At 40.1% G+C, this 144,179-nt stretch overlaps 1 protein-coding gene across 1 annotated transcript; it reads left to right on the top strand.

Moving 5' to 3' along the window:
* The first annotated feature begins 33,044 nt into the window (after positions 1–33,044).
* LOC149069998 (uncharacterized) lies at positions 33,045–133,150 on the top strand. Its single transcript, XM_089249416.1, has 4 exons — positions 33,045–33,414; positions 44,796–45,579; positions 106,207–108,141; positions 128,402–133,150. Exons 2-4 carry the CDS (start codon positions 45,283–45,285, stop codon positions 129,794–129,796), a joined length of 3,627 nt encoding a protein of 1,208 aa, XP_089105542.1. The 5' UTR covers positions 33,045–33,414; positions 44,796–45,282; the 3' UTR covers positions 129,797–133,150.
* The last annotated feature ends 11,029 nt before the right edge of the window (positions 133,151–144,179 follow it).

Genomic DNA, 144,179 nt, shown 5'->3' with positions numbered 1-144,179 from the left:
ATATATATATATATATATATATGTCTTTGAAAAAATTAAATGGAAACAGGATCGGAGAGCAGAGCAACTGTCGATAATGAATCTTATATAGGTACACAGACGTTATGAGATCTGAGTGATATACAAGAACAGAAAGTCACGTGAAATGACTGGGAAGAGTAAATATCTATCAGACAACCCCCTCGTAACCTTCTCGGTCACAATACTGTAGGAGTGATTGAGTGAGGAGTGGTGGTGAGGATTCTCAGACACCTCGTTGGGCATTTTGCCTGTTGTGGCGTTTTACTTGTATTTGTATAACTGAAATATTAGTACGGGAATCATTTCATTTATTCTTTTAACCGAATGGTGACGTTTCATCTGAAGTATGGATAGCGGAGAGTGACATCATCCTCGGATAAATCGCCATCTGGTAGTAGTGACAGTTCTCATAGTTAGAAAAACTGGTGGCAGATGGCAGCACTGCACATAACAAGCATTACACAGAAACAAACTTCACGCCAGGTTTCAGTACACATACACGCACATTCCAACATGTACCAATTCGTTAGAGGTTCCGCAGAGGAATATGGACGAGGTGCATGTGTGGTTCAGTAGTAGTGACAGCTATTGTGAGCTCTGGCTTGAATTAGGTCCGACCGTCCATGTACAGTCCCGTTCAACGCACGCTAGCTCTTAGGAAAGATGGCGGTACTCGTTGCCTTTGTAGTCTAGTGTGCTTACCTGCCAAGTGAGAGGGCGGGAGTTCTGAAATGAACCTCGGATATAACAATTTATTAATGGGAAGTTTTTTAAAAAAAATGTTGAATTTAGATTTTTGAAATTTATATTTTTTTCAAACGTTGAAAATTCATAAAATTCTAACCGAATGATCGAGGTCCAAGCCAAGTTCAAGGTCCATTTTACTAACACATATCGAATAAACACTTGTTGAAAATTTCAGAATTTTTGGGGAATTGGTTTTTTTTTAAATCTTACGGATTAGCTCAAAAACTCTAAGAACTCTGAGAAAATCGCGTTCAAAGTGTTTTTTCTTGTACACGTTGCACTATAATTCATTATTTCTTTCTTTTATTATGAGAAAAACAAATGAATAAACGAATTTTTTTTTTTTTTTTTTTTTGCATTTTCTTTGCAATTGAATGAAATATCTTTGAAATCATTTTTGAAAATTAGACTTCCCAGGTGTCGTGACACCCCTTAAGTTTTCTTGTGACTGACGTCATTCCGGAGGGAAAAAAAAACAAATTTTCCCGTCATGATACTACTTGTGGCACACTTCTGCAGAATACAAAGTTTCTGATTTTACACAGAATACTATTTTTTTTCCTTGTAGGAGAAGTATAGCTTTCGTCTGGAACGTTATCATCCCCAATTCAAGCCTTGGTGTAACGTCATTTCTAAAGATTTTCTAAAGATTTTTTTCCCCCACCAACTGGACACTCAAAGATAGAGGCAGATTTAACGGCGGGCGCAGACTTCTGAAGTGTCCCGCTAAAGCCCGTAACTTTATTCCTAATTTAACTTTTAAACTACTTAACTTTTAAACACTTTTTTCCTAATTTAAGAGGTTTCTAAGTAAGAGAGAAAATCCATATTTTCTTCTGCCTCAACCTTCCTTTATCAGCACCCGCTAAAGATAGAAGGCTTCCGCACGCTGCTCGTGACGTCACGCAAACAGTCCAGATCCTCACTCAGAATATTCAGAGGAAAAAAAATTCCGCTGCACGTGCTAGTATCATCGTTGTATGGGAAAGAAACAATCGGGCACAGAGATGGAAATTTCTATGCACCGCATCCAATCTCCGTGCAGTATATGTGAGCCAACCCGGAAGATTATACGCAAAAATAAGAAGAAACGAAATAGGATGCTGTGGTTCTCTCAAAATGTGGAAAGCGTGCTAGGCAGTCTCATCGGACCACTCTCATGACGTCACAGATAAACTTGGCAACCCGTGCGGAGGCCTTCTATCTCTAGGAGGTGCTGCCGTTAATCCGCCTCTGCTCAAAGACCACGATAATTCGAGGAACTTTTGCATAACAATAACCTTCCAGGATGAAACTCGGAATACTCGACGACGAACGAAAGTGATGACAATGGCCTTCTGGAAAGGGAAAAGAGTGGCTGCATAACTGAATATGCCGAGTATTGGACGTCAAGAATAGCACATACACATTTCAGTCCCAAATGTCCTTGCTGAGGAGACCCCTATCATGAGAATGTTATCTCCCCGTACGTCGAGCAGCAGGAATTGCCGAATAGAGCAGTAAAGTGCCGGTTGTCTTCTATCCCCTCTACAAAAAAAAAATGACGCCCCCTCCCCGATGCACTCGTAAAATCTGGCCTCGTGATAGTGATATATTAGCCAGAGAAAGTTGAAAAGCAAAGGTCGTCAACGTCGTTAATTTTTCTTACACAGTACAATAAGTACGGCATCAGAGAAGAATCACATAATACTAAATATTCAACAACATTCTGTCTAGTGTTGCTTGTGACATCTTCTTATCCCCCCTCATATAATAATTCTAGTCTCACTAACGTGATTGGAGCGTTTTATTTCCCCTTTGTATCAGATACAACAATAAAAAAAGAAATTACAAATTTATATTCTTATTTTTGGCGAATTTTCTAAACAATACAAAAAAAACAAAAACGCCACCGACATATACTTAAAACAGGTTGACTTCGAAGAAGATGGCGCCATCTGTCTATCGAACGGAACGTAAAGACGGTCGTTCGTTATTACCCATTCCGGATGACTAGATTCACGTGTAAGAGGATCGTTGTTGCACGAAGATTGAGAAGACAATGAAAGGACGATGAACAAACGCCGGTCGTGAGCCAAATTAACGACTTATGACCGGGGCTATTACCTTTTTTACGCCAGCCTGTGAGGAAACGCAACAAACCGCATGACTCCTTCAGTAACGTCTTTCATTCAGTGGCGGATGGAGGGTCGCTGGAAGCGGTTGAATTATCCACTACCCCTCCCCCATAACATGACCGTTTCCGACATTTCCAAGGCTTGTTTGTGCAGCTAACGAAATCGAATGAAACATCCCCCAAAAGTCCGACATATTTTCCTTTCTTTTATGTTGCGGGTTTGAAATGCTGCCTCTTTATCTTTCTTTCGTTCTCTCAAGCCTTGTCTATCATCAAAGAAGTAATTTTTTAACTATTTTACTTCGGAAGACGGTGTCGGAGCATTAATTATTGTGAAAGTTGAGTGTACATTTATGTAATTTTCGTGCATGCATGTGCACAAGTGCTGCCATCTACCGTCTGAAGACGAAACGGGCAGTGAATGAATTAATATATATATAGGCATGGGGGCCCCCGGGCAATACATTCTAAAGCAGCTTGCTCTAGAAGGTGTTGCCCGGGGGCCTCACAAGAATGAGATCTGGTTGAAATTTTCGAGAATTTTCCTTGTATGGCCTCAGAAAAATCAGTTGACCCAGGGGCCCATGATGCTCTTAAGGGCGGTATTCACCGACATGGTTTAAACTAGAGTCCCAATTTTTTTGATAAGAGATCGACATGGATTGGTGAAATTCAGGTTTTTAACCAATCTATGTTGATCTCTTATCCAAAAATTGTGACTACAGTTTTAACCATGTCGGTAAATACGGCCCTAACACGGCCCTGGCTATAACGTGCGGTCGTTATAGGGACACCGGCTCGTCATCTATCTTCCGAATACGAAACTAGCAGTGAATAAATACTATTCCAATCAGCGCAATTTTTGAATTTTGAAAGGTCAGTTACTCGCTATGGCGAGATTTTCTTAAATGGGGGAACATCGGCTCGCCATCTATCTTTTAAATACGAAACTGGCAATCAATGAATATTCTAATGAGTGGAGTTTTCATTTTTGTGAGATCTATACTTCTATACTTGCTGTGGCGGATTTTCTTAAATGGGGGGGGGGGGGGGACACCCATCGCCATATATTTTCTGAATATAAAACTGGCAAGTGTTGTAAGGTCTGTTACTAACTATGGTGAGGTTTTCCTCTAATGAGGACACCGAATCGCCATCTACGTATCTTCTGAAAACGAAACTGGCGGAAAAAAAACAAACAACTTTGGCTGTGACCTGACGACTGAAATCCAGTAGCGGCAGCTTCTTGAATCGATTCATTTTACAGAATATTGGCCGCTAACTTAATATTCAGTCCGTGCCCGAACGAAAAGCTGACAGAGTTCGACTCCTTCGAATAAATAAATTGATTAATGGATTGTAGATGGCCCGAGGGATGTGAAATACACAGCTTCTAAAGCTTTGGCTTCAGAAGATGACTGGCGTCATCAGTCTTAAGGGAAGGAGGGAAAAAAAAACCAAACTTTTAGTTAATGGCACATGAGCTCATGTGAAATGAATATTATTCATCCTTTTACGCGGAAGTTTGCTTCAAATCGTCGGGATTGATCCGAATTCGTGAGCGCCGACGGATAAGTATTCAGATCATTGCTGTTTCGGACGCTGGGAGGGGACAAGTTCCAAGACACTTCTTCCATCTAGAACTCGTTGTAGACAAATGGAACCAGTTCGTGTGTATTTATTAAAGGTGGATGGAAAAAGTATACCTAATGCTGGATGACGCGTATTCCTTCTTCCAGTCAATTTACAACCCCCCGTTAGAATTCGTGTGTGCGCGTGTCTGATACACTCCTGAAGTCTTTCAGAGTTTAGAATTAGGCAGTAAAGTATTACGGACCTTGGCTGGTGCAGATGTCGCTCGATTGGAAATATTTATCCTTTAGAGAGTTACTTTAGACTTAATTAATTTTCTCTCGTTAGAGGAAAATCTTTAGAAGAGGCAAAAAAGTTTTTCGGATTGCGTGGTTTGATCCATGGTCTCTATCTTTGGCAACTAGCAGTAACTGCGCTAACAATACAACAGTCCTACACAACAATGTAATTATTCAATCATTACACTTCACTCATAGTTAGAAAAACTGATGGCAGATGGAAGCACTACACAGAACAAGCATTGCACAGAAACAACAAACTTCGTCAGGTTCACTACACGTACACACGCGTTCCAACATGCATCAATTCGTTAGAAATTTTTCGGAGGAATGTGGACGAGGCGCATGTGTGGTTCAGTAGTAGTAGTAGTAACAACTGCACTAATTGCGTTCGTGGATGAATTACCCGGTATCGTTCTTGAAAAAAATATCTGGGACAAATGGTGATGTCTCGATTCATCTTTCTCTACGAAATAGTGCCGTTCCATTGTCAGGCGATAAATACCGGTTATGTTTGAGGTCGTCCGGATTCATCCTTCCCAGTTTCACCCTCTCTGTTCCCCCAAAATAGTGCAGTTTCATCCAGAGTCGCAACTGGGAAGAGAGTGCGAATCTGGTACCCCGAATCAGAGAGGGCGCGAATTTCACTCTTTAACCTCGCCTTCAACATTACAAGGGGGTGCCAAAATGCGTGCTTACCCCAGCTGACCATGCATCTAGTAGCGCGGCCCTGGTTTCATCCACAGCCGACAAATACCAGTTACGTTTGGAGTTGTGACCATTCATCCTTTTCCTGTTAATCCTCTGTTGAAAATAGTGCCGTTTCATTCTCAGGTGATAAATACGAGTTATGTTTGAGGTTGTCCGGATTCATCCTTCCCCGTTTCATCCTGTTTTTCCAAAATAGCTGATTTCATCCTCAGACGATAAATACCAGTTCTGTATGGGGTTGTCCCGATTCATCCTGCCCCCCCCCCCCCGATTATAAATAAACTACAAAAAGTGATGCCTTGAAGAAACCTGACATGGGCCTAGTGTGCCAATGGGTACATGAAGCGCGGAATTCTGTTTCCGTAGAAATTATCATCCGATCCTTCAAAAAGTGTTGCATTCAGCAATGCGATGGACGGAACTGAAGATGATATCCTCTTTGAAAGTGACAATGGCGATGACAGCCCAGATGAAGATAAAAACGAATGTCGCACCTCCATGATGATCTGATGGATTACGATGAGCTTGGAGACTCAGAAGAAACGGCTTAAAAAGTTTGAATCATTTGCTATTGTAAATTTCCGTAAGAGCTGTTCATTTTGCATGAAAATATAAGATTTTTTTTCTCTGAAATGCAAGGATTTTTTGAGGGTCGGCTTATACACGGGTTTTCAATTTATTGTGGTTTTGGTGGTCCTGAAGTAAGGGGGTGGGGGGGGGGGGGTCGGCTTATATTCGAGTATATACGGTAAATCTTGGATATTCTATTCTGGCTTCCTTAAAAATTGCTTTTATCAATTCTGCTACACTATTGTCCATCTCAGGACCGCAACTAGATGTTTGGTCAGCCGGGGCAAGAGCTCATTTCGGCGCCCCCATGCAGTGCTGAAGGAGGGGTTGATTGGTGAAATCTCCCCCTCCGGTTCGGCGCCCGGGGCACCAGATCCGCCGGCACCCCCGTAGTTGCGGCCCTGGTCCATCTTAATGAATCCCCTCGAATGGGTTGGATTTGATCTCACACATTAAAATGAACTGGGAATTCGCTGCTGGTTCTAATCCGTTCACCGTTAACAGTGACCAAAATAAACAGATCGATGGAAAAAAATGCTTCCAATTAACCGTCATTGCTGATAAAAAGCCATCGTCAAGGTCTGATAATTTTAATACCCAATATAAATAAGACACAGTGTTCTGGATCATTCCAGCTGATATACATTTACTATAGGTAGCAGCGCTATGTCAAGAATAAGAAAAAACAACGTTACACAGTCAAGAACTCGCTGATCTTTAATCTCCACCATTTTGATTCTTATCATCACATTATTATGATTTTCTTTCCCCCCCCCCCCGTTTTGGTGATCCCGATGACATTCGTTCCACCATACTTTTATCAGAGCATTTCCTTTTTATGGATATCAAGTTCCTCTCGTGTTATCTCAACGGAGTCAAGGACGCTGCGTTTTTACGTGAGAACGACACATGATGGCGCTAATAGCATGAAAATGTACAGCATTTATTCTACAATGCATGATGCACATGGGCCTCTGGGGACACGGACTGTTCCCGGATGAGTCCATTGTCATGAGATTTAGTTCCGTGAATCGGTAGGCTTTTACTTCCAGCTAAGTACAGAGGCTCGAGAATATCCTTTTTCCCGGGACTCCGGTCGTGATATTGTTGAGACGATCCTGAATGCAGGGCATGTTTTGAATCGAAATGATGGAATCATTCGAATTGCATAAATAAATATCGTGAAAACATCTTTCAATAGACCTGTAACACGATTGGTCATGACTCTAGACCAGTGTTATCCAAAAAGAGTAATTCCACTTTTCACTAAAATTTAGGGTATTTTTTTATCAATGAAAAATAACTCTGTTAAAAAAAATACTAAAAATTTTGAGAAGTAATTTTGGTCCTCAAAGAAAATTTGGAGGAGTAAAATTGGATTTTGATGCGTGAATCATGCATATAGATCAGGGCCGCCCTTACAAGACCAGACGAAGGGCCTGGTGCGAAAATAATACCGGGGTTCCTTAGCCCCTATTTTTTTCTTCTGTGAGAGAGGGGGAATCGAAAATTCAGAATTCCAGAAATAGTGAAAATTCAAAATTCCAGAAATAATGAAAATTCAAAATTCCAGAATTGATGAAAATTCACAGAATTCCAGAAGTAATGAAAATTCACAGAATTCCAGAAGTAATGAAAATTAAAAATTCCAGAATTGATGAAAATTCACAGAATTCCAGAAGTAATGAAAATTAAAAATTCCAGAATTGATGTAAATTCACAGAATTTCAGAATTGTGAAAATTCAGAATAAATAAAAGGAAACAATTTTAGAATTTTTTTATGGAAATTTAGAATTCCAGAATTGAAGAAAATTATAATTGGAAATCGGTATAATTTTTTTCAGGGAAGAGGTGGTGTGTCCATCTGGGCATGACTTTGTGGGTTATGGTGGCATGCCCATAGGATGCCTACATGTTGAGATCTTGCCAGATCAAAACATGTGTCAGATCTACAGATCTGTTGATCTCTGCAAGTAAGTACCTAAATGTGTAAGCTCTTACTTCCAGCTAAGTATACAGCTGAAAAACATCACTTTAGCCGGGAAGACGGAGGAGGGAATGATGATATGTTGAGACTTCCTTGCATAGAACCCTCACAATTGGAAGGAAGTTCACTGAAACTTAGCTCAGCCCAGAGCAGTTCGAATTTTGGATGATATGCCGAGAAGAGCAATTCATTGTGCAGTTTCTCGGATTTTATAGGACATTAATTTTCCCGATATAATATGACTCTTGGGAAGGGGGTGATAGAGGTGATCACCCCCATTGCTTCCTTCCCCCGGATCTGTAACTGGCGCCCGAAGTAAAGGGATCAATCTTTTATGAAAATTTTGTTTACCAATTTACTTTCAATTAAAAATTCCATTCATTAAGTAGAAATAGCCCCACTCCCGGAGAGGGGGGGGGGTAAGACAAGGGAACCATAAGAAGAAAATACGGTCCGAAGGGAGCCATGGGCTAAAAAAGGTTGAGAAATATTGTTCTAGACAACAACAAAAAATTGTATTTTTATGTGTTATTCCAAGAGTTTTACTTTCAAGATGATACTAAGAAAATAAGAGAGAAAGAATACACACATCCATCCATTGAATGCATACGGAAATATTGAAACGATGGCAAATTTTAGCATGTTAAAAAAAATAAAAATGAAAATTCTTGAGACGTATTTCATGCGAAAATGAGTTAAAGTTGACTGCAGGCTTGATGATGGCTGAATACGAGTTCAAGATGGAACAATTGGAGACATCTGCGATTGTATCCTAAGGTATGAGTTACGACCACTTCCGTAAATAAAAGAATCTTTCTCGGAAGTCGATTGATCGTTTGGAAGAGGAAAAAAACAAAAAAATGCCGATCAATCACGAAAAACAACCGGCCATAAAACCGATCTTCCAAAACAAACGGAAGCACGTCAAATATAATAAATAAAAATTCAAACAATTGAGAATTTACTTTCTTTTGTTTTGAGGAAATAAATTCCATCGAATCAATTTCTCGTATGATTTAAAAACCTGTTTTGAAAATTCAGCGGATATCTAAGATGCGCTACCTTTGCTCTTTGCGTATTCATCGGAGCGAATTTGAGATTGATATCGTAAATCTTTCAGATTTTTTTTTATTACTTGCTATTAATTATTTGCAAATAAATTTGCTAGCAAAAATAATGTCCGAAAGTGTTTGCAAAAAAAAATTTCTGAAGAAGCATTGTTGTAGAAATATTGTTTCAAGAAGCACTGTTGAAAAAAAAAGATGCATTGTTTTCGAAAGGCACTGTAGAAGAAGCATTGTTTTCAAAGAGCACTATTGACTCGCAAAAATATTGTTGAAGGAGCATTCTTCGCAAATAAAATATCGTTGAAAAAATGTTGGTCTGCAAAAATATTGTTGAAAGAGTGTCGTCTGCAGAAATATTGTTGAAAAAGTGTTTGAATTATTAAAAAAAAATTTGATTTGAAAAAGCGTTGTTTGCAAAAATATTGGTGAAGAAGTGTTATTTGCATAAATGTGGATGATTTTGCAAAAATATTGAAGAAGCGTTGATTTTAAAAAGCACTGTTGAAAAAAAAGACGCATTGTTTTTAAAAGGCACTGTTGAAAAAGCATTGTCTTCAAAAGGCACTGTTGAAGAAGCATTGTCTTCAAAAGGCACTGTTGAAAAAGCATTGTTTTCAAAAGGCACTGTTGAAGAAGCATTGTTTTCAAAAGGCACTGTTGAAGAAGCATTGTTTTCGAAAGGCACTGTTGAAGAAGCATTGTTTTCGAAAGGCACTGTTGAAGAAGCATTGTTTTCAAAAAGCACTATTGACTCGCAAAAATATTGTTGAAGAAGCATTCTTCGCAAAAATTATATTATTGAAAAAGTGATTCAGAATAATTAAAAAAGAATTCACAAAAATGTGGATGATTAAGTGTTATTTGAAAAAATATTGTTAAAGAAGTGTTAAAAAAAAGTGAAGTTGAAGAAGCGCTAGTTGGCTCCAAAAAACCTTTTTAGAGGAGAATCGATTCCAAAAAACATCATTAAAAAGCGTAAAATACGGGATTTTCCTTAAAAATATGTTGTTCCCAAAATAAAAAATAGTATTGTTAAAGAAACGTTTGTTACAGTTTTTAATAATTTTTTTTCTTTTGCATGAACGTTAGTCTTCGAAGAAAAAAAAAATAGTTTAAAACATTTGAACAGTTTATACATATATATTAAAAAAAAAACATTGTTTAAGGGATTTCGTTAGCAAAAAAAAACATGTATATGAAGGAAGCTTTTTACAAAAAAAGGCATTGGAAATAAACATACTGTTGTTGTTTTTACGAAAAATACTTGGAAATTTATTAAATTTAATAATTTATAAAATTGAAAAATGCATTGCAAAAATACGGTTTTTTTTTTTGTTGAACGAAGCATTTTTGAGAGAGCTTTATTGTCAAAGAGACGTTGTTTGCAGTGTCAAAAAAACGTTGCGTTGATTTTAAAAAAAACAAGAAACGTTTAAAATCATATTTTAATATTAATTGATAAATAAATGAATAAAATAATTGTTTGAATTGTCGACAACAATTGATTATTCTTTATTATTTTTCTTTTCATAGGATTTTTTAGACTAATTTTATTCGTGAAGCCAAACAGAAAAATCTCACAATTATATCAGCTCTGGGAGTGAGTGGTCATCAATCAATCACGATTACATCGGATGCATTTGGAAATACTATGTACAGCAGCGGTTTTCAACCTTTTTTGCCTAACTAACCCCCTTTTCAGTTCATACTTTTGATATCGGAGCCCTTTTTGACTCGAAGAGCCCTTTTGATATAATTTTTATGGCGGAACCCTGTAGGCCTCTTCATTTTCATTTATCTATCAAATCTACTTATTTATTTTATTTTCCTAGATTCACCGCGGAACCCCTGAGAAGTGCACACGGAGCCCTAAGGACTCAGTAGAGCATCGATTGAGAACCACTGATGTATACATTATACCACAAAATAAACTTTTTCTTCTGATATAAGTAGCGTCATCTATTAGCGTCAGCAACAACGAAAAACCTTTTCTCAATCATTTGTTTCCATTATAATCCAATAGATGGCGAAAGCAACATCATGGTTCCGATTGTACTATTGTTTTAAGTTATTTCTCAAACTGGGGTGCCGAGATCAGCTGAGAGTGTTTCAACCATGTCCCCACCCCCTTCCTGCAGCAGCAGGGGCTCTCACCACCAAAAGAAGAGCACCCTTACAGCAAGTTTGACATACCAATGCATGAATCGGGATGGTTTCAATCCTGCAATGCAATTTGTACAACGTGTTTACGTGGAATGTGCTCGCGAGCACGAAATCGGACAAGTGCACCGGGCGCTCCAGGGAGCACCGTGGCATGGTGCTCGCAAGCGACGGATTGAAGACATCACTGTTAGCAAAGTAGTATATCCTGAAGGAAATGCGCGGGAAAAAGAGGAAAAAATACTTCTTAGTTTGCGTAAAAACATGAAAATACGTATATCTTCCCAAAAAAATTATATGCATTCAGGGCCGCAACTAGATGCTTGATCACCCGGGAAAGTGCGCATTTTGGCGCCCCCATCGTAATGTTGAAGGAGAGGTTTCTGAATAAAATTTGTTTCCCCCCTCCCGGTCCAGCGCCCGGGGCACGAGACCCCCCCCCCCCCCAGTTGCGGCGCTGTGTACATTATGTCTGAGAAAGATAGAAATTCCGCGACGGATACTGAAATTGTAGAGAATATTTTCGCCGTATATTCTTCACTAAATATTGGAAACATATAGGGCAGGGGGAGGGGGGAATAGACTTGAAATCTGGGGGGAGGAGGCGCGGTCATTATTGCTGGGGGGAAGACAAGATGATGATGATGATGATGATGATGCCAATTTATCCCGTACCGTATCTCCGCCCATGCACTAGGGTTACTAAACGCATGGGCGGATATACAGGGAGGCAATGCCCCCCCCCCCCAGACTTCCAAGTCTATCTCCGCCTATGACAAAACGTCCTCCTGTTTGATGTCATTTCAAGCGTCCTCCCTACGTTTCGAAAAATTCGTCGTTTTGTCCTAGTTTTCAGGTTTCTGGAATTATTTTTATTTTTTTCTGGGGAACTCCCCCCCACCCTAAAACATATTTGTTCATTTATATGAGTGTTTTTGAGGGTCCCCCCCCCCATCCCCCACACACACATTCGCCAATAGCCGTTGGAATACCCGGAATTTTTCTCTCTGTTTCTGCTTTTTTTAGTGATTTTGTTTTAGAGTAGGGAAAAAAATTAGTTGCGGCCGGTTTTATTGGCCGGAATAGTGGCGCCATCTATTGTGGAAATTTGGATACGTCACGTCCCTAATGGTTCGCGCGCAGGCGCATTCCTTTCTCAGTTTTCGCGAATCTGATAACCCTATCCATCGCATCTGTAAGAAGCTCCTGCTGCCGTCAAAAACCAAACTTCACGAAATAACCTCGATAAGGGGCCGTTCAAGTATTAGGTCATCATCGATGGGGGAGGGGGGGGTTTGGATAATGCTTACGTCATCAACCACCCTTTATGAAAATATGAGTTGGATTCAGAGGGGCAGAGCTGATGACGAAATTTTGCTAACAAGGGGGGGGGGTGTCAAAAATGGCTAAAAATTTGCTTACGTAATACTTGAACGGCCCCTAAATGCGAAATTCACGAAATAAATGCGATAAATGTGAAATTTGATAGTTTTGACTAAACATATTGCTGCTTTTCTTAATAAATGTGAAGACGATCACTCCAGCATAATTTTCTTAAAAATAAGTTTTGGCAATTCTACACTGCTCAAAACAATTAGGGGACCAAGCAAAAAAGTGAAGAAAACAGTGCGAGACAGCCACGTATTGGCATACAATGGATAGTACATGCGTATCAATGCGCAATACAGAAAAAAGAAGTAAAAAAATTTGGAATTAAGATTTAATTCTTTGAAAATATGGAAAAAACATGAAGAGATGATTTAGGGCAACAATTTGGTTACATGTAAACGATAAAAAAAAGTACTGTTTAGACATGATGCATGAGTTTTAATAGGGCGTGTGGTCTCCTCGAACAGCTAAGACTGCTGCACACCTGTTTGCCATGGATGCGATGAGGTTATCGATCTGACTTTGGGGAATACTGTTCCACTCCTCAAGAAGTGCAATCTGCAAGTCTCGGACAGTAACAGGCGGCCTTGGTCGCGCAGCAATGCGTCGTCCGAGCATGTCCCAAACATGGTCGATTGGATTCAGGTCAGGAGAGCACGCTGGCCATTCCATACGCTGTATTGTTTCAGCTTCAAGCATGTTCTCCACCAGACGAGCTCTATGCGGTTGGGCATTACCATCCCGGAAAACAAAGGAATCTCCAATGGCTCCAGCGTAAGGGATGACATGAGGTCGCAGTATCTCGTCTGCATACCTTCGAGCCGTCAAAGTGCCATTCCGAATGATATGCAGGTCCGTACGTCCGCCTATGCTGATTCCACCCCATACCATCCAACCAGCTCGTCTGTATTGTGACCTTTCACGAACGAATGCGGGGCCTGTCCCTCCATACCAGAACACGTCGGGTGTCACACTCCAGACTGAATCGGGACTCGTCTGTAAACAGCACTTGGCTCCAATCATGTTGCTCCCAATCTCGATGTTCAGCAGCCCATCTTCTTCGGGCCGCACGGTGGCGTGGGGTCAACGGAATGCAGATCGTTGGCCTACGTGCATAGAGCCCTCCCTCATGAAGCCGATTACGTACTGTTTGGCTGGACACCCTTCGTCCTGTTGCCAAGAGCAACCGTCTTTGCAGCTGCGTAGCATTCCCTGTTCTGTTTCGACGGGCTGTTAACCGTACATACCGGTCATCAGTTGTTGTAGTGGCGCGTGGCCGACCTTGCCCTGGTCGACGTCTAACATTTCCTGTTTCTTGGAATCGATTCCACAGCCTTGCAACAACACTTCTGGCGACTCCAACAGCGTCCGCGACACTACGTTGTGTTTGCCCGGATTCCAGTCTGCCTATAACACGCCATGCCATGGATTCCGGTAAATCACGTTGTTGAGACATCCTCAAGTCACCTTGTCTCAAAAAAAAACAATACTGTGCAATCGAATTTCACAGTTACGGCAGTAAAACAGACGTTTCTGCAACATCCCGATTTCTGCCCTTATCTCCTTTTTCTGGTTTTTGACGTCATGAACTTTGATTTGCATATGAAGTTTTCTTCTTCCGTTTCCTGCTAGGCTTTAAGTTATGGATGATTCATTTTATGTTACTTATCGGTATACATCTTTGCGTAATTTTGTTAAAACCATGTGCTCCCCTAATTGTTTTGAGCAGTGTAGTTCCTGAAATACGGGTTCAGTTGACTTTCGTTTCCGAGTTCTGTAGGAAAATTATGCTAATCGATAATTTGAAAGGATAAAACTTTCCGTTCACACATGTTTCGTGGAGTAAGTAAGGAGATGTGAAATCTGGTCTCAAATTTCAAGCGCATTTTTACGAGAAAGAAAAAAGACAAATGAGTACAGTGGAGTCTCGCTTATCCGACATAAACGGACCTGCAGAACGTAGGATAATACGGATGTGTTTAGGAAAAGCCTATTAAACATCGAACTATGTTATAATTTTGCACATTACGAACCTAATAATCATGTTTACAGCAAAACAACAGAAAAAATTAAGTGAAAAAATGAACTTACTGTTACAGAATATTTTGAAGTTAAATACAGTATTTAAAAAGTTAAGTCCTGTGATGATTTGAAAAATTTTTGATCGTAGTCTGCTTTCTCCTGGCGAGTGCCGTTTCTTCGATGCCAAATCTCGCCATCTTTGCAGCATCATCATGTCGATTCCTGTAGCTTCTTCTTGTTGCTCAATGTATTTTAATAGCAGTTTCTAGAGCCTTAGCCTTAACTCCGTCGTTATGTGAAATTCTGAAAGCTCGACAGTTGGTTCTTAATCTTTTTTTATTCTTTTCTTTTCGGTGGGACGTCGGATAATACGGAAGGTCGGATAAACGAGACTCTACAGTATATTGGAATTGATGAACAGCATGGTATTCTGCTGAAGACACAGCCTATATGATATGCTAATTTTTTTTAATATATTTTATTTATTAAAAAAAAATGATTTGTGAAAAAATAAAAAAAATTTCGTGAAAAAAAATGAATATTTTTGTGAAAAAAAAAAAAAAAATTGTGAAAATATAAAAAAAATTTTGTGAAAAAATACGAAATTTCTGACCTGAATTCTTTTTTTTTTTTTTGCGAACAGATGCGAAATTTATGATTTATTAATTTTTTTTGTGAAATTTACGTATCCCTAATCGATGTACAGTATTATGATACTATACCGGTTAAACATAAAAATATATTAACCGGTATTTTGGCGCATAAAATTTACACCGTTATGCAGCAGGAAAACAAGTAATTTTTAGTATCATAACACATTTTGTTCATTTTCATTCTGCGCATCGGTTTAAAACCAACAACCACCTTAATTATATTCAACGGGTGACACAGCAGCGGTCCTAACGGTTCAGATGTGCTCAGATGGCAAAATGTTATGTCCCTTTTTCAAAATTTTACGATGGCAAATTTGTAAACAATATTTTGCCAAAATGCGATACAGTGGTTTTTTCGACTTGTTACAATTTGTCTCCATTGTTTCCTCATACGCTGAAAGAGGGTAGACAAAATTTTGCCGCCTTCTAAAGTTTTGATGAACGAGACTCCGGAATGCGAACAACTCAATTTTTTGGGAAAAGTGAATAATGTGACATTTTGCCATCTGAACACAGAATAGCAAAGTGAAATACAGTAGGGCCTAGGACCTCCCAAATCCGTAATCCCACATCTCGGCGGAATTAAAATTTTTTTTTCAATCGGGACTTTTGATGTTTTTTCTTTACCCACATTCAGTGTGTTTCGGCCTTTTCTAACACATCGGCCATTTCATTTCTTATTGTATCACCTATTCTTGGTGTCCACTGCGATCGTCAGGCTTCTGGGAAGCCACTGCGGTGAGCGAGTTGTCATAATAACGCGTTCGAACCTTACCGTCGCCACAGTGGTGGTCGGCTGAAGTTGGTTTTTTGCGGTTCACAACTTCGAGACGCGAATGCGGGCCGATCCCTCAGTTAAAAAGTCTCGCCACACGGCCGTATTCATCGAAAGCGTTTAATTTACAATCGTCGGTTAAAGAATTAAACATCGACACACGGATTGGTAAAAATCCTGAATTTAAGCAATCCGCGTTGATCTCCAATCCTTTCACCTGCGATTATAGTTTAAACTGTGTCGGAGTACGACTGACTACTACTTCTAAACCAGACATGCACCACGTCCATATTCCTCTGCGGAACCTCTAACGAATTGGTACATGTTGGAATGTGCGTGTTGTGAAACCTGGCGTGAAGTTTGTTTCTGTGTAATGCTCGTTATGCATAGTGCTGCCATCTGACACCAATTTTTCAAACTCTGATTGAAGTGTAATGATTGAATGATTTATCGTTGTAGGCCTGTTGCTCTCTGTGGCGAGACTTTTTAATGGGGAGATCGGCTCGCGAATACGATTGACTGACACAGAGCAACATGCTCCCAACGATACAATTATTGAATCATTACACTCCACTCGTAGTTAGAAAAACTGATGGCAGATGGCGGCACTGTGCATAACAAGCATTACACAGGAACAAACTTCACGTCAGCTTCACAACACGTACATTCGAGGATGATGTCACTCTTCGCTATCCATACGAAGGAGTTTTACAGTGGGCTGATGCATAGATATATTTAGGAAAGAGAGAAAATGCAATGCCTTGCGGGAATTTGAGCCCGCGTACATAAGGTCATGTACGATCCCATTTGTACCAGTTCTCTAGAAGTTCCGCAGAGCAATGTGGACGAGGTGCATGTAGGGTTTAATATGCTTCTAGGAAACAATGATGGCCAGGGCCATCTTAAGAGCATCATGGGCCTCCGGGCCAAGTGATTTTTCTGAGACCCTACCTGGCAAATTCTCGAAAATTTGAACAGGTTCTCATTTTTGTGAGGCCCTCTTCTCTTGAGGCCCCCGGGCCGTGTCCGGATAGGCCCATGCGTTAAGACAACACTGATGATGGCAACTGTGTATCTCAATGAGTGTGATTAGTCAGAAGTTAGCTTTGATCATAGAGAACTTTTCTTATTTCTCCTAGTAGTAACCTTTAGTGTTTTAGAACTTGTCCAGCGCTCTATTTTTTGCTCTCGTTGAAGACATTCTAGCAAGTGGTCGAAGACGACCCGGACCATGCTGGAAGCTGCATATGTCTGTGTTGTGAACCTAACGTGAAGCCTGTTTTTGTGTAGTTCTGCCGTCAAGTTTTCTAACTATGAGTAAAATGTAATGGTTGTATCGTTGTAGGCATGTTGCTCTTTGTGGCGAGACCGTCTTGACAATCGCGCCTCGAAGTTGGGAACCGTGAGGTTCGAACCTGGGTCCTCACGATGTGAGGTCCATAGGCGTACGCAGAATTTTCTCAAGTGGGGGGGGGGGGGTTACGTTTTTTCCTGCAGAATAACACTAGAATCTCGGCTTGAGGGGGGGGGGATTAGAAACCCAAAACTTCCCTTTGCGTTCGTCCGTCACTATGACTACTCGACCACCACCGCAGCCTAACTCAGCAACCATGAAAATTCAGAGTAAATGTAAGAGGTACTGCACTGTAATGAAGAAGGTCTATATTAGTATATTCCCTGCAGTCGATTCCTTGCGGAGGCAGTTGAATTTTCTCTTTTTCCTAAATATATCTTCGCATCAGCCAGCTTTTAAAAACCTTCGTATGGACAGCGGAGAGTGACATCATCCTCCGATTTGCTGACTTTTGCTGAAGTCAGCAAAATGATATTTTGCTTTATCATCATTGGATAATGCTTACATCATCAACCACCCTTTATGAAAATATGAAATATTCTTAATGGCATCTTACTCGGTGCGCCAAAAACGACGAGAAAAAACCTTTCGATAGTTTGTGGACACTTGAAGTAACATTCCCCCCCCCCCCCACTATTGATAAGGTCCCTACTGAGCCACTTTAGCGATCTCTAAATGTTTCGCGGATCCAAAATGATCTGGAAACGTGTCCGGGCCGCTTAAGTGCTCCGGAACTGTGCCACGCATCACTCAAATGATCCGTAATTATATGCCGCGGATCACTTAAATAATCTGAGAATGTGCCGCGGGAAACTTGAGTGATGTAGAACCGCACTGAGGGCCCACTTATGTGCTCTAAAACTATGCCACATGTCACTCAAGGGATCTCTAAATGTGTCACGCATCGTGTAAGTGTTCTGGAACTGTGTCCCGGGTCATTTAAGTGATATGAAAATGGGCCACGGGGCGCTTAAATGCTCTGGAAATGGACCACGGGTCACTTGAGCGATCTGTAAATGTGCCGCTTCGTTCATTTTTACAAAATTAGGTTCGAGGAGGGCAGGCCGCATCAGATAACCCCCAGGGTCATATTTTGTCCACGGGCCAAGGGCCTTTATGCGATTTATCATTGTATGGCATAGAGGGTGGGTCGCAATGAATTTATTAAAGATAAATTTTGAGTTCATAACCTTCAAATAGCATTGAAATTAACAGAAATTGATCGTAATAACATATAAAGGTATTTTCTTCCGAAATTTCAATTGAAAAAAAATTTGCATTAAAAATTGTTTTGATCGTCGGGGTTGGGGGGTGCATGAGCCCCCTATGCCCCCTCCCCTCGTGTACATTTTTGATCCCCGCAATATGCATTAGGATTCAGAGGGGCAGAGCTGATGACGAAATTTTGCTGACAAGGGGGGGGGGGGGGTCAACAATGGCTAAAAAGTCGCTGACGTAATACTTGAATGGCCCCTATGGCCCACCTAGATACAGCTAAGAAGCATCAAGTTTGCAAAAGGGGCTTTGTATCAATGACATTTACTAGAAAAAGTAGGGCCTTATATTGCCTGGCCATCACGACTGGTCATCATCACCTAAAGGGGGCCCATGATGCTGTTATGATGGCCAGACCCGTAGCCAGAAATTTCGTTCGGAGGGGTACCGTTTTCATTTCGGGGGGGGGGGGGGGAACCAATGATAGAACAATGGATTTTGCCATCTTTTTCCCTTTTTTCGGTCATTTTCTTACATTTCGGGAGGAGGCGACCAGACCCAAGCTCCCCCCCCCCCTCCTCCGCCTTAAGGATGGCCCTGCTCAAGGGCATCAGGGCCTGTGCCCTCGTTAAGATTGAATTTATCGCGACCAGTATGGTTGGCGTCCACACCGCTCTAATCCAATTCCTATTTATTCATTCCCTATCGGAAATTTAATTCCATTTTCTTTCTAACAATGCTCGGGGATGGTCGTGAATGGCGGCAGAACTGTCGAAAATGACGGAATGGGTTCCCGATAACAAGGTTGGGAAGAATCGAGCTATAATGATAATAATGTAAAAAAAAATCATTATTTATCGACCCTACGACGGGGGCCCCCAAATGTTTCTTTTATCATGTATAAGACCTTCCTTTAGTCCCCATTCCAAAAAAAAAAAATTATGACGATATCTCTTCTTTTTTTTTCATGCAAAGACATTTTCATTTCTCGCCAAATTGGCTTCGATTTCTTTCATATTGAGTAGCGCCGCATATTCAGGCTTGGCCGTGTAGGCGGTTTCCCATCCTGTTGCGGGGGGCCCCCCTTGTGGGGGGGGGGGGGTTTCAGGCCAGGATTTCTCTTGCTGCCAAAAAAAAACGACAACAAAAAACACCCTTACTCAAATTTTTTTGTGCAAAAAATTACAAAAAAGACGGGATTCATCCCGGGCTCCATCGCTGGTGTCCAGGCCAGCTTTTCACGTGTGGAAACTATGGGTCTCGGGATGAACTGGGTCCCATGATAACGAGATCTCTCTAGATCTATGATTTTCGAATAAGTTTACAAGTATTAAGCTCGTACTTCTAGCCTGGTGAAGAGGAGCCCTTAAGACCATGCTCCCCCCCCCTTTAAACAGAACGAGCTTCTAGGATGGTATAATTTGTGGGGGGGCCCCCTATACCAGATTTTTCACGTAGGGAATTTACAGTGCGTAAAATGAAAAAAAAAAGATTAAAAATCTTTCCCGAGTTCCCCTGGGTTGAAATAGCTATGACATCCTGTGGTTGGTTCCCCTGTCAGCCCCACCCTTGTGGGTAACCATGCTCAGGACATCACTTTTCCTGAAGGGGGGGGGGGGGCATTACGCTGTCGAGACGTTCAATTTGAAAGTCACATGTTGACAGTACTTATAAATAAGCACTTGCTAGATGACCCACTTGATCCAACACTGGGGGGGGGGGGGGGCAGAGACACCCCGAGACCTATCCATAGCCTGCTCGTTTCACCATGAACCCCTCCCCTCTCCCAAAAGGATCCAACCCTGGGGATATGGTGGATTTTTACACAACTTTACTTTCGAGAGCCGGTGAAATGTCCTGGACTGAGGTCCACCAATGATCAAGGTTTAAGGGTCCGGCTCAGGGATGTGGAGTGCTTCACTCCCACTAGAATTTTTGCTTTAGCCTGGAACGCACATAAAAAGGACGCTTCAGTCAGCACTGACCTCTTATTGACCCTAATTTTCAATTGGTGGTCCGCGAGTGGTGGCTGAATGGCCACGGGGGTATATCTCAAAACAAATTACAATAACAATAAAATTAATGTTATGACACATGAGGGTGGTGGGGTCCTTGGTTCCCTCGCTGTTCGACAAATATGTCATGAGCTGATTCTGATCCGTAAATGTACGATGAGTCACTTAAGTGATCCGCAAATGCACCGCGGACCACAAAAATTGGATCGCGGATGTGGTAATGTGCCGCGGGTCATTTGAGTGTCCCAAAATGTTGCGTGGCTCACTTGAGTACCTGAAAATGTGACCACTTGATCGAAGTGAGAATGTACCGCTTTCCACTTAATTGAAGTGAGAATGTTCCGCTTTACACTCAAGTGATCTGAAACAGTACCCCAGGTCAATTAAGTGATCTGGTAATGTGCCGCTTACATAAGGCATTTAAAGTCATGGGCTATATAGCCCACGATTTTCAGATTACTCCGACCAGGATGATCATCCGGTGCAAGCACACATTTTGTCACCAACCCGTTAATGTTGATGGAGATGTTAAAGGGTGAAATTTGAGGGCCCCCCCCCCTTAGTACGGCGCCTTGGGGCACAAAATCAGTCTACTCTCTCCCCATCCCCCAGTTGGGGTCCTGACTCTGAATTGGCAAGCGGACCGTGAGATGAGCATGTATGATTCTAGAATAATAACTTTAAATAGGTGTTTCAAAGGGTTTCCAAATTGCAGGGCGTCCCGACTAAGAAGAGTTGAGTGGGCCCAAACTGAGAGGATTAGAGAGATTCCTATGATTGGTGGTTTTTTAAGATGGTTAGTCATTGATCACTGAAGGACCGAACACAACCCGCTTCACATTTCAAAGAGGTGTCGAAGTGGTTCCGAAGGATGGGTGTATCCAGAAATATTTTATTTATTTTTTATTTACATGTGAAAAAAAAAAATTTGTTCGCTAGTCAGCAAAATTGAAGGCACTGATATTGCATATGTGATATGCAACATTGGGGGCAGTATTGCCCCCCAATGCGATCATTCATGAAATTTTCGTAACTTCTATATGATAATATTGCATTCAATTAATCTGTTGAAAATTACCGGTATCACAACGTTTTTGATTAAATAGCGAATTCAAGAAAACTCCGAATTAAAAAACGGGAAAAATCGGAATGGAGAAAAAAACAGAAAAAATGGGGACTGTCGACAAAATGTGGGATGTATGGTCACTTCCATTCACAACAATTTGTAAAATCACCCCTCCCAACAGAGACCTCTAGATTTGACCTTAGCTCAACCCATGGCCTGTGGGTCAAATGTGGCCTTCGGAGAGTATAATAAATAGGCGAATTCGAGGAATGATTGGGTCTAAAATTAGACTAGAATGGCAAGATTCGTTTGGCCCCACGGGCGGAAAAATCATAAATCCGGCTCTGACCGTAATGCTAGGGATCCTCGGATAAGTGGTAAAAACTGATCAAAGATTTTCACGAGCCCGCAAGGCACACCAGAATCCGCACAGAAGGGTAAGTGTGCAAGGGCTCCATCAGGGAAGGGGGTCCTGGCATGGGGGGTGCCCTCCCCCCCCAGCGTCGAAGGTGAAGTCGACTGATCTAATGCATATGTGCGTGTCTGAATTGACATAATCATCATCATGCCTCCCCAAGCACAATAATGACCATGCCCCCCCCCCCCTAGACTTTCAAGTCTATTTGGAAGTCTAACATTATCCTCAGCATATAGCTGAGGGGCCTGTATTTTTTCATTGGGGCCCCTCATAAATACACTAAAGAGTGGCCCATGAAGGTCCCAGCCTAGGGGGGCCTCCGCTGCAAAATGCGGGCGTCATGAGACACAATAAAAATCAAATCTCATGTTCATGAATTCCAAGACGCCAAAATAGCCTATGTTTATTAGTACACATAGTACATGCCCCCTCCTGAAGAGGAGAAAAGGGAGGGGGGTGCCCCCCTCAAATGCCTTTTCGTCTTCTCATACAGAAACAGGGAGCGCAATTCCAAGACACAAGAAATCGTTGGCTCTGTCTGAGGTGGGAAATGGCCATCTATCACTCGTTGACATCGTTATGGGCAAAAACAACTCCCCCCCCTCCCCCCCCAGCGCCGTCTTTGCCCCGCCCTCAGACCAATAGCAGTCGAGGAATCCGGTGGGGGCCCACAGTGATTGATCTCTCTCGAAGGGGGAGAGCTGGAAGAGTGGAGGAAGCAGGCATAGCTCAAAGTCAATCAACGGCGAGTGATTGATTTGTTTCCACTGATCTCCGCCATTTTTTTTCTCAGGGCCCCCCCCCCCCCCTCCCTCCTGTGGGAAAAGCGGCTACTGAGCAGGGTAAGAGTGTATTTACTTCATTCCTATCCAGTTGATTGGCTTCCGATCATTTATATAAGTTTTTTTTCTTTTATGTACCCAGCCAGCTGATCAACCTTTACCATGGTCCCCACGAGAGAGGGGAGGGAGCAATGGGCTTTCAGTTGGGGGCCCCCAGATGAATCTTATCATTTTTTTTCTTTTTTTGTAGGGTTTGTAAAAATACGTTTTGTATGACCGCTTTTAATATCTGAGCCTGTAAAGGACTGCGTGTGGAATGTTGGGAACCCCCTGGATTTTCTGTTAACTGGGAAATCACACCTGGGTAAAATGGGAATGGGGGGGGGGGATAGCAATATTTGATTTGCCCTTGCCTTAAATAACCGATTATAGGAACAATTTACGAGCACTAAAAGAGAGGGGCCCTCATAGCTGATCCAGTGAGGGCCTCTCCCGCAAGTGGTGTCTTGACGGGCCCCGAATTAAACAAGGGAACGGGGGCACCATATTGAACAAACGCATATAAAGAATTTTTAACGCTCGAAAAGCTTCCAAGAAGCTTGGTCCCCGTGTTAAGACAGGCTTGGCCACATTCAGGAGATGGGTGCCCCAGATTTTTCACGTTCCTACCATCGTAGACGTAGACCAACTGAGCGTAAGGGCCGCCTTAAGAGCATCATGCCCCCCCCCCTTCTCAGGCGAAGTGATTTTTTTGAGGCCCCACCTTACTTTCTCCTGAATACCAGTTTACCAGTGACTCACAAAAATTATACCCGGATTTTTTTTTTTACGGGGGGGGGGGGGGCTCCTCTGCTCCCGAGGCTCCCTGGCCATACATTAAGAGAACCCTGTCCAACTGCCCCGATTTGAACAACACCCCCAAATTATCAACTTTCATTTCTATACATGAAACATTTTTTCCCTGAAGGAGCCAATTTTACTCTTGAAAATTCTAACTTGATCTATTTTAAATGAGGGCCCCTCTGCACTCGAGACAACCAGACCATACTTGGATGAGCCCCAAGCGTCAATACAGCCCTTTTCAAAGGCCCTGAACTCCTAAATTACCAAACATTTTTATTACCAAAAACATGCAAAATTTTGCAGTGTTGAAAGAGTATAATGATTGGGGGGGCCCATTCTGTGTAGGGCTATCTAACGAGCATTATGGGCCCATCCTCATCAATAAATATGATTTTTCTGAGGGCCCCCCTCCCCTCGCACCTGGCTAGAAATACCTGCCTACCAATTTTACTCTGATAAATTCCAACTATAGATGCCATTTTCATCACCCCCCCCCCCCTCAACCAAACGTGGATCCAGAGGAGGGCGAGGGGACGATCGCCCCTCCCAAGAGCCGAATAACATGGAAAAAATTTATCTGTCCCGTAAAATACGGGATGATGCAATGCACCTACACAATGTGTCGCTTCTCCGACACATCGCTCTGGATTCCATTCGCAAATGAAGATATTGCCACGGCTTCGTACGCAGCTCAGGATTCCCGCCTCCGTTCCATTCTCAGCTGAAGATGTCTGACTTATCTCAGGCATGGACCCAGAGAAGTAGGGGGGGAGGGGGGTGATGGGAAACGACCAGGGTCGCAGCCAGAAATTTCGTTCGGAGGGGACCACTTTCATTTTGGGGGAACCAAAGTGATAGAACAATAGATTTGGCAATATTTTATCCTTATTTCAGTCATTTTCTCACATTTCGATGACGAGACCCCCCCGCTACGCCCTTGGGGACCGACCGCCTCTCCCTAGAGCCGAATAATGTGGGAAAATTTTCTGTCCCGCAAATCACGGTACGATCAAAACTCACGCAATTCACTCCCCTCCCCACATACACACACATCTTTCTGGATCAGCGCCTACTCCCCGCGCGCTTGCCATACCCGGGGAGGAGAATGGCCACACATTAAGACTGAACTGACTCCGGGCCCTTGAATTTAAGACTGATCTGACCCCGTGAAAAGAGATCAACCGAACATAGACACATCCCGATTCGTCGTCGATCGAACGGATCGGATTCCCCCAGATCCTGCCAAATCGGTAAATCCCTACAGTTATTTAAACGATTACATCCCGTCGGGTAATATTTAACGCCAAATTTCACGCCATAAAAAACACCAACGCTTTATACACCGTACAGCTCTTAACTTCTTCAATGTATAAATTCCATACCCCCCCCCCTCCCGTATGACGATGGCGATTTAATAAATAGAAAAAAAGAGCCAAGGTTGTGTGTGTGGGGGGGGGGGGGAGAATACGCCGCGTCAACGACAACGGACAGAAAATGGCTCAATCCTTTTTATTATCATTATTTGGCGCGGCGTCGAGTCGAGCTTTCTCTGCTCCCTCGCCCACACCCCCCCCCCTATCACCGACCGTCAATTTTAAGCGGCGGAACAGTTTATTTAGCGACGTTTTATCGGCTTTGGTGTCTTTTTTTGTTGTTGTCGTTGTTTCTCTAGCCCGACCTATCGCCATTTCGCACCCACCACCCTCCCCCGCTGCCACGTTTTCCATTTATCGATCCGCTTTTTGGCATTGCATCGAAGAGGGCGACCTCTGCCGGTCGGAAGTCAGTCTCTTTCTCTCTCTTAAAACTGTGGATGATCTGCTGATCCGGAGAGCATTGGCGACTTTTTTTTTTTTCTTTTTTTTCCCCCCTGTCCCTTTTATGTCAATTTCCTCTCATACAGTACTTTGACTTGTTGGCGCCAAAAAGAAAAGTGGGATGCGTAGTTTATACGCCAAGACGAGAGGAAATCCCTCCTCGGTCGCTTCTCCTTGAAAAACCCCGTTTTACGTCACACGCTAGTTTGGATGGTCTTTTTCTTTAGCGCCAACTATCGCCAAATGAAAACTTTTGATTTTCATAAATTCTTTTGAAATTTCTAAAAACTTATTATTGTGTTTTTTTGTTGTTTTTTTTTTGCGCATGCGTGTCTTTATGGGAGGGAAAAAACGGCGCTTTCCGAGAACCATTCACAAAGACTTGGGGAATATGGCATAATACACTGTTTTACTGCGTGTTATGTAATCCTTGTTACGAAGCAGGTCTAGGTCTTTAGAAGCTATCCTCCCCTCCAGTTGGGAGGCACATATTATAGAATGTACAGAAATGTAAAAAAATATGTACTAAAACACCTTGGATAAAAACTAATGTAAATTCTTCTTTGATTAAAAGATATAATTTCGGAATGAATGAAAGAAATAATTTCAGAATAAAAATGAAAATTCACAGTAAGTGAAAGTTATAGTTTCAGAATTAATGAAAAAATAATTGTAGAATAAATGAAGTAAATAATTACAGAATAAATAAAAATTCAGAATGAATGAAAGAAAATTTCATAATCAATGAAAAAAATGATTTCATAATCAATGAAAAAAGTATTTACAGAGTCAATGGAAGAAATAATTTTGTAATCAATGCAAAATTAGAATTTCTGAATTGATGAACATTCAGAATTTCTGAATTGATGAACATTCAGAATTTCTGAATTGATGAACATTCAGAATTTCTGAATTGATGAACATTCAGAATTTCTGAATTGATGAACATTCAGAATTTCTGAATTGATGAACATTCAGAATTTCTGAATTGATGAACATTCAGAATTTCAAAAATAATTACATAATCAATGAAAGAAATAATTACATAATCAATGAAAGAAATAATTACATAATCAATGAAAGAAATAATTACATAATCAATGAAAGAAATAATTACATAATCAATGGAAGAAATTATTACAGAATCAATGGAAGAAATTATTACAGAATCAATAGAAGAAATAATTTTATAATCAATGCAAAATTACTTTCTGAATTGATGAAAATTCAGAATTTCAGAAATAATTGCAGAATCAATGAAAGAAATAATTACAGAATAAATGAAAGAAATAATTACAGAATAAATGAAAGAAATAATTACAGAATAAATGAAAGAAATAATTACAGACTAAATGAAAGAAATAATTACAGAATAAATGAAAGAAATAATTACAGAATAAATGAAAGAAATAATTACAGAATAAATGAAAGAAATAATTACAGAATAAATGAAAGAAATAATTACAGAATAAATGAAAGAAATAATTACAAAATCAATGAAAGAAATGACTTCCGAATTAATGAAAATTCTGAAGCAATGAGAGAAATAATTTCGGAATTAGTGAAAATTCAGAATCAATGTACGAAAGGATTTTATAATCAATGAAATTTCTGAATTAATGGAAGAAATAATTTCATAATCAATGAAATTTCTGAATTAATGGAAGAAATAATTTCATAATCAATGAAAATTCAGAATTTCGGAATGAATCCAGACATCTGGCAGCTGCTCTCTCTCTCTCACAGTTCAGTTCTCAAAACCTATATATAAGGTATATGTGTGGACATAAATTTTGAGAGGGCATAAATACACAACCTATGAGGGGGAAGGAGGGGACATTTTTCATAAATACTGAAATTCTTTTTTTCACCAATTGAGACAATATTTCTTTTATTGATTCTGGATTCTTTTATGAATTCTGAAACTCTGATTTTTCATTGATTACGAAATTATTTCTTTCACTGATTCTGTAGTTATCTCTTCCATTGATTATGAGTTTTCATTAATTCCGAAACTATTTCTTTCATTTATTCAGAACTTTCACTAATTCTCAAATTATTTCTTTTATTGATTATAAAATCATTTCATTGATTATAAAATCCTTTCATTGATTATAAAATCATTTCATTGTTTCAGAATTTTCATTAATTGTGAAATTATTTCTTTCATTCATCCCGAAATCATTTCTCCGAGAACCAATCCCGAACGTCTTGACGGCTTCCCCGCAGGAGCAGACCTTCAACTGCAGGTTGTTTGCGCTGAATCGCGCGGGTGCCTTCGGGGTTTAATCGGGCGAAAACGTTGCCAATGGCAACACGTTTGAATTTCGTGGAATTTCTCCTCGCATTCAACGTCTCATCCTTTTCTTGTCCCAAAGATGCCCTCACGTGTTAAAGGTTGACAGAGATTCAACCTCAGGGAATGACTTAATATTTCTTTTTTTTTTTTAATTACAGCGAAATCTACAACGATACTCGATATAACGATAAATCCCTCTACTACGATAATTTTTCAAATCTTGTTTGTCATTGCCTGTAGTCTGATGTTAACCTCCTCACGATACAACAATATCCTTTAGTTAAATAATATAAAAGAGTTATACAACCTTTACTTAGATAAATCTCTCTATAAGGGGCCGTTCAAGTATTACGTCATCTTCGATGGAGGGGGGGGGGGGGTTCCGATTTGCTGACTTTTGATGATAAGGGGGGAGGGGGCGGTTTGGATAATGCTTACGTCATCAACCACCCTTTATGAAAATATGAGTTAGGATTCAGAGGGGCAGAGCTGATGACGCGAAATTTTGCTGACAAGGGGGGGGGGGGAAGTGGCAGCGTTTTGCTGACTTTTTCCGACAGGGGGAGGATCAAAAATGGCTAAAAATTTGCTTACGTAATACTTGAACGGCCCCTAACGAAATTTTTTGAGATTTTTTTAAAACCGCTACAACGATATATTTTAATAATTCGCTTAAATCGTTTTGAATTAAATTTTCCAACTGAATTTTATCAATCAATTTTATCAATCAATTAGTTGATTGATAAAATTCAGTTGGATGCATTGCTGTCGTTTTTTTACAGCGTGATACTTCTGTGCAGTACGCAGAAAATAGCAATACCGATTATGCACTTCCTTGGCGCTTTTGGCGATCCTTCAGCGCAAAGCAATTGATTAATAATATTGTTAATAATCAATTGAAATTTTTTGCGACAAAAAAAAACACATTTTATAGTGGTACTAACCGGTGCCGTCTTAACGTATGGGCCGACTAGGGAACGGCCCGGGGGCCTTAAGAGAAGTGGGGCCTCACAAAAATTCGATCTAGTTGAAATTTTCGAGAGTGTATGTAAATTTCCCTGGTAGGACCTGAGAAAAATTACTTGGCCAAGAAGCCCATGATGTTCTTAAGACGGTCCTGGTACTAACAATGCTGATTTAGAAAAGATGACAAGAACTGTATGAATTTGATGACACGTGATGAAACATGACATATTACTTCTTGATATAACGATAGTCCGTATACAAAGTTTTTCTTTTCTCGCAGAGTATCGTTATACCGAGGTTTTACTGTAATTACATCTCAAAAGGAGATCTCATTATCATGAGAGGCACCCTGCACCTGAGGCGCCTGGGCCGTGCCCGGGTGGGCCCTATGCGTTAAGACGGCACTGGACGCTGCTTGAGGCAATTGATGCTAATTGTTTATGCAAGGTAATCAGGGACCCCAGAAGAGCACATTGCGTTAGTATTTAAGCATTTAATCATCAATGAAATTTTAAAAAATATTACGCTCATATCATGAAAAAGAGAACAATTTTAAATTTGAGAAACAATTAAATACTATTTAAAACAGTTTTATAATAAAGTCTGAACAAAAACAGAAATGAGAGAGATTATAAAATATTGGAAATTAAAATTGAAGTTTAAGAAAAATTGAATTTTGAAAAATAGTTTTTAAGTTAGCTGATTTAGCAACTAAATTTAATTGAATTTATTTAGAATGAAGATTTAAGTTGAAATCATAATTGAAAAAAATGAAATTAATAAATTAAAAAAAATATATTTTTAAAAAGCTAAATTTAGTCAAAAGAGTTTAAATTTTTCTTGACAGTAAAAATTTTGGGATATTATTTATTTTAAATATTTTTTCATTATAAATACATTCAACTTGATACGAAATGACTTTAAAATTAAAAAAAAACCCAGGATTTTTTAAAAAAATTATAACAAAAAATTCTGAAAATTAAAAAACAATTAATATAAACTATGCTAGTAATAAAATTCCGTTAAATTATTATACTCAGAAAAACAAAGAAGTTATATTGGAACTGGAAGGATTGAAATTTCGAAAGAACAAGGGAATTTAACTCAAAAGTCTTAAAGTGGTCCAGAGAACAGAACCTTAATTTTAAATAAAGTATATTAAATTTAAATTTTAAATTTTAATTTTTGAATTAAATTTTTAAATTTTTAAATATTTCATAAAAAAAGGAAAAACTTGAAACCACACACACACACACACATAGAAACTTAAAATTTCATTTTAGGAACTATGGTCACAAAATTTTTAAAATACAATTTTGAAATTTGAAAACTTGGATGATATTACTATTATTCGAAAGGAAAAAAAAATGAGCAAAAGGAAATTTTTAAAAGTAACCAAAATTTGATGTAGAAAACCAATAAGTGAACAAAATTTAATTTGGAAATTATCAAAATTGTGTAATCTAACAAGGCTTATGAATTTCAGTCTAAAAATCACGAAACTTTAACGTGACATTTGAAAAAATGAATTTTTAAAAATTATAATTTCAAAAATATCGCAATGTAAATATTTTGGACAAGAATTCAGAAAGAAATAAAATGTGCTATACAAAATTTTAAGAAGAAAAAAAAATTTTTTTTCATAGGCTCAACATATTTGAATTTAAAATTTTTTTCAAACAATTTATCTCAGTTGATATAAAATCGTTCGTACACTAAAAAAAATTATTTTTTTACAAAGTTTGATAAACCAATTGAATTCGGTGCAAAACGAAGAACAACGGCTAAAATTAAGAAAAGGATTATTAACCCAACAATTTTACATTGGAAAATTAGGCTTTTTAAATTTAGGAAAATTTAGTCGGGTCCTATTGAATAAATGGCACCTACTGACACAGTTGCAACAACGACAGTGAATAAGACAAACCAACAACAACAATTGAAAAAAACTGTTTTTTAAGAGATGCTGATAATTGATAACCAATCTTGAAGAAAACAATTCTATTTGAGCATAAGTCTCATTTTTGAAGTTGATTGTGGAATCAGTGTGAAGCAATGGAGTGAGAAAATTGAATTTTTTTTTTGATAACCCAACATTAACAAAAAAAGAAAGGAGACAAATCAGGACAGCAATGGGTCTCAAATCACAAAAGAAAAATTTATTTTGTTGAAACTTCACATAAGCCGAGCAATGATAATCTTAAATTCAATTCAATTCAATTTTATTCATCACATCATAAAACTTACATTGGCAAAACGAAGAAAATCCCTCCAAGGGATCGTTGTCGATCCATACTGGTGGACACGATTATTATTGAGTTAATTTTCAAACACGAATAGTAAATATTAATAATACTAAAATAAATAAATAAGTAAGTAACAAACAAAACAATGAAAAAACGCAAGACAGAGAAATCAGACAAAAACAGAGAAAAACAATTCTATTTGAACTGAAGCCCATTTTCAAACTCTATTGTTAAATTTATATAAACAAATAAGCATGAAATTGAAGAATTAAATCAAAAAGATTTAGAGAATCATCTCATCTTAAGGTAGATTGTTGAATGAGTCCTCACCAATAAAAAAAAAATAATTAAAACTAATCTAGAAACGTTCCCTTTCAAAGTTAATCGTTAAGTGAGTCTTTACCAAAAATATAACAGGAAAATTATGAAAAAGATATAGACAATCTTCCCATTTCAAAGTCGATTGTTGAATGATCTTTATCAAAAAAATGAAAAAAACAATTACCAAAAAAGACCTAGAGAATCGGATAGTTTATAAGTATGTTGATGAATGAGGTCTTTATCAACAACTTGAGAAAAAATAGTTATAAGGGAAAAATCTCGGAAATCACCTCATTTTAAAGTAGATTGTTGAATGAGCCTCCATCAACAAATAAAAAATAAAACGAATAGTAAGAAAAAGGGGAAAAACCTAGAGAAACGTCCAATGGTAAAGTCGATTGTTGAACGAGTCCTCATTAACAATGTCAAAGAAAAATTAAAAACCTAGAATCGGTATCATTTTGAAGTCGATTGGTGAATGACTATCAACAAAGTAAAAAATTAAACTTTCAATAATCTCATGAATTTTGAGAGACTCACTGAAGCACAAAAAAAAAATTCATTGTTGATAACTAAAAAGACAAACCAACAAATCACAAAAGAAAAATTTTGTTAGCGAAAATTTGGTAAATGCCGATAATTCTTAGAACAATTTCAAAAACTATTACAATTGAATGTCTCTTTTTTGAAGCCTATTGTTGAATTAGTCTTCACCAACAAAGTAAAAAAATGAAAAAAAATTGAAATGATCTACAGAATCTCGTCTCATTTCAAAGTCGATTGTTGAATGAGCCTCCACCAACAAATAAAAAATAAAACAACCAAAAAAAAAATCTAGAGAATCGTCTAATTTTAAACTCGATTGTTCAACAAGTCCTCATCAACAAAGTGAAAAAAGAAGTAAAGTAAGTAAAGAATTAAAATATCGAGAATCGTATCATTTTGAAGTCGATTGTTGAATGACTGTATCTACAAAGGAAAAATTAAAAATTTCAATAATCTCATCAATTGGCACTGACGCACAAAAAAAATTTATTTTTGATAACTAAAAAGACAAACCAACGACAACAATGGGTCTCAAATCGTAAAAGAAAAATTTTGTTAGCGAAAATTTCGGAATTTAATTCTTAGAACAATTTCAATTGAAGAAACATATTTCTGGAGCCAATTGTTGAAATAGTCTTCATCAACAAAATAAAAAATAAAAATTTGAAAAGATCTACAGAGAATCGTCTCATTTTAAAGTCGATTGTTGAATGAGTCTTTATCAACAAAGTGAAAAATTTCAATAACGATATAGGATCTCATAAATTATAACAGCTTCATTCACACAACAAAGAAAAATCAAAAAAGTTATTGTTCATCACACAACAATAGCCGAAAAAGAGATCAACAATCACATCCGAAAAAACTGGGAGGGGGGAAATAACATAATTTTTCCATAGACAACGGACGCCATTTGGCTTCAAATCATCCATTTGGCTAATTGGATAAAAAAAAAAGCCGAAGAAAAAGGAAATGAATATTTCTCGCCTATTTATCGCCAAAGCGTTGCATTTCTGAAGCCAACAAATGCCAAAAGTGTGTTAGTGCGTGCGTGTGTGTGTTGGGAAATAATGTGTCGGATCGAATTCGTTCAGTTGCTCAGTAGATTCCGTACGTGATTTGTTGTCGGCGGTGATTTTTAGTTTTCTCGCCTCTTGTCGTGATCATCTCTATTGTGGATATCCGAGTATTTTCAACGGAATAATCTCCCATTGCTAAAAAATTCCTCTTCACAACAATGAGTTAATCACCCCGACAACACAACAAAATTTTTCAAGTGTTTATAACGAAAACCGTTTTTTTTTCGGTTGTTATTGTTTTGGCGGCCGTTTGTTGTGCTGTGTAAGTGTGTGTTTGTGTGTGTCTGTGTTGACACTGAATCCGTTTTGTGGATTAACAACTTTTTGCAGTGAATCCGATAATCCAGGAGATAATCTGTAAGTAGATAATTATAATTTATAATAATTATTTTTTCTTAAAATTTTTGTTAACGTTTTATTCAACAGTCGTTTTCAAACAATGCTCCTGGAATTAGCATTGTTTTAAAATGATTGATAAGCTTTTAAAAACTATGTCGGTGAGTTATTGGTAGGGATGAACAATTCTCATTGAGATTCTTTTGATTGTTGCTTGTCTCACTGATGATTGTTGGAGGATCGAAACGATTGTTGCAGCTCTAGCTTTGATTGTTTGCTAGATATTGAATGAAGGACGATGTTTCGGGCTATTATTTTTTAAATAATTAGTGAATTATTTGGAAGATTAATCACAAAAAAACTCCAATCTCTGAACCGTTGAAGGTTCCCAAATAGTGACCCGCAGCCGATACTCGCTACCTCCGGAGTCTATTTTTTGTTGAACTGTTTCAAACGGGGTTTGAATGAGAGCTAAAACGTGTTCTCTTTGTTCCAAGTCAGTTCTCTCTGAAAATGTGGAATCGGATTTTGGCTGAAAGGTCTTTGAAAATTATTTCACGACATAAATCAAATTTTCCCTCGAAAGTCACAGAATCCCTCGAAAAGTCTGTGAAGATTTGGTTTGGTCAGCTTCAGGTTGAAAGGTCCTTGAATAACTTATAAAGTGGCTCAAAATCTAAGATGGGAAGGTCCTAAAAAGTCAAGATCTGAATTGTACTTCCAATCAAAAGTCACTAATTCCCTTTAAATGCCTCTGAAGATCTGAAATCAGACTTAGGCTCAAAAAGGTCCTTGAAAATTATTTCAAGATCTAAATCACTGGCTCGGAAGTCGCCGAATCCCCCCAAAAAAACTGAGGATTTGAAATCAGACTTGCGTTGAAAAGTCCCAGAATTCCTTGGAAAGTGTCTCAAGATCTGAAATTGGGCTTTGGATAACTAAAATGCCCTAAAAAGTCAAGATCTGAATTGGACTTGGAATCAAAAGTCACTGAATTCCTTGAAATGTCTGAAGATCCGAAATGTGACTTCAGCATGAAGGTTGGTGAAAAGTCAAGATCAATCGGACTTTTTGTCAAAAGTTGTCGATTCCTCGAAAAGTCGGTGAAGATTTAAAATGAGACTTAGGTAGGGCTTGACAAATCCTAGGGCGCCAGATCGCTATAAAATTTATTGGCGCCTAAAATTTTTAATGTGATTGCGAGATTGGAGTCTGAATGACAATTTCTTGATTTCATGAAAGTGTCTCTTTCGGTATAGACAAAGGATATAAAGTCCCGGAAAAGTCTAAAAACATTATTTAGGACAGTTTTTCTCGAAATTAACATCATTCTTGGAGGAGGGGGGCTCCTAAGAAATTTTGCTGGACCCTAACATTTTTTTTTTGTCAAGCCCTGGACTTCTGATATGATCCCTGATTTTTTTTTTTTTTTGAAAAGTGACTCGGGATCTAAAATGAGACTTTGGATCAAAGGTTCTAAAAAAAGTCAAGATCTGAATTGGACTTGGAATCAAAACTCACTGATTCTTTTGAAATGTCTTTGAAGATCGGAAATGTGATTTTGACAGAGAAAGATGTTGGAAAAATCTCTCCAGATCTCGGTCGGACATTTGGTCTAAAGTTGCCGAAGTTCAGAGACTATGGCTCACATTTTCTAGGAAATTGTTTGAGGATTTAAATTGGACTATACGTGTCTAAAGTCGCTACCCTATTTAGAAAGTCTCTGAAGATTTAAAATCCGGCTTTGGTTGAATTGTCCCTAAATCCCTTAAAAAGTCTCTGAAGATATAAAATATGACTGGATCTAAGGTCCTTGAAAAGTCCCTCATGATCTAAATTGGACCCCACCTTCTCCGATCTAAAATTCAATTTTCGGTTAAAGGTCTGAAGATCTAAATTGGAATTTCGATCAAGTCACTGAATCCCCCTTAAAGTCTATAATTTTGGATTGACTGACTAAATATAATGGCATTCCAGTTAGTCTTTATTTATAGATCAGAAAGAAAAGTTTTCAGTTCAAATAGATTTTGGGAAGTTCCCTCTTTTCAAAGGCAATTGAAGTCACTTAATCTCATTAGAAAAATGCGTTTCTTCTTTGGTAGTATTTTTGAGGAAGTCACAGAATGCAGAAAAGCCATGGTATTTATGAGAATTTATCGGAAGAAGTCCGTGAAAAGTCTTAAACCGGGGGCGCTTGAGAAAAGCGGCACAAAAACAGCGTCGTCTAGTCCAGGGGTTCTTAACCTCTTGTGTTCACCACACACGAACTCCAGCTTCATTGCAATTTACTGTCATTAATGAGTTTGGTTGGAAATAAAGGCGCCATCTATCTGTGGTCGCTTTAAGCTCGTTAGGGAAAATATTTTAGGGGTCATTCAAGTATTACGTCAGCATCGGGGGGGGGGGAAAGGAGGGGTTTCGGATTTGCTGACTTTTGATGACGGGGGGAGGGGGGGGGGTTGAAGGTTGCTTACGTCATCAACCACCCCTTTTTGAAGATATGAAATATTCTAAGCTGCTGCGGAAGGGGGAGGGGGGTCAGTGTTTTGCTGACAGGGGGGGGGGGAGACAAAACTGGCTGAAAATCTGCTTACGCAATACTTGAATGGCCCCTTATCTGTATATTCTTCGGGTTTGAACCTGGGACCGTGACGGCAACCTTTATGGTGGTAGACGAGCATCTCACCACCGCGCCTAAATATTTTTTTAGATTTGTCATTCCCGTCCCTTCACAGAATAATATTCCACCCATAATGTAAAAAACAATAAGTTGATTGTTCTCATTCAGAAAGTGTTCCATGGGCCCCGTGAGATCACTCCAAGGACCATTGGTCTAGTCCAGGGCTGGACAAATCCCAGTCGCCATGGCGACTAAAAAAATTGACCTCGGCGCCCAATTTTTTTTTGTCTTGTAATTGAATTGAAATTTTAGGACAGCACAAAATTATTGGAAAGTGTTTGCTAGCATGGAAAGGGGTGCCTAAGTCCTAACAAGACAAGTACAAAAATATACTATTTTGCACAAGTTTTGTCGATAAAAGAATGCCTGGTGCCTGGGAAATTTTGTGCTGGTGCCTAAATTTTTTTCCTCATTTGCCATGGCCTGGTCGCATTAATTTCATGAGTATTCACTGGAAACAAATCCCCATCCTTGGAGAATTCCTCTAAAATTCTCCGAAAATTACGGTATTTTTATGGGGACAGGTCGCTTCATCACAGAGGCGCCGAAATGAAAACATTGAATGGGGGGGGGGGCCCGAAAGGTGCATCGGACTCACGCATGTAGTAGGAGGGGGAGTGGTGCTTTGTACTGTATTCATTAATTATTGGGGAGTCTCAAATACCCTCACCCCGAGGTTCCGACGCCTATATGCCCCCATTCACAGTCACATAATTTCATTCATTTCTAGTGTGCAAGGTTGGATTCGAACAAGACACGTGTGAGCACCCGAAATCATGTTCAATTCCGATGCCTTCATGTGCATTTGAGTCTACAATACCGGTGATTGGAATATCGTGACTTATCGTTTCCGATTCGGCGTGGCGGTATCCCTACTACACACATATTCTCGTTAGCCCCGGCCTCCGGATATACCGATCTTTCTTTTTTTCTCCCCCTCCCCTTGTCTATTTCCATGCGTGCGAAGTGTCGAGCCCATCAGAGCGCTGGTGTTAAGCGCATTCGGTCGCCCCCTGCAACCCCGAGAATGAGCTCGACTCGGGGAAGGAGGGAAGGTGGCGGCAGAAAAGAGCGGAGAGAGGCACAATCTAGAGATGATCGGTGGGAGGAGAGGAAGGAGGACAAGTCGAGGAGGAGGAGGGATTCGGCGCCGCTAAAATTTTGTGAACTTCTTCCCATACATCTGCCGATAAAAAGTGACCCCCCGATTTGGCGAAATTGTTTTTTGTTTGGCGATACCGTGATCTTTTTTTTATCCTTCATTTAATTTATCCGGGGGTGGGGGGGGGCGGGCTGTTGAAGTAGCAGCAATTACCTTGGGCGTCGAATCTTACGGAAAACAAAAACTAAAATGACGTTTCAAATTCATTGAATTTTATAATTTTATCGTGAAGGGGGAGGAAGACAAAATATTGCTCCCCACCCCAACGAGGAAAAAATCAGTTACGGGCCTGGCAGTGATATGTTAATGCGGGGGGGGGGGGGTTCTCGTATTGTGCACCGCGGCCACTCCAGGAAAATAAATCGGTCGTTTCAGCAATTAAAAAAAAGTCGAAGGGGTCTCGGCCAGGGCTCCCACATTGGGGGAGGGAACTTAAGGGGGAAAACAGCCCGGGATGAATCCGGTTATTTTTGTTTTCTGGACTACAAATTTACTTTAGGGGGTTGCACTACTAAATGTGCAACTTACTTCACATAACATGCGAATTTTTACCGCAGAACATTTTAAGTTAGCTATGAGGGCTTATTGCAGAACAACGCAAAACATTCTGTTTTCGGGGGGGGGGGGGGCAGCAAAATTTCGTAGGCCCCCAGCAATATTTCCCCTACAAAATCGGTCCAAAATAGTGTATTTTTTTTTACTTGTCCAGAACTTATTGGATCCTCTTCACATGCTAGCAGACACACTGGTATAGTTTCCGATAAGTTATGAATAAAAAGTATTAGCCGCCAATTATAATTTTTTTTAGTCACCTAGGATTTATCCGACCCTGCTTTACAGCACTAATTCTCAACTTGTGCTCCGTGGAAATCTTAAAATTCTGCTTACGGTTAGTAAGCAGAATTTTCTCGGGGGGGGGGGGGGGGGTTGGTGTGTTACGTTTTTTTCCTGCAGAATAACACTATAATCTCGGCTTCTTGCGTGCGCCAATGCACCTAATCAGCTTAGGGAAATAAAAATCAGCTAATTCAGTGAATAAATAAAAAAGAAGCCTATGACTCTCGAAGAAAGTTGGAGGAACCTGTCTCAAAGGGTGGGCCAACGATGCCCAGACCCCTGGAAAATTCAAGATTTTTTTTGTTCCCATAAATTTGTACTCGATGCCTTAAGCCCCACCCGCTCCCCCTCTTTCTCCCATCAGGATGCGTGGAAGATTTATGAGCTTGGACGATAAAATAACGACTTGTTTTAATATTGTTCCATAAATGTATTCGGGATCAAGTGACTGTTCGAAGCCTTCATATATTGGTAAAGGAAAGATCAACAACCTTCCACCCCCCTGCGTGGGCATACTATAGGATCGGTTTGCGCAGGGCCCTCAACCTAGGGCAATATGGGCTCAAAGGGGAATCGGGAGTAGAAAAGTTAACGAATGCCTCGAGATACAGTTACAGTTGTCTTAGATGATGACAGCGTATTACTTAATTGAAGTGAGAATGTGCCGCAGGCCTAGCAAGTGATCTGGAACAGCGCCCCAGTTCACTTAAGTGGTCCGAGAATATTCCACGAACCATTCAAGTGATGTGGAGCTGCACCGCGGATCACTTAAGTGTTCTGGGAATGTACCCCAAGTCACTTGAATGATCTGGAAGTGTGACACAAACCACTTAATTGAAGTGAAAATGTGCCGCGGACCACTTTAGTGATCTGGGAATGTGCCCCAGGTGACTTGAATGATCTGTTAATGCGCCACTTAGTTAATTTTTAATTCCTTGATCGTTGTCTTGGGCCACATCAGATGATGATGTGGGGGGGGGGGGTTGAGCATATAATGCCACGGGTTGAGCATATAATATTCTAGAATCTAGATACATAGGAGGTAATGGGTAGGTCGACAGGTCTCCCAAGGCGCCTTCAAATCGTTTAAGAAATAAAGAGCTCCAAGTATGTATGTACTATATATATGAATTCGGCTTTTGAGCGACTCTCAAAATGCTAGGAACTAGTTGAGACGGCTTTGAATAGGGGTCGGTGGGTGTAGAGGGGTCATTCAAGTATTACATCGGGGGAGGGGGATTCGGATTTGCTGACTTTTGATGATAAGGGGGGGGAGGGTTTGAAGGTTGCTTACTTCATCAATCACCCCTTTTTGAAGATATGAAATATTCGAAGCTGCTGACGAAATTTTGCTGACAAGGGGAGGGGGGGGGGGAGGTGGTCGAAAATGGCTGAAAATCTGCTTGCGTAATACTTGCATGGCCCCTAATTAAAATCCCCTGATTACGAAAATCAATTCATTCAACATAATCCTTTGTGTTTTCCACCCTGACCATTAGATACGGAATGGTTATAGATGTCATTTTTTGTGTGTCAATGTCCAGTTGATGAATGCTTAACGTGTCCGTCATGCGTGTGACCATTAGCCGAGCCACGAGTCCATATTTACCATTTTTCTTCTTTTTCCTTCCTTCTCAGTGAGAGAGAAAGGCAATATTCTTTCTTTTCCTTTTTTCATCATCAAAACATGACCCGTTTACCCAAATGCCTTTTGCAGTTGCCGCAATGCACATACCAGGACATAGATACATCCGGCATAATCACGTGACAACTTGCGAAATTTGTCAGTTACGGAGGAGATCCAAACCATATAATATTTGACTTCACAAACCGAAATCATTGATACCCATCTTAGCGTTCTAAAAAACCCCGATTTAACGAATTAGACCAGCATTTTCATTCGATAAATCGATAAAATTCGTTTTTACTAGAGTTCGATAGCATGTGTGTTACGCGGTACAAGTCCGAACACTCCGCGAGCTGGCCGGAGACTTCGCGCATTGTCTGGACTTCAGACGCTCGCCATTTAACGAAGTGACCGAGCAGTTGCTGCCCATTTGTCGAAGCGTTTAGACTTCAGACACTGGCCACTTCGCGAAGTGATCGACTTGTTGCTGGCCATTTATCGAACTGTTAGATTTCGGACATTGACCGTAACGTTATGCAGTATGCGCTATTATTATCTTCGAAAATCAACTTACTGCGTTGGTTACCACAGATGTCACTATACGGCAATATCGATAAACTGTTTAGTTACCACAAAATGGTGGTTCACCCCCTTGAAGTAAGCTACCCTCCGCCCCCACCTACTGGAAAAATGTGTGTGAAATTATTAAACCACTCTTCCGTACATAGTATACCCTATACATAGTACTGACCCTTTGGATTTTTGTTTCGCCTATTGAATCCCATAATCAGGTTTGCATATCACAGAATGGGAGTCTTAGATTGACCGCATATTCTCTACGCTACTGGTTTTTCAGAAGGTGGTGCAAAGGGGACCGCGAGAGGTTGCTAAACAAAACAAGGTGTGTTTCAGGATAAAGACAATAGAACAACAGTAAAGCTATATGAATGATTCGGAGCGGGAGGAAGGTTTCTTGTTTGTCCTTTATAGACCAAGGGCCCTCGGATAAATGCTGATTGTAAAGCACTGCTCTGCGACAGTAGTTCCTGGTAACAACAGAATGTTTGCGACTTGCGTATTTCATTGTACAGTGCAACAAAACGGCTGGAAAAATCCCAGGCGCCAGGTTGCCGTGGCAATTAGGAAATTGGTATTGGCACGTAAAATTTTATTTGTGCAGGCTCAGAGCAGCACAAAGTGTTTTGTATTTTAACATTATTTGTGTAACTATTATTTTCAACTCTATATTACCTATGCCATAAGAAAATTCAAAAGAAGCATTATTTTGGACCTTTTTCTCTGGGTAAACATTTTTTTGGCGCCTAGATTTTTTTTTTGTGATTTGGCCCTGGTCTAAGGATGGCTAAAAGTTTTCTGATTTCATAATAAACTGCCTCCCAACATGGAAAGGGAGTCATCAAGTTCCAGTGAAGTCGAAAAAAATATTCAAGACACTTTTTCTTGCGAAAATACAAATCTTGGCTTCTGCAGATTTGGTCGGCGCCTAAATTTTTTTCGAATTTGTCAAGCCCGGCAGTAAAAACTCTCTTTTGTAGACATCGGCGAGAACAAAAAAAATCGTCCGTCAAAGAGGAGTGACCAGTAATCAGGGTTGGAAATTATTTGGCTGTAAAACAGGGTGACCGGAAAGGGGGGTTTACTATTTTTTTATCCTATTTTTTCGCTCATCACTAAATATTTTTTTGTGCCCCTCACGTAACAACCCCCCTCCCCAACAACTTCCTCTTTGGAGTACGCCTACCACGGTTTGGGAGCCACTTCTCTGCAGAAAATGTGACTTTTGTGACGTTCCCGTAGATGTAGACGTGATAGATATGGACTTTTTCCTGAGAATGCCTAACCAGTACCGTCTAAACGCATGGATCCACCCGGGCACCTCAAGAGAAGAGAGGGGCCTCAGAAAAATGAAAAGTAGTTGAATTTTTCGAGAATTTGCCAGGTAGGGCCTCGGAAAAATCACTTGGCCTGTGGGCCCATGATGCTCTTAAGACGGCCCTGCGCCTGACACTATCTCGAGAATGTTCATATCTTAGTAAACCGAGTTCCCTTCCATTTTAAACTGACCCAGGGCCATCATTTTTTGTGCGCAAAATTATGCATCTTTTTGTTGGCTGTTTGCATTCCATTTTCCGCAAACGTAAGATGGTATGAACCAGATTTGAAATCCGGGATCCACGACCTACCCGCAAAACAGCACCGAAATCCAACTGAACAGCAGCTGCTCCAAGGAGGCTCTGAAAAGGAGTAAAAAAAAAGGAACAGATGGGAGGAGGAAAGAGGGAGGGCCCTTGCTTTTCCCGATAGGGAAGTTCTGTAGTGACTCACGTGTCACGAAAGAGACATGGAATGACTCTTATGAATCGTAACCACGAGAGTGAAGATTTGGGACCACCTGAAGATTTAGGACCTGGAAGTCGATGGCTCAATAGGTCTTTACAGGTGCTATTATCACAGGCGTATTTACAGGAAAGGGGGGGGGGTAAGCTCAGGGCGGCGATAAATTTTAGGGATGATAGAAACTGTCAGTTAGCGACCAAAAGAATGATGTAGAACATAGGTGCTCAACCCATGGCCTGCGGGCCAAATTTGGCCCTCGGAGTCATCTGATGTGGCTCGCGACCTCAAATATAATTTTGTAAAATTGAACTAAGCGGCACATTTCCAGATCACTTAAGTGTCCCGCAACACGTTTTCAAATTAACGAAGTGTCCTCGCACACTCCTAAAGGTTGATCACCCTTGATCCTAGAAAGTGTAAGCATGGGAGTGACAAAAAAGAGTTAGTGATCTAGTAGTAAGTAAGCGAGGGACGAAAAGAGTGACTTAAAGAGTATGCAAGAATGGGATTGACCAGAATAGTGACTTGGAGATTCCACCACGATGGTTACCTTTAGGGTCCACTGGTTCGATCCGGTGGGAAGAACATAGATAACGAGTTCTTTACCTACCGAGCATGAGCAATACCTAGAGATAAAAGGCGTCCGCACGCTGCTCGTGACGTCAGCAAGTAGTCCATCCTTATTCAGAATATTCAGAGAATATTTTCTGCTGCACGTGCCAGTATCATCGTTGTGCGGAAAAGACACGATCGGGCTCAGAATTGGCGATTTCTAAGCCCCACATCCAATCACCAATTTGTCAGCCAACTAGGAAGATTCTACGCCACAATAAGAAAACGAAATAAGATGATGGTAGTTCAAAATGTGGAAAACTCGCTAGGTGGTTTTAATCACGTTACAGATGAACTTGGCAACCCGTGCGGAGGTCTTTTCGGTCTCTCCATCGGTGGTAAATTGCTGTACATGGCGATGTGGCCGGAGTTGGTGTGCGGTAAAGTTGTGGTAGGCCAATGAGTGACCTAAAGAGCGAAATGTTGGATCAGAGTGAGTGATCAAATCTTAGTGTGTAAGCATGGGGATGACCAAAAGAGTAACCTAGTGATCGAGGGACGAATAGAGTGACCCATAGTGTAAAAATCATGTGTGTGACAGATACAGGATCTTATTTACGCACGTGGGGGGGGGGGCTAAGTATTCTGTCGTACGTGCGGCATCAAGAAAATTATTCTAGGGCGACAAAATTTGAAAATCCAACTTGGTGAAAACCATAATTCAGACCATTATTTTGTTTATTATTCAGGGTGGTCATAGAATATGCGAGCCCCTAGCGGCCGCAAAATCATCGAATTTGGATGAAATTCGAGATACAGGAGTTTCTGAGTATGCGCTGTATGATGTGGAAAAAACCCCCTCAATTCTTGCGGTTACGGCCACAACAAAAAGATTTCGAAAAATTTCGTATGGCAACACCCACTTTTATGCATTGCAAAATGGTCAGCGTATAAAAAAAAATACATAAATGGCTTTAGAACGGTACCCGTAGCACCATGAACATACAATACAATACAATAATAATTATACAGGGCTCTCGGCTACTAGGACCATACCCTGATCATGAGAAAAAATAGAGGAGAAAATTGACAGGAAAGAAGATACCCGATCATAACCCATGAACATGAATGCGGACGCAGATAAAACACCAACGCAAATATACAGAAAATACAAAAAATTCCTCTACAATAGATCTCGTCCAGTGCGCTAGACCAACACCTTCTATAGCAGATAGAAATCTAGCCATGACCTTCTAGAGCAGATCTGCTCTAGAAGGTGTTGACTGGACGCTCTGTCGGGGAATTTCTTCAAATCTGCCGAAGTCCCTGACCGAGCATCTAGCGCACCAACCCCTTGGTGGACGGGCCTAAATGTTTTGCGGCCCTGTGCAAAAAATATTTGCGGCCTTCTGAAAAGGTTCCCCAATGTCTATGGATACCTTGATGCCCGCCAGGTTTAATTTGGTACCTGAGAATGACTAAAACTACCATTTCATGGTCATAAAAAAGCCATTCGGCAGTGAATATGGATAATAGCGTCCGCTGCCCAGTAAACAAATTATGACTGTACCCCTAGGAACTTAAAGGCTGAGGACTATCAGGGCTAGAAAACCGATTATCTACCCAGGGCCTCAACTGGATACTCTTTTCAGCCGGGTAAGTATGTATTATGCCTCCATGTAATTTTTAATGAGTGAATTAAAGAAGAATTTAGCCCCCCCCCCCGGTCCAGCGCCGGACCTGGACATACTGTAAATGCTGCGAACTGAAGGGGCCGAGTTTTTGATCGCCAATTGAAAGGGGGGTGGGGTAATTTTTTTTTCACCAAAATATTATTCGCTTAAACTTGAAAAATTTCCAGAACCGGCTCTGGATATGTCAAAACTCTAGGCCAAATGGTTGAACGTCTGAATGTTAGAGGTTCTCTATCTTGGACCGAATTTTGAGCTATTTATGTAATCAAACCATTTTTAATCTCATTTTGCGGCCTGGTGCGGACTCACCCTTCGCACTTGCCCAAGTCCGGGCCCTGGCTACAGGTATCGTTCCAACGCCCTTTTTTTTTCTCTTTTTTTGATACGCTGATCATTTTGCAATGCATAGAAGTCAGTGTTGCCATTCGAATTTTCATGAACACTCTGTATTATCATTGTTAGTGTCGTTACATCTTCATATTTATATTGCAGGTTGGCCGGACGTCCATTTTGGTGGACTTACAACTAGATCATCATCATGGACCATAGAAGATTCTACGTCGACCGATGGGCGGTTGTGACATCTTATTTGCAATCGCGCTGCTGACCGAGGGTCATCTCCGTATTCGATTATACTCTCCTCCGATATCGAAGCATGTGTTCAGAAGACTTCGCGAGATTTCGCGATTAGAGGCCGTGTCACCCCCATGGAATAAACACGGGTCAAAATTAATACGGAAAAGGCTATTTTCCCCCCAGCCCGAAAATTGCTCGCCACGGGAACCCAACAACCTGGTACCGTCCACCATACCAGGCCGCAAACAACTGCCGCCCGGCCGTCTTTCAACACCAGCAGCAGCAAGTGCCGACGCCTCCGGACAGCAACGCCAGCCAGCAACAGCAGCAAGGCCTAAACCTGAGGCCAAGGCTGGACCAGGCCCTGGAAGCTCTGGACCACGGCGTCGCTTACGGGGGCGGGATGACCGACGTCCTGCCTCCAAAGCGACAGACCGTGGTCGATAGGCTCCGAAGGAGGCTGGAGCTGTACCGTAGGCACCAAGGCTCTTGCCAGCCGCGGTACGACCAGGCGGCCAATGGCATCTACGACGCGCAGAGGCACGAGACCTTGCTTTTGAAGCAGAGGTTCCTCGAAGCTAAGGCGAAGAAAACGAAGCGGGCCGATAATCGGCACTCCGCTGCTCCCAGGGACAATGTCAGCAACAACAATAACAACAACATGGGTAATAACAATGGCGACGTCAAAAGTGCAATTGCGGTAAGTCGATTTCAGTACCATTTTGTAATTTCATGATTTTTTTTCCGGTTTCATAATTTCTTCCCTATGCTGTCTTGTTACCAAGGGATGATCGGGGCCCCCCCATATTCTGTGGTTAGACCAAGATCTTTCGCGAGCTTTTATGCCATTTTCCTCACGGGTTCATTTACACTGGAAATGAAAGATAGTTATAACACGACTAGAGCCCTCTTAGCCTCTTTCATATAAAGGGCCATGCACTCGTACATAATGGATTTTTAATCTCGCCAAACTATATTGCCCTTGGGCTCCAACAATCGCAGAAAAATCCCGAAAACTTACACGGCCTTCTATTTCGTATCTGTCGCTTTTACCGCACTTGACGGGTCCGTTACTAGAGAGGTCTGTCTAGCCGAAATTCGGGTCCGTTTTCCGAACCCTTCTCAAAATTCTAGATCTGAAAAACGGACCCTTCTCAAAATACAAGTTAACGAGACCTTTAAATTGGCATTTCATTTCTTCAGTGATAATTTAACTAGATTATTTCGCTTGCCATTTATTTAACAGCACCATGGGCCCGTATAAAAGATGCTTATGGTCCTCTGTATCTTACCGTAACTGAAGTACCACCGCTACACCGGTTGTGAGCCTTGCTGTGTTTCTAAAGGTGATATAAGCCAGGGCTGGACGAATTGAGAAAATATCTAGGCGCCAGAGAAAATTTATAGGCGGAAAGAAAGACCCAAAATAATGCTTCTTTTGACTTTTTCAGGGCTGTGTTGGCATTTTTTTTTTTTTGTGTATGTGTTTCAGCGCTCTTTCATGTTGGCAGATATGCTCTGCTACGAATTCCAAACATTTTATGCTGCAATTTAGCAACTACACAAAGGGAATTTTAGGCACCAATTCCAGTTTTTTCAATCGCCATGGTGACCTGGCACCTGTGAATTGTCCAGCCCTGATATAAGCTAGTTATAAAAAATGTTCCACTGCGAGAAAAAGCTAAGGCATCTCTAGACCAGTGAAAGCCCAACAGTACAAGCCACCACCTAGAAAAGCCCCTGATAGCGAATCCTTTTAGCTTAGCATAAGCCATCCCCCTCCCAATACGGGTTTCTCAACCTGTGCTTCACGGAGGACTCCGCGGCTGCTCCAGAAATAAAAAAAAATAGGCCTACGGGGATAAGCCATAGAAATTATAGAGTAAGAGGTTGAGAACTGTTGACCGAATACAACTCTCACCACCTACCATCACCGAAAGATGAGGAAAACAAATGTTTTTACATAGGCAAATGGTATGTTTTCACACTGACTGACTTCTCCTGAAGTAACTAGCGACCCCTATTAAAAATCTTTTGAACTTTTTTTTTTTTGCATTGTATTTTCCCGTTATGCATCTGGGGCCTCCAATCCGTGCCCTGATGGGTCCCATGTCTTAAGAAAGGGCCCTAACATGCTCTTTTCCCCCACCCACTGCTTGCGATATAAATGTTGTCAAGACACGCTTAGGCGAATTTATAGTTTTGCTGCCTTCCGCTCCAATTTTTAGACTCCAATTTCTTGACCACCCATTCCCGAAATTTGCTGCCCTGGGCTAGAGTGGCCAGGCGAGGTACCTGAGAAACCGGGACAAATCCCGGAATCCATTAATAGAAACCGGGACATTACAGTATAAAATTGCAAACTTATAATGCATTACCAAAATATCATACTGCTTCTACACAAAGGTGCCAAAATGGGTAAACCATCACGACAGGGGTTATGAATGTCGGACGTCCCGTATATACGGTATTGAAGAGCGTACATTATAAACGGGAAGGGGAAATTTTTTTTTAATTACATCTAAAACTTTTAATTATTGCGCAAACAGAAATCTTTTCTTTTCACTATCATTTTTTTCTAATTCTAACACATTTCATGAAGCTATGGCATTTGCGTAGGTTTTTTTGAGATTTTTACTTTTATTGGAAATATTAGCGCCGTCTATTGGCTCTGCAGAGAACAAAAAATGTATACGTACTGAAGACAGCTTCAAGCCCCTAAGTCTAGGTTGTTTTATAAGTCTTAACTAACAATATATTTGACAAAATTTCCAAATGTTTTATTTAATAAAAATATCATGTACGTAACTGGTTAATAAACATTAACAGTTGTCGTGTGAATCAATGTTCGATCAAGAACCTTAACATTGTCTTTGAGGGAGAAATTTTGATTGCAGAAAATTTCCTATCCAATTAAGCCGGACGGGACTGTATTTAAAAATGATTCTATTTCATTCGATCTCTGATTGCGCTAGTGGGACGAATAGGCTTCCCGAAAGCCTTTTTGGGGACAGTGAATTTAATAGTGAAAAGCCGGGAAAAAAAGAATATCTGGCAACCCTATCCGGTTATAGCCCGTTCCATAAATATGATTCTACCAGAGAGAGAGAGAGAGAGTCATAAATTAGTGATCACTATCAGAATTCGGCCCTGTCGGAAACTGAAGAGAAACAACACTTCACCCTCATCCGGACTGAAGTAAAAAACCGCTCCAACTCCCCCTCCTACAATTGCAAAAACCAGAGAGAGAGATAAGAAAAGGGTTGTCCCTGCTCGAAAAATATATCTCTTGGCATGCAAGTCCTCGCCATTATTTTTTTTTTGCAAAACTAGCAACTAGTTCTGGTGTGTGTGTGTTGGGGAAATCCCTCTTCCCCTATAACCACACAGTGCTCTCTCTCATATATCCCGTCACACATATGTGTGTGTGCGACTAGCAACGAACTGGTGTACTTCTTTCTCTCTCTCTCTGAAACCGGTCCAAAGGAGACAGCTGCATATTCAACCAGCCAGAAATTAGAAGAAAAGAAGACTGAACACACATCCTTCCCTCCCTTTCCTCATCCACCCTCTGGTTCTTTTTGTATTACACTATCTGTCTCTACCAAACCCCCCCCCCCCTCCTTTCTTCTGTGGCATGAAAATACGTCGCGTATGGTGGTGGACCATTCTTCCACACAATTTGCGCATTATTCTTTCCGTAACATGTTGGAGATGGTATTCCTCCTGTTCATCATGACTGATTTAGGGGGGGGGGGCGCCCATGGGCAAAATAGACATCATAGGCTCTCTTGACTAGAGCCGAAGATGTTTGGTGGATTGTTTTATTCAATTATGGGATCCTGGACAAATGCCTCTACCATGTGAAAATAGGGCCTAGCCGAGTCAGTTAATTGTAGTTTGATTTTTTTTTTTTAACGCCCTGATCATTGGGAGCTTGGGTGAGGGCGCTTCGAGCTTTGATTTCGCCTGAATTTGTCTGATGCCCCAGATGCTGGACGATGGAGCTGTGTTTAATCTCGCTCCGTTCAAAATTAGGAAGACGGGGGGGGGGGAAGGGGTAGTACCAAAATGGGTGCTGGCCAAAAGGAACAATTTGAGTTTTTGTTCGTAGTTAATGCCCTGGGTTCGACCATTGACGAAAGACATCCTTTCAACGCCTATGTGATTGACGAAGTAGTACAGGACTAGGGTTCTTAACCAGGGGTCCTTGGGAAGACTTCGGAAAGTCCGTGAGCTTGGATAAGAAAATTATCAGATCATTATTTTTATTTTATTTTCCAGGGCTTGACAAATCGAGCAAAAATCTCTCCCCCCCCATCAACCAGATATTTTAAGAGCACACCCCCCCCTCCCCCACAAATAATAGTTTTCAATTACTTTTTCGGATAACGCGAGTTTTCAGTAATCCGAGGTGGTCTCGATCCCGTTCACCTCGGATAATCGAGGCTCTACTGCATTTCCGACCCTCCGTTAGACGTACTCAACAATGTAAAAATTACTATGTATTGAATTTCCAGCCCGAAATGATAGGGGGGGTTGGCTGAATCACAGTGGCTTTCTCGTATTTTTCGGATTCAAATTGGTCCATGTCCCTTCCAGACATCGAAGAAAGAAAAATTGAAAAAAAAAGGCATCACACATATGGGAATTAGATTAGTGGTCCTTCTCACCTGTAGAACAAGAGAAAATATTTTCCCACGCCCCGCCTACGCCGGTGTCAAACCAGAAAGAGGTTCGAACCTACATTCAAACGAACAAGAAAGAAAGAAATATTCGGGACTCCAAATGAAGGAAGGAAGGAAGAAAGAAGGGCAAAGCCTGCCTAGGCTAAAGCTCCGGCCAATGTCTTTTTCTTTCATTTTCGACATGTCAGATATCTTTTTTCTTAGTGGGTCACAAAGACACTGGAACGAGCCGATTAACGAGTCCATCATCATCATCCACAGCGCACACAATTTGAATAAGAAAGGAAGAACCTCAATAATTCCGAGGCAAGAGCCCGGCTAAGCATTTTGCGGGGCCCCTCTGCTTCATTGGTATTCAACTTTGGGCCCATATGCACCCTCCCCCACCGTGATATCCTCTAAGGGAGCCACGGGTAAAAATCATGACAAGTCGTTAGGGGGGGCACAGAGATAAGAAGAAATATTTTGTGGAAAAGCATTTTTTTTAGTGGAATGTGGTAAAAAAAGTGACTTTAAGAATCCAGTAGACCCCCAATAAAGAGGACGAGAGGGTCAATATATCTACCAGATCAGGAGTTCTTAACCTTTTGCGTCCATGGACCCACCTTTCACCAATAAAATAAAAGCCACTGACCAATTGTATTAATGAAATGAAAGCCAGGAACCCTTTGCATCAGAAATTGAACCACACGTTATATAACATAACAGCAGCGTAATGAAATCAAAAATTTTTCGTCGCCTTCGGACTCCAATTTAGCAACCGCAATTAGAAAATTTTAGGCGCCAATACCGATTTTCTAATCACCATGGTGACCTGGATTTGTCCATCCCTGGAGTGCACCATTTGGTGCCTATGAAATTTAACTGGCATGGGAATTTTGTTTTTGATTTGTCAAACCCTGGCTTACAAGCCTACTCTTGAAAATGGTTGTACGGGATCTCATCATGTAGGCCCCCTACGGACCTTGCTTAGTAACACTTTTCCTAACCATATTTCACTCTAAAGCTTTATTTCTTCACATCTCGATTTGTTTCACAGTTTCTTTGTGAGCACGAAAATAAGTCGCGCTAAGCGGGAACGTTATAAGCTGGATACACCATATTTTTCGAATTTGAAATTCTCACTACACTGCCCTCGAGTGATCTGCTGAGTCTCGCGTAAAGTGGACGAGATCACAAGTTATGAGAAAAAACTACGAGTCGTGGGTGCTTTGTGAGGGATTCCGCCTGGTGCCGGGTACATTAGAAGACTTGCGTTATGAGTCCATAACCGTGTATGACTCGAAGCTGTGGTGCAGCCAGACCCGTAATTAGGCTGGGCAACCGGGGCACTGCCCCCAACCCGGAAATGTACACTTATTTTGCGTAATAACCCTTTCAAGAGGGGCCCCGGAAAAAAGTCTGCCCCGAAGGCACACTTCGGCCGTGGTTACAGCTGTTTCACATATTGTTTTGGTGCTACAAACAAAAAAAAAAAAAGGAAAAAAAGCTAGACGTGTCTTGACCGTAAGGAGCTGGAGTCGCAGCGTGGACCTACCTTCAAACACACACGTTATAAGTGAACCTGCAGACGCTTTCGTCGTAATTGTATATGAGTGTCATCAACTGGTCATTAAATTCGCTGTATCAACTTTTGCACTTGGTGTTAATAAGGATACGGCTGGCGCCCTTTCCTTTCTCTTCTCTCTTGTCATTGTGTCATCGCTTATCTAGATACGATTATCGCATTCCGTGTCCTTGTAATCCTCATCGTTCTCCACTCACAGCCCCGTTTACTGTATTTGAATATGTGACGTTGAAATCACACAGATCTGTTTCTCTTAAAGTGGGCGATATCGTCCTCTGGAAAGGGGACAGGTGGGCGAGGTTGAAGCTACAAATGCAAAATAGAATCTTTATTTTATTTGTCGCTTTGGGAAAGAAGGAGACCCTATGACTTTTTTCCTATGGGGGAAAAAGGATGAGTTTGGAAGACTCTCCGCACTATAGAATGACATCCACAAGGGTGGAAGGCTGTCGAGGCTCTAGCCGGGGGGGGGGGGGCTTTGATAGACCGTACATGCAGAGTGTCCCATGAATTCGACACAATGCAGATCAGAGACCTAGAAAATGCAGCGTTTACGATTAATAGCTCATTTCTGAATTTTCCTGTTACTGGAGCTTACATAAGGTTTCCATTGTGATGTTGACATTGGCAGATTTAGTTTTGGTGAAGTTGTCTTACCTCAGACACGGATCGCCAGCTGAAGTTTTACGAAAGTTACAGACACGGAAGATATTGAAGAAAGGTTAGGGTTCAGTTATTTTTGCGGGATTGGTTTACAGCACCTATTCACAAAAATTTGAATTTTTTTTCTTCTGTGCCATAAAATAATTCCCTTCCCCTCGTGAGTAACTTTATCGCAAACTGCGTCCAAATATACAGATTCCTTCAATTTTTATTCATTTTTAAACTATTTACGAATTTATGGGAAAACACTGTTAACATTTTTTTTTTCCATTTTATATATTTGAATGCTATTTGTGAAAGTTATTTCCAAGAAGAGCGGTTTTTATTTTGGCACGGGAAAAAGTTTCGATTTTTGTCGGTAGAGAGCACTGCATGAAAGCTAATCACAGAATTTTGGACCTGAACCTCTCTCAATCTCCTATGCGTCCGAAATATTCGTAAAGCTTCATTCTGCGATTCGTGCCTGATGTAAAACAGCATCTGCCAATGTCAACATCACAATGGAGACCTTATGTAAGAGCGCCAGAAACAGGAAAATTTAAAAATGAGCTTTTAATAGTGCACCTCGGATTTTATAACGCTCCGATTTGCATATTTCCAGTGATTTGAATTCGTGTCACGTCATCTGCACGTATGCACCTCGTCCACATTCCTCTGCGGAACTTCTAACGAATTGGTACATGTTGGAATGTGCGCATACGTGTTGAGAACCTAACGTAAAGCTTGTTTCTGAGTAATGCTTATTATAGTGCTGCCATCTGCTATTTATTTTTCGAACTATGAGTGAAGTGTAATGATTGACGATTTTGCCTGTTGCTCCCTTTGGCGAGACTTTTTTACTTGGAGATCGAGACTCAAATGCGAGCCGAAGTTGGGAGCCACAGAAAACCAAACCAACTTCAGCTGATAACCACTGTGGCGGCGCCATCTAACGACCAAAGTTTGAATCAGTTTTTTTCCCCTGCACAGAAAAAAAACTCCCTTCGTAAGAATAATTTTTTCTCAGACCGCATTCAAATACAACTATTCCTACAATTTTTATGAATTTTTAAACTATTTACGAATCTATGGGATATAAATTCGTAACATACACCCTGTATGTTTATCTATGTACGGTTTTTGTACAGGATTCGGATCCGCGTGGAAATCTCGATTCTCATTTCCAAATATTGGCAAAGATGATTCAAAACTGTTTTTAGTTCCCCCTGAAACTTGCCACCCCCCTCACGATTGCTGCCCAGGGAACCCCCCCTTCCATAGTTTCGGCCCTGGATCCATTTAAAATCAATTCAGACACTGATATCTAACTTGAACGAGATGAGTTATCACTAATGAGATGAATTATCTCTTCAATATGCATCTCATAGTTCACACACACAATGAATGGTTCACTCTCTGGGAGCTTAAATTCTTCAAATCGAGGGTAATTTCCTCCTATTTTTTTTTTTTCCTTTTCTGACGTTGCTGAAATCGTTTGTGAAGCGACGAGATTTCTACCCAGGGAAAAACCCGGAGCCAATGGCGTCGACGGGGTTCTTCCCCCTTTGATGGAAATTCATTCCGAAATTTTGGAAGAGCCTCAGAAAAGGGGGGTGGGTCGGGGGGAAATGCGTCGATGTTGTATGCAAACGATGAATGCGATTTAATCGGGTGAACTCGATCAAATTCCTCGCATTTTCGAAGAGAGAGGGAGTGGCCTTTTTAGGTGAGGGAAGTGTGAGGATATACCATCGACGCCTCGCGTTGTTCGCTCTCATTTGCATTATTAATAAGCAGCTAATGTAAAAGGGGGGGGGGGGTTCTCTCTCTCTTCTCGATCGGAAAAATAAATAATTTGTATCGTCGGAAAGTAAGTGCTTTTCACGGCAATATGAAGGGTTAGGAAGAGAAATTCGATATAAAGCATATACACATTTATTGCATGACCCTTTTTAACACTCGTTGATCCTCCCTAGATCTCTTTTAACGGTAGTAAATTTCCCGATCGGCTTCGGCTGTATTTGGTAAGTCAGGGCTTGAAAAACGCCAGGTCGCCATGGCAACTATGCAATCAGTATTGACGCCTAAAATTTTCTTTATGGGGCCGTTCAAGTATTACGTAAGCAAATTTTCATCAGCTCTGCCCCTCTGAATCCTATCGAATATTGGTGGTATCAGAGACATACGGTGGGGGGGGGGTATAGGGAACTCCTGCTCCCCTCCCTCCCCTCCTCCAACCTAATTTTGTAAAAATGAACGAAGCGGCACATTTACAGATCGCTTAAGGGACCCGTGGTACAATTCCAGAACACTTAAGCGGCCCGTGGCATATTTTCAGATCACTTAAATGACCCGAGACACAGTTCCAGAACACTTAAGCGATCCTTGACACATTTAGAAATCCCTTGAGTGACATGTGACGTAGTTTTAGAGCACTTAAGTGGCCCCCCCCCCCAGTGCGGTTGTACATCACTCAAGTTACCTGCGGCACATTCTCAGATTATTTAAGTGATCCGCGGCATATAATTACGGATCACTTGAGTGATGCGTGGCACAGTTCCCGAGCACTTAAGCGGTGCGGACACATTTTCAGATGACTTGGATCCGCGAAACATTTAGAGATCACTAAAGTGGCACTAACGGGCATTTATCAATTGGGGGGGGGGGGGATGTTACTTCAAGTGCCCACAAACTATCGAAAGGTCTTCTCATTTTCGGCGCACCGAGTAAGATGCCATTAAGAATATTTAATATTTTCATAAAGGGGGTGGTTGATGACGTGGTTGAATGGGAGACTGCTTGTGAGTGCTCTGGAACTGTGACGCATGCTACTCAAGTGATATGTAGGTAGCCGCGGGTCACTTAAGAGATTTGTTTATGTGGGGGGGGGGGGGTACTTGATTCGTTTTTACAAAATTAGGTTTAAAGTCGCGGGCTATATCAGATGACTCCGGGAGTCACAGCTCTATACCAGAGATTACTAACGTGGGCGTTAACGCCCCCTTGGGGGCGATGGGAGAAAAAAATTTCTGAAGAAGGGGCGAGATGGGACAAAATAGATTGGGAAACTATGCTCTATACCAGCGGTTGTCAACCTTTTCTGACTCGCGGAGCCCTTTTCAGTGAACAATTTCTCTGACGGAGCTCTGTTTAACTCGAGGAGCCCTTTTTAGTATATTATTTATATGGCGGTACACCCTTTAGGCCTCTTTTTTTGTTTATCAAAGTTATTGATTTATTTTATTCTCGAGTGGCCGCGGAGCCTCTGGGAAGTGCACATGTTTGGGATGACCGTTAAAAGGAGTTTCACCATACTTTATCAGTTGACATTTCCCAAATTTTCTCTTAGGAGCTAGGACCACAAGGACGAGGGCGGGGGGGGGTCCCCGCTCCATATGACCTCGGGTTCAGAACCACTGGTCTAGTGACTGATTTGACCGGATCTCGAACGTGCCGAGTGTCACGTGCGTATAGAGTCGAACCCATAAGAAGTTGAGCAACAAACAGTGTCGGACTCTTGTTATTGCTGCGCAGTTGCATCATCATCATCATCGATACATGTTCATAGTCTAGGTCCAAATATATTTACAAACACCTTCTACAAGGACTTTTTCTTCTTTTTTGTGAAGAAAGAACTTTTTCCCCCAAGGACTCGACTTGTCTTTTCGATCATGCGATGAGACACTCATATACCGTTCTTGTTATTTTTCTGAATAATATTTATCGAATATTTTTCCTGATCAATCGCTTCGAGGATATTGAGAGTGTTTGATCATTCAGTTTGTCGAAGGTTATTAGGCTTTCGCAGCGGGTGTCAAAGACAGTTTTTTCGGGGTCTAGGGCTTTTCTTCTTCTAGGATCTAAGTTTGATTTCATTCTCAACGTTAGAGGCCGACATCCCCAAGGGATATTCAAAGTTTGAGATTGTGGAATATATTTTTTATCTTGACTGGAACTGTCACGCTCAAATTTTTCGGCATCACGGCCAACGAGGGCGTAAGGGTATAAGCCAATGTTTCCCAAAGTAGGCAGTACCGTCCCCTGGTGGAATGGTCCAGGGGGCGATAGAAGCTACGGATTCCGCATAGGATCCTATGGGTTCGCTTGAGTTGTGGAGTGGGGATGATGAGAGAAAAATTTCTGAAGGACGCGGCGATGCAATAAAAAGTTTGGGGAACCATGGTATTAAGCTAAGTCGCGCGGATCCTTCGTCCCGCATCCTGGAGTCTTGCCCCCATAAGCCATAGTGCTTCCCGGGGGGGCCTCACAAAAATGAGATCTGGTTGAAATTTTCGAGAAGTTGTTTGGTAGGGCCTCAGAAAAATCAATTGGCCCGGGGGCCCACGACATTCTTAAGACGGCCGTGATTGTAACATACTCTGGATATAATATACGGTTTTTCTAATCCCCAATTTTTGGCCCCATTCACTTCCACTTTCAGTCTTGCCCCTCAACCCATGGACCGTGGGCCAGATGTGACCCTCGGAGTAACCTAATGTGGCCCGTGATCGCAAATCTAATTTTGTAAAAATTAACTGGGCACATATTACCGTCACTTAGGTGTCCCGCGACATTTTTTCATAACAATGAAGTGTTCCACATCACCTAATTGGTCTGTGCCCCCCACCCCGAAACATCGCAGTGGATACGCTTCTACATGTGGGACTTGGTTTTTTCTTTGTTCGCCCAAAATCACAATCCTACCAAGTTATTAATTGGTTTATTTATTTACCTCTATTATTACATACCCCGCTTAAAACACACTTGTGGATACAACATATCAAAACTACTCTCAGGAAAATAATTCGGATATAATACTGCAAACAAGAACTCACAAAAAAAAAAAAATGGATCCAAAAACTGACGTTCAGTCGAATCCTGTTTTAACGAACATTTTTCCGATCTCCCAGGTAAGTTTACGTCGGAACAATGCAAAGAATTTGGCCCTGGAATTCATTTCCTGATTTTCTCCAGTCTTGTTATAACGGGATTCGACAATTTGTGTAACGTGATTATCCGTATTTGAGTAACATTTGTATGCATGTGATTATCTTGACGGGTTTCTTTTTACTCACAGAAAACCGTGGGAATTCTTATAATAACGGAAAGTTTATTGGGGGAAAATAATTAAATTAACTTCGAATAATTACAATAGTGCTGTAATGGTCCATAGATTAAAAAGAGCCACCTGTTAGTAACAAATGTAACTAGTCCTAACATTAAAATTAATGTGTTAAACATATTTAAAAAAAAGTTCTATGCCTTCCTATATGCATGAAAACTGCATGGAATATGCTCTTCAAATTAGTGAATGCTTACTTTTCTGTTACTTTTGGATCACTCGATAGATGGCAGTGATAAACGATTGTTGTGATCGGTAAAAAAAAACCAAATTCGCACTGTTTTAACGACATCAAACAGTACCTCCTAGAGATAGAAGGCCTCTGCAGTGTTTGCCATAAACGTCATTCAGACTACGTAGCAAGTTTGCCACATTTTGAAACCAGCATCCTATTTCGTTTTTTATTTTGGCGTAGAATCTTCCGATTGGCTCACAAATACCGCATAGTGATTGGATATGGGGCATAGAAATCGCTAATTCTGAGCCCGATCATTTCTTTTCCTCACGACGATGATACTGGCACGAGCAGGGAATTTTTTCCCCTGAATATTCTGAGAGAACATGGACTACTTACTGACGTCACAAGCAGACTGCGGAGGCCTATCTCTAGGAGGTGCTGCATCAAATCTCTACCTATTGAAAGATGATCCGAAAGCATGTTTGATGACTGATAAGAAGCAACATGAACACCAGTTGCTTTTATTCAATTTATTGTACGAATACCGACAACTTTAAATGACACCACTAGTATAAACTCGAATAATACCAGTAAAATCAAATTAAAATGTATGCATATTTTTTCTACGTATCCTGTTGTATTATGCTACGATAATTTTCAAAGATTCAGAATTACAGAAATAATTACAGAATTATTTCTGTAATTCTGAAATTATTTTCTTTCTCAATATACGTATCTTTAAACCATTTTTTTTTCAATAATTATGCAATTATTCTTATATGAATTGGGAAAAAATTTCTATCAAAAAATTTTTGAAATTATTTCTTTCATTGATTTATTAGGTTTTTTTTCACCAGTTCTGAAATTATTTGTTTCAAAAATGATTTCTTTCATCAATCCTGGAATTATTTATTTCACTAATTTTCTGAATTTTCAGTGATTTACTATAGAATTATTTATTTAATTCCGAATTTTGTTCAATTTTTCCGGAATTATTTCTTTCATTTATTCTGTAATTATTTCTTTCATTTATTCTAGAATTATTTCTTTCATTTATTCTAGAATTATTTCTTTCGTTTATTCTGTAATTATTTCTTTCGTTTATTCTAGAATTATTTCTTTCGTTAATTCCGAATTTCTTTCGGTAATTCTAGAATAATTTCTTTAATTCTAGAAGTACGGTATTTAATTTATTTTAGAAATATTTCATTTTTCTAATATTATTTCCTTCATTAATATCGACATTATTTCTTTAGTTCTAAAAAATTAATCGTTTTCCAATCATGTTCTGAAAATGATTGGCGGGTCATGACGAAAACTTTCCGCGCCATGCGTTGAAGACCCCTGCTGTATGTATTGTACCACGATAAATTTTCAAAATTCCGCAAATTTCAGTTCAATTCGGACATTCTCAATAATGCACTTTATACATACATAATGTTATGTAAGCTAATTTCAAGACCTCGCTTATAACATACACGTCGGTTATAAATAATATGCACTTCTCGAATTATCAAGAAGATATGTTGTAAACGAACTCGACTGTATTTCTGCACAAATGTTGTGAATTAATCCATGTCACGGTGGCCGTGTTGCCCGAAAAACTATCTTACAATCCGTTGAAACGGTTATGATGATTCCATCATTTTCCGATTTTGGGCTTTCCCCAGTCGATGTCTCATTCTGGCATCACCTCCACGTGCCAGTGAAATAACGTCATAAGTACTCGTTGGACCCCCGATTTGGTTTGATGCCAGGGAGCTCATTCGAACGTAAATCTTTTCGATTCATAATAAATAGTCCGTTGCGGTGATATTAGTACTTCTCTCTCTTGGAATCGTAACCGCAATGTTTGACACGAAAACCGCATTCGTTTTTCATGTTCAACCGCGAGAGTATGGACGCTTTGGGAACGTGTTATATTTACAGGATTGATGTATGTTATCAATATTACCATTTTGACGATCCAACTCGTCGGCCATGCGATTAATATGAGAAAAGTTATGTATTACTGTAATCGAATCCCGTTCGGCAGTGACGAGTAGGATTCGCTTAGGGCAGCCGTGCTGCATGGCTTTTATGCGCTAATAAATGATTATGATGATGATGTCATTGAGACAAGCCACCACCGAACGGAAACGTGTTGCGTTCGCTGAATCCATAATAATGGAGGAGCAGATGATTGTGATCATTATTTTTATCATGATCATATACGAGAGTGGACCCCGTTGGTTTTTCTTTAAATGATTTTAACAATTAATTTATACTTTTTGTATTTGTATTATGTTCTATTAATTGAATCAGAAAAGTGGGTGTGTGTGTGTGTGTGGGGGGGGGGGGTTTCAAAGCTCAGTTCCGTAGCAGTTGTGAACCTGGTAAATAGTGTTTATTACAGGGTGCCCCATAAATTCTTAAATTGTCAAAAAAAATCCATTTAAAAAATGAAGGAATCGGGTTAATTGAATGCGGTTTGCGAAAAAGTCATTCTTACGAAGGGGAATTTTTTCTTACACAAAAACGTTTAGATTTTTGTTGATGGAGGGCGCTGCACGAAAGTAAATCACTGGAAATAGGCAAATTAGAGTCCTATTCAGGTATTCAAAATATATACAGTACGGAAGTTGGACGTATCCACTTTAAAGCTTCAAGAAGTTCTGCATTTTTTTTTAAATCATCACAGAGAATCAAAAGGGCTCCCCAAAGTGAAGTACTACACATCAGTGCGGAATTTACCAAAACCTTCAGCTGAATTTGAAACACGGCCTTCCATTACTATTCAGTTCCATCCAAAACTCTTCATCTTCAGTCTTTTGAAACATTTCCGATATTTTTATTAATCCAAATCGCATCGAGACGGGAAAACAAAAATTTTATCCCGCTCTTTCATAAACTTGAAGTTGTCAACAGGAAAGAAAAAAAAAAAATCTTCGAAATTCTAATACAAATTGAATGGATGGAAGTGGACAATATTAATATTATGCGTATAAATAGTAGTGACTGTGTGTGTGTTCAACACTTCGAAAGAAGTAGGTTGTGGGGAGTTTGTATATTATGGTGGTCAAAAGAAGAAAGGGACAGGCTTTTTTTTTTGTGCTGAATTGATTGAGGCCTCCCTGTCCACTAGATTAGAAGAACGGGCAACAACAACAACAACTACAGCCTCTTCCTCAAGCCCAATAGGAAAAAGAGAAATACTCTCTTCCACACTTTTTTTTTGAAAAAAATATATAAAAAAAAATCTCCGAATATCATCCTATCTACTATAGTAGTAAGAAAACCTGATTTACAAGTTAGCCATTGCGCATTGTCTCCCTATGGTTGTTGTTGACGCTAGGCCAGAGGAGGACCGAGCGACTGTATATAGTGAGTGAATAGTGAAACTCATCCAACAGGGTTACCTTCCTTCCTATCTTTCTTTCTACTCCCTTCCCTACGATATTTTATGGATATGTCCTTTTTTGTTTTTGTATTCACGGTGATGCCTCGGCTAACGAACGACTCGGTTTGCGAATTTTTCCGCTAGAAGTTTTTTTTTTTGCCTCGCCTGACGAACATTTTCGGCACATTTTGAACATTTTTGATACGGATCAACATGAAATAGCCGCGTCGTGAGCTGAATTTTCGCGCTAATCATCACGTGAGAGTTACTGTCGAGCCCGATTTACTCATTTCCACCTCGGATTCCTTTTTCGAGATGTATTTCCATTTACTTTTCTTGAAAGCTTTTGAATCATTTCACGTGAAATGAAAGACTTGGCTAATTGAAGACGGTCAGAACGACTTGGCTAATAGAAGATGCATTCAAAAAAGGAGCCTATGTTTTCATAACAGGTGTTCTTTCGGTGCAGGACTCTTAGCATCATTTAGCATAATCTCTTAGCAGGACATTTTAGGAATTCATCTTTTCCACCTGCAAGTATGAGAGTATAATACACTAATGACCTGAAAAAATCGCAAATGGATGGCACCTACGAGCTCGACAGGGTTTTGTCTGTCAATACCAGCCTTGACTAAAGCTGGTAATATGTTGTGTACATTAAGGATGTTGAATCTTCAGGAGAGCGCGGGGCCCTACATTGATTTAGAAACGTGTCACGGGTCACTTAATTGATCTGTTCCTCGGGTCGCTTGATCATTGATCATACTTGTCGCACCACGGTCATTTTCTGCAAACGAGGGCTAAATAGATCGGGACCTAGAAGTTGGTGCGGGACTCCCTGCGGTAGCAATCTTTCTCTGTGGTTATATCAACGTTTTTCTGTTGTAGCCCTGTGTCAGGAAAGTTTCTGACAAGGACGAACCGGGTATCGAACTCGCGACACCACTGAACATCCTTTGGTACTTTGGGCAAGTATCTTATCGACCTGGGCTGCATCGCCCAGCTGGTCGCTTGAGGGATCTGGAACTGTAAAAGGTCACTCAACGAACTGTGAATATGCAGCGGGTCATCCAAGTCATCTGGGAATGTGCCGTGGTTCACTTGAATGAATGGAATGGGAATGTGCCACGTTAGATTTGATGACTCAAAAATGTGTCATAGGCCGCTTGAATAGTCTGAACCTGTGCCGCGGGTCACTTAAGTGACCTGTAAATGTGCTGCGGGTTAAGATTGTACGACCTATCTCTGAAGCCCCTCGCGAATCGAGTTTCGGTCGTGACCATATAGATCAGTGTTTCCCAAAGTGGGCAATATCGCCCCCTGGTGGGCGATGGAATGTTCGGGGAGGGCGATAGAAGCTACGTATTCAATATAGAATCCTATGCATTCACTTGAGTTGGCGGAGGGGAGATGAGAGAGAAAAATTCGATGAAGGGGGGCGATGGAACAAAAAGTTTGGGAAACTACAATGTAGATCAATGGCCCCTGATTGTTAGTGGATTTGTACGACCCATCTCTAAAGCCCCTGCGAATCAGAGGTTTGGGCCATGACCCATAGCTCAAGAATCCCTGGCTGTAAGTGGATTTGAACGACCCCATCTCGGAAGCCCTGCGACCCACGTTTTCATCACGACCAGCTCCAAAATTAAATTAAAATTTACAGGAAGATGAGGCAATGAAAATAATATTTTACACAATGTATACTAGGAGTTCTTAACGTATAGGTTAAGAACCCCTGGTATAGTGAACCCCTGGTAGTGAATGGAATTGGAAATAAAAATATATGGAATAAAATAAAATGATTTTCATTTTTTGCCTTTATCTTCCTGTAAATTTTTATTTATCTAATTCTGGAGTGAATGAAACCTTCAGTGAATTTTTCTTTTCTTTTTTTATTGTTGCTCCTTTGGTGTTTTAAAAACCTTATCTTAAAATCTTGGGCCGTACCTGGAACGAATTAAATGATTTTCCATAGAAACCTATAGGAAATCGCGTTTCGGCTTACGAATACTTGGCTAACGAACGTGATTCCAGAACGAAATTTCGTCGTTAACTGAGGTATGACTGTATTTATTTCTCCTCCACGCATCGTTGTCATTAGCAGTGGTTGGTTTGGTCGAACGGCATTTTTTTTTCCGACAAGTTTTTTTTTTTTTTTTTTTTTGTGTGCCATACCAGCTTGGCGACCTATTTTAACCCATGCACTGACTATGTACCAGTCCGTTCGTCCGACGCACAAGCGCGGGTCCCCTCTCTTGTTATTTTTTTTTATAGGCCAACTTCATTAGTTTGCAGCGGCAGTGGTGTACTGGTCTTTATATTTTCTACTATTTTTTTTCTTTCTTTCTCAACCAGATTCCGAACTTATTGTTTCCAGTGGATTATATCGCCTTTTTTTTTATTGTTCTGATTAAGGTTGCTCGTTTTATGAGGTGTATGGCCGATCCCCCCTCCCCCACGCCTCCCATTTGGTTGCGCTTTTTAAATTATTTTTCTTTTCTCCCCGAGCCAGTTGCGTAAGCATTTCTTGTTTTGAAAATGCTTATTGTGTGTGTGTGTGTATGCCCGTTCAATGAATCTATTGGGTAATTTGAGTGATTCAGGGTGGGTTTATGAGGTTTGTATAATCTAATCTGTTTGGTATGTATGATAGGTTTCGGTCCAGATAATCAGCTGTAACTTGCGTAATGATGGTCTAATTCGTAGCTATTTGCATGAGACTCCTATCTACATTGTGAAATGGTGATTCTCTTAATTAGGCGTGGATCCAAGGCTGGTGTTTTTGTGTTTGGGGGAGGGGGATAGGTCAAAAAAGTAGAATAGAGAGAGTACTAACATTTTTTTATACGATTAAAATAGACCAACATTTTTTGCTCCCAAGCGTCCGCCCTCCATCCTTAGTCGTGTTATTCATCGTAAAGATCATGGGTTTTCAAATTTTTCACTTTAAGGTAGCGCCACACTCGTTCGAGATTGGTCATGGGCAATTTAGTGTGGCCGCTCCACCGTTGGCAATGATTAGAGCCCGGAAGTTCAGGCGAAATACCGTAAACGCCTTTTTTTTTTTTGCCTATTTCAAACGTTTTTTTTCTCGTAAAAATGCGTGTTTTGAATTTTTTCTTCTAAATTCCTATTTTTCGATATTATTTCGCGCTATCGTTGTGTAATTAATTAATATTAAATGTAATTAATATTGTTGTAAACCAAACAATTTCGATATTGTTTTGTTTATTCGTGAATTTTAGAGGCCATATTCTGTAGAACTTAAATCTTTTTAGCATTGAGAACTTAAAAAGAATTGGTTTTTTTTTTCTTCAAAACATTGTATTAACGGGCTCGGTGTATTGTCCTCCAGATGAAAGGGTGTGAATTTTGAACATGTCCCCGCAACAAGTCGATTGTCCCCGGTGTGATTTTCTTCATTGTGGGTAATGGAATGTGGGGGGGGGGGGGGGGAAGAGAATTTAGAAACTTCTCAAACATGCTATTATTTAAATAACCAGTAATCATATGTAAAAAATACGTGCAATTTGGTTGAGAAATCGAAAGTAATCATAAATGTGCTGAAAAAAAAGTTTGTACTAGCGACCTCTGTTGTTGACTTAAAACATTTATTTCTGAATTAATGAATATTATAATTATAGAAAGATGTTTTATCTATTTCTTTTGGAGAAATTTATGTTCAACTTATTACTATCTTAAATTTATTACATTTAAATTTAATTATAGAGAAATTGTTATAAAGTGAAATATCGGTTGATATAATTTTTATTTTAGTCAGTGGGCAAATTAAGTTCCATTTCGCGTCAGTTTAAGTTTCGATTTCATGCGCGCCTAAATAAATTAGTTTTGCTTTCCAGTGTCATCTATCTTTGAATATTACTTTTTAATTTTACGCGCATAAATCTTGGTCACATTTTTTTTACATTTGATCGTTTCTTTTATGCGAGAAATCAAGAAATCATTTTCTCAATAATTTAAAGAATATTTGACTATTTTGATAAGTTGTGCCCGCTTGTAAAATGATCGGATACAGTGAAATATCGGTTAAGTCGTCTCGCTACTCTTTCGACTTGAGAAAGTCGAATTTTCGAAAAATGACTTTAAAAAATATTTCATTTAATTGCAAATAAAATACTAAAAATCTCGTGTCAATCGGTTAGTTTGTTCTTTCATAACTAAAGAAAGAAATACTGGATTACAGTGTAAATTTATACTAGAAAAAAACGTATACTAAAGAAACACTTTGAACGCGATTTTCTCAGATTGCAGTTTTTGAGCTCATCCGTAAGATTTAAAGAAAACTACTGCCCCAAAAATTCTGAATTTTCGCAGGAAATTTAAGTCGATATGTGTAAGTAGAATAGACCTCAGACTTTGATATCTGACCATTCGTTCGAATTTTATGAATTTTTAAAGTTTGAAAAATATATATAAATTTCAAAAATTTAAATTCAAAATTTTTTAAAAATACTTCTTATTAGTCCATTGCTAAATCCTCTAAATAAGGTCTATTCTACTCACACACATCGACTAAACTTTCCTGCGTAAATTCAGAATTTTTGGGGCAGTAGTTTTTCTTTTAAATCCTACTGATGAGCTCAAAAACTGCAATCTGAGAAAATCGCGTTCAAAGGGTTTTTTCTAGTATACGTTTACATTATAATCCAGTATTTCCTTCTTTAATTATGAAAGAACAAATTAACCGATTGACACGAAATTTTTATTATTTTATTTGCAATTAAATGAAATATTTTTTGAAAATTCGACTTTCTCAAGTCGAAAGAGTAGTGAGATCCCTTAATACGATGTTTCTTCTGTTTTCATGAACCTGAACCATTAAAATAACTGTAAAAAACTTATGCCATTGTGATGTACTTCTAGTGTTTATTTTATGCGTGGAGCTTATATTACTGGAGGGATCATACAGCCGCAGCCGCGACGGTAGCGACATCGAATGCAAGGAAATCACGTGACTCGGTGAAAACACAGTTCGTGGCGGGCAATTTCCCCGTTAAAATGTGCAGTTCATTCTGTAAATATTGCGTTTTAAATATTAAAAAAAGGATAGAGAGCTCATCTGAAGATAAAAAAAAGATTAAATCATTTCATTAATACTGGAATCATTTCTTTCACTAATAAAGGAAATAATTCCAGAATTTATTATTATGGACGAAAACCCCGAGGCAAATTTTTACGAAAAAAATCGACGATAACCGAAGTCAACGAAAACCAAGGTATTACTGTATTGTTAAAGAATATATACTGTATTTACTGTGTGCCGAAATCCGAAATTGGCCAATCCGTAACGGGGTCGGCACCTTCTCGAATTGGCCACTTTCGTTAAATATTGACCCCGGCCAGTTCGAGAAGTGGCCGGTGATCCCTAGACGAAGTCTGACAACAATAAGGCATGATTCTGGATCATCGTCAAGTTAGCTTATTTTTTCGTGATAATTATGTCCACGTTATTTATGACAACCCATCAAACCACAGTCACGATGTGGTAATAATTTTTTTTTCTCCAAAATTTGACAGAAAAAACTATATGCTTATATAATTATTTTTATAGTTTTTCTCTCAAATTTCTCACTTTTTTTTCTCTCTCGTCACATGGAGCCAATTCAATACGGCCATGTATAACACGTTGGCGATTTAAAAGAAAAAATGTGTTTGGCTTCTACCGGGCCGTCTTACATCAGCACATTGAGCTTTGGCCAGGGGTCTCCGGCCACTTCGTGTAATGGCAGGTCAAAGTCCGAAATATTTCTGCAATTTGGACTTTGGCTTCGTGAAGTGGCCAGCCTGTCACGAATTCGCCGCATTTCGAGCTTTAGCAACAACATATTTTTACCGATGCTCTGTGGAAGACGGTGTGTCACACAGGTCCTCCTACACTTTAGCCCCCCCCCCCCCCACCGAACCATGCCCGGGTAGGCCCATGCATTTAGGCATCTCCAGTGCCACACCTTAATGATAACATTTCTCCCTCGGTATAATCGGGGGTACACGGTATTGAGATAAGAAGGCTATTGTTGAGGATGGATAAACCACGGCAACTCGAAAAATGGCCCACCAAAGATATTTTTGATCCGGATTACTTGAAGGATTTAGGATTGCTTTTCTTTATTGTAATGTCCATCCTTGGAAGAGCGTCGACATGATAATATAAACACGTGGTAAGAGCGTTGGTGGTCGGTCCCAACGATCATGTGCCCCGAAATTTTTTTTTTTGAAAGTCGGGGGGAAAAAAACTACATCGATATAAATCAGATTGAAACATAAACACAGAGTGTCTTTCTCTTTTCTTTGGGGGGGGCCCTTTTGTTGGAAACGAAACTGTTGAGCAATATGGCGTCCACGGCGTTGGCGCCGTGATTATGGTGGGAGCTGCAGCGGCGTCTGTAATCCTATAGCTCTTCTCTCCTTTGGAATCTCTCTCTCTCTCTGTATATGTATACCACGAGATTCTACAGTGTTGGTGTTAATATAAGATCGCATTTGTAAATGCTCCAAAGCAGAGATGAGCACAGCCTCTTCAGTCCATGGGCCGGAGACGTGTATGTGTTACTGCCAAAACCCGATATTGGAAAATTCGCGAACTGAACTCGAATATTGACCCCAGCCAATGTCCGAATTTCGTTCCAACCAGTTCGCCATGATTTCTGAAAATTTGGCAATTTCCGGATAGATCTGAAAATTTGACAGCAAAACTATAAATATGTCTACTATTCAGAAAAGAATTTGCATACCGTTTCGTTGTCTCCCCAGGTTACATTTGCATGCATGGTGGTTTTTTTTTTCTCCCGATAAATTTCTAACAGGAATGCCGTTTTAACGTTCGCGGAGCGGCCGTTTCGAAACGCGCTAGTGCGTTTCATGTTAGACCAGTGATTCCCAACGTGGGTGTTAACGCCCCCTGGGGGACGATGGTAGAAGCTACGGGTATGACATAGGATCCTATGGGTTAGAATGCGTTGGGGGGCGCTGGCAGAAAAAAATTTCTGAAGTGGGCGATGGCACAAAAAGGTTGGGAAACTATGTGTTAGACCATGCATTCTTTGATGACAATTATTTGTATTGGTGTGTACTACCACCTCTTAAAGTTTTTCCCATCTTTTGTGAATCACCCTGTATATTATTGCGTATATAAATAGTTTAAAAAAAAATACTTAAAAGGCTTTCAAAAATTACCCCGTACCACTTTCAAGGGTGAATATACAGTGTAAATAACAAAATACAAAAATCTAAATTTTTATTCGGTTTCCTTGTCCTCTAACTTCCAATTAGAAAGTTGTTGCCCTGTATTACCTGAGGGGGGAAAAAAGCAAGAAACAAGTTTTTAATTTGCAATATTCGCTGAGATATTCGAATTCAAAAATCGGAAATAAGTTGGGAAAGAACAGCATAAACGATGGAAAGGAGCGTTGTGTCCATTAGTTTTGGCTGTTCCTTCATAACTTTTCTCCGATTTTTGAATTCAAATACCTTTCCGAATATTGTACTCTGAAACTCTGTTGGCCTCTTGGAAGTTAGGAGCACAGGAGGACCGTATAAAAATTTAGATTTTTTTTTAATTTTGTTATACGCTGTATTTTCACTGTCGAAAATGGTACGGGGTAATTTTTGAAAGCCTTTTTAAAATTTTTTCAATTTGGAATCATACCTCTATGATGGGTGGTTGATCAGATAAATGTCATATTAGCACTTGCATGAGCAGTCATAATCACAGTACATTTAGTCTGAATAGTCATCTGACGCAGATTGGCGATGAAAAAAAAATGATTTGGCGCTTAACGGACCGTCTGTATATCGAACTTTGGCCTTCGCGAATTGGCCGGCCAAAGCACGAATCATTTCTCAAAATCGGACTTCGGACATTTCGCAAATTGGCCGCACTTCAGGCTTTGGCAGTAACAAATATAAATAGTGACCATATGACCCGTATTTCACGGGATATTCCCTTAATTTTTGCCGTCTCAACTTGTTTTTTTAATAAAGTGTCCCGTTTTTTCCTCATTTTCAACATGGCTTAGTTGAATTTTTCAAATCAAGACTTATGATTATTTTCATGGCTTATAAATTATGTTATGATAATTATGACTAGTTGCCAAAATTAGTCATATAACTGTGTTCATCTCATTTGTCCAACATTCCAATCTCATAATTTTCCAGCATATACGTTTTTTTTGGTGAATTACATTTTGACTTTCGCATCATTTTGCGCGATTGGCGATTTTTCAATAATTTTAGCGATAATCAAGATTGGACAAATCGGAAAAAAAAAAAAAAAAATCAGCGCCAGAAAAAATTTTACCCAGAGGAGAAAGTCCAAAATAATGCTTCCTTTGACTTTTTCAAGGCGTACTTGTAATGACCCTCTTTCACGTTGGCAGATCTGCTATAAATTCCAAACATTTTGTGCTGCTCTCAGGCTGCAGTTCAGTAATCTCGAATTATCCTTGCTCTGTTGAGGTACCATAGCAACTTCACTTTGCGTTTGACAATTTTTTTCATCGATATCCCGTATTTTTAAGAAGGAAATATGGTCAACCTAGGGTATTTGTCGTGTTTATTGATACTTTTCTATCCGAACAACTTTCGCGCGTCCTGGATATTTTGCGCCCCCTATTCCAAAGGATAGAGTTACAATAATTTTTTGTGTTTGCTTTGTAACCGTTTTCTTCAAATGGCAATGAAAGGCCACCTACCCCCCCCCCCCTCTCGCAACTCTTGATGCGTGTTTTTATTTCGGCGATGCGAAATAGACATTTCTTTTTTAGCGTATACTGTGATATTAAATCCATGGCTGGTGAAAGCCGAAATTATAGTAATAGACGAATGCTCGTCGACGACGACACCCCCTCCGTGTGCACCATATTCATGTCTATTTCCTATGTGCACGTGATCAGTTAGTTATATAGACGCCCCTGCCGGTGTCACTCTCCCCCCCCCCCCCACTAGTGCTCACGAAAAAACCAGTTATGTATATATTCCAGAATTTTGGTGTGTGTGTGGATGAGTATTTCTAGACCTTGATGCTGTGGAAGGGTTCTTTTTAAACGTTTGTAGACTGTCTAAGATTTTTTTTTTTAACGTTAAGATCAGTCTCCTTAGCTGGTTCTTCTTGTTGTTGAAATGTCTGGCGACGGCACGATGGTGATGTCGAGTCAGCTGGCGACGCCGACTGAGGAAGGCCTTGTTTTCGCTTTCATGAGGTTTTTAATTAAGTTGGAATTGGAAATTTTGGTTTGCAATTATTGCTGTGTGACGTTTAGAAATGTTTTTTTCGGTGTTTTCACATATTTTAATGTCTCAGAATGCTATGTGGCCTTACAACCAGTTAGGAAAAAAAAAATTACCGTGTCAATTTCCTTTGAAAGTTCGAACAGGAGGCGTCGAAAATGTTCCTTAGATGCTGAAGTCGGAAACGGATCTGGAGAAACGGTAGGCGAGAGAAGCTCTGAATATATTCCCACGTAGGGTTTCCTCAAACTTTTCACAGTCGTGGATCCCTCGCCCTAGTGATCATATACCCGTAGCATAGTGGTTCTTAAACTTTTGTCATCCGCGGCTCCTCAGAATAGTTTATATGGAATGCATTTTTTCTTACGAAAGAACCACTTCAATGAATAAATAGGCATACAAATCAATCTGTTGCTCCTGGTAACGCACCTGGGAACCGCGACGCACACATTGAGAAATACTGCCGTAGCATAATAATAATGGATTCAGTCATTTTTAACTAGATCCAATAATCCTTTTTTCTCAAACAATGGTGTTAATATGTCTTGAATCAGTCATATTGATAACAATGCTTTGTAAACAATCGTCTCTAACAACATATTTTGAAACAATGCAGTTAATAACAATATGTTTTGAAACAATACCGTAGCAACCCTGATATTTGACAGCAACACTATTTTCAAAAAAAAAAAAAAAAAAAAAAAAAAAAAGATTTTAAAAACTCTTTTTGTGTTTTTAAACAATGATCTTGATGAAAATACAGTATTTTCCTAATCCTAAGTTTGAAAATGCTTATAACAAATGCGGTGAAATCTCTAAAAGAGCCACCTTCAGTCCCTCAGAAAGTTGGTCCTTTGTCCTTAATGTAGGTGAACTAATCGTGTAGGAAAAATTCCTGACCAGAAAATAATCAACCCTATCAAAAGATGCCTCCCCCCCCCCCCTCTCCAGATGGTTTCATCGACCCGTTAATCGTGTTTCCATCGAAAGTGAGCAAATCAATGCCTATTTAATTTAAAGGGTAAAAAAAAAAAAAATAAATTACTTTTGTGAACCTTCTTGAACCGAGGGGTATGTTCGAGGCGTGTCTGTCTCGCGGATGAATATCGGGTCAAAAAAGCATAGGTTTCGATAGAATTTTTCCTGTCTTATAAATTAATTCGACGACGCCAGGCGATATGTAACGTGGCGCCCCCTCCTCCAAAAAATGAAAAAAAAAAAATTAACGAGAAAAGACATGCTATTTCTCTTTCATGTTTGCATTTGAAAAGAGAGAGATAACCAACATTTTCTTTTTAATATCTTTAATGTCTCTCTAGCAGCCAATTATCTGATTGCAACGAATCTTTTGATTTACGATATGAATGAAAAGAAAGCAAGGGGGAAAAAACGCAAGGGTAAACGCATCCTTAATGAACGTATCCGAGATTATGTTTTCACAGCGGAGGCGAAAAAGTAAAAAGACAAAAAAAAAACTATATGTATTCTTTTAAATTGTGCTGCCGTGCTCGCGCTTCTTCTCCGAGCGACCCTATTTGCATAAGCACTCAAAATAATCAAGCTAAGGTAAAATGGATGTCTTCGACCATTTATCTTTTCTGTTTGTGTATTTTACTGTGTGTTCCCCCCCCCCCCCCCCTTCCTGCTATCTCCTTCTGGGTCGTTCAAATGCAAAACAGCTCGATATAAGTGCCGAGGAGGAGTGAAATTTATTATTTGGTACCGGTACAGCCCCCCCCCCTTCTCTACTTTTATATTACACGAGCTGAACAAATCTCTTCCCGATTTGATGAGGATGTGCTAATGGGGGGTGCGGGAACGTGAATAGAAATTAGCTGATTACGTTGTCGTCGGAAATTATGCGCTCTGAACAACGCTGAGTGGTCACCTTGGCTATTCCTGTTCTTTCTTGCATTGTGTGTGTGTGTGTCGGATATGGTTCCGAACGGTGTTGGCGTCGGATTCGAGATGATGGTGTCGTGAAGAAGCGTGATTTCCCAAGAATTTTTTTTTTGTTTTTTTGTGTGAATTATAAAATAGATACAATGTGTCCCGTAAATGCTTGAATAATTTTTTAAAATTCGTGAAAATTGAAGGAATTGGTGTGTTTGAATGCGGTTTGCGCGAAAGCTATTTTCACGAAGGGGAATTTTTTTTTGTTATGGTACAGAAAAAAAAAGTAAGAAATGGTGTCGATAGAGGGCATGAAAAAAAAAAAATCACTGGACGTATGCAAACCGGAGTCCTATAAAATGCAGGGGAACCATTAACAGCTCATTTCTTAATTTTCCTGTTACTGGAGCTTACATAAGGTTTACGTTGTGATGTTGACATTGGTGGATAAAGCACTATTTTAAAGTTTTACCTCAGCCACACGAATTTCCGGCTGAAGCTTTACGGGTATTTCGGACACGGAAAAGAAAGAAAGGTTCAGATCCAATCACTCCGGCCGGATCAGATTTCGGTGCCCTCTATCAGCAGAAATTTGAAAAAAAAATTCTGTACCAAAAAAAATCCCAAGAGACTTGAGAATAACTTTTTCCCCAAACCGCGTTCAAATATACCATTTCCTTTAATTTTTATGAATTTTCAAACTATTTACGAATTAATGGGTGGTTTTTTTTGGTCTCTGGTCTGGACGAATTTATGGGAACACCTTGTATAACTGCACTAATGACTACTACTTCAACTTTGGCCATATCGCTCTACGCCAGTGATTCCCAACGCGGGCGTTAACGCCCCCTTCCGGGGGCCGGTATAAGCTACGGTTATAACATAGGATCCTATGGGTTAGATTGCGTTGGGGGCTATGCTCTACGCAATTTACTGCCGCTGACGAATTGGGTTAAAAATGAAGGCACCATCTATCGGTGGTCGCGTCAACCTCGTTAGGGAAAATGTTATCTATATTCTTCCCCGGGATCGAACCTGGGACCTGACGGCAACCTTAACGGTGATAGACGAACATCTTACCACCACGCTACTCTATGCAGTATACTGGGAGTACGCCACTGTATCATAGAATGCGCTTTATGATACACACTGTGAGAATCACTGCCTCAGATCATTTTATTATGGAAACACACGGGAGTCTTATGTACACATATAGACATGTGTTGCGTACGCTTCAGAAATGTGTAGAAGCATGGGTGGAGATACAGGGGTAATGGGGGACATGCCCCCAGCGTCGAAGGTAAAGCCGACTGATATAATGTATTTGCGTATATATGAATTGATATCATCATGGCCCCCCCCCCCCCTCAACAATCATCGTAGTCACCCCAGACTTTCAAGCCTATTTCCGCGTATGCGTAGAAGGCGTACTTCTCAATTTCGTAGAAGGCGTGTGAACCACTTGAAATGCATAGGCTTGTGTATCCCTAGAAATGCGTACGTAAGGGTCCAGCGGGTTTCTACAAGTAGTCACTTTTCTTTACTATTTCACTAAAATGCTTATTTATTAATATTTGTTTTTCTCTATGGGTCTTTTTGGACCATCCTTAACCGTTTCCGTGGCCTGGTAGAAATCACCCTTCCCCCCCCCCCCCTAAAATGTCTTTTTTTTCGATGCAATAAGCCTTCTTCCCGTTTCCAGCAGGTGCAAAGTAACGGAAGGGGTATACGGAAGAGAATACCAGTGAGAAATCAACTTTAAAATATCTCAACTTGTCGATGCTAAAATAAGATTTTAAGGGGGGTATCTCGCTAATGCCGCTTAGAGCACTGTTTCCCAAAGTGGGCAATATCCCCTCCCTTGTGGGCGATGGAATTGCCCAGGGACTGTAGAAGCTACGAGTATAACATATGGTGGTCCTATGAATTCGCTGGAGTCGGGGGTGATGAGAGAGAAAAAAAATTCAGAAAAAGGGTAGCCGATGGAACGAAAAGTTTGGGAAACCATGGCTTTGAGCAGCGTTTCCCAACCTTTTCAAGTTCGCGGCACCCTTAGGAATAATATTAAAAACTTGGGGCACCCTTCCTTGAGTACAGAAATACAGAATAGTTTACTACAACAAAAATCGCAGTAAAAATACATCAATAGAGTTTTGTTCGGTTAATCATTAATTTGAAATTGGGATGAGAGTAATTAATTCGACTTAATTTATGTTAAGACCTTAAGTGTGGACTATAATATTTTTTATGTATCTCCATAATATCTCGCGGCACCCCGGTTGGAAATCACTGGCTTAGAGCATAGTTTCTCAAACTTTTTGTTCCATCGCCCCCTTCAGAATTTTTTTTTTTCCATCGCTCCCAACTCAAGCGAACCCATAGGATCCTATACTATACCCATAGCTTCTGTCACTCTCCTGCTGGACCATTCCATCGCCCACCAGGGGGCGCCTGCTTTGCCCACTTTGGGAAACACTGGCTTAGAGTATTAATCACACCTACCAAGGGCCACTTTCTACTCAGTTTTGTCCGCCCACCCCCTCCCCCCCCCAGGATATCTCAGAACCCTGATGTTCCGTATGTCCTACGGCTTAGATCTACTGAGGCCTAAGATACGTTTGAGTTGTTACGTGGGGGTGCTGCGCTGATGCTGAGCATAAACAGTGCTCGCGACTTGATAAAAGGTAAAACAGCCCTGGTGTGTACGTGAATATGAAACTTTTTTTTTTCGACCCCCCAGTGTCGAATAAACCTGGTAACCTCTGACCAACTTGATTAGAGTCACCGGCCATGATTTCTCGTGATACCAGAGCGAAGCATGAATTGATGTTTTTCCGTGTTAGTGTTAGTTTATTATCAGTGTTTGATTATGTGCTCGATAAAAAAAATAAACTTTTTTTTTTATTGGGTAATAAAGTGCCGAATGTTTCTTACGAGACTTACTAAACGCCGTGTGGGTGAAGGAACATTGCAGCGTTAGGCCTTCCTTTGACGAGCCGTGTAATAAACCTCGAATCGCGTTGCTTCCGAGCACCGTCAGTTGATTTGAAATTACTATCGCCGTCATAACCCTGTAGATTGGTAATGCACTGAAAAACGTATTAAACGAGGTCATTTTAGAGTCGTGTTAAAACGAAGTGTATTAAATCCTGTAAAACAAGACCATGAACGCTGTGTGTGAAAAGACGAATTGTACACTATACCGGCTTTAGACGTTCCTCTTATGTGGCATATCGATATGTCTTACAAAGGTTTCGATCTGTACACGCTGTGATGGTAAGTGGAATTATTTCACTCGGTACGTATGTAATTTTTTTTTTCTCGTTTTGTCACAGGCTGGGCATAGGAGACATCACCGAGAGAATTACCCTTCGTTCCTAAAAAAAAAGTGGCCCTTCGTATTGTGTCGCCTTAACAGAGATGAACTAAATTAAGGGTGCTCAACTTTCACGAGTGTGCGGTCCACTTCACTGGTATGAAAACGAGTCGTGGGCCTTTCAAATCATATGTAAATGTGCCGCGGACTACGTGGGTAAATTGAGAGTGATGTGGAACTGTGTGCTCCGAAACTGTGTCACACGTCACTTAAGTGATATGTAACCTGCACTGTAAATCAATCAAGTGATTTGTAAATGCGCAGCAGGTTACTTAAGTGATCTGCAGGCCGCATAAATGTTCTGTGCCACGGTTCAATCAAGTGCTCTATAAATATGCTCGGCTCCCTTAAGTGATCCGCAAAACTTCAGCTTAGTTCATTTTTACGAATTTGATTTGAGACCGTGGATCACGCGCGGGTTGAGCATGTATGAGGTAAAGCAAAAAGCATAGTTTCCCAAACTTCTTGTTCCATCGCCCCCCTTCAACAGAATTGTTTTTCTTCTCATCGCCCCCCAACTCATGTGGACCAATAGGGTCCACTGAGCCAAAGTGTAGAAATCAAACCACTCGTGATTAGAAAAAATTGTCCCTGTTCGTAGGTGACGCTTCACTGTAGTTTCGTGTTATTGCTGGTGCTGCCGACAAGAACCAAAGCCTCCTAGATACTTCTAGGAGGCTTTGCAAGAACACGAAACAAACACAATTCCTACAATACTAATGCCATAGGCCCCCCCCCCTCTCACACACACGCGCATGGCATGCGCCGATTCGTATATTTACAAATTACGCAGAGGAATGGGTATGAGGTGCATGTACGGGTAAGTAGTGACAGTTTGTTCATTTCCGTGGGTTTCGATTTTGATGGCACGTATGGATTAACGATAAGTGCAAGTCCCTCCCCATTTAGCCCAATTTTCCAAACTTATTTATCCTACCTTCAAGGGCTGGATAAATCTCGACAAAACTACGTGTCCGGCCGAGCATGTACATTTTTTGGAGTTTGTTCGGGGGACCGTCTCAACATCATCGTAGGCCCTGGGCAGTGACTTTTTTCTTGGGACCTATTTGCCTGCCAAGCAATTTACATTATTACTCTCGATAATAACTGGATCTCACTATCATTAATGTGCCGCCTTCTCCCCTCCCCCAGGGTTGGACAAATTTCAAAAAACTTACATGCCCGCCCGGGCATGGATTGGTGCATTGGAGTATGCAGTTAGGTTTTGGAGACCATTACCTACAGAGGGGCATAGACTTGGCTGAGGAGAAAGGAGCTACGCGTGCTCTTATTGGCACACAAGGCTTGAGCTATAAAGAAAAACTTGATCTCTTGAATATGTTTACATCGGGTGGAACGCAGTTGTCGGGGGTGGGGGGGATATGATCGAAGTGTTTGAAGTTTTCAGCGGGATAGATAAGGATGGACCACGAATTATTAACACACCGTCAATCGACCGCTTCGACAGAGGCACTAGTATCGTTTGTTTTAAGGGTTCGATTCCAGTTACATCTGTAGCCGCCCGGTTGGCGCAGTGGTTGGCTCGTCTTCCGTTATGAAGGTTAACGTCAAGGTCCACGGGTTCGAATTCGGGCAAGAACATCAGACGCAAGTTCTTTACCTACCGAGTCTGGGGTTGACCACCGATAGATGGCACCCTCATTTTCCTCCCAACTTCACAGTGTGAAAATTGCCTTATGGCGCCGGAGTTGGTATGGATAAAGCATAGCCCCTGAATAAAGCGCTATTCCAGTTACCTTACGATACAAGTAGTATAGTTTGGTAAGGGACAACTCTCTAGGTTGTGGTGTTGCAGGGAATTTTTCTCTAATAGGGTCCAAAGCGACAGGAGGTCCCCAAAAAAAAAATCCCGGAGCCATCCACGGTCTGAACAAAATTGACACGTTTAAGAAGTAGTATGATAAACATAGTGGCATAAATCGAAAAGCTATTCACACTTAGATTAAGGCAACCATAATTTTTTTATGGGCAATGTATTATTAATTATGTTTTTTTTCCATAATTGCTCTTACTTCGGGTTACTGTATTTTTGTTCTATTGGACATCCATAGTTTTTATTGGCGGCATCTTTCAGTCACCTCGTTAGGCATTTGGCCTATTGTGCCCATTGTATTTGTACTTATTGAATTCACCAACGATGCTTGGGTACGCGGAATCGACATTTGAGGGGGGGGGGAATAAAAATTTTCTTCCCGAGAGAGATATATTTCGAGTTACCATCGTTCAGAAAGCATTTAAATTAACAGAAATTGGTTAACACATCATATAGAAGGTATTTTCTTTCGATATATTAATTTTTTATCGACATAAGGCGGGAGGGGGCACAGGGGACAGTGCTCCCCCCCCCCCGCGTTTGCCTTTACACTTCGGTGTTGTGCATAATCACCGGTAAATGTGATAAAAAAAATTTGGTGAAATTTATCAAACTTACCAAAATGGTTGGTTGTCTGTTATGAATAATAGCCGGATATTTATATCGCAATTTACCGCAGTTTTCTATCATGTGTTATGAAAGCACAAATGTCTTCAGCTCGAGCTGTTGTTTCGGCTTCCTTATACTCTTCCCCCCCCCCCCCCCGGATAAAATCGCATTTCTTAAGCTGGCCGCTAATGGTTCCCCCCTTCATTTTACTACTTTGTTTTTGCGTAAGTTTTCATGTCAGCTTTTTTTCTTCAGTGAAGCACTGTAGCGGAACTGATGAGGTCTTTGTACCAGCGACCAGTTCTTCTTTATCTCGTGGTTTATAAGAAGACGAAAGGGGAGGGTCTAGTGGTAAGAAAACGCGTATATTTCTTGTCCAAGATATTTTTTTTTTACAATTCGTAAAAAGGCGATATATACCGTATACATATATATATATATTTTTTTTTCCTGGTAAAGAAAGAGTTCTTGAACCTTTTCTTTTCGGTTCGAGCCTCTCTCTCTTTCTAGTGAGTTATGACTCCTCGGTCTCCAAAGTGACAGCAGAGGCCTCCGAAAAAGCCCGGAGCCATCGACGGTCTTTCTCTAGCTAGACTTTTTTTCTTCTTTTAATAGGTAGAGGGAATGTATCTAGAGAGAGAGAGAGAGTCTTGGGAAAAATTTCACCGTTCCGCCCATGCATTGTTCTGCTGGAATTCCAATAGCCACTCACTTCTCTTTGAAAGATAAATGACCTGATAAATGCTTCTCCCGCTTTATATTTATTACTACATTCGTTGTTATATGTGGAGTTTATATATCCGTATATTTTCCTCCTCAAATATCAATGATTCATAGACATTTTCGTTTCCTGTTTTTTTTGGTGTATTTTGGGGCGAGTGTGGTTCATTTTTTATATCGAGATCATTGAATTGAGTAGTGTTTTTTTTTTTTTTTTTCAACTTCAGTATCCATATTTGTTTTGCATGTTGTAGCAGGATTTGTGTGTATTTAAGAATGTGGAGCAGAACAATCTAATTCAATGCTTCTCAATCCATGGTCCGTGACGATGTGACTAGTAGTCCGTAGGTAGAATGGAATATGCTTTCGTTCGATTTAGAATTAATTATCAGCTGTTGCAATTGATATTAGTTATGTCCTTATGGGTTCAAATGAAAAAAAAAATTAGACTTTCATATTTTTATTAAGATAACCCAACAATAATAACCCCCCAAAGAATCATGAACAATAACATTTCAGCAATGACAGCAAATCTGACAGCAGATTTCTAACACTGATGCTGACATCAGTATGACGACTCTTGGGAAACATCATTATCACAGTACTGTTAGAAACGTCTCATTTTAAAACATTTTGTGACGAAAATAACCCCCAAAGCAGAATATGCCGAAATCTGCAATGTACGTCGCGGAACAATCAGTGCTACCGCAGAACAACCTGGAAGAAACACTATTATGGGAATATTTACTGTAGGGCATTTTCAGTTAGCCGAGGGCTCGTTGCAGGACAATCCAAAATATTCTGCTTCGGGGACAGTAATCTTAACGATGTACATGACAACAGTTATTCTAATAAAAATGCATGACGGCAATATACTGATAATGCAAACGAAAACCATGTTCGAAAATGCACATTACAGCAATAACCTTCAAACAATGGTGCTACCATTAGCATGACGACTATTGGAAAACATGTCAAAAAACTTATATCAGTATTCGTGGGAGCGCAGTCGCGTTTAAAAACATTCGCGACCACAATAACTTCAACAATGCACACGACAACGTAACAGTGTCTTAATAACACGCATGACAGCAATGTCTTTTCAATATGCACATGACAACAGTGATCTTCTAACAATGCTGACATTAGCCGGACCTGATTCTTGGAAAACATTATTGCATCACTCTTAAGAACAATCAACACATTTTGAAACATTCGTGACAACAATAACTTTAACTATGCACATGACAACAATGTTCTAATAATGCACGCAACAATGTTCTATATTAATAATGCACGCAACAATGTTCTATATTAATAATGCACGCAACAATGTTCTATATTAATAATGCACGCAACAATGTTCTATATTAATAATGCACGCAACAATGCTATATTAATAATGCACGCACCAATGCTATATTAATAATGCACGCAACATTGTTCTATATTAATAATACACATGACAACAATAACTTCAACAGTGTTCCTGATGATGACCTAATAATGTGCATCTTACAATTGACAATTTTCTAGCAATGGTACTGACATCAAAGGCTGCTAACAATGATGCTGACTTTAGTATGATTAGATTCTTAGAAAACATCATTATTCTTAGGAGCAGTCACATTTTAAAACATGACAACAATGACTTTTACAATGTATAGGACAACAGTGTCCTTAATGACGCACGTGGCAGCTAAGTCCTGGATGAAGTCCCATTTTTGTCATGCATTATTATGCATGGCAAAAATGTCCTAAGAATGCAATGGCTTTCTAATAATGCATGACAAAAATGTTCTAAAATAATGCACATGAGAACAATTACCTTTTAATAGCGCTGCTGATAACAATGGTTTTCTGAGAATGCTTCATACAAGGCTTTTACCAGTGTTCCTGGGAACAACAATTTCCGAAAAATCCTAAACAATTCAATATTTTTCGCCATCACGTATTAAAAAAAAAATTCTGATAATCCCCACCCCCATTCTAATCCGTTCTATCGAATTTCTATTCATTTCCCGACATTATTAAAGCCAAAAAAACATTTATGTTCTCGGAAATTACTCAACGTAATCCCGACGGGACAAAACTGAATCCCGATTCGATTCTTTCGGGAGTGGCTTGTGGTCGTGTTTAGTTTCATCCAGAATTAATTTTTTTTCCCCTTAAACCCCCAGACGCAAAAGAATTAAAAGTGATTACAGTCGCTGACTAAATACATATACGTACATGGAGAGAGAGAGAGAAAAAAAAAATCTGTTTTAATTGCAGTTAATTCCTTAGCATTAACGAGACGTAAATGGTACAACAGTAGATAGATAAGTAGTGTTTTGTAAGTACATACACTAATAAGTACTTCGTCCACGAGCTTCCAAGAAGATGCTCAAACCACTTGGGGGGGGGGGGGGTTTAAGAATTGTCGATACTTGTAACTGCTACTCTTTTAAACTAATGGGCTGGTTGTGTAGAGTGTGTATGTAATACGACTGAAGAGAAGGAGGCGGCGAATGTCAGACAAGAGAGAATGGGAGAGCTCTTCAAAAGTTGTAACAATCCTAGAGGACCTTGTTAAACATTGAACAGGACGGTTCATCGAGGCATTAATCATTAGCATTGTTTGGTTTCCCAGCGACAGACCTATTTATATTTTGACTCTCCTCTCTGTGTGTGTCTCTCTTTATTTTTCGTTCTGATATCATTTACCACTGGAGCGACTACGAGCTTTGACTTGTGGGAGTTCGTGAAATTCGAGAGAGAGGAAGATCTATATAACGGGTATTTTGAGTTTCCCAGGGTTTGAGTGAAACTATTTTAAAAAATAAATAAACTTATAGGTAGAGATGTCCTTTCTCACGTTATATAAAACGCAGAAGCGTATTTACAGGGAGGGTTCAGCGGTATGTTCGGAGGGGCGGCAGGTTTGAGTAATGAGGGGGTCAAGAAAATTAGTAGAATGGGTGACGGGCCACAGGTGGTAAAACCATAAATCCGCCTCTGTCTAGAGAGCGAAAGACAACGTCAGTGAATGACCAAAAGAATGACTTAGAGACAGTCATATTTATACAGGTGCAAGGACCATGCATAACGCAGGGCGGCAAATTTAAAGAATGGGTGCTGGGTGACAAAATTTGTGCAGCCCGCAGAAAAAGACAAAAGAAACACAAAATCCGCGTCTGTCGTATATGTATTAGTGTTTTCCTACCTTTTTAATATCGCGGCCCATAAGTAATAAAGGTGAATGTCGCACTGCACCCTTTAGCGGTAGAAGGTGAATTTCGACGTCATCCTCTCATAAAATCCTGAATATGGTATGGTGTTTTCTATAATTTATGTCATAAAATAATTGAAAAAAACTACAGTTTCACAGAATAAACTGAATCATTCATGCAATGGTGTTAGAAGAAAAATGATCTCGCGGACACACCTTACAAAGTACTCACTGAAGGCCCAAGGGTCCGCGGACCACATATTGAAAATCACTGATATTCAGGGTGTCTATAATTAAAGTTGGCGTCTTCTGAGCTGTCTACAGCCGTGAATACCCATCGATATTTTATAAAACTTTGAGCATGTCTTAATGAAGGGAAGGAAAAGAAATCGAGATCGAAATTTTTTTAGACTTTTAACCGATTTTTGTGTACAAAGAGGGGTTGAGAAACGCTGCCCTATAATGTTACTATTTGTTGCGGAACCTCCTGCCGAGAAATTTTATTGTTCACGGTGATCGTATCCACCACTTGGTGACGCTGAACTCGCCATCAAGTTCCGATTGTACCGTTTTGAATTCATCTTGATGGAAGACGAGGAGAAAAATCTGAAAATTACGCCTGTAAACGACGCGAATACTGTTGAAGAATGCAAAATAACTGCGTTACGTACCGTGTAATAATAATCCCAGGGTCGCGAAACAACAAAAATAGCGTAAATTCAAAGAATTTCTTTTCATGAAATTTAAATTTTTAGATATGAAAAAAAGTTCTCTCTTGAGGAATGGACCCAAAGATGGAAAAAGAGTTTCTGCATGAACCACTTTTTTGCATAGATCGTTTTGGGAAAAGAACTGCATAGATCAGTGGGGTTCCCAACCTTTTTTAGACCATGCCCCCAAAGCATCTCTGATATCCCTGATGCCCTCCGTAACTAGAACGTTTCAATCAGGAGGTGAATTCTCTCTTCCCCTCCCCCGTGAAACTTCATTTACGGCTCTATCAACAAGTTCGGTTTTTTGCTTTTAAATTTTTCAATCCGGGAACTCCCTCCGCCCCCTAATTCTTTCTCTTTCTACTTGCAAAAATTGGTCAAACCCTTCCGAAGAAAACACTGAAAGATAACAATAAAAGCAGTAGTCGTCGTCACTAAATATTAAACAAAAAAAAAATCGAACTGTGTGAAAGGGGTTCAGGACTTCTCTTCGGTGAGAGTATTGGGAAGTTCAAAGCCTTGATATAAAAGCTCATTCTGAAATTGACCCCCCCCCCCCTCCCCCAAGAATCAAATTTCCCTCTTGTGGTACGTAGACCCCACGATGGGAACCACCGGCATAGATCACTTTCAGGAAATTTAGCATTGATCACTTTCGGGAAATATAGCCTAGATCAGGAGTTCCCAAAGTTTTTCCACCCGTCCCTATCCCTAATCAGCACTTATCGGCTCCTCTCTGTTTCTTGTACTTGTGCCAGTTTCAGACAGGGGTCGGCTCTTTTAATTTGCAATCCCATGTTTGGATTGATCCGTATTTACGTTGTACGCAGGAGAACATCATGGACATCGCTCTATCATCAGTGGCTTCCTAGAGCAGTTTAACAGTCTCTTCGAAAAACCTTTGTCTCGTCCTCCGCTCAGTAGCGCTCTTGAAGGTTGGCGGTGCCACGGTGCACAGTTTGAGAACCCAGCAAAAGAATGACATTCTCATTTCCAATTGAAACCGCTGTCGAAAAATTTAAATTGTTAATGGGCAGCGTTCGAAATCATTGATGGTCCGTTCGTCCGAGACCGACGATTAAACAATCGGACCCACCCAGAAAAAAAAAAAAATTGTGGTGGTCCGCGGGACCAGTAGCGAAAAACTTCGCGCTCTTCTCCCCGCGGTTATACATTGATCGTGGAAGAATCTGCTATGGGGAAAATCACCGAACCGCAGTGGATTTGTTTTTATAGATTTTTGCCCCCCCCCCCCCACCCCCGGTGGAATATTACTTTTCTAAATGCTTATATATTTGGGGAAATTCCCACTGTGAAGGTTGCCGTCACGGTTCCAGGTTCAAACCCATTGGAGAATATCGAATATCGATAAGATATTTTCCTATATGTATAACGAGCTTGAGACGACCACCGATGGATGGCGCCTTCTAACCCAAGTCATTAACGGCAGTAAATTGAATTTAGCGATATGGCCGTAGTTGGTGTTTGGTGAAGCAGTCGTGATGTCTGCGGAACAGTAGGTTCTCGTATTGGTCCCACGGACCGGTGACTTTTATTTTTTTCAATTCGTACGCTGACGGGTGATCGTATCCACCGATTAGCCGCCAAGTTCCGATTACCGTCACCGTTTTGAATTCGTCTCGGTGGAGATGAGGTGTGGGGGCGGGGGAATCTCAAAATGGCGTCTGTAAACAACAACGCGAGTACACGGTATGCAGCAAAACAACTGCGTCACGAACCGTGTAATATTTTTTAATCCGAGGGTCGCGGAACAACAGAAACATTGCAAAGGCAGAGAAAAAGAGTTTCTTCATGAAATTCAAATTTTTAGATGCGAAAATGGTATTGTTCTCTCGAGGAAGAAAGCAATTTCCGCTCAGAGAGCATCTCCCGGTTCGGAACACGAACCGGCGGCTTTTCAACACCTGCGAATTGGATGATGTTGGGTGTGTGCGAGAGAGGTGTTCCGCCTCTGGAAGTGGGAGGTAAACATCATTAACATTCGGCCCCAATTGAAAACAATTTTTCTTTTTTTTTTTTCGGTGTTGTATCTGCTCTTTTCGCCCGAAATAAGAATAAAGTAATAACAAAACGAACGCAAAAAAAGTAAACTCTCCTTCCTTTACCCGTCTTTCTCATTTTCTCTCTCCCTTTTTCTCCGGGTATTTTAATCTCCAGCACCAATGAGAGGAAAAGAGAGGAACGTGGATATCTGATAATTGCATCCGTTTCCACACGGGGTCCCTCTCTCTGTCTGCGTTAATGATGTGGTTTTTATTGGGAAGATATCCTCGAACCAGTTAACGAACGAACAGCGTACATGGGCATGACCTTCGCTACGGCCGAGATAAATTAAGGGCCAGCGGTTGACAGTTTTAATTTGTCGGCCCCGGTGACCCCCCCCCCCTCCCCTTCTATCTTTTGTTGTATTTGTGCGTGTGAAGCTTAAGAAGAAAACAAAATTTTGCGGGATATCGCAAGAATACTGATTACGAGAAGAGCATTTGGGGTGTTCGCCCATTTTTTTGTTGCCCGTGCGTTTATATTTTCTTAGTTTACTGACTTGAATGGATACAGATAACCTTCAGATCGGATATCGAATTTATTCGAACGGTGTACGTGTTCACCTTGCGTGAGAGGTTTAATCTATCGCAGCGTTTCTCAACCTATGGTCCGTAGAACCGGGGAGGGGATCCGCGGACAGGAGACTTCATAAATTTATTTACTCGTTGTAATTGGTATTAGTAATACTCATGGATTCAAATCAAATTATACCTTTATTATACCTAGGTTTACCATACATCGAGGAAGAATACAGGAAATTGCTATCCTAAATACGGGATTGCACTAAATTTAAGGGGGGTCATTCAAGTATTATGGCAGCATTGTTCCGTGGGGGGGGGGGGGTTGGTTCCGATTTGTTGACTTTTGATGGAAGAGGGGGGTGGTTAGATGACGCTTACGTCACCAACCATAAAAATATGAAATATTTTTGATTCATCTTTACTGGGAATGCTAAAAACAAGAAAAACCTTCCGCTAGTTTGCAGGCACTTGAACTAACATTCTCCCCATTGATAAGTCCCCTACAGAGCAACTTAGTGATCTCAAAACGTTTCGCGGATCCAAGTGCTCTGGAACTGTGCCATGCATCACTCAAGTGATCCGCGGCATAATTACGGATCACTTGAGTGACCTGGGAATGTGCCGCTGGTAACTTGAGTGATGTTAAACCGCACTGGGGACCGCTTAAGTGCTCTAAAACTGTGCCGCGTGTCACTCAAGGAATCTCTAAATGTGCCACGGATCGCTTATAGTGTTCTGGAACTGTATCGTGGGTCACTTGAATGATATGTGAATGTGCCGCTTAGTTCATTTTTACAAAATTAGATTTTAGGGGCAGGCCACGTCAGATAACCCCATCGCCACATTTGGTCCGCTGGCTAAGTGTTTACCATATATGGCGGGTCGCAATGAATTTCTCAAAGAAATTTTGAGTTCTTAGCATTTTTCAAATAGCATTGAAATTAACAGAAATTGATTGTAATAACATATAAAGGTATTTTGTTTCGAAATTTTAAATTTTTTTAAAAAATATTTTTTGCATTAAAAAAAAGAAACTTTTGATTCTTCGGGGTGGGGGGGGGGGGGTCACGAGCTCCCTGATGTCCCTCCCGCGTACTTCTCTGATCCTACCAATATGAGGTAGGAGCAGAGCTGGCGAACTTTTGCTGACAAGGGGAGGAGGGGCCAGAGTTTTACTAACTTTGCTAAGGGGGGGGGGGGGCTGGCTCAAAAATGGCTAAAAATGTGCTGACGTAATACTTCAACGGCCCCTTAGTGCAAATAAAGGGCTGCTACAAATTGCATGCAATAAACACACGTGTATTTCATAGAAAGAAATATTCAAATGATCTGTGATGATCATATTTCATTGAGATAAATACGGTGAATTGTGATCTTAAATAGCAATCCTTGAAATATGTACCCTCGCTAATAACCATCGAAAACATTGTCAGAAGTAGGCACAATCACCAATCGTAATTAAAATTTCAAAAAATTGCGGGCAAAACGTTAAACCTGACATATGTAAATTAATATAACTTATGCCATAATTATCATAATATAACTTACATTATGAAAATGCAGTGTGTGTGCGCGCTATACAACTTTAATAAATATCAACAATTAAAATGAATGTAGTGGAAAAACTGGTCAAATGTATAAAAATATCTAAACAACGAAAATTACAGGAATGTCCCGTGTTACGGTACACAAATGGTCCGTCAAATTGTTTCAGGCATTTTACTGGTCTTTGTCTTCAGAAAAGTAGAGAAACACTGTCTATCGTCACAGGGCAATTTATGTTTTTACATTGCGAAGGGTGCGTTGCATTGGAAAGTTACAGCGTATAAAAAAGTCGGTTATGTCTAGAGCAGGGCTTGAAAAATCGGAAGAAAATTTAGGCACCAGAAAAATTTCTTTTTCTGGTGCCGAAAGAAACTGTTTAAAACAGTGTTCCTCAACCAGGGGGGGCCCATACGTTCACCCCTTTGTGTACTGGGATATTCTAAGGGGCCGTTCAGGTATTACGTAAGCAAATTTTTAGCCATTTTTGACCCCCTCCCCCTTGTCAGCAAAATTTCGTCATCACTGCCTCCCTACCTCCTAACGCATAATGGTGGGATCAGAAACGTACGTGGGAGGCATAGGGGGCTCGTGCACCTCTCCCCGACGAAAAAAAATTATTTTCTTATGCAAAAAATATATTTTTTAAAAATTTCGAAAGAAATTATTTTTATATGTTGTTATAATCAATTTCTGTTAATTTCAATGCTAATTGAAACGTAAGAACTCAAAATTTCTCTTTAAAAAATTCATTGTGGTGCACCATTGAAGGTTATCTGATGTGGCTTGCCCCCTCTCCCCGTCAAACCTAATTTTTTTAAAAAAGAACTTAACGGCACATTTACAAATCGCTTAAATGACCTGTGGCACATTTCCAGAGCATTTAAGTGGCCCGTGACACATTTTCAGATCACTGAAGTAGACCTCAAAGATCACTTTTATATTCAAAGATCATCTAACCCACGACAGTTACAGAACTTAAACGACCCGTGGCACATTTAGAGTTCCCTTGAGTGACATGCGGCACAGTTTTAGAGCACTTAAGCGGTCCCCAGTGCGGTTCTACATCACTCAAGTTATCCGCGAAACATTCCCTGATTGCTTAAGTGATCCGTGGCATAATTACGGATGACGAGTGATGCGTGGCACAGTTCCAGAGCACTTAAGCGGCCCGGAAACATTTTCAGAGCACTTGGAGGATCCGTGAAACACATAGAGATCATTAAAGTGTCTCCGTAGGTAGAATGTTAGTTCAGGTGCCCAATAATTATCGAAAAGTTTTTTCCTTTTTTGGCGCACCGAATAAGAAGCCATTAAGAATATTTAATATTTTCATAAAGGGTGGTTGATGACGTTAAGCATAATCTAAATCCCCTCCCCCCTTGTCATCAAAAGTCAGCAAATCGGAACCCTACCATCGTTGCTGACGTAATACTTGAATGGCCCCTAAGGAGACCATGGGTAAAAATAAGCTATGGCAGGTGCTTAGAAGAGAAAAAGAATTCAGATGTGAAGAAATAAAGTTTTATGTTAGATCACATTATGTTAAATAAAGTTTTAAAGTTTTATGGATGATGGTTGTCCACACCATAATAATGAGATGTAAATCTGCGATTTTTTTTTCAAGTATGAAAATCATTTGACTTGTATTTTTAGTACGGAAGGCTCTTAAAAGCGTCCAGAAAAATCTGGGGCTTTGAGAATGTATATCACTTTGCCCCCCCCCCCCCCCTTGTCAACAGAAGAGCTACACAGAGATCTGGTGCTGATTTTCGAATATGTAAATATATGCAGCAAAAGTTGTTACTCAACATTAGATGTTACTTCTAGGTAATGTCCCTTCGTAAATTCTGGGCACTCCAGAATATCACTTTGACTAAGGCCCATGATGCTCAGATAGCCTAGCATAGAACACCACGAGAAAAACTGAAGCCTTGGGGTCCGGAGATAGACATTATTTTTAAAAAACAAGATTCATTTTAAATTTACTCAATAAGAAGAAATTATCTTGCTCCTGGATTGGGGGGGGGGGGTAAATGAGACGGCGGAAGGGTGGGCCACGGGAAGAAAATATGGTAAAAGGTGAAGTAACATTAGTCTAAAACATTTTCCCCCGAATTATGCGAGACTTACTATACGTAATTCAGTGCGGTAACTAGGCAGGTGCAACAGGTACATCCGCACAGAGCACACTTGGAAGGGGGGGGAGGGACAAAATGGGCCTAAATGCAAATTCTTGCTCAGGAATGGTTAATTACGGCACTGTATAATTCATTTCTGATATAAATTCAGGAAATTCTTTTATCCCATTCCACTCTACTGGAATGATCAGACAAAGAAAATGTTAGGTGCCAGGAATCAATTTTTTATTCAACAAAATGACGACCCGGTGCCTGGGATTTGTCAAGCCTTGCTCTAGAGATACTGCTGATCACCAGCACCTACCAACATGTAAGTGTGTGTAATTGCCAAAGTCATTCGCCGTGTCTTCTACAGCCAGTCAGGCCCATAGGCTGGCGTCTTTGAAGCTCCCCGCCGCTTAGGCCAGGATTTTCCACGTCACAGCTATCCTAATTTATTGTTGGAAAAGAACTTTTGCACAGGTTATTGTTAGGAAAGATTTTTCGCATAGATTGCTGTCGGTTTTTTGCATAAATCGTTATTTAAAAAAGGACTTTTGCATAGATCATGGGTTCTCAACTTGTGCTTCGTGGAGTTCTTAGAGCTGTATGTGCACTTCCTAGGGACTCCGTGACCGCTCTAGGACAATAAAATAAATCAATAAATTTGATCAATAAATAAAAGAAAGGAGCCTACGGATTCCGCCATGGGAAATTTCATATTAAAGAGCTCCGCGAGTCCAAAAAGGTTGAGAACAGTTGGCGTAGATCATTGTTGGAAAATGAATTCTGCATGAATCATCGATGTTAAGCAACTTTTGTGTAAATCATCGATGTTAAGCAACTTTTGTGTAAATCGTCGATGTTAAGCAACTTTTGTGTAAATCGTCGATGTTAAGCAACTTTTGTGTAAATCGTCGATAGAAAGCAACTTTTGTGTAAATCGTCGATAGAAAGCAACTTTTGTGTAAATCGTCGATAGAAAGCAACTTTTGTGTAAATCGTCGATAGAAAGCAACTTTTGTGTAAATCGTCGATAGAAAGCAACTTTTGTGCAATCATTGCTGGGAAAGGACTTTTACACAGACTATTATTGTAAAAGAGTTTCTGCATAAATTATTGTAAAAGAGTTTCTGCATAAATTATTGTAAAAGAGTTTCTGCATAAATTATTGTAAAAGAGTTTCTGCATAAATTATTGTAAAAGAGTTTCTGCATAGATTATTGTTGGAAAAAAAAAAGAGAACCTATATATATTGTTGGAAAACAGTATTCGCATAGATTGGAAAAGAACGTGTACATAAATCATTAATAGAAAACAACTTTTGCATAGATCATAGTTAAAAACAACACACCTTGCACAGTTCCGACCCTTCATCGAGGTTATACTGTGCACGATTTTTTAAAATTTTCTGCAATTTACAGCTCTTTAAATTTCGTCTTTGTTATGAAACACATAAGAAACCCACTGGAAAATTTCTTCGAGTCCCCGAGAGTCAGCGGATAACTTTCTGAAAAGCACTTTCCTAAATAAGTCGTAATCTGAAAGAAAAAACCGCTTCAAATAGCATTACAATAAATGTCAATGCATTCCGTTAAAAAAAAAATCATTTGAGATAAGAATTGATATCCGGCACCACAAGACGCGTTCGAATGTATTCAGATTCAATTTAGAAATGGGCAAATAAAACATCATCGAAGGCCTAGGCCGAAAGGCTGATTTGTTGTTCTCTCTCCCCCCCCCCCCAAACCCCAACAAGGCGACCTCGTATAAGTGAGATAATAATTTCGCTTTAAACATCTTCTCGCCTTGGTGATTGATCCCTTTTTTTCCCTCAAAAAAAAAACTTCCCGAAACATTCTCTTCTTTGCAATTTATTCATTTTAAAAAAAAAAAGATGCAAGCACTCGAGAAAATAGATTTTTTGGCAGCCATTTTATGCTAAATTTTCAAAGGCAGAGAGAGAGAGACCGAGTGAGAGCGTGGGAAGAATATATTGGAAGGAAAAAGATTTCTTATTTTATTTATTTATTTTTTTAAAATTTCGTTTGAAGGGCCGCTCGCGAAGAAAATGCCCCCTAGGATCGATTTATTATTATTTTTTCTTCTCCCTGCAAAGGGTGAAGAAAAAGAAGAACCTTCTTTTGTTGAACAAGTACTTGGCTTCCAGCCAGTACATAACCCCACTTCCACCCAAACAACAACAACAACAACAATGCTACTACACATGAAAATCGAAAGCATTGCGTTATGCTTCATTTTTTTAGCCCTCCTTTAACACATCTTTTGGAATTTTCTATTTTGAGCCGTTATCAGGCGTACGAATAGGCAAGAATCGTTTCACCATAACGGCTGCAGGACATGCAAGATCAATTACGTGTTTCTACCAGTTTTGTACATTGTATTTCAATTTCTCTACGTTCTCTTCCTCCCCCCCCCCCCTTCTATATACCAAAAAGTCACGGCCCCTCTTTGGCCGCTTAATGTCCGGCCGTGGCCGTTCTTGAATATCTAAGGGGGGCTGCCCGAGAACCATCGATTTACAACTTAGGGGTCATTCAAGTATTACGTTAGCAACGAGGGGGGGGGGAAAGGGGGTTTCGGATTTGCTGAGTTTTGATGGCAGGGGGGAGGGGGGTTGAAGGTTGCTTATGCCATCAACCACCCTTTTTTAAAAATATGAAATATTCTATCTGCTGGCGAAATTTTGCTGACGGGGGGAAGGGGGGGTTAGTGCTTTGCTGACTTCTGCTGACGGGGAGGAGTCAAAAATGGCTGAAAATCTGCTTACGTAATACTTTAACGGCCCCTTACCCTCTCGTTTAACGTTGTCGGCTCAATGAAAAGAAACCGACCAAATCAGAGGCTATACAGATCTCATTCATGTTATCGTCCGTTCCCTTTTCGGAAATAAAGCATTTTCTCAGCGCCCTCTTTGCTACTCATTGGATCGCATATCGTCTTTGTAGCTTTTATACTTTTTTTCATGGCCGGTCGTGCGGGGGTCCCAAATCAGGGGTTAAGAAAAATTATAATTGTAGAAAAAGTTGCAAAAAAATTTTTTGTTTATAAAATTCAAACTGTAGATGGATTGAATAATTTGCAGAGATAGTTAATTTTCGATGCATATGCATGGCGTATTCTCTTTACACGTGATCCAAGACTGGCTATTAAAAAAATTCTTCTGAATGATTTGTGTTTATACAGGCTTCCTACTTTTTTGGTGAAATGTCCTACTTTTGTCCTAATTCTCTTTTCATTTTAAAAAAGTTACACAAATTTTGTGGACAAGACTTTCTAAAAAAGTAGGAGAAGTAGGACAAAACCTAGAAAATAGGACATTTTACCAAAAAAGTAGTAAAAGTAGTTACATGTGGTTTATTAATTTTTCTTTTGCTTAAAGTTCTGTTCATTTTGTGTCAATGTTTTGAGTACGCGTTAAAAACTTCTATCTGGATAGAATTTTTTTGTAATTTACTACACTTCATGGTCTTGGACTCGTGGTCATTCTACAGTAACTAGTATTCATCATTCAAAATTATGGTGAACATTTTGCGTATAGGTGAAACAACAGTTTGCGTAACAAAGCAGTTGGATACATAGGCCTGTTCTAGGTTTTGTGACTCTGATGCTGCGTAATAGCATTCAATTGTCTTCTGTATTTTTCGGAAATGCAGAGGCATAAACAACGTTTACAAAGCTCTGCGAAGAGCTAGAAATGAAAGTGTTCCATATGTCAAAAGCGATCTTGTTAGCATTGAACAGTAAAATGTAAACAAATCCCTTTCAAAAAAAAGATGGACAGCGCAATAAATGCATACAGTTCACTTTTAGACTTATTTACATTGGATCTTGTAATTTACACATTTTGCACTGTGCTTTTGAAAGTCGTCTGGAAGGAGTGCAATTCTTAAAAACTTACGTGTCTTCATAATTTGTCGTGTGCATCGAGGAAAAGAATTGACAGACTCTGGAGTTCGGAGTAGTCCTCGGAAAAAAAATGTAATTTATAGAGATAGATGGCTTTTTTCTCAGCCCAAGATATCAAGGAAACATTTAATTTTCCGGATATTATGCTGAGGTGAACTCGGAAAGAAAAGTCACATCTTGTCTCCGCCGGGACTCGAACCCAGGCCATCTTGCATACCGGGCAAGCATGCTACTATCTACACCACTGGAGACACGACTCTGCCTTCCCTGTGGCGTGAGGCACTGAAGTAGAGACATCAGTAGCCTCTCTTAACTTCAGGAAATTAATTTCAGGAATGTAATTTATATTGTGAGGAGAGATGGGAAAAGAATTATCTGTGGTTGCTAGTATACTGTTTTGGCCAAAAATTGATTTTAATTCAAGTCATTTCGCTTTGCCTCCAGTCAATCTGATAGGATACTGAAATAGTGCTATAAAAAAATTAAATTTTTTTAAAAATGAATAAGTTTTTGAGTTTTTTCCCCTCATAAAGCTATGACCACCATTTGTGTTGGGAATGGAGGGCTCCCTCTACTTTTCTAATTTTGTTAGTGGGATCCTTGATTTATTGTATGTCAAAATGCCCTTTAAAGAGCAATTTTTTTGAAGTAATTGGGGTCGACATCTTTACTAGGACCATTTGAGTTGGATACACGTGTAGCTCAGGTTTTAATTTGGAAGAGAAAAAAAAAACATGATTAAAAGCTATTTAAAACTGTTGAAAATGAGATACACATGTGTATCTTAGGAGCGAGAAGGAAAAAAAGAATACACAGATTTGCGAGTTTTCCCGGGTCATTGTACTGGCTTATATTACTCAAGTACCTTGGTCGCAAATTACTGGCTAACCGTTGATTCTAGAGTCATAATTCCAATTAGAAAAATCATCGAAATAGTCCCTAGTAGTCCTCAGATACGTCGTTAATATCAATGTCATACTATTTGCAAGGGGGTGGGTAGTTATACAAATAAAAACGATTTATTTTCGGTCACCCTATACTAAAAACCCCCTCTTATAGAAAGTTGTTGCCCTGTCTCTCCTCAGCTCCCCCCACCAAAAAAAAATTGACATTTCTAAGTGCAATATTCATAGAGATATTTTGATTCAAAAAATCGCTGAAAATGAGGGAAAGAACCACATAAACTAAAGATCCTCAAAGCAGAATGTTCTGCGATGTTCTGCAACGAGCCTTCAGCTGACTGCAAATGTTCTGCGGTAAAAATTCGCATATACATAATTGCGTTTTTCTACACTATTCTTAAAATTCTTCCAGATTGTTCTGCGACGTACGTCGCACATTTCGGCACATTCTGCTTTGGGGCTGAAGACGTTCGTACATTATCGAGCAGAACCTCTTTCTCCTGCAGCGGTTCAAATCCGTTCTTGGGTGTACTGCGGTTCGAACGACTCAAAAAAAAAGGATCAGTTGGCCGTTCACAACACCGTACAAATTACTGAGCAACCAATTTGCGAATGCTTACGTTACATGATCCCCTCGCTAATGTATTTGTGCCTTAACAGACAAGCTCATTTAGCTACTCTTTTCCGCCTTTTCAACGATTTTTAAAAATCAAATATCTCAGCCAATATTGCAGTTAGGACATTTTAAATTGGCATCAGGAGAGACAGGGCAACAACTTCCTAATTGGGTTAGAACTGGGTATCCGTATATGAATTTATTATTTTTTTATTTCAATAACTATATCCAATCCTTTGCAATATAAATGACGCATCTGGGTTCTACATGTTTATTTGGATACTTTTCTTAATTGGAATTATGCCTCTAGGATTATCGGTTCGCCGGTAATTTTCCACCAAGGGACTTGATTAATCACCCTGTATATCGGATGGGGACAAGTTTATCATACGGGTAAAAAATTTCGTTTCGAGCCGTCCTCTGGGGTCATTCAAGTATTACATCAGTATCGATGATGGGGGGGGGGGGGGTATTTCGGGTTTACTGACTTTTGATGACGGGGGGGGGGGTTGGATGACGCTTACGTCATCAACTACCCTTTATGAAAATATGAAATATTCTTAATGCTTCTTATTCGCTGTGCCAAATACGATAGTTTTTTGGGCAGCGATTTTGGCTTTCGATAGTTATCGGGCACCTGAACGAACTTTCTATCCTATTATTCCCCTACAGAGCCACTTTAATGATCTCTAAATGTTTCACGGATCCTTCAAGTCCTCTGGAACTGTGCCACGCATCAACCACCCTTTATGAAGATATGAAATATTCCTAATGGCATCTTATTCAAAAAAAATTAAAATATTAAAAAATATAAAATATATTAAATAATAAATATATATTAAAATATTTTTGCATTAAAAAAAAAAATTTCCCTTCTGGGGGGAGGGGAGGTTGCACGGGCCCCATATGGCCCCCTCCCGCGTACGTTTCTGATCCCACCAATTTGCGTTAGGAGGCAGAAAATTTTACTGACGGGGAAAAGGGGGGGTCAAACTAAAAATTGGCTGGCGTAATACTTGAACGGCCCCTCTGTTGCACTCAGACTCCCCACGGAGGGCGGTATCGCCCGCTAGACGTCCATCATTCTTTTGGGTCCGGCAAGATTAGTAGACGATCCCCGCGGTATCGTCTTGGAAGAGAAATAAATAAGAAAAACAAGACCGAGAGATCGAAAGAGAGGGAGAAGAAAACCTCGATACTAAATTGTTTTTATGCTCCCGGGTAAGTAAAAGAAGAAAAAAGGGTTTCCTTGTTTTTCTCTCGCTCGTTTCTTTTCCGGTGTTTTTAATTAAGGAGGATGAAGAAGAGCTTGTGAGAATCGGTTTGCCCGTTTATTCCCAGTACCAACTGCAAGAAAGAGACCAGAGGAAAAAAAACATATATATTAAAAAAGACAAATCTCGGGGCTCTCAGAACAAGAAGACGAAACACGAAAATGAATAAAGAATGAAAGAAAAGTAAGAAAATCTTAACACTCAAAACATCCGCCAGAACTCGAACTTCTCGTATCAACAAAAACTGTACGGGGCTATCCTTTTTATGTATTTGAGGAAAAAATAAATAAAATACCTCTCTTTCTCTCTTCTAACAAGAAGGAAGTGTAGAAAATTGCTTTTTTTTTGTACGGGGGGGGGGGGGTCAGGAAATTAAAGCTACACAAGCGGATGAGAGAGAAGAGTAGGAAATTTTCCACGGGATTTTGAAAAATTAATGGACGGGAGTATGTAATAATAAAAAAAAAAGCTGCGCTGAGATGTTGGAAATTTCCTTGTTAAAGGAAGAAGATAGAGAGAAAAGAGCTAAAAAGTTATATCGGGATGGAGCTTCTCTCTCTCTCAAGTTGATGAAATTTTTGTCGAAAGGCGGTGATTTGGGGCGGGGGGGGGTTGCGATGGTTGGAAATCCGATCGTTTCTTGAGTGGATGGAAAAACGGTCTCTCTCTCTCTCTGAACTTGTGTGTTTGTTATGGAGGTTGGAGGAACCCAACCTTTCAACCTCCGTGGAGAAGGAAAGAGGTAGTAGTTGCGTTATGTAGAGAGAGCGAGAAAAGATGGAGATTTATTGATTTTTACGCTCATCTAAAGTCACCTCGACGATCCTAATTCTCGTTTTCGTGTCTGTCTGTGTGTGAGAGATTCGAATCTTGTTTTATTATTATTGGTTTTTTTTTTTGTATTACCTCTTTTTTCGCGGGTGGTGATGGGATTCCTGGATAGGGAATTTTTTATTATTTTACTTTTGCGAGTGGGATTTTGTGTTTTTTTTATTGTATGGAATTTTTTTTCCCTCGAAACCCTCTGTGTTGACGTTTATTTTAAATACGTGACTTTTTCGGAACATTCATAAGATTAATTTGATATTTTTTTTTTTATCGGGATTTTCTGGGATTACGCGTAGGTCAAATGTTTCCGATTTATCCGGAAGCGTTTTGCCATCCTATACACAGGATTTTAACATGGGGTTACCATCATTGGCAAAGCTCACAGTTACGTCAGTAAGTGGTGGGGGCTAAAGAGGCAAAGACAAAGTGCTTATATACTGTATACTCTTGGAGAAAGATTTCGTATCCGTTGATTGGATACTCAGTGGGATGGTATAGTAATACCCCGACTTGCGTTACCAGCACATTTACGTCGTCTAGTACTGGAAATGTTTTCCCCTGGAGAGAGAGTCGCATCACAAAAGACAAATACGTAGGAAGTAATAAAGAAAATCTGCAAATTTTTTTTTATCTCCCGGCACCACCTGAGAAGGGGCATGATTACCCATTGGAAAAGTTCCACGTTTTTTTTTACGACTTCACGCCGTCAGCCGTGGAGCGAATTACTGACGCGAGTCGGGGTATGGCTGTATGTACAGACTGTATTTAAATAAAATCTTCATATCGGAAACAAAATTCTTCCAATTTTTCGAAACTTTATAGAAAAATACCTGAAAATCTTTCGCTCCTTGCAATCCTAGGCTCACCATTGTTTCTCTCGACAAAAGTTCGGAAAGTTTGGATTTCAAAAAAACTGGAAATCTCTTATCTTGTTGCCAACCAAATATGACTAAAGTTGCCAATTATATTGCTAAAATCAACAACAATGACGGGAAATAAAGTGCTACTGCAAATTACAATGAATTAAAATGAATTCTACAAAAAAAGGGCCTTTGCATGACAACTGTGTGAAATATTCATATTTATAGTCATAATTATAATATAATTTGTAAGCTGCAAAATAATTTTAATCCTTGATTTTAGTAAAGGAGAATAAAAATTCAATGAGTTGAAAATGCGGGCAAAACAAGACGTCTTCAAAAAAAAGGTTGGGACGGCAATAATGAGGGAAAATATAATTATATAATAGGCCTATATAATTATAATTGGGGCTGGGAATCGATTAAAATTTTTAAGTGGTTAGTCAAAAAATTTTAATCGATTAATCGAATACTTTTAAATAGCTATATGTGGGGGGAGGGTGTATATAGTTATTATTACTTACATAAAATTTATTAGGCAAATTTTTATATAAAATTGATGCAACAAAACTGTATTTTATTCATTGCTCTTTCACTCTCCTATTCGCTAGATGTAAACAAATATTAGAATAGGTTTAGAGTTAAGGCTCCACGTGTAAAACAATGCTGAGCATTTTTGTCTCAGATCCTGGAATTTCTTCAATTAGGATCTTGTCACAATTTTTTTAGAAAATCATTTTAGGTTAGTCATCAATTTCGAAACTACTTTCGATCTTCATACTCTTACTTGTTTCCTTAGAAACTGCTCTCAAGGGGGTGGGGGGGGGCACTGATGTTTTGCGAATACAAAAAGTAATGTTCACAATGGTGGCAACAAATTTCGATCTTCCAAAACGGAAAATAAACTGAAAAAAAAAACCCCTTCAAAAACTGAAATCATCGCTAATTTTCGTTGAATCGACTTGTATTTCCTCCCGTCAAAAAATTTGATCTAAATATTGATCTAAATATTGATTCAAATATTTTTAAATATAGTCACTCATCTAAAATGTTACACCTAAAAATATAATTTGCGACATCTAATCGATTTCGTCAAACACATAAAAATAAATTATGAATTTTTATTGAAAATTTTAATAGGATTAATCGAGTCGATTAACTCAAATAAAATTTTTTAATGGCTATTAACAATTGATCGATTGACCGACCCGATTAATCGGACCAGTTCTAATAGTGATATAAATTATTTCGGGAAAAGGGGGTCAATTTCTCGCTTTATATGGGGTCACTTTACGCTCCCTCGTAAAAATTTCCATTTGTCCATTTTAATTATGGTGGGTTTTTTTTGCAAGCGATAAAATTTCGTTGCGTGAGAAGCTGCTGATTTTTCAAGTTCGGGAATTGGCACCTATGGATTAGTGGCACAAAATATTCTTGTCGGAAAAATTTACATGGGATTTTGGACATGTTCTTTGAGTCTTACACACTGTCAAAAATCAAAATGTAACTCATCATTGTTGCTGACGAGTGTCGCATCCGAAACATTGGAAACTGGTTAGTTGCCTTCTCGCAACAATGAAAACTGATTAGTAGCTCTTGTTAATTTTCCTATTAGTTTCTGCCGCAACAATGAATATTGATGATTTACCTCCTCTCAACAATAACGACTGATTTGTGACCCCCAGTTGCTTTTCTAATTGTTTTGTAACAATCAATACTGATAAGTTACACTTTCGCCACTGTTTAGCTACCTACCTCTGTTGGTTTTCTAATTGTTGCTCTCAATGAATACTGATGAGTTACCACCTCGTAAAAATGAAAACTGATGTTGTTACCGTATTTCTGTCGCTTTTCTTATAGTTTCTTTCACAACAATGAAAACTGATTAGTTAGTTAGCCCCGTCAATTTTGCAATAGCTCCTATCATTGCAATGAAATAAAATACTAATGAGACTCGCAATAACGAAAACTGATTTGTCACCTCAGTCGATTTTCTAATAGTTTCTTTCGTAACAATGAATGTGGATGAGTTATCTTCTCGAGCTATGAGAACTGATTAATTATTTAGTTGAACTGATTAATTAATTTGAGTTTCTAATAGTTTTACGATAATGAAACTAACTACTGGAATCCCGCTTACAACATTCCCTCTTAGAACGTTTTCCCGCTTTGTACGACTTATTTTCGTGGTTCCATCTATCACTATCACTCATCGAAATTTCCCGTATGAAGTTTTTTTCCCACTTACGTTTTTTCATAATGTTGATTTCAGAAAATGTTATAAGCGGGATCTACTGTAAATACTCCCGTTGCTTTTCTAATAGTTTCATAAAAATTTACTGTGTTTGACCCTCTCAGCAACGAAAACCGATTAGTTGCCCCCGTCGCTTTTCTAAGTTTCTCTCACAACAAAGAATACAGAAGCAGCGCTGCCAAATTTCCGGATTTAGCCTGGCAATGCCGGATTTCACGACATTCTCAGGGTTTCCGGATTATGAATTTAGTATATTGCCGGTTTTCAATTATTGTCATCAACTTAAAAAGAGGACGAAAAGAAATTTGAGTTTGCTGTTTTCATTTTTAGAAAATGACCCCTGTCCCCATTGCATGAAAAAGCTCTTGCAACATTGCACCACCTTAATTCCAGGCACAGTAGCCTGTATGAAAGGTGGTCAAAGCCATTTAAATCTACGAACGTAAACAAACATGCGGCCCGTTCACGTTAAAAACTTTTTTTCGTTTTAATTTTGAAACGGCTGGTGGGTGATTTAATCACCATATTTTCTATATGTATTACTACGCTGACCATATTTCATAGCATACAAAAAATCGGAATATATATACCAGAAAATACGGCAAAGTTGTAGGCAAAACTGTTAATTTGTTGCTAAAAATTGTCGATGCGAGGGAAATCGAGAGCTTCTACAGATCTGTCAATTAGAATGATTTCACAAAGAATTTTTTTTTCCCAATTTTTTTAAACATTTTTTGCACTTTTGTGTTTTGGCATTTCTTCGGTGTTTCTTTTTTTGTCGCATTTATTCAAATTTTTTTTTTTCAAAATTTTTTTGCTGTAATATTTTGTGTCTGTGAGATTCTGTGCATGCACATATAAAAGATTGTGCATAATAAGGTTTTCTCCGACACGGTCCCTCCCCATCACACGGGCGATGGCTAAAATTGGCTAAAGCCGATAGAGCATAGTCTCCCAAACTTTTTGTTCCATCCATCGCCCCCTTCATCAGAAATTTTTTCCTCTCATCGTCCCCCAACTGAAGTAAACCCATAGGATCCTATGTTAAATCAGTAGGTTCTATCGCCCCCTTGGACCATTCCATCGCCCACCAGGGGGCGATATTGCCCACTTTGGGAGACACTGCGATAGAGCCTGGGTGCCACAGAGAGCAACAGGCCTACAAACACAAATATTCAATCATTACATTTCACTCACTTCACTTCTGAAATACAGGCAGCACTAGAAAAATCAGATACAACACTAGATACGCACTCGTACTGTTACGTACACACATTTACACTTCCGGCACAACTCACTAGGTAGTAAATTGCTCCGTGGGCAGTAGACCTGAGTTGTACTCGGTTTGAAAGTAAGAAAATATCATAAATTCATGGAAGCATCGTTGAAAAAACTGGAAATTTCTTCAGACTAGTCGGACACCAAATAACGAAAAAGTACGGGCAATATGGTCACCCTATATATTACTACTTTTATTCTTATTATGCCCATAAAAAAAACTTTAAACATTCAAAGGTACGTTTGCCGGATTTTCGTAAGAAAGATACAACTGGAGGTTGTTGGCGGGTCTGCCAGAAGAATACTTTCCTTTCGCAACAGGTGTGTTACCCTCTCGCAACAGTGGAAACTGATATGTTATTTCCCCCCACCTCCTACAACAATGCCCTGTAAACTAAAAACGTGCTCACGTCCAGGGCAGCAACTAGATTCTTGGTCAGCTGGGCACGCACTCATTTTGGTGCCCCCTCAATGTTGAAGGATAGGTTAGAGAGTGAAATTTGTGCCCCCTCTGATCCGAGTGTCCGGGGCACCGAAACCGCCTCCAAAACCCCCCCCCCCACTTCCCCAGTTGCGGCCCGGCTCACGTCAATGATACATTTTGGTTCAGTGTTCTTCGAGGAGCCATTCATTGAGCAATATTATATTGACTACGCTCGTTTAATAACAAACGCAACTTTCCATTCTTGTAAAATTTAGATTTTCGTGTGTGTTGTGTGAATTTGGACAATTGAGAGAAGCAAATGTTGCCTTGTTGCTAACGGCCCGAAGCCACGTCTTTAGAATCGATTTTCTTTTTTCCTTTCCCATAATCACAGTAGAGGATGGATTATATGCTGCTTGGTGCGTGAGATTTCTCCCGTTATCTTTTATCGTATTTATGTTGTGTGTATGTGTTATATGCGTTATCACAAATATGCTTTTCATTTCCCTTTTTTTCACTCGATTTTTCTCACTTATCAGCTTTGTTATTGAAAGGTTGGTGGTTTTTTTTTTTTTTGGCTGGCTGCTCGATGTTTCGAAACAGCTGCCTGTTTTTTGTATAACTTGGAGCATTTATTCTTATTCAGCATGTCTACGCTTCAAATATCGCTTGTTAAAATTGTCTGAAAAATATCTGAAAAAAAAGCAGGGATGTCTAAATTTTCGGGTTTTATGGATTTAACATTATGGAAACGGAAAACTTTTTTTTTGGTCGTATTTAAAATACAGGGTGAGCTAAAAAAATTCCGTCGAAGAATTTCAAAAATTAATATGAAATCAACCAATTGGCATGCGATAGTGGGGTTTTCGGTTAAATTTTTTATCATGATTTTTTCCTGATAGACGACGCTGTAGCATAACCATTGGCAGTAAAAAAAAAAAATTTGACATATTTACAGTGAAACCTCGATATAACAATACACTGCGGACCAAGGAAATATATGTTTGTAGAGGGATCATCATTATATTGAGAGGCAGTTGTTTAATATTAGAGCAGGACTACACAAATCTCAAAGAAATCTAGGTGCCACAAAAAAATTGTTAGGCCCCGAAAAATTTTTTTACCTTGAAGAGAAAAAAATCCAAAATAATGTTTCTTTTGACTTTTCCAGGGCATAGTGACCCTCTTTCACGTTGGCAGATACGTTGCTATAAATTTCGAACATTTCAGGCGCCAATACCAATTTTTTAGTCGCCATGGTAATCTGGGATTTGATTTGTCCAGTCCCGATTTATAGTAGTATGAAATTGTTTATTGGGCTGTGTTAATAGCTAGGGGGCTATTCAAGTATTACGTAAGCTGACTTTCAGCCATTTTTGACCCCCTCCCCCCCCATCAGCAAAATTTCGTCAGCAGCTTAGAATATTTCATATCTTCACAAAGGGGTGATTGATGACGTAAACAACCTTCAACCCCCCCCCCCCACCCCTCGATGCTGACGTAATACTCGAATGACCCCTCTAAGTTTCTTGAAATACCAGGCTGACTCATCACTGTCTTTGAGCGATAGTGTGATGTCAGTGTTACAGCAAAAGCCAATTGCTATTCGTTATCCTTTTCTTTTTTCCGAACGATTTCCAATACTCGCAGTGACAGACCTTACTTGATCAAAGATGAAGGACGACGAGTTTGCTCGTTGTCACACGCAAAATAGTGATTATCTAAAATAGCTTATTAGGTTTTAGAGGGTGTCCAACATATTCGTAAAGAGCTTAAAAATTCATAAAAATTGATGGAAATGCAGTTCGAATGCGGTTTGCGAAAATGTTATTCTCCCCAAGGGGAATGTTTTTTTGGTACAGAGAAAAAAATAGCTCGTTTTTTTTTGTCAAAAGAGGACGCTGTAAGAAAGCAAATCACTGTAAATGTGTAAATTTCTGAGTCCTGCAAAGTGCAGGGTGTATGATTAACAACTCATTTCTGAATGTCCGGTCGCTGACATAAGGATTTTCATTGCAGTGGTGACATTGGTGGATGAAGCACAAGTGGGGATTTTTTTTAAACTGAGCCACGAATTATTGCCGGTTGAAACGTTGCGAACTTTACGTTATGGACACAAAAGAGAGAGAAGAAGTTTCTTGTCCAATCACCCCCGCAGGACTTTCGTGCATTGCCCTTTATAGACAAAAATTTGAACTTTTTTTTTTTTCCCCCCCTGTACTGAAAAAATGTCCCTTCGTAAGAATAATTTTCTCCGCAAACCGCATTCAAGTACGCAAATTCCTTCAATTTTTATGAATTTTTAAACTATTTACGAATTTCTGAGACCCTGTATTGATAGCATGTCTGGGCCGCGTTCAGCCGAAGCCTCCTAGATAGCAGTAGTATCTAGGAGACTTTGGTTCAGCCCACTGGACTCTGGTCCGGACGTCCCTGTTCCCAAGGATACGAGAACAGGATCCAACTTACTAAGGCTTCTAGTAGAAAAAAAACTCCATTTTAGAGGCCGGTATTTTTTTTCCCTTTTGTCCCGGATTGGTTCTTTCCCCCCCCCCCCCCCCGCTGTAATCCATGCTTCCCCGGATCATTGACAGGTGGCAAGCTGGTGGAGGGGCAAGAAAAAAAAAAAAAGAAAATGTACAGGAGGCCTAGATGAATAACACATATTCACCTGGCTTGTACCTTTTTTCATTTGTGCATTACCTGTACGGAACTGATGTTAACATTGTAAAGGCCATCGAGCCTAATCAGGCCGCTCTCAGGAAAATGCTTTATTCCTTTTGTGTATTAACCTGTGAAATGGTAGGTCCTATCTGCAAATAACCTAACATCGGCCTTGTTTTTTTTTTTACCCTCGTCCTCCATATTTTATTCTGGAAAAAAAAAAGCCTGCTCCGGAAATATTTCGAGAATACCCTGATTCGATGTTTATGAAATTGGGACGGATTCCCCAGACACACTGTTGTTTCGTAATTAGCGTAACCTCATTGTCATTGTGCATTTTTTTTTTTTTTGCAGAAATATTTTCGTAAGCCTTATTGTGTCGGCGTTTGCCGATTGTTTCCATTGTTTCCGTGGTGGGAAAAATCATTATTGTCTCATTTGCATCACGGATTTTTTTCTTCTTCTCTTCTTGGAAATGTCAGCCTGCACACATATAATGTGTTTTGAATGAAAAATTACCATGTTTTTCCCCATGTAGACCTCATGTCTGGGGGAAGAAAATTATTATTCTCCATTCGCGAGGTGTTTCCCAAGGTGTGAGTCGTGGGATAATTTTCCTTCCTTTTCTTAGCGACTTCGATCTTATGATTGGGAGTTCTAATGGGATTTTTTTCTGTGTATGAATGTTTCGTAAATCTGAGCGGAATTTTGAACAAAAATTCCGCTTCGAAGGTTTAATGTCAGTCGTTCGAAACATAAGTTTTCGGTAAGTAATTTTCATGTCATTCGTGAGCCACACCAAATGACTACGAGAGCCATGGAGGATAGTAAATATGGCCCATACCAGTTCTGTTTTAAAAAAAAAGGGGGTACGCAGATTCCCCCATCCGGCGGTGTTTCTGAACAAAACAGAGATCTGAGTGGAAATATGGTGAGTGACTTTGGCTAACTGAAGGGTTCCCCAGCGGATTGAAATATCTGTGACGGTATTTTTCCAAAAAAACAGTCAGTGGCCCCATCGGGAGAAGGAGGGGTCCGTTGGGCATATTTTAGAACAGTACTCAGCCTAGGGGGGGGGGGGGATTCATATGGCCTCCTTGTGGTCCTGGGATATTCTATGGGGGCGGGGCATGAGTGAAAATTAAGTGGAAGGACAGCCACGAAAGCTTATTAAGGGGGCTACGGAGATCTGTGAAAAAATTCAGATGTGAAGAAATAAAGATTTTAAGGAAATATGGGGAGTAATAGTATGAATATATATATATATAAAATTTTAGAATCCAGCAGAGCTGCTCACAGAACCAAGGCCATCGCAACGTATGCCATCCATTCGTATAAAACTAGAAAGTAATATTCAGAGTCAAAGATAGATGACGCTAAAATACAATACTAATTTATTCAGGCGCGCATAAAATTTGTCCGGAACAAAAATAAAAGATTTAAAATTATATTAACCGATATTTGGTGGCATCAAATTTCTTTACAATTAAGTTCAACTGTAATAAATTTTATCTAAGAAATAACTTAGAACATAAATTTTTCCGAAAAAAAGAGATAAACATGCGCTTATAATATTCATTAATTCAATAATTAATGTTTTAAGTCAAAAGCAGAGGACGTAGTGAAAGCCTTTTTTTTTTTTTCTGGCAGGCGAATAAACATTTCTATGGTAGATCTCTCAATTTGTTAACCAAATTGCACGTACATGATTACTGGTTACTTAGGCCGGGATTACACTATAAAAGTTTGATAGAAGTTCTTTTATAAAACTTTAAAAATGCAGCCAATAAGACTGCATTTGTGCGAATATAACCAGTACGATTATTGGTTATATTTTTCTAGTTTATAAAAGTTTGATGAAAGTTCTTTTATAAGTGTAATCCCGGCCTTAAACAGCATGGTGAGTCTCACGATCTCCCTCCCCACTCCATCACTTACAATGAAGAAAATCAGACTGGAAGTAATCGACCTAGTCCCTCGATACAAAGGGTTGAGAATTAAAAAAAAATGCTAAAAATATTTCTAGTTCTATAGAATATGGCCTCTAAGATTCACAAATAAAGAAATAGCAATATTGAACTAGTAATTTAACGACAGGAAATATTCAAAAAACATTTTTACAAAACAGAAACGTTTGAAAATGGGCAAAACAATAGAATAAAGACATTTATGGCATTTTACCTGAACTTCCGGGCTCTAGTTATCACACATTCTGTGTTTTTAATTTTTAAGAAATATACAATTTTGAAGTCGGCTGATTCTCCCCGAGTCACCCTGTAAAAGTATTAACTTGATATACTGATTATTGTACAAGTAGAATTTAAAAAAAACAAACATGAGATACGTGGCAGTTAGCTCAGCTGAGTAAAGGCATTTTTTAGTTTTGATATTTTGATATATTTTTTAAATAAAAATGATTCTATTTTTTTGGTCGTTTTTATTTTGGAGAATCTCTCTCGCAACCCCTTCTAGTTCATAGACGCGACTCACACTTTGGGAACCACTGTCGTAGGATATGGACAGAGCTATCACACGGTTAGTTGGTTAGTGAATTTTCCGCAGACTGTATGTACAGAAAAAAATCAATTGAGTAATTAGAATTGGTCTTGGTCCAAGATGATGGTTTGGAGGGGTGTCTGTATACGGGGGTGGGGGACTAGGTGAAAAAAGGTTAAACACTGTTTCAGAACAAAACAAATTATAGTGAAAATACGGTGAGTCGCTATGATGTAGACATGAAGTTCTTGGTTTCTTCGGTGTTTGACCAAAGCGTCTTCGGGTGTATGTTCTAATTGAAAACAATAATCTGTGCGGATGAGATCATAATGAAGAAAATGATTGTAATTTTTTTTTCCCCCATTTCTCTTTCCAGCCTCAGTCAAAATTGAAGAGAGCAGCCGGCTCACCGTTACTCGACTACGAGAATATGGGTGACAACCACCATCATCCCAACAAGATGCCGAGAAACCCAACTCCCGATCATCTCAACAACTCCAGCCAACAACAGCAGCAGAAGCAGTCACAACAGCAACAGCAGCAACCGGCCGGCATGCCGAGTTTTTCCGTTCAGATAGTCCAGCAATTCACCAGTTCGAACACATCTCAAGCGCCGCATTCCCAAACCATACAGACGAACGTTACCGTGCAGGCCCTGTCCGGTGGGTCCATCAAGACGTCCAATTCCCCGATAACGGCTGCCAGTCCGGCGGACAACAGCAACGGCGGGCTCCGGAACCCCTCGGGTTGCAACCTTCCGCCAGTGGTCAACGGTGCCAATGGCGGTGGCGGCGGTGGTAACGGGGGTCCTTCGTCGACTTCGATTTCTGTCGGCGCGAGCATCGAGTGCAAACAGGAACCGAACTCAAACTTCGCGCCTTGCAGCGTGAACGCTTCGTCACACCACGCCAATAACTCTAACGACGTCGGTTGTGGTGACCTGAACAGCAGGGAGCCGAATGGGGCGGGCGGTGGCAACCCCGTTTCTGCCGTGGAGACGTCTACTCTGGGTGATAGGTTTTCGGACTCGTTGGCGAATCTGGGATTCCCCGAAGATTCGAGCGACGACGTGATCCACCCTGATATCTTGAAGGACATCATAGATGACGTTTTCACCAATCCTTCCGATCTAATGAACGGTTTCAGTTTCGTGGACAACTTGAAGGACACTGGCATTGGCGATGAGAAAGACCCCGTTTCCCAAAGGAACCTGTTGCAGCCGGACACGAAAAATCTCGTGAACACGAACTGCTCGAATCCCCAACAGACCCAGTTCCACAACACGAACAGTCCTTCCATGAACCAATTCACCATGAGCCAGTCCCAACAGTCCGTGTTCGATTTCCAAACTGGAGTCTTGAACAGTAGCTCTTCGCAACTGACCAATGTCACGTCGTCTCAAGGTTTCGGTCAGGCCCGTACGGCCATGGCTCCGCCGTACGCGTCCTCGAACTCGATGCAGGCAGTCAGCGGAGGCGGTGCCGGTTTGAACTTGGACTTCAAGCTGTCGGAACCGAGCCCGGCTGCACAGACCCTCAAGCAGATGGCCGAACAGCACCAGAACATGCAGCAGAAACAGCAGCAGTTGGGGCTGGGGATGGGTCCTGGTCATCCGAGGGCGTCTTTCGTGTCTGACAACTTTGCTGATCCGCTGACGAACATAAGGTCTAATTTCTTGAGTGGCTCTCAAGCTTCTTCGATGTCGCAGCTGGCGCAGAAAGGTCCGGCGAACAATGGCGGAAACATATTCCAATCCGTGGGAGGATTCAACCAACAGCAGCAGCAACAACAACAACAACAACCGCCACCTCAGCAACAACAGCAAGGGTTCGTAGGTAGTAGCAACGTCGTTGGTACGGCTGTTAAACAGGAGGTCGGGTCACCAGTTCTACCCCCTGGTTACGCGAGCAGCATTAACTCTCAGCTTGCGGACAGCATGGACATGAACAAACGTAGGCAGCAACAACAACAGCAGCATCAGCAAATCCTCCAATTACAGCAGCAGCAGCAACAACAGCAGCAGCAGCAGAGGCCCTCATACTCACACAGTCCCGATCAGAAGAATATGAACTCGGGGTCTCCTTTCCCTGGCGGGATGCCACTGAGTCATTACAGCGACGCCATGTCCCGGGGAAGTGCCAGCAACAGCCCCATATCACATCCTGGACAGTTCATGAGGGGCGGAATCCCTACGCCGGGTGTTACGCCACCGCCGACCAATTTCAATTCCCCATCGCCGTCTGGCGCCACTGTCCACCTCAGCCAAAGTCAGCAGATTCAAGTCTCGCAGAACAGCGGCCAACAACTCCAGGTGAGTACCTACCTTGTTACGGGAGAATTCATTTTACTATTTGGTCTTCAGAAATTTTTCAATGCAAGGTCTAATTAGACCTTTGCTCCAAACTCAATGTGTCTCCTTGGAGCAACGGTTCTCAAGCTGGAGCCATATGGTCTTCTTGTAGCCCTGGGATAGGCTACTCCGGTGAAAATCGGGTGAAAGAGAAGCCACAAAAGGGGTGACACGTAAAGGAGAGGGCACAGAGGGCTGTGAGGGAATATAGCGTATAGCTTTCAATTAAAATATTGTGGGAAAAATATGGCTACTTTTAGAATTCAGCAGAGCTACCCATAGAACCTGGGTCATCTTAAAGCATGGGGGGGGGGATCCATTCGGGAAAAAAACGAGCCTCCTGCCCATAGGACGCCTACATGAGATCTGGTACTATGATCTCCGCGAGTAAATATGTAAATTGTTACTACATATGTAATATGCTATTGTGTTACTATTTGTTACTTATATATGGGACCCCCCAGAAAATCATTTTAACTCAACATAGAACAAGAAAGATCACTGAACGCTTGCCCCAAGGTTAGCGTGGATTCAGGTTGGTCTATGTCGGAAGGAGCGGGGTTTATCGTGAAGGTTCGTTGGATCATCTATTTTATGCGTGGCATAAAACCACCCCATGCCCAGATGGACCATGCCATCTGGGCATGGTCCGTGAACCTCATGTCTTTAAAGAATTCTACATGATGAGATTTAGTATTACTAAGATTATCTCGAGAGGAAGTATATGAAAATACAAGCTATCATATCCAGCCTCTGTCCGGGGGAGAACTTGATGTTGCCCCTGCACATTTCCCTAAAACAAAATAGGTTCACTGAGAAGCTATCCCAGAAATCTATAGACCAACGTTACTCAATAGAAAAAAATCGTTCTTAATTCACAATGACTTCAATGAGTAAATATGGTCTTGCTTTTGGATGGGGGGGGGGGGCACACAAGAAGAAAATATGGTCCAGAAGGAGCCACGGACGAAAGGAAGAAGGTAAGAGACACTGTCTAAAAGACATGGCGCCCAAAGGGGTGCGGCTGACAGGACTCTGGGCCCGAGACGATTTTATCATAATTTCTTTTTTTCAAACACTAAATTTGCTATAGTGGGCCCGTGAAGAATCCAATCGGACGATCAGCCAAAGATTGTAGCCTAGCGGACACTGCTGCAGTATGTGGGGACCGTGGGTGGGAAAAAGGTTAAGAACCACTGGCCTAGGTAATAGTGGATGACAAGTGCCTGATTATGGACCATTGGAATATGTTCAACCACCTTCACAGATGCTCTGAAAAGCAAAACCGTACATGAATCTCGTAAACATTCCTCCACGGAATTTCTAACGAATTGGTACATGGCAGAACGTGTGTTTTGAGTTCATGTGTGGCCCTTATTTATTTTATGTTGTCAGAATTATGCTTGCTTCATGTTTTTTCTAGTGACGCCATCTGTCTTTCGTGTTTTGAAGTTAAGATGGTGAATGCTTGAATTTTCATGATATGTCATTATGTTGTAGGTTTGCAACTACCACCTGTATCTTTTCTGATGACGGGGGTACTGTCGACAGAAAGTCGACAAGGCAATGATGACGATGATACCCTAATAAATTAGTCACCACAGGGGTCAATAATTCCTTTTGTCTCCACGTGCAGAGAAACCACAAGAATCCGAGAAATAAAAAGTTTGGAAATGTATGGGATCAAGGCCGAAAAGTTTCGAAATGGCTCACCGCAAACAAATCATATTTCATCCACCTATCGGGGAGGAACGAAAGAGAAAGATGGTATATACAGGGGAGGAGAGGGGATTATGGCGGATGTTTTAATACCTATTTTGAGTGCGAGTGCATTTTTTTTTTTTTTTATGATGGACTGATCTTTTACAAGAAAAGAATAGACCAAACTACCGGATCTCTATTAAAGTTGCGCCCTTCACCGCTTCTTTAATCTCCCAGTCCGATCTCGGGGCCGATGTCCTCTGCTACGGGGTCCTCTTTTCTGTTTTCCGAAAAATTCTCGGGGCAGGCAGCGGCACTTGCCAGTTTCCGCAGTCAGGGAGATGCGTGTGTGCGTGGAAGAAATGCCACGGGTAGTAGGTACGGTATAATCTTTATTTCCTCTTAAGCCTGGCCAGCGTGTAGGTGGAGAGAAGAGCGAATCTGTAATGTCTTCTAGTCTGTCAAGTCCCAAAGTTGAACAACTCATTGTCTTTTTTTTTTAATATTATTATTATTATTATCATCAATTTTAAGCGGAAGGACAAGTTTACGAGGGAGGAGAGGTGAATCGCGATCACATAGATTGTGTTGTGTAATACTCGCCCCCTACCCGTGGCATTTCTTGGGGCCCCTTTTTTTTGTTGTTGTTGAAGAGTCTTCTCTGTTTTTTTGCCGTCACGGTTCATGTTCTTGCCTGCCTTGGACTTCTGTGTGGACAGGAATCCATTTTCTGTCTTTCTCTGCCCGTGTTTTCACTCTTAAGTGGAGGAGCGAAGGGAAGGGTTCATGGCCCCGAAAGATAAGGACATGTATTGGATTTATTCCATCATCAGTTGATGTCATCGTAGGAGTGATTTTGTCGAGGCGGAAGAATTTGTCTCTAGAAACGTGAACGTTTCATATATAGATGGCGTGCCCCTCTTCATGCGTTCCCCCCCCCCTTGGAATTTTTCGTTTAATGGAGATTCGTATAAAAGCCAGCGTTTCTCAACCTTTCTGAATCCAGGGATCAGTAAAAATGTCTGGAAAAACTTGAACGGACCATAAACTTACAATATGAAGGTGTACCGCCTGTGGCAGTCCAGTGGTTAGGGAGCTAGCTTCTGACTGTGCAGGTTCTGGGTTTGAATCCCGGTTCAGGCATGGATGTCTACTAACACTCTAACAAATTCCTTGCACAGATCGTAAAGATCTCTTGGAAATGCGAGATGATCACGTTAAAATATATATATATGTATATATAATATTACGCGACTGTGTTTTTGGAACGGCCAGATTTCAAGCTGTTCCGACTATTCCATACTTTTGTCCCGTTTTTTTCCCAACGAAAATTATTAGAATTAAACTCGTTTATAATGATAATTTTTATCGCTTATAAATCATATGATAATTATGGCTATGTGCATTTCGATCCATTAGTCCTTCATTTCCTAAGAATTTGTAATTTTTCAGCAACTTGACTTACAATTGTTGATTTTGCCGACGATGTTTGAAGATGTTTCTGAACTCTGAGAATCAGCTTCCTGTGATAGAATGAAAAGGATTTTGAATCTCTTGGCAATATGTCTCCAAGCTTTAAGAATCGGCTTTCTGCTACAGTACAAATAAGAGTTGGAACCTATTAGCAGTATGTATCCAAGCCCTTCGAACCCATTTGCAGTTGTCTCCAAGCTCTAAGAACCGGCTCTCTGTGACAGTACAAATAGGAGTCTGAGCCTTTTCACAATATATCTACATGCCCTAAGAACCGAATCAAGTTCAGGTCGTGACCCATAGCTCAAGAATTCCTGGCTCTGAGTGAATTCGTACGACCCATCGACCCATCTCGGAAGCATATATCCAACCTTCATGTTCTTGTCTTGGACTCCTGTGTCGACAAGAATCCGTATTCTGTGTCTCTATGCTTGTGTTATTATTCTAAGTGAAGGAGCAAAGAGAAAGATTCATGGCTTCGAAAGATATGATCATATGTATTGGATTTATTCCATCATCAATTGATGTTGTCATTTTGGGAATAATTGTGTCGGGACAGAGAGATTTATATTTCTCTCTCTCTCTATAAAGACGCAAATGTTTTCTATAGATGGCGTGTCCTTTTATGCATTTGTTTACCTTTTGAAATTTTTTCTTTAATGGAGATGCTTATAAGCGATTAGAGTGTTTTCCACGGGCCCTTTGATTCAACTAGCGCGAATCTTTAGTCCATTTGTGAAATGTCGTTAAGCTCCGAGAATCGACTTTCTGCGACAGTTATTACCGATAGGCTCTAAGAATTGGCTTTCTGCGATAGCTCAACTGAGGGCTGGAGCCCATCAGGAACCGGCTTTTTGTGACAGTATAAATAGGATTTTCAGCCTGTTGGCGAAATGTCTCTTGGCCCTAAGAATCGGATCGGCTTTCTGCAGCAACTTAAATAGGAGTTCGAGCTGAGACATATTTCCAATAGGTTCTGAGAATCGGCTTTTTTGCGAAAGCATTAATAGGAGATTAGAGACATATTGCCAATAGGCTCTAACCTTAATAACTGGCTTTCTGCGGCAGTATAAATAGAAGTTGTCATTAGGAATATGCCTCTAATATCCCTGGAATTGTTTTTGCTACAGCATCAGAAGTTTAAGCCTATTGGCAATATGCCTCTAAGCTCTAAGAATTTTTGTGATAGGAAATTCTATTTCTAAAGTTTATTAGAAATAGGTTTTCAGATCTGATAAATTTTTTTACAAGATATCTCTAAAGTAATTACCCCCCCCCCCCCACACACACACACACACGCACAAATAAATAGCCTGTACGTATATGGAGTAGTGTATTAAGTAGTCAGAATAAAACTGACATAATATGCTCCATAAAAAATGCATTTATGCCCTAAAAAAACCAAAAATATGCTTTTATAAATAGGCTGGCCATATTTCCTCGGGAAAAATGCTGAAATTACAGGGAATCGCCAATCATTGTCAAATCTGATGCCAATAGTACGCAAATAAAATTGCCAATAATTTCTAATACTGCCGAAAAATCGACAATTAAAAATTGCCAATAACGATGTCAAGGTGAAGTAAAATTGCCAATTGTTGCTAAAATCGCCAATGGAGGGAAATGAAGCTGTGAAGCTGGGAAAGATAGAGCTTGGGGCGGGGCGGAATCCGTCTCATAGTTATGCTGAAATATGCAAAATAATGCTTCGAAATATAAAATATGCCTTAAATTCTGAAGATAATGAATGCCTTAAAATCATATTGAAAATCAAGAGAAAATGCAGAAGGTCCTTAGTTTTCCCTGGGTTTGACCGGCAGGTCCTGAAACTAAACAGCTGATGAAAGTTGTTACATGAAACATTATGTCTGAACATGCCTACATGATTTTGTTTGATATCATGGTCCATCACCTAGAGCAAGGCTTAGCAAATGGGGGGGGGGGGGATCTAGGTAACCCTGCATAAAAAATCTTAGGTGCCAATTCCTATTTCTTAATCGCCATGGTGACCTCGCGCCTGTCCAAGCCCTACCATAAAAGACAAAATTATGTCTAAATAAAAAATTAAAATGATTATAAAATAAATTTTAGTGTTATTAAAAAAAATTTAATGATTATAAAAATAAATTGAATAATTTTAGAACAAATTAAATAATTATAAAATTATATAATTAAAAATTTTCCACTCGCTTTGTAGAAAAAATCGAAGACAGTGACAAGTTGGACACCGCGTGTGTGTGATGATGAAATTTTTTTTCATGTTAAGTAATGGTATGACTTGAGCACAAAAATTCTGTTCAGTACATGTTTGATTGCTTGAAAAAAAAAATTTAAACCATTTGTTTTTTTGGGGGGATCCCGAAATGTCGGTCGAACCCGATTCCCAACTAGTTTATGACGTACATTGGAATTCCCAAAGTAGAAAAACTTTGCATCAAGTATGTCGTCGATTTTTTTTTTCCTCTTCAAAATGAAGGTTATTCAATGCAGGAAAAATTAACTTGAGGATTGTGGGAACGGAGTAAGTTGTTGTTGTTGAATATCCATCTCTCTTACGCATCGAGGTGTTCAACCCGAACCAGACTAGACTTGAATGAGGTCAACGAGTCGAGTTAGCGTGGAGAAAAAAAAAACACTGTGTGGAATCATTTTGATCATGATTAAATAGTCGGCATTTTGCTTCCATTCTTTTCCTCTCTCCCTCTCATTCCTTCCTCGTTACTCATTCAATATTGATCCCTCCAAGAATGCTCATTTCAACAATAATGTCTTGAGCAATACTCATTTCAGCATTCAACAACAATTCCTTGAACAATATTCATTTCAGTATTCAACAACAATCCCTTGAGCAATATTCATTTCAGTATTCAACAACAATCCCTTGAGCAATATTCATTTCAGCAATCATCTCTTAAACAATACTCATTTCAACAATCATCTCTTAAACAATACTCATTTCAACAATCATCTCTTTAACAATACTATTTTCAACAATGATTTCTTGAATCAATCATTCCTGAATAGTAATTAATGATTCTGAACGATAATCATTTTGACTGGGATCAACTATGGTCACTTTGACTCCAACAATATTCATTTCAGTAGTGATCCCTCAAACAATAGTCATTCAACAATAGCCCCTTGAACAATATCATTCATCAGTAGTCTCAACAATATTCATTTCTCCACAATACCCTCAAACAATATTCATTTCTCCACAATACCCTCAAACAATATTCATTTCTCCACAATACCCTCAAACAATATTCATTTCTCAACAACTCAAACAATACTCATTTATCAACAATGCCAATTTCTCAACAATATCTCAAACAGTATCCATTACAACACACACCATTCAAATAATACTCCTCAAACGGTACGCATTTTTTTAAAGGGTCTCGCGACCCTTGAAGTCGAATTTTCGATAACGACTTCAAAAAATATTTCATTCGATCGCAAATGAAATACTAGCAATTTCGTATCTATCAGTTAATTTGTTCTTTCATAAACAAAAAAAATGTATTATATTGTAAACGTATACAAGAAAAAACACTTTGAATACGATTTTCTCAGATTGCAGTATTCGAGCTCATCCGTAAGATTTAGAAGAAAAAAGAAACTACAACCCCGAAAATTCTGAAATTTTGCAGAAATGTTTATTCTACTATAGGCCTATTAATAAAATATACCTCGGATTTAAAATTGATTAATAGGAAGTATTTTTTTTTAATGTTGAATTTTTTTATATATATATTTTTAGAACTTTGAAAATTCATAAAATTCTAACGAATGGTCGGGTGTCCGAGTTCGAGGTTCATTTTGCTAACACGTGCCGAATAAAAATTTCTGCGAAATTTCAGTTCCGTGAGACCCCTTAAGAGAGGTTTTGACTGGAAAAGCGAGGTTTGACATCGCAATGGTTGATAAATTTAACTACGTGCTATCTCATTATCAGTGAGATCGGCAAAATGATGTTTATGCCGGGGTAATACAAGCTAGCCTATGAGAAATTTATTTTCTAATTATATTTGACCACATTCATCTATGCATACATCATTTTTATATAATTTTGACTATCATTTCTTCTCGCTATTGCATGCGAAATGATTTGAGTAGGAAATATAAAAATTGAAATTTCAATTCGCCCTCCTCCCAGTCTAAAAATGTCAATAGATAAAACTTGCGTATTTAATCTTACCTAAAGAAATATATCTCGTAACAATCGAATGAAAAATTCGCCTAGATATAGGCTTAAAATTCTTCACTTTCATCACTTTTAGTGTAATAAAAATAAGTTTCAGAGAAAATTAAGAACGATCACGGATATCTCGGCGAGTTTTTATCCAAATGCCTAGAGATTTCTTTTCGGTTTAATAGGAAAGGATTTAAAATGGGAAGGGAGCCGCTCGACTTCTACGTCTCTGATCGAATGTACGTGCTCTACATGAAAATCTTTTCCCAATACAAAATTCATTGAAAATACAAAAGAAATTTAAAAATAAATTTTAAAAGAAAAATAGGAAAATAATTCAAAATAGCCAAATACAAAAATAATTCAAAATAACCAAATACAAAAATAATTCAAAATAACCAAATACAAAAATAATTCAAAATAACCAAATACAAAAATAATTCAAAATAACCAAATAAAAAAATAATTCAAAATAACCAAATACAAAAATCATTCAAAATAACGAAATACAAAAATCATTCAGAATTTTTAAATTAAAAAAAAACACTGTATATAAAAATCACTCAAAATAGAAAAGTGAGAGAATCATTTAAAATACCGATAACACAAAATATACGAATCATTTGAAATGTACTTTTTAATTTAAAAGCAAAATACACAAAAGTTATCTGAAATAATTTTTAAATTTAAAAGAAAAGCACAAAAAAAAAATCAAAGTTTCAAATTAAAAAAAAAACAACTACGTAAAAAATCATTGAATAATTTTTAAATTTAAGAGCGAAATACAGAATTATTTTCAAAATAGAAGAAAAACAATAACTACGAAAATCATTTAAAAATTTATTTGGAATAATTTTTAAATCTAAAATTAAAATACAAAAGTCATTTAAATAGCTTTGTGTATAAACAATCTTGTAACTAATGAAAAAAAATTAATGAAAGGTGGTGAATGTCAATTAAAAAAAACAAAAAAAACAATTGATAAAGCCCACTCGACTATATTAATTTCAAGTTGATTAAGAGATTAATAATTTGAAAAATAACTATTTTTTTTTTGTAAATTCACGGTTTGCCAATTCATTGAATACTAATAATATATTCAAAGATATATCAGAAGTCATCTAGACGTCGCAAATGCTACGTTTCCGGTTTCTTGAGCTTTTCGTAATTACATATATAAAGATTTTTTTTTTTTAATTTCTTTTCTCTCAAGTATCAACTTATGCCCTGGATCAACAAATTTCACTTTCCTATATATTTTTTCTCCCGTTCCCTTTCCCCCATGTCAAGTAAATTTTTTTTCCGGTACGTTTGGCTTTTCCTCTCCACGGCTGTTTTAATTCATTAATTAGCTGATAATCCGTTTTAGTGAACAAGAGAAAATAGAATTCATTGTCACTCATTTTTTTTCTCTCTCTCTTCCCCCACGCGTTAATTAAGTGCGAGCAAAAAAATAACCCGTTGAGTATTTTTTTTTTCTCCTTCCTTTATAAATTGTGTAAAAAAAAATCGTAATCGGTGGATTTTTTAAAATTATTATTATAAGAATAACACGTTCAAGTGAAACCCAATTAACTTTTTTTTTTTCCCCCGCCTCTCCATGCAACATATCTAACGCCATCTGAAGAATTGAACCGTCCCCGTATGAAGTTGAGAGTATTTAAAATATTTAAAAGTAATTAGTGATACCTTGGTGCAATTAAAGGAGGGAGGGAGGTGGGGGGGCTGCGAGATATTTTATGTATCGGGTTACATTGCGAGTACGGTAATCAACTGGGGAGAGATATGCCCTTTCCCCCCCTTGTGGTCTTGGGATATTTTGGGGGGGGGGGCACGGGTGGGAACATGGTGGAAAAATTCCGTTTGGGCAGGCATAGAGAGTTATTAAAAACAAAATTCGTGTAGGAAAAAAGCTTAGTGAGTTGTTGGGGGCTCTATGCATAACCGTCTCTACATCATGATGCCCCCTGTTGAAGTGATGTTGTCCTTGGGTCGCGATATCAATCCCCCCATCCCCCAAGGTATCGATATTCCAATTCCTTTGATCGTTAGGACTGCCGCAGCTAACCATGATTATAAGATTATAAATACAAATACAACGCCACAACAGGCAAAATGCCCAACGAGGTGGCTGATAAAAAGATGCCCATAAAAATATGGATGTCATATATTTCAAAAAAAAAAAAAACAGTAACCCAATTAAAAATGCAATTAACACAAATTATAATGGTCATAATTATCGCAAATATACGCCAGCTTGGCGATGACCTTGAATCATGCCTTTTCTTTGTCTAGGGATCTCTAACCACTTCACGAACAGGTTGGCCAAATCTCCGAATTCGGACTTTGGCAGTGTCAACTGGCTCATTTCGGACTTAGGCCGTTACATATATGTTACTGCCAAAGCCCGAAATTGGCCACTTCGTGAATTGGCTAATTTCGTTAAATATTGACCCGGCCAGCTCGCGCAATGGCCGGTGATTCCTGGCGAAAGTATGATAAAAGATATATATAAAAAATATTTTATCCTATCATCTAGTTGGCGTATTTTTTCGTGATAATTATGTGCACGCTAGTTGTGGCAACCCATCAAACCGCAATCACGACGCGGTAATCATTTCCGTCCAAAAAATTTGGCAGAAAAAAAAACTATATGCTTATATAATTATTTTTATAGTTTTCTCTCGAATTTCACTAATCATAACTGGTTCGCTTTTTTGAAGCGTTCTCTATCGACAAAAAAATTTAACTAAATTTTTTAGTATACCAAAGAATAAAAAAAATTCCCCTTCGTGATAACAACTTTATCGTAAACCGCATTCAAAACCGATTCCTTCAATTTTCATGAATTTTCAAACTATAGTCGGCCCCGCCTAATAATATTAACGATTCCAGCAGGCAATATCCGATTATGCGTGAAACAATTCAATTTTAAAACGTTAAGGATAAGTATTAATAGAGCTTCTCGAATATATCAGACATCGGAAATGTATTGAAAAATTATATTCAATTACACAGATCAGAATACCCAAGATTTTTTACTTTCCATTAGAAAAGTTAGTGCCCTCTATTGGCTCAACAGAGAACAAAAATATAAATGTACGTGTTGAAGTCAACTTGAACATACCTACTCTCAAATGTATTTATCTTAACATATTTCCCATTAATTCAGAATCTTACATTCAATGAAAACATTGTGTATAGTGGTTGATGTGTATTAATAGTTGACGTGTGAAGCGTGATGTTCGATTAAGCGTGGGGGAGGTCGTTGAAATTAATCATATTAAGCGGGGAACTTTATTGTCTGTATGAGAGAAATTTCGGTGCCCCGAGGATTTTATCCGTCTAAGCGGGGTATCCGATTGAGCGGGGTCGAGACCGTATTTGCGAATCACTGTGCTTCAAAACGTCATCGGATAGAGATCGTGTTTTTGCTGAGTTTCTCGGAAGATCTGGATCAAGCACGTGAGAGATGGAGAAGATTGGGGGCCCCCCAGGATGTGACGTTGTTTCCATTATCTTGGCGAGGGAAAAAAATATATATATATTTTATCACAACACCAGCTTATATATACCCATCATCGCCACGAACAGCTGCACTTTTCTTCTTCCTCCTCCTTTTAATAATAGTGGAGGCAGGCAGGCATCAGGTCCTTAGCCCCTCGTGAAATCTGGCGTAAGCTGTGGCCTATACGAATCGCTTGCTGTTTTGCGTGCGTATGTTTGCCATGCGCGCGGGATGTCCATTATTGTATTTGCATAGGCTATTTTGTCGCTGAGGCGGCTTCGTTGTTGTTTGCGATCCGTGCGATCTAGGTCAGGATGTCCCAAAGGCCGTCAAAGTCCTGATGAGATAGATGATGCTTTTCATTTTATTTTTTCTTAACGGGGAGTTCTTTGACTTCGCTTCGCTTGTTGACGATTTGGTTCAAAGACTTTACTGTCTGGTGATGATTCTTTCTTTTTCTTGTACCCCTCCCCCCTCATTTCCATATCTTATTTACTTTTTCTTTGAATTTCACAAATTTTAAAACTTTTTCCCTTTCTATTTATATCGGTCATTTCGAAATCCGTCATTAGACGGATCATCAGGGCCGTCTTAAGAGCATCGTGGGCCCACGGGCCAAGTGATTTTCCTGAGGCCCTACCTGACAAGTTCTGAAAAAATTCAACCACTTCTCATTTTTCTGAGGCCCCCGCGCCGTTCCCGGGTGGGCCCATGCATTAATACGGCACTGCCAATCATCACTGTTGTGAGAATCTCGATTAGGCACCTTTAGCGACTTTTTTTTTTTCTAGTACGTCAAGTCCATTTGGGCGTTCAGATTTATGCGTGCTGTGTAATACCGTCATAATGTGTATCGCAACACCCCCAAATCCGGACAGAGGGAAAAACCCTCTCTGAAGGACCATCTCCCCATAAGGCTAATTGTTTTTCCTAGTCCAGGTCCCCCCAATCACTCCTTCCACCGCGACTCCCTTGCCTAGTTCATGGTTCATCTGTGGCTCTCCAGAATAGTGTATAGTAGATATTTTCACTTATAAAAGAATCACTTCAAAGTCTAAAATAGGCACGCAAGTATATCCACCTCTCCCCGACGCTCGAAAGAGCCGCGATGCACACTTTGAGAAACATTGCATTAGCTCAAGTGTCACCTACTTCAAGATTCAGTTTTTTCAGAGACGAAGGGTAGAATTATGTTCATTCTTGGGGGAGGGGGGGGTTCCTTTGTCCTGTTGGCGTTCCTTCAAGCGACGGTGGTGTCTCAACGGCTAGCGGTTCCTCAAACAGGGCGCCCCAAATTGTTCAAGACTCATAAGTTCCAATATTATTTCTTTTAATAATTCCGATTTTTTTTCCATTTTTCCTGAATTATCATTAATTCCAAAATTATTCATTTCAATGATACCGATTTTGTTTTTCTATTTTCTGAATTTTCATCAATTCTAAAAATCTTATCAATTCCGAAATTTCATTTCTTTCGTTAACCTTCTGTCGGCCGAATTAAGATTTGGATTGATTTTCTGAAACTCTTTTTCCCATTATTTTCCCCCTTTCTGATATTAACCAGGATATATCTGATGTATATACAGTTTAAGGATATCAACCGGAAAATTCATGAAGATAATTTTTTTATAGTATGTTTTCTGGACTGTCCATAGAGACAACATTAAAATTAAAAAAATATACATATATATTCTTCTAAAAATGGGTGATTTTAAAAAAAAACTAAATTTATGCCACTAGTGCTGAAATAAATACAATTTTAGTTTTGTAAATTAATTTTGGAATCGCACACCTTCGGGCGGGATGAAGTGTTGGTATGTACGGAAAATATATACAACTAGCTATAATACCCGGCGCTGCCCGGCTTTTCTTCAATGAGGCTGTTTGGATCACGTGATATCTCCCTCTTTCTTTGAGGGACATGCAAACCGTGTCTAAGTTAACCAATATGGCGACTTCCTGCGCGACTTCATGAAATAAACAAATCTAGATTTAAAGAAACATAGAAACGAATATATATATTTTTTCCTTTTTTTAAGGGGTGCTAGGTATTTCGATCCCCCCCCCCCTGAACTTTAAGTTATCCATCTGCCTGTTTCAGCTTTCAAAATTGCTTAATTGAAGCTGTGGAATTTCGTCGATGTACTTTACGGTCCCATAATTAATTTTAAAACATCCTAAACTATGAATTTATGCATTTGAATATCAAAAGACAATACGGAGACATTAATTTTCATGCTTGAGAAGATATAAATAAAAAGTTGAAATCACTGTTATTGCATGGATATCCACCTCGAAAGTAGGTCCAGCTAATTACTTAATATTTAATCTCCCGGGCTTCGTATATCTCTAATCGAACTCAATATTTCAGAAATCTAGAATTCAATACAATTTTTAAAAGTATTGATGTGACAGAAAACTTCACAAAATTTCAGCATTTCTACAGTAAAATCGGCAATTTTAACACTGATTTCTATGAGGATCGCCCTTTTCTTGACCCTCAAAGTGATGCTGATGATGATTATGACGTCTATTCAAAAAGCCTCGTTACTGGCAGGATTGGAAATGTATCAAACCATTATAAAGGCATAAACTATTAAACATATAAACATATAATAAAAACAGGATTAAAGAAGTGACAAACCGTTGTAAAGGCATATACACGTCTGAAACACATTGCTAGGGAACCACGGTAACCAAAGTAAACGTTCGGAAAGTGATTGTTGAGGCCCAAAAACCATTGTTGCCGGACAGTTTTTTGCCCATTTGGGGCATTTGTCCTGGTCTGACGAAATTTTAAAGTAGCCTATCGTTCAAGTCGGGTCCCATTTGGTATATATGCAATATAATTCCAGAATTATTATCTTGTTCATTAATTCCGAAATTAATTTCTTTCATTAATTCCTAAATTATTTCTTTCATTAATTCCTAAATTATTTCTTTCATTAATTCCTAAATTATTTCTTTCATTAATTCCTAAATTATTTCTTTCATTAATTCCTAAATTATTTCTTTCATCAATTCTGAAATCTCATCAATTCATTTTTCTTCAGTGCTAAAATTTTTGTTTCGGTATTTTTCACAAGGTGCCATTCAAATATTACGTCAGTAGATTTTTAGCCATTTTTGACACCCCCCCCCCCCCCCCCCGTCAGCACAATTTCATCAGCACCGTAGAATATTTCATATCTTCAAAAAAGGGTTATTGCTGACGTAAGCAACCCCTTCAAAACCCCCCTGGTCATTAAAAGTCATTAAAAGTCGGTAAATCCGAACTCCCCCCCCCCCCCGATGCTGACGAAATACTTGAACGACCCCCCAAGCAAACTTCGAAACCGCCGTGTGAACGTGGGAAGGGGGGGGGGGTTGAAATCTCGCCAAATCACGGCGACGTAAAATCGAATAAATTGATCAGAGAGGAGTACAGTCGTAGCCGAACCTCGTTAACGCAGTTTGGCGTTGGATTGTCTTTTTTTTATCATCCGTTCGTCATCCGATCGAATTTCAACCTACGAGACAGGTGTTGGCGACGAAAACGGAACGCCTGGTCAGTCGCGAGTAGCAAACAAAAAAAAACATGGAAATAACGCTAATCTATCGGTCACGGATTCAAACACGCAATGCCTATTTCTCTTTGCCGAATTACGCCATGGTTTCAGGCCCGTTTTACTATTATTTTTTTTATTTGTGGCAATACTTTTTTGGCGACGTCACGCCACTGGCTTGTAAAATGTAAGAAATGAAAAAATGATAATGATACGCGAAATGGTTGGTGCCGACGCCGCAGACATGCTCTTTTGTAGATGGTTTGGTGGTGTCGTGAAGGCAAAGGTCGATGGCCCTCCTCTCTCTCTCTCTCTGACTGAATTCGCTGGAGAGAGAGAGAGACCAGCGCCTCACCGTGGTTTATTGACACTCCAAAATGGCGTTTCTCTTTGTTCTCTAGGGTCTAGGATGGCGAAGTGGGTGAGAAACGACGGGAAATAAAATTTTTTTTTTTGGATTTATGGACTTTTTTTCTTGTGTGTGTGCAATTTCGAAATTTGAGTTTTTTGGGATATATTTTTTTCGTGGATTGGAAGAGCTTTCTTATTATCAATATTGTATTAGCCGCCAAAGCAGAACATATTATTAGCCGCTGTCAGCGGCTTCTATCCAGCTTATAACGGATCATAAGCTGATGACCGCTTGTTGTCCGTTTATTTTATGTGGCCCTACTGTAGAACCTCATTGTGTAGTCAGAGTAGAGCATACGTGCTCAACCCATGGCCTGTGGGTCGAATGTTGCGTGGCCTGTGACCTCAAATTTAATTTTGTAAAAAATGATCAAGAGAGTGGCACATTTGCAGCTCACTCAAGTGCCGTGCGGTGCAGTTCCACATGACTTGAATTGATTGTGGCACATTTCCACATGGCCGTCGTTTCAACTTTTTCCAGAGAGGGGGCAAAGCACATGTATTCAATGCATGTGTGTGTATATATATATACCATTTTTTAGTGTATTTTCAAAAGCCGGGGGGGGGGGGCAACGGCTCCCCCAAATGACGGGCCTGCATTTCCAGATCACTTGAGTGACACCCCCCCCCCCGCAGCATATTTTACAGCTCACTTGAGTGACTTGTGTCACAGTTCCAGAGCATTTACGTGCAGAGGCGGATTTAACGGCGGGTGCGGGCCTACGGCTCCCGACTTCTATGGGGCCCCGAAAAACACAAACTTCACACTTTTTTGCTAATTTAAGGGGCCCCATATTTTCTTTTGCGCCTGGGGCCTCGATATAAAAAAATTGCTTGATAGAAGTTTGATACGTCCAAGATTTATCAAATTCTGTGGAAATTGTCATTTTCTGGATAATGGGAAGTGCTTTCCCTTAAATGAAGATGACCACCCATTCTTTGCTTGCCAAGGCAGAGGACAATCTTGAAGTAACTATTTCTATTCTGGAATATAAACATGTCAGCACAATATTTTATAGTATTGTTGTAAACCAGCGTTTCTTAACCTATGGTCCGCAGCAGAGCCGTAGTGTACCTTCTCCAGGCTCCCTGAAAAGACTATGATGAGAAAAGGAGGGGTTTGTCCTTTTGTAGATTACAGCATTTCAAACAAGGAACTGTCAAAATTTCTGAGAAATATGTTAAATAGGTGAAAAGTGTTTGTGTGTGGGCTCGGGGACTTGGTTACCCCCAGCCTTGTTACGGGCCTGGTCCGACGGCAGACTTGATAAAATTGTTCGCCCGTTGTAATTGATATTAATAATATCCATATGGGTTCAAATAAAATTATACTGGGTTCACCATACATCATCGAGGAGAATGGAGGAAATTGCGATCCTAAATACGGGATATCACTAAATTTTTCAAAAAATTGCGATTCATTGCTTTAAAATTTAATGCGCCAATTACTGTTGAAATTGCTGAAGGTGTGGAAATAAAGGCGCTGCTACAAATCCCAGTAAACAAAAATGTATTCCACGAAAAAAAAAAAATGTTCAATCTGATGACCATATTTCATTTTAAAAAAATAAAATTCGGTTAACTGGGATCTTAAATACTAACCCCTAAAATACGGGACATCGCCATTATCAGAAGTAGGACACAATCGTAATTAAAATTTGAAAAAAAAAAAAGAGGATAAAACGCTAAACCTGACGTGTGATGAATATTTATAATTTTTGCCATAATTATTAAAATATAATTTATATTATTATGAATACGTTGTATGCGTTCACGACTTTAGTGTACATATTACAAATTCAAATAAAACTAAATATCGGTGAAAAAAACGGGACAAATGTATTGAAAAAACATCAGGACAACGAAAATTACATGAATATCCCGTAATAAGGGACTCAAATGGTCTGTCAAATTGTTTCAGACATTTTATTGGCCCTTGTTTTCAGAAAGGTCTGAGAAACACTGGCGAAACTCTAAATGACTATTATCGTCGTTCAGAGATTCCTGCTCCAATTTTTTTTGTTTGCTTCTAAGGGGCCGTTCAAGTATTACGTTAGCTTGACCCCTTGGCCGCGGACAAAATATGGCCCTGGGGATTATCTGACGCGGCCTGCCTACCTCAAACCTAATTTTGTAAAAATGAACTGAGCTGCGCATTAAGTGTCCCGTGGTACAATTCCAGAGCATTTAAGCGGCCCGTGGCACATTTTCAGATCACTTAAATGACCCGGGACAGTTTCAGAACACTTAGCGATCCGTGACACATTTAGAGATCCCTCGAGGAACATGTGACGTAGTTTTAGAGCACCCAAGTGGACCCCCAGTGCGGTTCTACATCACTCAAGTTACCCGCGGCACATTCTCAGATTATTTGAGTGATCCGCGGCACATGATTACGGATCACTTGAGTAATGCGTGGCACAGTTCCAGAGCATATAAGCGGCCCGGACACGTTTCCAGATCACTTGGATCCGCTAAACATTTCTAGATCACTGAAGTTCTGTAGGGCACTTTGAATGGCCCCTAAAAAGGAGCTGAAGGTCTCTCCAATCCTGGAAGGTCGTATCTTCGGATCCTTGAGTTTGAACAAAATTCGTTGTAAGCGCGGGTTTTTGTGCGTCAAACAGGGATTCGACATATATTTTCACAAGAATTTTAGAAAAAAAAATTCGTTAAATCGAGGAATTCGCTGAATCCTTATATCCGGACACGACTGTATTTACGAATTGGTGGGACGCTAACGATAGCTTTTACTGACTACCACCGGGGGGGGGGTGGTATCTCCACTTTGAGGAACATTGACCCGTGTGGGAAATAAAACTCGGATTTGATTCGTGGTTGTGTGCAATGTTAATTGCTTTTCTTGCCATAGTGCCATGTTTTTCAATACCTCGAACTTGTCCTCTGAAGGGGGGGATGGGGCTGAACCTCTCTGCTTTCCAGGGTTTGAAAGTTAATCCCTGCGTACCATAAATAATTAGACAGCATGGGACTGATCAATCTGCACGCCTAATCCTCCAGTCTGTGGCCTGTCTTTCCCGGTGTTTAGACGGGGTTGGGGGCGACCGCAGTACCGTACGTACTGTATTTCCCCATCTACTGGAAGATGTAATTTGAGCCATGGAAACATTCGAGCGCTGGGGTATTCGACGCGATTGGTCGGGACTAAAAGGCCACCGTTCTGAGGCATCCGCGGAATGTCCGTGAAATATTCTTCTTACCGCCCCCTTCCTCTTTCTGGTAGGCCCCCAAAAAAACTTTTTTTTTTTTTTCCATCCATTTTATTCCATTCTTTTGTGTGTGCGAGTTTCCCATCTATGTACTAATGGAAGATATAATGCGACGATATTCCGTCTTGTGAGGCTCCCATTGTTCCGTGGCTTTTCTTTTGAGAGGCTGGAAGGGAGCTGGGGGGGGGGCCCTCCTTTCCTTTAAAAGGTGAAAACCCCATTTTTTCCCCTCGTATGTACTAGTTTGTTTTTTTTTTTGGTCGAGTTGGTGTCCTTGTCCAATTTGAGAAGAGTATTTACTATTTTTCTGAAACGCAGGTTAATAAGAAATCGTCGCCATCTTGGTGGTTACCGCCATGTTTGAGAGATATCCAATGGGTAATAAATAGCGATACGAAAATTTCGCATTCATTCGCAATTTTTTTTTTTTTTCAAATCACAATTTTTGTATTCATTTGCAAAAAAAATTAGCATTCATTTGCAAATCAAAAACTTCACAAAAGTGAACTAATTCAATCACACATTTTTCTCCCCAGTACTGTACTTGTATTGTTAGTTGAAAGTTGTACCAAAATGACCACCTATTTTTGCTTAAAAAGATAAAAAGGTGTGAAGATCTTGCGGAAAAGCGACAAAAAGCCAGTGTTCGCATTTGTTCATCAAAAATGGTAGAGATTGCGCATTTATCGCATCTCTTTCATAAATACGAAAATTACGTATCCTTAGTGATACCTTCTGTCATGATCCCCACATCCTTCAATAGGGCCCCCGGCTAGATTTTTTACGGGCACCCATGTAGTGAAATTATATAGTATGAGATTATTTTCGGTCGAAAATTTGGAGTAGCCAGTTGGAGTTTTTTTATTCCAACTTTCCAGTTCTTGCCATTTTGTTCCCGCTCAGGTTTCTCGCTCTGGTGGGGTCGTGATATCAATGGACAAAGCATTGTTATCATTGAGAATGTAAAAACATTCGATACACACACACACACACACGTATTATGTAGCCTACGTGACTTCATTTATGAGAATTCTTTGACGTGGTCCATCGCCAGCAGTCGTGTTTTCCCTTTCCTTGAAAAAAATGTAGAGAAAAGCTTTTCGAACCACTCACGCACTCCTATTGAAAAGCCACGGCTTTTGAAAATACAGTAGTCGTAAGGCAACAATGGATTTAAACAATGCTGGGAATTTTTTCAACGATTCAAGAATGATTTTCAAAATGCTGGGTATTCCCAATGATTCAACAATTTTGAACAATGAACTTGTATGTGTGGATGGCTCAACATTGACTTTCAGCTATGCTGGAAATTTTAAAGATTGACAATAACTTTGAACAGTGCTATGAACCTGGATAATTCAAAATTAACTTCCAATAATGCTGGGTACGTGGGAGATTCAATAATGCTAGAAATTCCAAAGATTCGATATTGCCTTTCAAAAATGCTGGGAACTTGGAAGTCAGTATTGACTTCCAACATTGCTTGAAATTCCAACGATTCAACATTGGCTATCAACAATGTTAGGAACTTGGAAGATTCAGCAAGTTCAGAGCATTGTTGAAATTCACTCTTGGCAGCATTGTTGGAAGATTCAACAATGCTAAGAATTCCAATGATTCAACAATGCTAAGAATTCCAATGATTCAACAATGCTAAGAATTCCAATGATTCAACAATGCTAAGAATTCCAATGATTCAACAATGTCCGATGTTCCAATGATTTAACATAGTATTTCAACAAGGCTGGGAATTCCAATGATTCAACAATGTCTTTCACCAATATTTGGAATTCCATTGATTCAACATAGTATTTCAACAATGCTGGAAATTTCAACGATTCGACAACGACTTGCAGCAAAGCGAAAATTGAGCGACTATCCCTCGTTAATATTGCTATAAAAAGATCTATAATGTTTCGGATTTTTAGCTGGGTTACTTTTTGTCCGAATGCCGTCCTGACAGTGTATATTGTAATGGTTATTTGGCAGAATTTTTAAAAAACAAATCTACAAAATTCATGAATCTTGGCGAAGAAAGAACCAGCGTGTATTTCTTATTAACTATGAACTATTTTTCATTCCACATGTTTCACGTTTACAGTTGCAGTAAATGTTAAATGTTTCACATATTCATTCAGATACCTCTTTCTACTTACAGGTATCACAGTCGCAGCAGCAACTGCTCATGAGTCACGACCTCAAGCCATCAGTCACGGTCCAGGCGCAACAACAGCAGCAAGTCCAGAGCAGGAGCTTCTATCCAGGACCACACCAGTCTGTTCACATGTCGCAGTCCCAATCCATGAACTTCCAGTTCGGAGTATCGCAAGCAAACGCGAACAACCAGCACCAGCAGCAACAACAGCAACAGAACTTGGCCCAACAGCAGCAACAACAAAGAGCAGCAGCGGCTGCTCAACAATCCAGAGTGTCTCCGTCACCATCAAACAATCCAGCAGCTGGTGGACAACAGCAGCAGCGACACGTCCCGCAGTACGCTGGAAGACCTCCACCCGATTACCAATCGCCAGTCGGTGACCAAAGCACCGTAGTCTCGAGCCACATGCCTCAGGGGATGCCGATCCAACAGCCCCAACAGAGGACGACGACGTCGGATAACAGGGGTGCCAAAGGCCGGAAAGCCGCGGCTGCTGCTTCCGCTATGAGCAGCAATGCCCATGCGTACGCGCACATGGATCAGAACTCGAATGTCCAACAACAGCAGCAGCATCACGCCATGATGAACAACCCGATACACAGCGTCCCGACTACCACAGGTAGAGGTCGAGGACGCGGACGAGGTTCGGTCGCTAAACAGAACTCTACGAGACACCAGAGGCCGCCGAACGTCAACGTCGGTCCCGAGGGGCTTAACATATCCCAGAGGCCTCCCGTTTCCACCGACTGGAGGCACGCGTACATGTCTCAGCAACAACAACAGATAAACTCCGCCAACCTCCAAATCCGGATACCCTACTCGAGGACCGGACCCACGAATTACGTTCACCAGCAGCAACAACAGCAGATACTAACCTCTAACCCTTCGAACTTTAACACAGGAAACGTCATGGTCGACCCCACGAGCCACGGCCACCTTCAAGGTAGCCCGATGCCCGTGACATCAAGACTCGCAAACTCGATGTCCGGTGGCGTCATGACGTCAACAACGGCAGCACCGAATGGTCACATCCTGATGCAGCAGCAGCACCAACAGATACTCATCCAACAGCAGCAGCAGCAACACCAACAGCAGCACCAGAACGTTGCCAAGACACCCGACCAGATGATGGTGACGTCGACGATGCCCTCGATGAGGGAATCGCCGTCGGCTCTCCAACATTCCCAGCACAACATGTACGACATCGCGGCCACGAAACCGGTGGCGTCCATGAAACTGGACGACGCGTCCCATCACGGTCTGCCGGCCGACAACAGCGACATCCTGGACTTCTTGGACAATATCTGTTCGACGTCGGACTTGTTGAATTTCGACATTGGCGGCGGAAACTCCGGTTCCGGGTTCCCGCTGCTGGATGACATGCTCGGCAAGTGAAGGGGCAAATGTGACACGTACTCTGTGTATCTCTACACTATCTCTATCTTTCTCTGTATCGTATACGTACGTATATTTTCCATTCGTGTCTGTAGGATCTGTACTTGATTTGACAGAGGTAGCGACACCGCTGACAAGGCGACATCAGGCGCTACCTTCTGGCGTTATAGTTGTCGGTAGTCGTCTCAATCCGAATTTTTATGTTTTTACTAATAAAAAGGAATTGCCAAATTCGAAGCGCCCCCTGTCGTCTCACCCACAGAGAACGCCGTCTTCCACTGAACACTATGGGAAAATAATTATTCCGAATTTTTAGGCTGTTGTCACACAAAAGAAAGTCCAAGCACCTCCCGGTAGGAGGTTTTTAGTCAAAATACTTCATTTCTCCCTCCATTAACCACCAATGGTGATGTCCCGATTCATCCTCTTGCTGAGATAGTGCCGTTTCATCCTTCAGGTGATAACTACCAGTCCAGTTCCAACACTTTCGTGGTATCGGGGCTTACATCCCCCTACGGCAGCTGGTCTCAACTGGAGGAGGGGCGGCTCCGCGGCCGCTCGAGGAAAATTAAAAAAAATATACATACATACGGAGCTCCGCCATAGAAATTATATACCAGAGAGGGCTCCGCGGGTCAAAAACAGGTTGAGAACCGCTGCCCTATGGGGGCAAAGCCTGGGCCATGTACAGTTCCATCTCCTTCCCGTTAAAAAGGGGTTACCGACTTCAATATTTTTTGAGTCGAGAGCACAAGGTGCGAACCCATCGTGGCGCTGTGGTAAGACGCTCGTCTCCACTATGAAGGTTACCGTCAACGTCCATGGGTTCAAATCCGGGCAGAGAACATCAGAAACAAGTTTTTTCCCTACCGAGAATGGAACGACCACCTATAGATGGCGCCTTCATTTCCCACTGGTTGGAAATTACCTTACGGCGATATACGACCGGAGATATATGCGCGTAAAGTAGGTGCATGCCTATCAATAGAAGAATATGCCAAGTGTGCTCAACCTTTAGGAGAGTGTGGATCACTTTATTGGTTTTGAAAACGTGTCGCAGGTCACTAAAGTGTTGTGGAACTGTGCCGCAGGTCGCACGTGATCTGAAAATTTGCCGCAGGTCACTTGAGTCATGAGTTACTTACCCGGGCCCTTTGAATGTTATTCACCATAGAGGAGGGGGTTCCCAGCAGGGAGCATTTATTTTCTCAATATTAAAGAAAAAGGATCACTTGAGTTGCCTGTCATGTGTAAATGTGGCATGGTCCACTTGAGTGATGTGGAAATGTGTGTCGCTGGTCACTCAAGTGCTCTGGAATCGTACTGCAGGCCACTTAACTGATCTGTAAATACACCACGAGTCACTGAGCCGCGAGTGATCTAATATAAATGTGCTGCCTAGTTAATTTTTACAAAATTAGGTTTGAAGTCGCGAGCTATATACAGGGTGATTCAAAAATCAACGTACAAACTTTTAGGGGAGGTAGAAAACACAAAACGGAATCACAGAAATGTATGATCGGTCCACCCCAGCCTGATCAGCTGGAGGACAAACGAAGATGCAGAAATGACAAGCCAATAATGGGTGGAAAAACTCTTTATTTGGCGATACTTTACACGAGGACAGTACGTGTACACGTTAAGTTTCACAACAAGTGCTCAAAGTCCTTGCCATCCACAGATATGCACGTTTCACAACGGCGACGCATTGATTGTCGAACCCTTTCGAAAACACCTAGCATTCCGCGGACATTTGCAGCTGTGATGGAGATTCTTGCAACGAGGTCGGTGTCAGACGCAACGAGCGTCTCGTAGACCATGGCTTCCAAGCCCCCCCTCCCCCAGAAGAAATCCAGGCGAGATAAATCGGGCAATTGTCGTGGCCATGGGGAGGGGGCACCACTCCCAATCCATCGAGGCGGATAACAGCGCCATCAGGCGTGCGTAACTGTGGATTGTAAAAACTTTTGAAACTTAACGTGTACACGTACTGGCATAGCCACAACTAGGGGGGGGGGGGTGCGCAGGTGGGTCTGGTTCCCCCGGGCGCCGAACCAGAGGGGACGTAGATTTCACCAATCAATCCCTCCTTCAGCATTACACGGGGGCGCCAAAATGCGCTCTTGCCACGGCCGACCAAACATCTAGTTGCGGCTCTGAGTACTGTCCTCATGGAAAGTATCGCCAAATAAAGAATTTTTCCACCCATTATTGGCTTGTCATTTCTGCATTATCTTTTATCCTCCAGCTGATCAGTTTGGAGTTTCTTTGTATGTTGTGTTCTGAATCGCCCTGTATATGCATCAGATGACTCAGAGGGCCCACGTTTGGCCCGTGGACCATAGGTTGAGCATGTGCTGCCAATGTATTCATATGCTTGAACTATGACCGACCTAAATGATGACTGCTTAAAACTGGTATCGATCTCGCTCGTATGGAATCGGGCGCATTGAGACACCGCCACCCACAGAACAAGGCCTCCGCACGAAGCTTGTGACGTCACTTAAGAAGGCCATTTCACCTATTGCCATTGGATATAGCAGGCCGACGCATGCGATATCTTTACCTTTCTTTGCAGTATATCCCATGGCAATAGAAGGAATGGTCTTCCTCAGTGACGTCACAAGCTTCGTGCGGAGGCCTTGTTCTGTAGGTGGTGTTGATTTGAGAGCGCTCTTAGTACTTTAAAGAACACGCCGTGGTTGTCGACGGCACGCAATTTCGGACCAGACTTGGGCCGCCTGCAGGAATAGCTAAATTTGAAGTTATGAGGTCCTCTTGTTGTTTGGCTTGAAGGGAGTTTGGAACATAAAGAAAAGGGGCTGAAGAAAATAGAGGATCACAACGAGACACTTTCTATCAAACTCGGGACGAAACGACACTATTTCGACTTGAAACGGTACCCCGCACTCCCTTTCCCCCGCATCAATAACGCCATCTGTATTCAGTTTTTTAAATCAATTTTTGTAATCAATGGAATTCAATTCCCAGTTGGCAAAAAAGAATTTCTCATGACATTCCTTTTTCTTTAAGGACATCTTGTAAATATGGTTGTAATTTTTTTTTTTTTTAGCCCTCCTTTTAAAGAGCGGATCATCATCTATCATGTTCGTATATATATAAATATATATATAAATAAATACATAATATACATATTATAAATATCGATGTGTGTAATATTTGTATCATGTACAAAAATTATCAAGCTTATTGTTGGTTATAATAATTCTGTTCATAAATATATTATGGAAATGTTAGTACATATATATAACAAAAACAAACAAAAACCCTGTTATAAAAAACAAATTGCATGTACTTTTTTCTGTGCACAAAAACCGCAATAAGAATTTTTATGCGTATAAAAAAAATCAATCTTGGCTTTTTTGTTTCTGGAATTAAGGTCGCCAAATTTAGTTTTCGAAAAGCTTCATGACTATACAAATGACCATCATGTCTGAAGGGACATGAGCAATTTTCGTAAGTAAATGGTATTTTCTCGGGGAAGCATCAACAGGTTATTCGCTGTATAAAAACAATTTACTAGATGTATATTGAACGGGTTTTTTTTTTATTATTTATTATTATGTAATTTCTCTTTTCTCAGTGAGAAGCCCCGTGATCAAGCACAAAACAATGTAATTAGGACCTCGAACCGGTTGGGTCAATATTTCTTTTACCTGTTTTCTTGTTCTTTGAAAATAAGGGTTCACTCCTCTGGGTAAGTGTGGGACTGGGAAGGTGGAGTTCCTGTCTTGTTCTTATACACGATTTTGACAGGTAGAAAGACGGTATTTTTTTTTTTTTTTTTTGCACGAATAAGGATCCGGATCAGAGTTCTGGAGTTTCCTACTTCTTGGATACCGAGTGAAAATTGGGAATTATTATTTTTCAGATCATTTCAAATGTGAAATCTTCCAGGCACAGGATTTTCCGTGACCTAAGGCCGGGATTACACTATAAAAGTTTGATAAAATCTCTCTTATAAAACTTGAAAAATCCAACCGATGAAGCTCATAGGTTATAGCAAATGCAGCTGATAATCTTATTGGTTGAATTTACAGATTTTATAAAACAACTTTTAGAAAAATTTTATAGTGTAATCCCGGCTTAAGAACTCTGGGAAAATGTAAAATACACTGCTGGCCACCGTAAATGCAACACCCTGAAGGAAGCATGCAAATAATATGAAATTTACAACATGCATTAACGGAGGTGAGATATGCAAATGATTAGAATTTCAGCGCAGACGCACATCACGCGCGCCTGCGGCGCCACTTCAAAGCGCTATTTAAGGCCTTGGAGATTTCGACGATTTGAAGTACGGCAATTGTGTTTTTCCAAAAAAACGATCAATTATGCGTCGTAGAAAACAGCGATCATCTTTTGATCAAGTATCCGAGTTCGACAGAGGAAGGATAGTGGCCTACCGAGATTGTGGATTATCTTTCAGGGAAACCGGTAGTCGTGTTGGACGAAACCAAACAACTGTAATGCGGATATGTGATCGTTGGATGCAGGAGGGTACGACGGACCGACGTGTTCGATCGCATTCACCTCAGTGCACCACTTCACGTGATGACAGGCGTATGGCAGTGACGGATCGCTCAGCCACATCACGAACCATAGCACAGGACATTCAGTCTGTACCGCATCATCCAGTGTCTGCGCATACCATTCGACGCCGTTTACAGCAGAGTGGTCTGTCCGCAAGACGTCCATTGCTTCGTCTACCCTTGACGCAGAACCACAGACGTCTCCGCCGCCAATGGTGCGATGAAAGAAGGATGTGGACGGCACAATTGAATGAAATTGTCTTTACTGACGAGTCACGCTTCTGTCTGCAACACCACGATGGTCGGATTCGAGTCTGGAGACACCGTGGAGAGAGGATGCTGAACAGCTGCGTTATGCACCGCCACACTGGTCCTGCACCGGGTATTATGGTATGGGGCGGTATTGGATATCACTCTCGCACTCCTCTAGTACGCATTGCCGGTACTTTAAAAAGCCAGCGCTACATCTCCGAGGTGTTGGAGCCAGTTGTCCTTCCTTACCTTCAGGGCTTGCCCACAGCCATATTTCAACAGGATAATGCGCGACCACACGTGGCACGCATTGTCCAAAGGTTCTTCGTCAATCGCCAGATTGAATTGCTTCCCTGGCCAGCTCGCTATCCGGATCTTTCGCCGATAGAAAACATGTGGTCCATGGTTGCTCAACGATTGACCCAGATTACATCCCCAGCTGCCACACCAGATCAACTTTGGCAACGCGTGGAAGCTGCTTGGTCTGCTGTACCCCAAGAACACATCCAAAGTCTCTTTGAATCAATGCCGAGGCGTGTGGCAGCGGTGATCTCCAACAATGGCGGCTACTCTGGCTACTGATTTTGGCAGGAACCACACTTCACAGAAGTCTATAAATTTAATCATTTGATGCTTGGTCAACATGTTATCTACAAAATAAATATTGTTGCGATATCTCTTGTCTTTCTTGGTGTTGCAATTTGGGTGGCCAGCAGTGTATTTGATAAGTCACACGGAGAAAAATTCTGTTGTGTTTGTTTCTTTCCTAAAGTTCAAGCCAAAAAATATGAAGCATATTTTCCTGGGAGCCTTTCGATAGAAAATTCATCTCGTGTGTGCGTACAATGACCGCTTGAGGCGTCTTGTGACCAGTAGCAGTGATTCTCAAAGTGTGGGTCGCGCCTCTAAAATTTTGGGAAGCACTAACATTTCGGGTGGCAATAAAGATCCGATAAGTGGAACGCCCTCTCTTGGTCGGGCAACATTGCAGAGCTATGTAGATTTGGACTGTTTGAAAAAATGAAATATTTTTATGAATATTTTTATAATATTTAAAATTGATCTGCAGTCAATTTCTGTTGTAACGAACTTCTGGGACCAAATGCGAAGTCCGTTACAATGCGAGTTCACAATCACTAGAAATTGTTATAACGGATCTCTCGTTAGAAGATAATTTAAATTTTTTATTGTCAGGCTATAAATTTTATAAAACTCCTGCTATACAGGGTGTCCTGTAAGTACTAATGCTGCCTTTATCTCATTAACCGTCCGTCGAAGAGGTATGAGTCCAATTTAAAAAATGCTCAAAAGGCGTTGAAAAATTACTCTGCACCAGTTTTGACAGTGAAAATACAGTGTATAACAAAATTAAAAGCCCCTAAACTGTTATAAGGTCCCCCGTCTAACTTCCCCCTAACTTCCACTCACAAAGTTGTTGCCCCCCCCCCCCCTCTTTCTCAACAAAGACCAACCAAAATAATTTCAAGTTTCTAAGTGCAATAAGATATCCGAATTCTCAAAAATCGGAGATAAGTTGGGAAGGGACAGCATAAAAATGATACAAAAGGAGCGTTGTCCATTAGCTGTTGTTTCATAACTTTTCTCTTCGATTTTTGAATTCAAATATCTTAGCGATTATTGCACTAAGAAACGTGGAATTTTTTTCTGTTGGCCTCTGGAGATAGAGATATAACGCAGCAACTTTCTGATTTTAGACCGTATAAAAATTTGGATTTCTTATTTTAAGACATTGCATTTTCACTCTTAAAACTAGTACAGGGTAATTTTTGAATGACTTTTGAGCATTTTTTAAATTGGTCTCGTACCTATTCGACGGACGGTTGATGAGATAAAGGCCGCATTAGCACTTGCAGGACGCTCTGTGCAGCTGCATTATAATCTCTTAGCTCATTATGTTCTAATGTAGTCGAATCCCGTTATAACGAACTCCAAGAGATCGGAGAAATGACTTCGTTATAAAGTAATTCAAGGTATTTGCATTTCTCCTACGTAAACTTATTTGCGGAATTAGAAAAGTTTTCGTTAAAACGAGATTTTCGCTATAACGGTATTCGTTAAAACGGGATTCGACTGTATAAGCAAATTAACAAAACTTCAGCCGGGATATTGTTTTTTGGACTCGCAGTAATTGATTCTCTTGGAGGTTTTTACATCAATTTTCGTATTGTCAAAAACGATTTAGTGGATCGACGAAACGAAAGTAAAATGCTCAATTATTCTATCATTGCTCAATTCATAGCTTTCTGGATTCGTTAACATTTTTCTGCTGTTCGGAAAGTTGTTTTTTTCAGCACCATTCCATAGGTGCCGTGCAATACTTCCGATTTGCCCGGAATCCTTCCGATTTTTCAGCCTTGTTAAAAAATCTTACAGCCAGAAATCTAATTCTTCCGATTTTTCGTATCTTCATATAAAAATCCTTAAAAGTCATCAAATTGAACTTTGTTTGAATGGAAAATCCCTAAAGAAAATACTCTTCCAATTTCACGCCGACTCCATTTTCCGAGGAAGAACATGGTTGAATCAGGATTTCAAGTACGAAAAATCGGTAATTGTCACCAAATATGATGGTTAAAGTAAGCAAATTGGGTACTTATTGCTAAAAAATTCAGGACAGGAGAAAATGCATCGCGGAGAAACGGTACTTATATATGGTCACCTGTCGCAATTTTAAAAAATCCGGTTTTCCCCTTTTATTTGTTTGACACGTTTTCTTTGATGCGGAATTTGGCATCACGGGATAAACTAGATTTTTCAAGTCTGTGAATTGGCACCTATGCCATTCGTTTCAGCCGTTCAGAAATGTTTCCAAATTGTAGGTCCGATCAAATAAGCCATGGCAGTTGCTGTGGTATTTTACAGTAGCGATCTAGTGCGAAGTCAACACCATCTATAGCAGAAGGTCTCCGCGTGAAACTCGTGACGTCACCGAAGAAGGTAATCTCACCTATAGATATTAGATGCATTACAAAAACAAAGGGTAAAGATTGCGCATGCGTCGGCCTGCTACATCCAATCGCTATAGGTGAAATTACCTTCTTCAGTGACGTCACGAGCTTCGCGCGGAGGTCTGCTATAGATGGTGTTGATGGAGAGGAGGCAGATATCTTCAACTGCGAATGAAATCGAGCAGACACAGCTGCGAAGGGAGTGAATTCAGACATCATCTTCGAATGGAGCAGAGGCAGATACCTTTATCTGCGAACAAAGCCGAGGCAGACACCACCAGCTACAAATGAGTGGAGGTATAGACACCATTATATAGGCTCGTTGAATCGTCCTGTTTGTAATTAGTTGTAATTTACGGGACATATAAATTTTTGCCTCATTTTTTAGATCCCTCCCTTTGTGACTTTTCCCGAGTCCATTTTTATCACAAGTACCTTAAGTATAATATTATTATAAGTATTAATATTAATAGTATATACTTAAGTATAATATTTACAATGAGCATGCGCGATGATAAATGATAATTCAATTCTTCAAGGGAGAAAAAGAAAAACCGACGCTTTTGGAGAATTTTGTTTAACGTTATAGCGAAAGATTCATTTTTAAACTCGCTGTATCAAATACTCAAAATGCTTTTTTTCAATTGTTTTCAAATATTCCGAAAATTCTTATTTATATGCAGTCAAACTTGGTTAACAAAGACAGGAAAGATTTCGTGCAATTTTGTCGTTATAACCAAGGTCTTGTTATAACCGAGGTTTACGTTTTCAAGACCCTTTTCTTAGCGAAAAGTATATAATTAGCAGCAATCACAAATGCTGTGATTGAGGTTTTCATTTCTATTGCTTGTAAATAGCCTTCGGTGAGAGAAATACCATGTTACTGCAAGTCCGCAGTGAGAATTAAAATGTTTTATATAGCAAATATATAGTTATAACGTTTTCAACAAACCGTCATGAAAAATATGTAAGCGGGAAATCTTGATGTGTGTTAGTAAAAGTTGGGACCCACGGAAATAAGTCGTACTCAGTAAAACGTTCTAAGTCAAAACGCGCGTTATAAGAGGGATCCATTGTACCTGAGAGATTAATACTTAATTAACATTTATACTCGTTATAATATAACGATGAATTATGTGTTCAAAGTAGCTTCATCTTTGATTTCAGTAAAGATTATGAATAAAAGTTCTTTTAGCAAAATGGGACATTTTAATAAGTGGTTTTTATTAAAGCGGGACAGGCAAAATTTCATTAATGTCCCGAATGCGGTTCATACGATCACCACAATTATGATAAATACAACAAAATAATTGAAGGATTTTGTGTCGTCATATCCGAAGGCGATGCGTTTTCGTTGATGCTATAAGCAAGGTTCATCAACAGTATTCTCCATGGGAATCAGCAACGGGACCAACGATTGCAGTGTACGCTCGTTATAACAACCCCACGTTATAACGACCATACCATTATACAACGATCGGTAGGGTAAGTCCCAAATATTTCCATTGAAGAACTATCATATATGTTTTATGACATGAATGTCGCTCTTCACTTGTTAATACAAGATATACGGAAGACTGGATATACGGAGCTATTAGCTGATCGGTTTCACCGTCCATTGCACGGTTCCGTTCGGCATATATACGCTCTAGCGAAGGAAAATCTCTATCTCCTCTGTAGCTTAGCGGTCAGAGCACTCGTCCGGCAATCGAGAGACCCGGGTTCGACTCCCGGTAGAGGCAGCGATGAGTTTTTTCCTTCCTTAAAAAAAAAAAAAAAAAAAATTAACATCTCAAATAATAAATACCTTCACAACATCCAGTCTTCCGTATATCTTATATATGCTTTACTTTCGATTTCTTACGACCCTCCCAATATAACGTCCGTTTTCGGCGGGACGAAGGGGGTCGTTATATCGAGTGTCGATTGTATTTACTTTAATGGGCTGCCGTGGATTACAGTCCGCTCTTTGCCCTCCCCACTAAATACGTCACTGGAAGTTCACATTGTGTATTTCGAAATACCAGAGCCGCAACTAGATACTATGCCAGCCGCGGGGGATTATTTTTTCCCCTTCATCCACTCCCATGATAATAAAATCTACGTTTGATATAACGACCCCCCCCCCCCCGTCGAAAACGGACGTTATATTGGGAGGGTCGTAAAATGGAAAGTAAAACATATATGATAGTCGTTATGAGAACGTTTAGAACTTATCCTACCGGTCGTTGTAATGGAATGGTCGCTATAACGAGCGACAACTGCAGCACAAGTTCTTTGGGGAACGGGGGGTTGCCGTTAAGCCACCCTCCTCCGTGACCGCCTATAGTCAGCCATTATTATTGGAATAAAATATTTTTTTTTGTCAATACATCTTCAAATAGCGAAATTTATTTGAAATTAAATTATATACGTAATTATAAAAAGAATATATTTAATTATCATACCAATTTAAAACAACAAAAAAATATTTATTCCTAAATTTCTTTCTACGTAGCCAATAATCAATTTAAGTAATATTTACTTACGGTTCCTAAGGATTCCGATAGATGGCGCGTTTGCTTGCGGCATCTTTCACGAGCGAGAGACGAGAAGAGAGCGTCTTTTAGCAAAATGAAAATGGCTAATCAATTAGTTAATGTGATTTGATGGGGGGGGGGGGGAAATTACGCAGTTTCAATCTAATTAATTTTGAAATAATAACCAGCATTTCAAAGTTGAAATCTGAATAAATAATAATAATTATATGATCTAGGGAAGTCTAAATTAATTATTTAATATTCAGAATTAATGGATTAATCCTTTTTTTCAAGTTTTCATTTGAATAATTTTCGTAATTAAATTTTACCGAAGTTATCAAATTATCGAAATTAAAATATTTAAATATATAATGTTATTAATAATCTTATATAATTTATATATACAGGGTGTCTCCTGCGGCGTTTATCGTATGAACCGTCCGTAGGTGTGATTACAATTTAATAAATGCTCAACATGCGTTGAAAAATTACCCTGTGCCAGTTTTGAGAGTGAAAATACAGTGTGTAACAAAATAAAAAAAATCTAAATTTTTATACGGTCCCTCCTGTGCTTCAACTTCCAATTAGAAAGTTACCCTGTCTCTCCTGAGGCCAACGAAAAAGAAATTCAAAGTTTTTTTATTGGCCTATATTCGCTAGGATGTGTGAATTATAAAATCGGAGAAGAGTTGGGAAAGGACAGCATGAATCAGGCATCTTCAACCCGTTGCTCGCGAACACCACGGTGCTCCCTGAAGTACCCATAGACAGGGCCGGAATTAGGCAGGTGCGAAGGGTGCGGCCGCAAAAGGTGATAAAAATGTTTTGATTACATTTTGACTTCAACTTCTTAGCAAAGCAATAGCTTAAAATTCAGTCCAAGATAGCGAACCCCTAAGGTTGAGGGTCTGGGTAGATAATCGGTTTTCTAGCCTTGAGAGCCCAAATCTTCGAGTGCCTGGGGGAGCACTTGTCCATATTTATTACCACATGGCATTTTTGACTACGAAGGCGTTTTTACAGTCGTTCTCTGGCAGCAGAGTACCCATGGACACCCTGGGGTATTGGAAAACCCCTGTTCTGAGGGACCGCAAATTTTTGTTGTTTTTTTTTTTTGCACCGGGCCGCAAAATACTTATGACCGTCTCTGCTCGTAGTGCTCGATGCTCGTGTCCGATTTCGTGCTTGCAAGCATTTGATCAACGTTCCTGGGGCCATAGCCCCCACATCCTGGAGCAGGGCCCTTAGGCTGAGATCTTTTGCGGGTCCCCAACCACACTTCCACGGGTCCCCTTTATGATGAATTTATAGCGTGAAAAAGCAAAAAAAAAAAAAAAAAATGGTAAAAATCGTCTCGGGCTCCAGGGCTGGAGCCATGTCAGCCCACCCCTTGTGGGGGGCCATGCCTGGGCATCCGTATGTGAAACTTGCAGTAAGGGTGCTCTTCTTTTGATGATAGGTACAGGCAGTGCTCGCGAATGCAAAAAAGTTGAAGATTTCTGGCATAAATGAAGGAAAGAAGCGTTGTCCATTAGTTTCTGCTGATCTTCCATAACTCTTCTTCGATTTTCGAATTCGAATATCTTAGTGAATATTGCTCTTTTCCTGCAAAATAACACTATAATCTCGGCTTAAGACGGGAGGTTAGAACCCCACCCTCGTTTTGCGTACGTCAATGTACAGGACGCCCTGTATGTATGTAATATAAAAAGGGCAATTAAAACCATTACAAAAATGGATGCATTTTGTGGATGAATTTTGTTCGCAAAAAATCTCTTCCAAGGACATTTAATGCAGGGCGTCCAATAAATTCGTAAATTGTTTAAAAATTCATAAAAATTGAAAGAATTGGCACGGTTTGGAAAAAGTTATTCTCGCACGAGGTCAGTGCCGTCTTAACGCATGGGCCTCAAGAGAAGGAGGGCAAAAATGACAACTGGAAATTTTCGAGAGTAAGCATGTAAATTTGCCAGGTAGGGCCTCCAGAAAATCACTTGGTCCGGGGGGGGGGGGGTCCATGACACTCTAAAGAAGGCATTGCAAGAGGTGGAATATTTTTTTGATACAGAAAGAAGATTTTTTGAAATTTTCGTCCATAGAGGGTGCTGCATGAAACGAGGAGTCCTAGAAAAAGCAGGGTGTACGATTAACGGCTTATTTCCGAATTTTCCTATTACTGGCTCTGGCAAATGGTTTTCATAGTGATCAGTGGCGTATTCACGGGGGGGAGGGGCGCTTAGCGGGCTATTGCCAAGTTCAGAAGGCTGGCAAATGGCCAAGTGATGGCCAAAATGATTGGCCAAAGTTCAAAGTTCAAAGATTTCTGGCGGGGCCTATCTGTTTACAGACATCTGCCGCCTTCAAAACCGGCCCGCGGGGGACCACTGTGAAGAGAAAGGCAAGGGTGCAACTGTTTGTGTAATGTGAAGTGCGTGTGGTATGCAAGAATTTGGGAGCTTGTCTACGTTAATTAAAAACTTAATTAACCAGGAAAAATCAAACATGTCTTTCCGAACTTATTAGTCATATTACTTATTAATATTTTCGGCAGGAAAAGTAAAGTGGACTGCTTCTGCGACGCCATCTTGGTTCGTCGTGGCTCATCCTCATTGGTCGGAAGAGTTGCTTGTCAGGGATTGGCTGAAAAGGAATGAAAATACACAAAAATACAATTTATTAAAAATTATTAATTAGAAGGTGAAGAAAAAAGAGGAATAGAATTAGTCATATTAAAAAAGTTCGTAGCGATAGATGGAGAAGAGATTTCACTTAAATAAGTGATTTTTTATTTTTTTTTTGAAAGTTTTTTTTTAAAAATTTTTAAGTTTTTATGGGATTTTTTAGGAAATATTTTTGAAAAGATGGGTAAAGGAAGCGTAGAAAAAGATAGAGTTTGCAACACTAATGTCGCTAAATATGGGAGCTACTCTCGGCTCCTTGTTTTGTCTCGTCGACTATCGCTCTAGAATTCGATCAGCCTCTTTTAGGAATTTTTGTAGAGTAGCTCGTCTCTCTTTCTTCCAGCATTGCTGGACGGTGTTTTGTATGCAAGCCTTGGCAAAGTCGAACAGGTCCCGTGACAAGTCAAGGTTGGCTGACGATTCGGAGTCCGACGACGTGGATGACGCCGAGGACGAGTAAACAGAGGCCGGGGAGGCGGGCTTACGAACTTCGTCAGCTTCCACTCGGCCGATGGGGGTGGCACTTGCGCCGCCGTCTTTGATTGGCCAAGCAAATTAATAGAATTGGAGAAGGGCGGCAAAATTTGTATAACCCCCATTAAATCAGCCTCTGCCCACACAGGTATAGGGGTTAGGTCAGCGATTGGTCAAAAAAGTGACCTAGAGAGTTTTCAATCACGTGAGCAAGCATGCGAATGACCTACAGAGCGAGGGACCAGGTCAGTGAGTCCATTACACATACATAACTCTCTTGTCTGTCCCTTCATCGGGGGTCCCCAAGGGGCCCCAGCCCTTATGTTGGCTAATGGCCCGCTTTAAGGGCCAGTCACCATCGGAAAAATTTGAGTCTGGTCTGGTCTGGTCAGGTCAGTGAGTGACCTAGAGCGTGTGCAAGCTTGTGAATGACAAAACAGTGACCTAGAGTGCATGCAAGCATGTGGTCCAAAAAAGTGACCTAGATGCGAAAGCATGCTAATGACCAAAAGAGTGACCGCGCAAGCATACGAATGACCTAGAGCATGGGTAAATGATAGAAAAGAGTGGCCCAGAGCAGGGAACCATGTCAGTGAGCAATCAAAAGAGTGAACTAGATCGTGTGCGAGCATGAGAATGACCTAGATCGTGTGCGAGCATGTGAATGACCTAGATCACGTGCAAGCATGTGAGGGACATGATCGCGTGCAAGCATGTGAAGGACATGATCGCGTGCAAGCATGTAAGCGACTAAAAGAGTGACCTAAAGTGTGTGATGTGTGTGATCATGGGCGTAACCAAAAGAGTGACTTAGAAATACAGGCGTACTTGCTGGAGTTGAGGGAGACCAAGTGGGTTATATATAGCACAGGGTGGCGGATTCGAAGAAAAAGTTGGGAAGAAAATTAGACTAGATTGGGAAGAGGGTGGCAAAA

Source organism: Pholcus phalangioides, unplaced genomic scaffold, assembly GCF_987345545.1.
Source record: "Pholcus phalangioides strain wild (caught in Gottingen) unplaced genomic scaffold, Ppha-v1.0 ptg000022l_1, whole genome shotgun sequence".
Classification (NCBI taxonomy): Eukaryota; Metazoa; Arthropoda; class Arachnida; order Araneae; family Pholcidae; genus Pholcus; species Pholcus phalangioides.
This window is presented reverse-complemented; position numbering and strand designations above follow the sequence as displayed.

What these genes read in the sequence shown, in the direction of transcription:
- LOC149069998 (XM_089249416.1), top strand. Translation starts at nt 45,283, where the DNA reads ATGACCGACGTCCTGCCTCCAAAGCGACAGACCGTGGTCGATAGGCTC. An exon ending in ACGTCAAAAGTGCAATTGCG is followed by an intron (nt 45,580 to 106,206) that starts GTAAGTCGATTT and finishes TTCTCTTTCCAG; the next exon opens with CCTCAGTCAAAATTGAAGAG. An exon ending in ACAGCGGCCAACAACTCCAG is followed by an intron (nt 108,142 to 128,401) that starts GTGAGTACCTAC and finishes TTCTACTTACAG; the next exon opens with GTATCACAGTCGCAGCAGCA.